The 113,937-nt window shown below is 49.9% G+C and overlaps 1 protein-coding gene and 3 long non-coding RNA genes across 34 annotated transcripts; 1 reads left to right on the forward strand and 3 right to left on the reverse strand.

The window, feature by feature from the left end:
- Positions 1-13,606: 13,606 nt before the first annotated feature.
- On the reverse strand, positions 13,607-36,316 carry LOC146396252 (uncharacterized). 8 transcript variants are annotated; one of them, XR_014825773.1, is made up of 8 exons: positions 36,264-36,316; positions 25,482-25,556; positions 24,775-24,902; positions 23,024-23,113; positions 22,396-22,463; positions 19,143-19,381; positions 18,577-18,641; positions 13,607-17,333 (listed from the first exon to the last, which is right to left on the reverse strand). It is a non-coding gene; the product is annotated as an uncharacterized LOC146396252 (long non-coding RNA). The 8 variants fall into 8 exon arrangements; XR_014825769.1 differs by having other exon boundaries at positions 36,222-36,316; XR_014825771.1 differs by lacking the exon at positions 24,775-24,902.
- A 7,169-nt stretch (positions 36,317-43,485) lies between these two features.
- PAX8 (paired box 8) lies at positions 43,486-104,438 on the forward strand. Of its 12 annotated transcripts, none has more exons than XR_014825776.1 (12): positions 43,486-43,576; positions 43,920-44,027; positions 76,688-76,853; positions 79,134-79,331; positions 81,255-81,343; positions 81,603-81,728; positions 81,955-82,130; positions 87,284-87,404; positions 87,875-88,081; positions 94,400-94,972; positions 101,142-101,865; positions 103,282-104,438. XR_014825776.1 is itself a non-coding variant. In XM_084993342.1 (12 exons), the coding sequence occupies exons 2-12, from the start codon at positions 44,003-44,005 to the stop codon at positions 103,356-103,358; spliced, it is 1,377 nt and encodes a 458-aa protein (XP_084849468.1). In that variant the 5' UTR covers positions 43,486-43,576; positions 43,920-44,002; the 3' UTR covers positions 103,359-104,438. The 12 variants fall into 12 exon arrangements, 9 of the variants coding, with proteins under 9 accessions (XP_084849468.1, XP_084849469.1, XP_084849477.1 ...); XM_084993342.1 differs by having other exon boundaries at positions 79,131-79,331; positions 94,400-94,501; positions 101,779-101,865; XM_084993343.1 differs by having other exon boundaries at positions 94,400-94,501; positions 101,779-101,865.
- LOC146396254 (uncharacterized) lies at positions 45,793-46,397 on the reverse strand. Its single transcript, XR_014825793.1, has 2 exons — positions 46,280-46,397; positions 45,793-45,979 (listed from the first exon to the last, which is right to left on the reverse strand). It is a non-coding gene; the product is annotated as an uncharacterized LOC146396254 (long non-coding RNA).
- Positions 56,621-87,689, reverse strand: LOC146396255 (uncharacterized). Of its 13 annotated transcripts, none has more exons than XR_014825791.1 (7): positions 87,392-87,689; positions 71,578-71,910; positions 70,874-70,934; positions 70,634-70,722; positions 66,912-67,008; positions 58,871-58,973; positions 56,621-56,779 (listed from the first exon to the last, which is right to left on the reverse strand). It is a non-coding gene; the product is annotated as an uncharacterized LOC146396255 (long non-coding RNA). The 13 variants fall into 13 exon arrangements; XR_014825780.1 differs by lacking the exon at positions 70,634-70,722 and adding an exon at positions 58,596-58,682 and having other exon boundaries at positions 87,383-87,689; XR_014825785.1 differs by lacking the exon at positions 70,634-70,722 and adding an exon at positions 58,596-58,682 and having other exon boundaries at positions 66,912-67,031; positions 87,383-87,689.
- Positions 104,439-113,937: the final 9,499 nt, after the last annotated feature.

Below are 113,937 nucleotides of genomic sequence, written 5' to 3' on the forward strand. Positions count from 1 at the left end.
GGAGTTCCCATTGTGACTCAGCTGGTTAAGAACCCGACTAGTGTCCATGATGGTTCTATCCTTGGCCTCACTCAGTAGGTTAAGGATCTGGTGTTGCTGTGGATGTGAGGTAGGCTGGCAGCTGCAACTCTGATTTGACCCCTAGCCTGGGAACTTCCATATGCCACAGGGGCCGCCCTAAAAAGAAGAAAAGTATAATAAGAACAAAGCAGATTATGGAGGTCCTGTCAAGGCGCAGTGGAAAAAGAATCCGACTAGGAACCATGAGGTTGCGGGTTCGATCCCTGGCCTCGCCCAGTGGGTTAAGGATCCGGCATCACCAAGAACAAGTAGGTCACAGATGCAGCTCGGATCCCGTGTTGCTGTGGCTGTGGCAAAGGCCAGCGGCTGTAGCTCTGATTCGACCCCTAGCCTGGGAACCTCCATATGCTGTGGTTGCAGCCCTAAAAACAATAATAATCATAAAAATAATAAACAGATTATAACCACTCTGCCCCCCCCCCCACTGAGAAGCCATCATTGACCATCTGTATAGGAGGCCTCATGAAAATGACAAGTGCAGGGAGACCTCGCGGGAATTCCTGCAAGAGAAGAGCAAGCCTCCAGCACTGGGACCCACCTAGCCTCTTACATTTGGTGTGACTTTAAACAAGTTACTCACCACATTTGGGCTTCGGTTTTCTCATCTATAAAATAGAAGTAGTAACTCTCCCTCAAAATTGTTTGGGGGATTAAATGGCATGATAAGTACTTTAAAACTATTTTGAAATGCACAAAATATTCCAGTTCAGTAGGGATGCAGAGCCTAGAAAATGTGATGATAATGGGCATTTACCAAGAAACCAAGGCCAACTCTATCAGCTTCACAGTCTGCCTGGCCCACCTTGAGGCTCCCACGTTTCATAAGAGGCTGCTGATACTCTCAGGGCAACCTCAAAATGACTTTCCCTGTCCATCCTGAGCAGCAGGGGACACTGGAACAAGCAGGGGGCTGGGTGTCAGGAGACCTAGATAGTAGTCCTGGCTTTCTTTTTCTTTTTGATTTTTTTTTCTGTCTTTTTGTCCTTTTAGGACCTCACCAGTGACATATGGAGGTTCCTAGGCTAGGAGTCTAATTGGAGCTGTAGCCACCAGCCTACACCAGAGCCACAGCAATGCCAGATCTGAGCCACACCTGCAACCTGCCAGGGATCAAACCCGCAACCTCATGGTTCCTAGTCGGATTTGTTTTTGCTGCACCATGATGGGAAATCCAGTCCTGGTTTTCTTAAAAATGAGCTATGTAACTTCAAAAGCCACCTCCGTTCCATCTGGGTCTGGTTTCCTCTTTTTTTTTTTTTTTTTTTTTTTGGTCCTTTTGCCTTTTCTAGGGCCGCTCCTGCGGCATATGGAGGTTCCCAGGCTAGGGGTCGAATCGGAGCTGCAGCCGCCGATCTACACCAGAGCCACAGCAACGTGGGATCTGAGCCACATCTTCGACCCACACCCAGCTCACGGCAACGCCAGAACCTTAACCCACTGAGCAAGGCCAGGGATTGAACCCGCAACCTCATGGCTCCTAGTCGGATTCGTTAACCACTGCGCCATGACGGGAACTCCATTCCTCTTTTTTTGATATGAGGAGATTGGACTAGATGTTCCTTAGTATCCCCTCCCTCTGAGGCATGAGGAATTCTATGATATCCAAGGTCTTTTATTTATTTTTTTTCGTTAACTTAATTTTTTCTTGATTAATTTTATTACATTTATAGTTGTACAATGATCATCACAACCAAATTTTATAGCATTTCCAGTGTCTTCTAAAAGAAATGTCTTCCTCCACCACTCCACCCCTATTCCTAGCAACCACCACTTCCAGCCTTCACCCTGGGGGATGACTCTTTGCAGCCTAGGTCGGGGACCAGGGATGGCAGGAAAGGGACAGCAAGACTGCCCACAAACTTAGGGTCACTCAGAGTCCCTGGAACTCCTGGGCAACATTAGCCAACACTGGTGGCTGTTTCTCAGTGGATATATGACTACCAAACCCTCACCAGGTGGGCCCGAGTGTGCACCAAGGCTGTTGGCTTCCATGCGCCAGCTGGTGGTTCATTTGCATCAAGCCTAATAACATGCTTATTGTTTCATCCAGCATCTCAAGAGCTGCACCCTAATCTTACAATAAGTCAAAGCAAACCCAACTGGAAGAGGAAGAGTGCTGGAAAAGAGTCGAGTGAGCACACATCAAAGTGATAGACGACAATTGTTTCAAAAGTCAGTTTGCAAAGTTAACGACCCAGGCATTCTGCCTAGGTTCTGCCCACCTCGTCCCCGCGCACCTTGGCATGTGGGGCAACAGGGAGATGGAGCAGCTGTAACTCTCACCTGGTGGAGGGCTGGTACCCTTCTCCCAAAGGCCCACCCCGCAAGAGATGTGCTCCCAGAAAAAAAGGGTGGGTGTCTTGGTTTGCAGAGATGGAAAATGTCCCCATGACTGAAAAATCATCACCTACATGTTTCAGATTATATAGAAGGTTTTCAAAGTGATACCAGGGTTTCAGAAAGAAATACAGTGTATTGATGACTTTGAGAAAAATTGGAAGAGCTCTATTTCATTAATTTTTCCTTCATTTCTGTATTCTTTCACTCAAAATTCCTTGATAAGTACCTGCCACGTGCCATTTACTTGACTATCAACTGAACTCGTGAGAATCCCCATATGATTACGAAATTAAACAGAAGGGTGATAATGAGTAACTTTTTGTAATCAGTTTATAAAGAGCATTTTGCAAATTCACTTTGGTGCAGGTATTGTGGCAAAGGGACCATCAGATGCTTTGTCTTATCTATGCTGATACCACCTTCCCGCACAGGTGACATTTATAAAAGATTCTGTGTGGCTGCCAGAGGAAACGTATCCTATAAGTAGACCCAAAGTCATTTACAAGTGTCAGGATTAACTCCCTAGTTCAGAGAGGGTCAAGGGGTCATTGAATGCAGCAACCCAATTGACTGGGGCCCTGTGATAAGATGTAGTCTAGGGCCAATGTGGAGCAGTAGGAAAGGATGCCTTGGAGGAGAGAGGGGGTATTTGGCATCCTGGCTTTTCCACCTTTTTTTTTTTTTCTTTTTATGGCCACACCCACAGCATCTGGAAGTTCCTGAGCCAGAAATTGAATTTGAGCTGCACCTGTGGTGCCAGGTGGGGATCAAACCTACACCTCCTCAGCAACCTGAGCCACAGCAGTCAGATTCTTAACCTACTTCACCACAGCAGGAACTCCCGAGCTTTTCCATCTTGAAGGCTGAATCCCAGCATCCTTCAGGTCCACTGATCAGAAAGCTTCCCAAGCTGTTCATTTTCTCCTAAGAATGTACTTATGCCAAGGTCCAGGCCTTTTTCAGGGGTGAAGATCTGAGCTGGAGAGATGAGCACACATCCTGAGCCGAGTGCAGAAGTGCTGAAGCCCAGATTGTCTGTTGCCTCCCTCCCTGGGCAATGGACCCAACAAAGGAAGCAAGCTCTTTCCTCCTAGGAGAGAGTAATGGTTACATGTAATATGGAGTAGACAGGAACCATTCCCCTGGGACTTGAAAAACCTGCCCCCACATTTGTCCAGGAGCTGACTGCAGAGGCTGCAGCTCTTCATGAGTTGGCTCCAAAGACATCTGCGCTCCTCACCTTGTGTCCGTGTAATTAACCACCAGTTGTTCCCGCTATGTGGAACACGGGCCAGGCCACCTCTGCAATGTCCTGTGGGGATGGTCCAAGTCTGATTGGCAGACAATTGGCAGGCAGGAGAAACTCCTGCAATGCTTGGCTGAAAAGACTGAGGACAATCCAATGTTTTCTTCCCCACCTCATATCATCCCAATTGTCCTCTTCTGTCTCCTTCACAGCATTCCCCGGCCGGAATACTTGTGGCCAGCAGCACTCCTACACACTGACCCCACAACTCCTCTGAGGTGGTCCAGTTCAGCCCAAATTTCCACTTCTGGATGGAAAAATTTGGTCTGAATCCCTAATGTCATTGAATTCTAGTGTATCTAAGCTAGAAGAAAACTTTAAATATCTTGAGGGAAATCTCACTGCCATGCAGAAGAGGACGCTTACCCTTGGTATAGCCAAGGACACACACCTGGCCCAGGCAAGACTGCCTGACTCCCTGGGCTGGTCATGGTCACATTCCACTCCAGTTGATCCTCCCCCAGACCCTCTAAGACATTCAATTCACAGCAGTCTGGACCCTCATGATCTGCTTAGAAAGCCTCACTGCTACTTTAACTCTCATTTCTGCATCTTCAATACCAATCTCTTTTTTTTAAATTGAAATATAATTGATTTACAATATTGTGTTAGTTTCAGGTGTACAGCAAAGTGATTTTTTTTATTCTTTTCCATTATAGGTTATTACAACATACTGAATATAGTTGCCTGTGCTATGGCAGTAAATCCTTGTTGTTTATCTACTTTATATATGTACATTTTAGTCCCATGTTCCTAATTTACCCTCTGCCCCCCCACCATCGGTAACCCTATGTTTGTTTTCTATGTCTACGAGTCTGTATGTTTTGTAAATAAGTTCATTTATACTATTCTTTGGATACTACATATAAGTGATATCATATAATATTTGCCTTTCTCTGTCTGACTTCATTTAGCACGATAAACTCTAGGTCCATCCATGTTGCTGCAAATGGCATTATTTCATTCTTTTTTTACACCTAATATTCCATTATATATATGTATAAACCCCATCTTCTTTGTCCCTTCCTCTGTCATAAACATTTAGGTTACCTCCGCGTCTTGGCTTTTGTAAATAGTACTACAATGAACACTGGGGTGGATGTATCTCTTCAAATTAGAGTTTTCACCTTTTTCTGGATATATGCCCAAGAGTGAGATTGCTGGATCATATCATAACTCTATTTTTGTTTTTTTGAGGAATATCCATACTTTTTTCCATAGTGACTACACCAATTTGTATTCCCATCAATAGTGTAGGTGGGCTTAACTTTTCTCTACACCCTCTCCAGCATTTATTATTTGTATATTTTTTATGATGGCAATTTTGGCTGGCATGAGGGGATACCTCATTGCAGTTTTTATTTGCTTTTCTCTAATAATTAGTGATCCTGAGCATCTTTTCATGTGCTTGTTGGCCATTGGTATGTCTTCTTTGGAGAAATGTCTATTTAGGACTTCTGCTCTTTTTTTTTTCTTTTTTTTTTTTTGATAGTTGTATGAGCTGTTTCTATATTTTGGAAATTAAGCCTTTGTCAGTCACATCATTTGCAAATATTTTCTCTAACCCTGTGGGTTGTCTTTTTGATTTGTCTATGGTTTCCTTTGCTGTTATAAGCTTATAAGTTTGAGCAGGTCCCATTTGTTCATTTTTGCATTTATTTCTTTTGCCTTGGGAGACTGACCTAAGAAAATATTGGTATGATTTGTGTCAGAGAATATTTTGTCTATGTTCTCCTCTAGAAGTTTTATGGTGTCATGTCTTATATTTAAGTCTTTAATGCATTTTGAGTTTATTTTTGTGTGTGGTGTGAGAAAGAGTTCTAACTTCATTGATTTACATGCAGAGCTCCATATTGCCCAATACCACTTCCTAAAGAGACTGACTTTTCTCCATTGTATATTATTGCCACCTTCACTGAAGATTAATTGACATTAAGTGTGTAGCTTTATTTCTGGGCTCTCGATTCTGTTCCACTGATCTATATCTCTGATTTTTGTGCCAGTACCATGCTGTTTTGATTGCTATAGCTTTGTAGAATTGTCTAAAGTCCAAAAGGGTTATGCCTCAAGCCTTGGGGGTTTTTTAAATCAGGATCAGCACAACCTCTTATTTAAAGTCCAGACCTATTTTTTTCAGATATCAAAAGATTCCACAGACACAGATGATAGAACTCTGTTGTCCTCCTTTTTCCTACAGCTATGCTGTCATCTGTGTTCCTGACTGTAACAATTCAGTTCTGGGTATGGATCTATTCTGGGAGAAAATATGTACCTGCCACTTTGATCTCAGCCAGGTAGCCACAGGTAAATTGCTGTGTGGGCTTCAGGTCAGACAGGAAAATAGATGGAAGACAACCAAGATGATTGGCATCCTCTGGTTGCCACATTCAGGGACTGAAAATCCCTTTCTCCCCAGATGACTCCATCTATCTTGGGGGAGGGGTGTTACAACCTAGTTCTGCCCAAAGGTGAAGTGTAAAGTCTCTGTAAAGTCCATACTACTAATTAACTCTATGTGACAATCTCACTAATGTTTAAACATGACCTTAGTTCCCCCAGACCAAGCATCTCCTCTTCTCTTGTCCTAGTATCTCCAGGTCCCAGTACTCACGGGATCTAATCCCCAGACCACTGCAGCAACACACCCTGGTTATGCTCCCAGAGATGAAACCCCATGTACAGTACTCAGAAGGAACCTGGATGGGAAGAAGGAGTGTCACCTCCCATGTTCCAGCAGTGATGACCATCCGGGCAGCCTGAGGTTTTGTCAGCTTTCAGGGCAGCACATTCTGCAGGACCTCTTTCCAATTTTCTGAGAAAATGGGGCTCAGTCTCCATCAGCAACATCTCCTTCCTGTCCTCGGCCGGAACATCTTACTGTGTCTTCTCACAGCCTCTCCTACACTTTTATCAAAGTGCTTCTCAAATCCTTCCTCTTTTGTGGGTTCTCCTTGCTAGGATGAGGGGTGGATGGCTTCTCCTAAATACAATCTATAAAATAAGGGGACTGAGTTGGGTGATGAATAAGGTCTCTTCCAGCTCATCTATCCTGCCAAGTTAACTGAACCTCTGCTTCCTGTTTATTCTTCTCCTCAAATTATGATCAGGCCTGGCCCAGCACTATTGCTTAGTAAACCCTTGCTCATTAAATTGAATGGATGAACACTGAGCGATGGAATGGAATGGGGAAGGCAGGTGTTGATAAGGAGGGGGCCAATCATGCAAAAAGAGGCAGAGGCTTTTTCCCCAGAAAGTGACTCAAGGGGTCTAGGGCAGATGGGAGTGGCCAGAAGGGATGACAGATCTCAAAAGGAAAGAGGAGAGAGCAGTGCCTCATGGCTGTGCCTCTTGTTTGGGATTCTGGATTCTGGTAGAGATAAAAAAGAGGGATTGGAGGATAAAGGGCGTGATTGTCCTTAGGCCAGGAGCTTCAAGACCACAGTTTGAGAGGCACCCACTTCTGTGCTCCAAACCTCAGTTCCCTCACCTGAAAAATGAAAGACTTGGAAACCAGAGTTCCCATCGTGGCACAGTAGAAATGAATCTGACTAGGAAACATGAGTTGTGGGTTCGATCCCTGGCCTCACTCAATGGGTTAAGGATCCGGTATTGCCAGGAGCTGTGGTGTAGATCGTAGACATGGCTCGGATCTGGCGTTGCTGTGGCTGTGGCATAGGCCAGCAGCTACAGCTCTGACTGGACCCCTAGCCTGGGAATATCCATGTGCTGCCGGTGCAGCCCTAAAAAGACAAAAAAAAAAAAAAAAAAAAAAAAAAAAGACTTGGAACCAAAGTCTCAAACTGTGGTCTGAACCTCTTAGGAATGCAGAGTCCCAGGCCCCCAGGACCAAATCAGCCTTTAACCAGACTCCCAAGTGATGCCCTTTGTGCTAAAGTGTGAGTGTGGCTATCCTGGACAAGCTCCCTGGGACCCCAAACCTGGCAACGGTCAGAACTGAGCACTGGGTCCCCAACAGAGTTCAAACCCTGCTGCACCCCCAAATCATCTGGGAAATTTTAAAATCTCATGTCCTCAAGGGGCCTTTGTGGGAGGACAGCTTATCCTGTATCTTGATTGGAGCAGTGGTTCTATATATGTACAAATTTGTTCAAATCCATGAAATGCATGCTTTGAATGAGTGTATTTTGTTGTATTCAAATGATAGCTCAGTAAACTTGACTTAAAAATAGCACTAGATCTTTTACTGAACAGTAAAGCTGCAAGAAGGAATGTTGTCTTCAAAGATATCAAGGGAGTTCCCATTGTGGCTCAGCAGTAGTGAGCCTGACTAGTATCCATGAGGACACAGGTTCAATCCCTGATCTCGCTCAGTGGGTTAAGGATCCGTCATTGCCAGGAGCTGTGGTGTAGGTCGTAGATGCAGATCGGATCTCGAATTGCTGTGGCCATGATGTAAGCCAGTAGCTGCAGCTCCGATTCAATCCCTAGCCTGGGAACTTCCATGTGCCACAGGAGCAGCTCTAAAAAGAAAAAAAAAAATATTAAGAATGTCTTAAGACATCGTCCTTTTCTCCCCTTGGAGAGGGGCTGTGCTCAAACATGAACGTGAGGTAGAGTGTTTTCCAAGGGGTCCAATCAGTGTTTCTTTACCTGTTTTTAAAAATGTTCCAGAGTTCCCTAGTGGAGCAGTAGGTTAAGGATCCAGCATTGTCACTGTTGTGGCTATAGTCACTGCTGTGGTGTGGGGTCAGTCCCTGGCCCAGGAACTTCCCCATACCGCAGGCATGGCCAAAAAATAGATAAAATAAAATAAAATAAAATAAAAATATTCTCACCTACCTCCCCCCCACACACACACACACTCCCAATGCCACAGCCCATACAAATAAGGTCAAAATTGTAGGTGTCTTTTAAACTTCTCCAAGTCATTCTAGTGGACAGCCAGGATGAGAACTACTTAGCACCTCTTGCAAGGGTCAGCCATCAATTTGGGGGGTTTCTCTGGGACTCTTGAGTACCCAGCACTGTGCCAAGGACAGGAGAGGGCAAGATGGAGGAACAGCATGGGGACACATCATGTCCCTGAGTAATTTACCATCTGATCTGAGATGCAAGACAGGAGCCTGCATCAAAAAGAAGTGAAATTCTCGGCGTTCCCTTCTTGGCTCAGTGGAAACGAATCTAACTTGTAACTATGAGGGTGCCAGTTTCGATCCCTGGCCTCATTCAGGGGGTTAAGGATCTGGCGTTGCTCTGAGCTGTGGTGTAGGTAACAGACATGTCTCAGATCTGGTATTTCTGTGGCTGTGGCGTAGGTTGGCAGCTGCAGCTCCAACTGGACCCCTAGCCTGGGGACCTCCATATGCCATGGGTGCAGCCCCCCCAAGAAAGACCAAAAAAAAGAAAAAGTGAAATTGTAACAGAGGCAGGGCCACTGCCACAACCAGAGGAGCCCATAACCTCAGGGGGGCGAGACAAGGGTGGAGCATCCCCTGGATCAGGCAGATACTCACCTGCAAGGCAGCTTGCAAGAGCCCTCCCCCTGCCTCCCATGCCACTCCTACTTTTAGAGATGAATAAGTGGAGACTCAGAAAAGTTAAGCAGCTTCTCCAAGGTCACGCAGCCAGGAAGGGAGGAGGTAGACCTTGAACCCATGCCAGCTGGCACAGGCAGAGATCTCCCCAATTTTATCAATATGCCAGAACCAATCAATTGCTAAACACTGTGATGCTCCAATCTGGGACATGGAAGCGAAAAGCAAGCCACAGCAGCTGTGGGGCGTGTGTCTTGGGGTGTCTCTGGGTGACATCTACCCAGCTGGCACTCACAGGGAGAGGTGACAGAGAAGCGGGCACAGGTGCCTGGTGCCTCCTTGGAAAGAGGAACCACCACGTGCAAGGGGAATAATTCAGCTCCAGGAGGTGCGGGCAGGGTGAGCCCCACGGCCCCACCTCCTTTGCCAGGGCAACGTAGGACGTCAGACAACACTGCAGCCGCCTCATTATTGGGCTGCTCGGGCATTGTTCCTGGGACAATGGTTTCCGGCCAGGGTTTTGTGTGGGGCTGCCAGCCAAAGTTATTAACCACAGGAGCTGCCTTTGAGGGACATCCAAGGGAGGGGTGAAAGGTCACCCAGAGCAGCGAGGGGAGCGGAAGTGGGAGGGAGAGGCAGCACAAAAGAGAGGGATGAGCCCCTGTCCCCCTCCCCCGCCTCTTGAAGGAACCAGGAACAGAGCTGGGCCCAGGGGAGGCACTGGGAAGGCAGGGGATTGTCAGGAGGAAGTTCCCGCTGCTGCCTGGGGTGGTTGGCCATCCCCACAGGTCTTGGAGGTGGGAGCAGAGATGGGGACAGACTGCCCCGAACTGGGGCGACCGGACACAGGAAGTGGTCACAGCGGCTGGGCATAGGGTTTCTCCACTCCCTCCTGACCTGGGAATTAGGCCCTAGAGAGAGCTGGTGACCACCTGCCTTTAGTCAGACAGGGGAACTGGTGACCAGACAGGACGAGGACTCCATGTAGGGCCAAGCCCCCATCATGGGCAGCACTGGAGACCCTGCCACAGGGAGGAGGCCAGAATCATCTGGAGGATGCCAATCATCTGGAGCCTCCATCTTCCCCTCAGACCCCCTCCCACACAGTGTCCTGAGTTCCCATGACCCCAGCTTCCCAGAGATGCCAAGAGGCAGCACCACCCCCCAACCTGCCAAGCGCAGGGAAGGCAGTCTTTTCCTGCTTCTCAAAGGTAAGAAAGCTGGACTGCTCTTCCGGGGAGGCCACCACCCACTGGAGGCCTCTCCCCTACTCTCCTGTCCCAAGAGAAGATGCATGGACCCGAATTTGCCACCCAGAGTAGGACCAGATGTTCCAGAGCTTCAGGTCATGAGGCCGAAAGAGGTCCATGTCTTGTCCAAGGTCAGTGGGGTCAGAGATGGCGTGGCGGCAATCAGTTGAATTATAAGAGCAGCATTTGGAGTCCCTGTTGTGGCTCAGCAGGTTAAGAACCTCATGGATGCAGGTTGAATCCCTGGTCCCACTCAGTGGGTTAAGGATCTGGCCTCGCTGTGAGCTGCGGTTTAGTTTGCAGACACAGCTCAGATCTGGTATGGCTATGGCTGTGGCATAGGCCAGCAGTTGTAGCTCCAATTGGACCCCTTGCTTGGGAACTTCCATACTCTGGAGGCATGCCCATAAAAAAATGAGTAAAATAAATAAATAAAATTTAAAAAATAAAAGAAGCTTTTACAGCTCTTTCTAAGTTTGGATAGGTCAGAGTTATGACAGGAAAGCATAAATTATTCCACTCAACTTTTATCTTTAAGGTTATTCCTTTTTTTTTTTTTTTTTTTTTAGGGCCACTCCTGCAACATACAGAAGTTCCCAGGCTAAGGGTCGAATCGGAGCTACAGCTGCTGGCCTCCACCACAGCCACAGCAACATAGGATCCGAGCCACGTCTGCCACCTACACTGTAGCTCACAGCAATGCCAGATCCTTAACCCACCAAGCGAGGCCAGAGATCAAACCCACATCCTCATGGACCCTAGTTCATTAACCGCTGAGCCACGAAGGGAACTCCTATCCCTTTCATAAAACTAAAAAGAATGTTTTGGTTCCATGATATGGAGGCTTGGAAGAGAGAACAAAAGAAAACCATCTAAGAGTGTGAGGAATCCATGTGTTGCTGGGAGGGACTGGGGCATAGCAGGTTTGAGGGGCTGCAGTTGGAACAACCCTGGGAAATCCTACATCCCATCCCTGCTCTCCAGTTCCTTGTCCCAGATCTTGTTCCTGTTCCCAAGTCACACAGGTCCCCTCCTCTTCTTCCCTCACTGTGTGCCCCCAACACCCCCCATCAGCATCTCTCAGCCTTCCTCCTCCCTAGCTCCTGCTCCCCGCATGCCACACCCTGATTCGAGACTTATGCATGGCGCTCCCTCCCCTCAGACCTGGTAGCTTGTCCCCCAACTCCCCTCTCCCACCCAGCACGTTCCAAGGAAGCCCCACAGGGATCACCCAGCTCTCCCCAGCCTCACCCTAATTCCAGACACCCTCCACAGCTTTGCTCAGCTCTAGCCATCTCTTCCTGCCCTGCTCTGGGGGCTTCTTCTGGCTGAGGGATGGCTGCCCCTCATACCCCACAACTGCTCTTTCAGAAGCCAAACAGCTGACCTTAGTGGGGTAAATAGCCAGGGAGAGGCCTTCATTTTAACAAACCCATAGTGAGCAGATCAAACTAAGGTAAACGTGGAGTCTGTCTCTCTCTCTCCCTCCCTCTCTTCTTTCTCTTATGCACATGCCTTTAAACACACACACACACACACACACGCACGATCATACACATACACGTAAAGTCTCACACCACCACGCCACAACCCCCACAAATGTTGCCTATGTTCCCGCAGTCGTTCTGGCCACCGTCCTTGTCTCTCCAGAGCCAAGGACACTAGGCCCCTGCCCTCAATCCTCTGTCCTGAAGACCGCAAACACTGCAACCCTGACCCAAAGCATATGGCTACCCCAAACTGCAGCAGGAAATACAAAAGGCTTTAGTTTTCCCCTCGGGAGGCTCCATCCTTGTGGCACCCTGACACTATGGGCCCACATGTCATGGGATGAACGGCTCATAGGGACAGGACTTAGTCCAGCTCATGCCCTGGGCCCACTCCAGCCCTCTCCTCACCAACACCCCAAAATCCCAAACTTCCCAGAATCTGGCAATAGAGGAAAAGCCAACAACAACAGGAGGAAGTTGAGATGGGGAAAGGGTTTGGGGGAGTAGAAAGCAAATGAAATGTTAAAAAAAAAATTAAGCAATACTTGCATTCTCATTAGTAGGAACATGTGAGATGAAGCACGTTATGTTATTAGGCATTCTCTCGATTCAGTAAACACAAGCTGAATAAATTTATAAATATCAGCATTAAGTGAGATTTAACGGGGAGCTGTTTATCTTCTGCCTGTCAGGCAAGAGGCGATGCTCTCCGTGTAGGCTCAGCAGCGGTGCAGTCTCCACTTGCCTGCCCAGGGCTCCTCCAACAGCACAGTGAGAGTCTGGGTGACTTGAGGACTCTACACTTCTCTGAGCGCAAACTCCTTAAATGCAGCCTTAATGCGACCTCCCAAGTCTGTTGGAGGATCAAATGAGTTACTGTTTGGCAAGTGCCTGGCCTGTGGTAGGTCCACGGGGCTGGAGGAAAAATCCCTAAGGCCATGGGCACTGCCAGCCTAGTTGGAAGGAGACAGGCAGCAGGTGCAGGGCTGGCAAATTGGCCCAGCAGAGGATAAGCATTTGGGGAGCCTGGCTGTGTAGTATCCTGCTAACTGCAGCCACGAAGGGGAATTTGTGTAGGTGCCTCCATCTGGCTAACCCTCTGTCTCCTCCTGCTGCGTCCTGAACATCCCTCTGATGCCCCAGCCTATGTGACCATGGCCCAGGGAGGCCATATGCAGTGAGTACCAAGTGGTCAGAGAACAAGATCCCTGAGATCAAGGGGACTTCATGTGATGGCGGAGACCTGAACATTGGGGAGATGGGGGCCCCCACGCCTCTGCCATGCCTGAAATCTGCCCCTACCCCTTGCCTGGACCCCATGCGCAATCTGAGCCTGTTCCCCGGCTCTGTGAATAAACAGCCCAGATTCCAAAGGCCTTCCTAGGCCACACAACATCTCCTGGAGCCATCAGCAACCTGTGTGAAGCCTGGACCTTGGGCTATATCTAGGGAACCATCTTACACACACACACACACACACACACACACACAGTGTCTCTCTTTTGCTCTCTTTCGCTCTCTCCCTCATAAAATAAATTATACTACATATGACATAAAACAAACTTGCCCTCCTGGTCTATCTTGCTGTATATGATCTTCTACATAAAGACAAGGCACAGCAACAAAGAGACGTTGACTACGTGATGGACACCAATTGTCAGCCATCCAGTGAGGTTTCCTTTATTGAAAGAAGCCATAACTTCCCAGCAGAGAACTTGAGAACAGAACATACACTTGGGCTACATATGAATGAGGAGATACACCCAAAATTTCATATCATCATGCACGACAAGCCTTGAACTCTTCTTCTCTTCTCTCCTTCCTGTATGGGGCTCTCCAGACCCCAAGGACGCACCCCTAAAGTTATCCTGAGATGCTGTGTGGCCAGGCAGTATTTTCACAGCACAGAGGGTGGATATCACGCCTAAAAATGTGCAATGGGGAGTTCTAATTGTGGTTCAGTGGGTTAAGAACCCAACTAGCGTTCATGAGGATACAGGCCTCACTTGGTGGGTTAAGGATCCAGTATTGCCACAAGCTGTGGTGTAGGTCGAAAATGTAGCTCAGATCTGGGATGGCTCTGTCTGTCATGTAGGCCTCATTTGCTCCTCTGATTCTACCCCTAGCCTGGAAACTTCCGTATGCCACAGGTGTGGCCCTAAATAGACAAAAAAAAATGAGCAATGGGATGGCACCACCCCTGAAACACACACACACACACACACACACACACACTCAAGGCAGGCAGGTCAGCTCGAGGAAGGCCACCCCTACCCATCCTAGGAATGGCCATCAGAGCCCCATGCTATCATTTCTAAAGAGAAATCGAAGCAGCTAGCATGCATGGGGACCACACAGGGGCCCCTGGGGAAGTCCCCGGAAATCTCAGAATGTCTGCCTCCTCATCAATGGAGTGAAGGGTCATCTCTCAAGCCCCCACCAGCTGCAAATTTTACTTATGGCCATTATTGTGCTCTCTGGCTGCGCCGTGAATGAATTTTCTGGGGGGCTGAGTCATAGAGAATAAGCATCAGCTGCTTATTTGCAGATCCTCGATGGCAAGGGTATTGGGTTTTATGGGAGATAATCACTCGGGTAAATTCCATCACTCAACAACATTTATAGAAAGCTGGCTATGTGTGAGGCTCTACTAGAGCCTCTGGAAAAAAAAAAATGGAATTAGTTTGGAAATCCTATATCCCCAAACAAACAGCATAGGAGAGAGAGGGTAAGCCCAGGCCTCGTTGCATCTATAGTTATCTATATTCCTAATTTGTCTGCTACTTATGTTTTTGCTATCGTTGCTATGAGGGTCTCAGCCAGCAGAATTGAATATAGATCAGACCTCCACAGGACTCAATAGCCCCGGTCTAAAGCTGGGGCCGCAGTAATGGCAAGAAAGTACATCTCACTGGAAGGGTCTTACCTACTCTTGTGGGAGTCTGACCATGTTCAGAGTGCCACAGTATTTCTGGAAACCTCAGAACAATTGTACAGAGACTGATATAAATGAAGGGAAAATAAAAATTGGAAGGGTCATGGTATTATTACCAGTCATAGGGAAGCCAAGAGGAGAAACAAGTTGTTTCTTTGATCGAGGGACATGAGCGTGTGTGTGTGTGTGTGTGTGTGTGTGTGTGTGTGAAGAGAATGTGTAGTGCTTGGGATATATTACCTTTGAGGCTCTTCAGTGATTTCCAAGTGGCAATGCTTGCCCTGGGCTCGGGAGACAATCAGGCCAGGGAGATATATTTGTTATCTACTCGGAAGAGAGCATTGAAGCATGAAGGTTGGGAGTAGGCCAGGGGAGAGAGTGAGTTGAAAGAAGAGAATGTGACCGAGGCCTCAACATTAAAATGCACCTTGACCCGGAAATGGGGAGAGAAGGTCAAGGCGTGGAAGAAGGCGCATGGCATCAGTACAGAAGACGGGAGGAGCCACAGGTGGGCGTAGTACCTGGACGTCAGCTTAGCAGAGATTCAAGGCAAAGAGAAAAGGTACTGTGATAAACACTGCAGGGCAGTCCCAAGGAGAAAGATGAAGGATAAGGATAGGGAGCAAACCTATTGAATTCGACATTGACTGACCTTTGGAGGAACAAGGTATGGCGAGAAACCCAACTATAAGAAGCCAAGAGAAGGAGTTCCCACTGTAGCTCAGTGGTAATGAACCGGACTAGTATCCATGAGGACTGGTTTGATCCTTGGCCTGGCTCAGTGGGTTAAGGATCCGGCTTTGCTGCAAGCTGTGGTATAGGTCACAGATGCAGTTTGGATCCCACATTGCTGTGCCTGTGCTGCAGCCCAGCAGCTGCAGCTCCAATTCGACCCCTGGCCTGAGAACTTCCATATGCCACAGGTTTGGCTCTAAAGAAAAAAAAGACGAAGCAGCCAAGGGAGAATTTGTTTTAGGAAGCTTTTTATTAATCACTGATGGAGTTGAGCTCCTGCCATGTGTCCTGGCCATCTTAGGGTCCTTTTGCATTAACTGAATATTAGATCATTTCCTTAGGTCTTTTTGCTGTTAAACTGTTTAGCTTTTCTTATTGGTTTGGAGGACTGCTTTATACAATGTGATTACCATTTTGTTGTTGCTGTTGATTAAAGCTATTGCAAAAAAAAAAAAAAAAAAAAAGCCAAGGAACGAGTTGGCACCTAGAACTAAAGATATATGACATCCTAATCCCTGGTACCCGTGAACATGTCCTTATTTGGAAATAGGGTCTTTGTAGGTATAATCAAGTTAAAATGAGCCTTTAATCCAGTATGATTGGTGTTCTTATAAGAGAGAGGAGAATGCCACATGAAGACACAGACACACTGAGGAATGGCATCTATGTGAATAAAAGGCAGAGAATGGAGTTCTGCTGTCACAAGCCAAGGGTTGCCTGAGTGATCCAATGCTGAAAGAGGCAAAGAAGTATCCTCCCTTAGAGGTTTCTGAGAAAGCATGAACCTGCCAACCCTTTGATTTCAGACTTCTGGCCTCCAGAACCATGAGACAGTAGATTTCTGCTGTGTTCAAGCACCCAATAAGTGGAACTTTGCCATGGCAGAGCTAGAAAATGAATACAGGCAGTGAAAGTAACTGTAAAACTTTGTTCATGAAGAGATGAAATTAAACACTTTTAGTAAGAGGAATGTTTTTCATGGAAACCTCTGAGTATGTTCACAGAATAAGGAGAAAGGAGTCCATAGAGAGTGAGAAGTTGGAAACTCAAAACAAGAGAAGAATGTATATGCCTATTATAGCTCCAAAAAAAAAGGAAGAATGGTTACTGAAGCATGGAGGAGGCAGAAGGAGATTGAAATTGGCCTTTAAGGGAGGTGGGCAGGGGGACTTTTTTCTTCTGAGGCCAACTGTCCTAAAGAAAGCAGAGCCCGAGGCAAGGATTGAAGTGCTGACACTTTGCTGTTGTTTGTTTTCCTTTTTTTCCCCCTTTTACAGCCACACCTGTGGCTTATGGAAGTTCCTGGGTCAGGGGTCAAATCAGAGCTGCAGCTGCAGGCCTACCCCACAGTCACGGCAACACCATATCCGAGGCACATCTGCAACCTATGCTCCACCTTGTGGCAACACTGGATCCTTAACCCACTGATTGAGGCCAGGGATCAAACCCGCATCCTCAGGGACACCATGTCAGGTTCTGAACCAACTGAGCCACCACGAGAACTCCCTGTATGGGAGAAAGATACAAGCCCAGGACAGTGAGAGAAAGGGAAAAATGGAAAGAAGGTGAGGAAAGATGCGAATGAACCACTTGATGAAATGCAGTCCTGGGCTAGAGGAAGCTTCACAACCAACTGCAGAGACACACAGTAAGGCACTCGTGAAGCATGTTCACTCAGCACGCTGGGCTTCCCAAGAAGAGCTGCAAAGAGAAATCAAAGCTTGTGAGTATCCACTGAAAGGAGGAGAGGATTTTATCTCACCATTCCCCTTTAGTCTCTCACTTCCCACCAATCAAGATTTATCAAAAAAAAAAAAAAAAAAAGTTTTATCCACCAGTGAGCAAATGCCCCTGAACTTCTGGATAGCCTCATTCAGTCTTTATCCACCAAAACGCCAAATCTCATGATGTGATAAAGTCTGCAGGTGGATGACTCTGAATGGGATGGATATCAAACAAGAGAGGGAGAAAGGAGGAATCCAAGAAAGCACACAAAATTTGTGGCTCATAAAAGCATACTTCATTGCACTTCCCGGATACTGCGTTTTCTGCAAGTTATTGTGGCAGCCCTATGTTGAGCATCTATTGACACCATTCTTCCAAAGGCATTTGCTCACTTCATGTCCCCAGGTCACATTTCGTTAACTGCCACAGTCTTTCAAACTTCTCCATTATTATTATACCTGTTGTGGTGATCTGTAATCAGTGATCTTTGATGCTATTATTGCAAAAATGAAACACTGAAGGCTCTATGATGGCTCGTGTTTTTAAATGAAGATGGGGGAGGAGTCCCTGTCATGGCGCAGCAGAAACGAATCCAACTAGCGACCATGAGGTTGCGGGTTCAATCAGTGGGTTCAGGATCCGGCGTTGCCATGAGCTGTGGTGTAGGTTGCAGACACGGCTCGGATCTGGCGTTGCTGTGGCTCTGGCATAGGCTCTGTTGCTAATCAGCAACAGTTCTGATTAGACCCCTAGCCTGTTCCCATTAGACCCCTAGCCTTCCCTCCATAAGTCATGGGTGTGGCCGTAAAAGGACAAAGACAAAAAAAAAAAAAAAGATGGGTACATTTTTTAAGACGATGCAATTGCAGGAGTTTCCCATCATGGCACAGTGGAAACAAATAGGACTAGGAACCATGACTTTGTGGGCTCATCCCTGGCCTCACTCAGTGGGTTACGAGATCTGGCATTACCGTGAGCTGTGGTGTAGGTCGCAGACGTGGCTCAGATCCCATGTTGCTGTAGCTGTGGTGTAGGCCAGAGCTCTAGCTCAGGTTGGACCCCTAGCCTGGGAACCTCCATATGCTTTGGGTGCGGCCCTAAAAAGCCAAAAAAAAAAAAAACCAGAAACAAACACTACAATTGCACACTTAAGAGACCACAGTAGAGCATAAACATAACTTTCATAGGCACTGGGCAACCAAAATTGTGTGTGACTCACTTTATTGGAATATTAACTTAATTGTGGTGGTCTGGAACTGAATCCGCAGTATCTCAGAGATGTGCCTGTTCACCAAGGAAAAGGGGAAAATGGATGAGTGGAAATATAGAAACTTTCAAGTGGGAGAATTTGAGGAAATTGACCTTGAATGGTTATTGATGAGACACAGCTCAAGTAAACTACGGGAAAGGAAGGGGTAGGGAATGCAGTGGAGACCCCATAGCCTTAAGGAGGTAGGAGAATTAATTCAAGGATAATTAAAATAAACATCATTATAAATGTTATAGAATCCTAGAATTTCAGAGCTAGACCTCAAGAATCACTTTGTTTGGCTTACATTAAATGTGAGGCAACGAAGGCCTGGAGGCCATTAGTGACAAGTAACCATGTACATTTACAACACTTACTCAGTGGAAGAGCCCTTTCTCAGTAATGAGCACTTTGTGATTTTTTGTGGATAGTTTTGAAAGCGTGAGTTAAACCCTCTATCTGCTCTGCTACCAGAGCCCAGGAGAAATCATGCTAGAGGTTGTCATCCAGACACTTCTCCACCTAGTGGCACCTACCTGACTTACAGGCAGAGTCCCGCCAGTGGGAAGAAACAGCAGAGGGACAGTCTCAGAATCTCAGAAGGATGCCTGAAGGGCTCAGACCTCCTGCACAGACCCAGACCAGCTTCTCCTGGACTTGTCTCTCCTTTGCCTCAGTACTCAGGGACGCGCATGTTTGTTGTTCCCTTCCCTTCCCCCGGTACACACTCTGTTCCCCAACCTGTAGCATCTTTTCCTATTAAAGGAAATCAGACCTAGGGAGAAAGAAACAAACAAAACTTGTGATGTTTGGCCAGTGCTTGTCCTGGGCCCTAATTCTTTGAAGGTTCCCAAGATGGTGATTGGAAAGAAGACTTACACACGTACGCACACATGTAAGAAACACAGGCACTGAGACTCTATGTCTGATGGGCCTTCTCTTGCTTTTTCTTTGACTCTGAAAGATGAGTCTCACCAACTTCAGCCACCGCCCTCCACCCCACTGCCACCACTTTCTCTGACTTCTCCCTAGGAAAGGCCATGTGCCTTCTGCCCCTTGTCGCAGTCAGAAAGTCCAGCCAAAGCAGAATCAACAGCTACTGGACTCAGAGGAACATCCCTGGAGTCTCCAGATTAGTTTCTGGGAGGACTCCCTTTTGGAATTTGATCCCAGTTACACTGAAAATGCAAGAAGCGTTGCTGCAGCTGTGGTGTTGAGTCCATTCCTGGCCCTGGAGCTTCCGTATGCCCCAGGTGCAGCCACAAAAATTAAAATCAAATGCCAAGAAGGAATTGATGTGTTGATTCACCAAATCTCCACATCAGGGCTAGAGATAGGTTTAAAGCTCAAAGGAGTTCATTTAGAACAAAGAAAAAGAAAATGAATGAAAAAAAAAAAGAAATTCTATTTTTCAATCTAGCAGTGAAAATATTCTCTGAGCAGTCTGCTGACAAAACATTTTTAGGGCCAAGAGCAGAATTTCTCAGAGAAGACTGAAGAATGAATGCAGTCATAGTTTTTTAGCTACCACAAACTTAGCAGCTTAGAGCAACAAACATTTTTTTTTTTTTCTTTTAGGACTGCACTGGAAGCATATGGAGGTTCCCAGGCTAGGGTTTGAATCAGTATAGCTGCTGGCCTACACCACAGCCACTGCAACTTGGGACCCAAGCCGCATCTGCAACCTGCACCACAGCTCACCAAGGCCAGAGATTGAACCCACGTCCTCATGGATACTAGTCGGATTCATTACCACTGAGTCACAACAGGAGCTCCAACAAACATTTATTATCATACATGGTAACTGCAGGTCCAGAACCCAGGAGCTCCGTAGCTAGGTGCTTTCAGGCTCACGGTTTCTCAGACATTACTGTCAAATTATCAACTAGGCCTGCGTTCATCTGAAGGCTGGACTCGGGCTGGAAGATTCAAGGTACTTCCTGCACATGGTTGTTGATGGGGTAGGGTTGGGGGGAGGGGGCTCAGTCCTTGCCACACCCTCCATTTCACCCTCAGGCTTCTCTTCCTGAGTAAAACATCCTCTATATGCTTTTAATTCACCCTCAGTAGGGATGGTTTAGAGTCCCTTTATACTCCTCTGGTGCCTTCTGTTTCTGTTTCTCAGTCTCCCACTTTGAAGGTCTTTCTTAGAACTAAACTCATAACCCAGGTGTGGTGTGACTCAAAAAGAAAGTGAAGGGAATATTACCAACTTTATCTCGGATATGATTTTAATCCCAATGCCACCAAAGACTGTAAACTTTCCGTCAGCCATACTCCTCCTGCAAATTGTACCTGCTAAACAGAGCTGACCCTTTGGGGTCATGCTTTTGGCTTTGGGGGTGGCAACAAGCTAGTCAAATGGCCCAGTGTTCGGATGGGCCTTTGGACTAATATTGTCACACTCCTCCCCAGAAAAACATGTTCGTTCTAATATATCTCTAGAGTCATAATGCCTTCATTGGAGGAGATACCTATTAAGGATCATTTCAATCAAGCTGCTCTCATGTTCTTTGTCCAGGAGGCCAAAGTCTGGGGATTCAAGGGACTGGTCCAGGCTCCTTGTGCCTTCCAGATGGGCTTTCCCACCCCCACCCCCAATCTCTGGCATCAGAGGGTCTAGGGCCAGATGCTGGCCCCAACACTCATGACTAGGAGACCCTCAGAGCCTCCCTTGTCTCAGCTGTGAAACAGACAACATTCACCTTTCAGTTGTTGATGAGAGTGATCTGAGATAATGCTCCTGGAAAGTGCCCTGTGGGTGTTAGTTTTTGCCATTGCTTATGTCAGTCTCCCCACCACCCTCAGTTCAGTGAGGCACACATGGGCAAGAGAAATGGAGAAGGTGGGGGGTGGCGGCAGGCTTACCCCACTGCAGGGTGCATGGCTGGGAAAATGCTAATGAAAGACTTCTATCTTCCACGTGCTTCACCAGAGGAATGAAGTGCTAAATTTTTCGCTCTGAAACCCACCTCTAAAGGGAATCCTGAACTTAGCCAGCTCTATCCTGGGCCTAGAATGGTGTTGACTGACTGTCGGTCTGGGCTGGCTCCAGAAGGCAAAGGAATGCCTTAGTTCCAGGGGCTTCACATGATAAAGTGAGTGGGAATGTTGCCTCCTCTCCTCCTGAGCATTGCAGGAGGGGCCAATATCATGACAGCCCCCTTGAGAAGACAACAGGATTATTAGTACCCCAACCAGTGAATAAGAGGTTCTGAACCTACATTGGGGTCCATGTCTTTTTCCTCCATGTTTAACATGGAAGGCTGAGTCTAATTCTGAGCCCACTCATTCGTTCTCTATTTGCTATCTACTCTGTATCAGACACTGCATGGAAGAAATCAGAGGAAAACACTGTGCCCCACCCAGTGGGCCCATTTCCCCATCAAAGGATGTGAAAGGCACTTTGTAGAAAAGGAAGAGCTAGTTTATAGAAGTTGGGAGGTGAATCTTCGGAATCAATCTGAGAAAAGGAACCACGACTTCACAGAAACAAAGAAGCCATCTCTGCAGCTCCTCTTCCTTATCTTTAGGGATGGAGCCTGACACTTAAAAGGGGGTTGGCCCTGCTCCTGTCTCTCTGGCCTTGAGACATTCGATCATTGGTAGGAGGGGAGGGGGATATAGGACTGGTGATGGATGAGACTCCAGTGAGTGGGGCACTAAGCAGACAGATTATGGGGGGAACCTCAGATATTGATGAAGCCAGACCTCAGATACTGAGGCAGAGGCAGGGTTAGGGTCAGAAGCAAAGACCTTGATCTAGAGTCTCCCAGGTCTGTGTCTTACCTTCTCCGGAGCATGTGCACCTGGAACAGAAGGAGTCTGGTCTCCCCAAGGTGGCACTTCCTCTCCTCCTGAATAAGAAAAGCCAACTATGGGCTTAAGCCATCTATGTAACCTTGGTGAACTTGCCTGATGTGTCTAAGTATCAGAATATTTTTTTTTTCCTTTTAATGGTGACGCCCATGGCATATGGAGGTTCCCTGGGCTAGGGGGTCAAATCGGACTTAGAGCTGCCAGCCTACGCCACAGCCACTGAAATGCCAGATCCAAGCTGCATCTGCAACCTACACCACAGCTTGCAGCAACAAAAGATCCTTAACCCACTGAGCGAGGCCAGGGATTGAACTCACATCCTCATGGACACTATGTCAGGTTCGTAATACACTTAGCAACAACAGGAACTCCAGAATCTTCTTTTTTATTTATTTATTTATTTATTTATTTTAATGGCCACACCCACAGCACTTGGAAGTGCCCAGGCTAGGGATTGGATCCTAGCCACAGTTGCAAGCTATGCTGGATCCTTTAATCCACTGTACCCGGCCTTAGCAGCAACCTGAGCCACTGCAGTCAGATTCTTAAACCACTGCCCCATGGTGGGAATTCCCCAAATCTTCTTTTTAATACTCACCAGTGTGTGGCATTGACTGGCAGTCACATCTGCTGTCCTCTGAACTCCAGTGTCCTTCAGGAGAAGCCTTCCTGCAGTTTTAGTCACCATCTACCTCACATGGAAATTCTTTGTGTAACACAACTCTCCTGCTCAGCAATCAGTTTCTTTAGGATAGGAGTTCCTGTTGTAGCTCAGCAGTAACGAACCTGACTAGTGTCCATGAGGATGCCAGTTCAGACCCTGGCCTCGCTCAGTGGGTTCAGGATCTGGCATTGCTGTGATCTGTGGTGTAGGTTGCAGACACGGCTCAGTACAAGCATTGCTGCGGCTGTGGCTGTGGCCAGCAGCTGTAGCTCTGATTAGCCCCCTAGCCTGGAAACCTCCATATGCCAAGGGTGTGGCCCTGAAAAGTGGGGGGAAAAAAAAAAGATAATTGTCACCTGGCCTGAAATACCACAGGGTCTGGCAAACATAAATGATTAGAATATACCTGGCTTCCTCGTGGATTCAACACACACACATACATGACCAGCCCTGAGGCTGCAGAGACACAGAGGATCCTGCCCTGGCTTCAGGGACCAAGGCAGAATCGTCTGTAAACGCTGCTTGGAGGGAGGCTTGGGCCACGCCCACGCGGGCTTGGGAAGCTGCAGACCCTCTGCTCCCTCCAAGGGCGAGCCAGGCAGGGCGACCAAGGGGCCAGAAAGCTGGCAGGTCCCCGACCTGCCCTGCGGTGCGGGTCCCCAGGGGAGCGCGCAGGGAACCCAGGGACTGTGGGCCTTCCAGGGCACCAAGCAACGATGCACCCAGAACCTGCTGGCTCATTCTGATATTGAGGCTGCATAAAGGGAAGGATTCCATGCAAATGAAGGCCAATGTAGCAGAAGGCTGAGTACCTTTCATTAAAGGAAGGCACCTGGAGCCCCAGCCCAGGGGAAGAGGGGAGGACTGGAGCAAGTGTGGGCACTGCAGGACCGGGAGGGGAAGACACCCAAAGGGGAGACACCCTTTGCTCACAGCCCCTCCTCTCATATCCAGAGCAAAGGAGGGGGCGACCTCGCCTGGCCACCTTAGGGGCAAGGCCATGACGCCTGGAGAAGGGAGGGGCTTTTCTGTCCTTTGGAAGCAAAGTGTTCTGACTTTGTGCTGCTGGCCCAGCACCCTAGGACCCAACTCTAAGACCCCAGAATGGAAATTGTCTAGAGGAAATAATCTGCCCCAAGTGACCAGGCAAGTGAGAAATAGAGTCAGTCTTCCAGGACTGCAAGCATCAGGGCCCTTCTGCTGGCAGCTGGAAAGTCCAAGTAGCTGTAAGGCCAAGAGAGGCTTTTAGGGGAGCCTTTCATCGCCCACACTATTTCTTCATCTTCATTGTCATCTTCGCCTTCCTCTTCTTCTCCTTTTTCTTCCTCATCCTCTTCTCATCTTCTTCTCATCCTCTTCTTCATCCTCTCCCTCCTCCCTCCCCTTCCTCCCCCTTGTTCTTCTCCTCCTCCTTCTTCTTCCCTAAAATTTGCAGAGCACTTAGCCCTGAGCCATAAACTTTCCTTTCTTATTTAATCCTCACACACCATTGAAATGTAGGTGTCCTCACTATCTGCATCTCAGCCACTGAGCCCCCAAGAGGGCTAAATTACATGCACAAACCCTGCAATAAGTGGCAGAGCAGAGCCTCCAAGACTGTCCAACCCCAAAGTTCAAGGTCTCAGGCCCTTTTCTTTAGGAGTTTAGGGCAACCCAGAATGGCAGAAAGGGCATGTGCCCAATACCTTGGACAGCACCTGACGCATAGCTGGTGCTCCCCAGGGTAGGTGCTCAAAAACTGCAGTGCTTCTCCTCTCTTGCCCAGACTTCCCTTCATGTGGCCAGGGAGGGTGCCTTCCCCTGGAAGATGACTCTGGAGAGACAAAACATGGGATGTAGAAACCCCCTGCTGGGCCGGGTGATGGGAAAGGCATCTCAGGTGCCTCTAGACCAACGTCTTTCCAACAAAGGGTAATGGGGAAGGATGAGGCTGTTCACTGTCTCTCCCTTTTTCTTGGTGGAAAGGTGTGCTGAGGACTGAACCCATTATGAGTGCCCAGAACCCAAGTCGGTCCTGGTTGCCTTCAGGTTCCTTGAATCAGATTCACCTCGTGTGTGTGTGTGTGTGTGTGTGTGTGTGTGTGTGTGTGTGTGTGTGTGTGTGTGTGTGTGTGTCTTTTTAGGGCCGAACCCTCATCATATGGAAGTTCCCAGGCTAGGAGTCAAACCAGAGCTGTAGCTGCTGGCCTACACCACAGCTTATGGCAATGCCAGATCCTTGACTCACTGAACAAGGCCGGGGATTGAACCTGCATCCTCATGGATGCTAGTCGAATTCGTTTCCACTGAGCCACGACAGGAACTCCAGATTCACTTTTTTTTTTGCATTCGCTACATACCAGGCACTCAAGAATCCTGCAGTGTACTAAGCAAAGGAATATTCCTTACTCACCTGCCTGTTAAAATCAAGGTTGCTGTGGCCACCAAGCTGAATGCTACTTCATCACACCCTGTCTCCTGGCATCACCTGTAAGGAAAAAAGTAAATAACCCAAGTAGTGTTGGATCCCTTACAGTCACTAAAGGCCTGTGAAGCAAAACCTGCCAGTGAGTTTTACGAGTGTCACTAAGGTCCAAAGCCCTGCAAGGCAGCTCATTCCTAGAAGGACAGTAACAAACACATTCTTGTTATGCAGGCCAATCCAATATTTGATAGACCTCATTTCCTTTAAGATTAGCTACAATCACGTATGATAGGGATCATCATATCCATTTCACAGATGAGGAAATTAAGGCTCAGAGAGGTTAGGTAGCCTGCCCAGGAACTTTCAGCTTGAAAGTGGGAAATCTTGGCTGCACTCCCCTGACAGCTCAGAGACACTGCCCAGAAATCCACCCCTCCAAGCTGTCTCTGAGTTCAGCAATTTTCACCCTGACTTCAGAAGCCCCAAATCCTTGTCTACTGCTCATCAGTTCTGTGGAGGAAGATCTTTCTCCAGGAAAGGACTTCATGGGGATTCCAGGACACAGACACAAGAAGAGGAAAATCTTGGAATTTCTAAAAAATCAAAGTGAGTGATCAACAGTTTTCACCACCCAAAGTAAAGGCTGGAAGGCAATGATTAATGCCAAAGTGTCATCAAGGGTCAAACAGTAACAGTTTGCAAAGTGTCCACCACTGCTTGTGGGGCTCGAAGCCAAGGTGGGCTTCCTTCTCCCCAGGTCTCAGAGGACAGAAGACACCCCTCCTCCTGCAGGGCCATTGTGGCAGCACCCTCCCCAGTTTGATCCCCTGTAATTCAGGGCCCCCAAAGTTCTGGCAGTGATGGAATGGGGCATGGCTTGGCAAGGGGACCTGCATGTTTAGCACAATGACCTGATTGTGTGGCTTGTTTCAATTCAGCAGTGCTCATGTGGTCACATGTCCCCTGGACAGCAGGTGCTGTGACCTTTGCCCAGAGATTTGGAACCCTGAATGGCAGAACTGAATGCCAAAGAGGAGGAAGGTGGTCTGGCTGACTCCCACTGCCCCCTGGGATTGGGGGCAGGCCACTCCATGCATACCTCCCACTGACCCTGGCCAGGGCCTGAGCCCAGCCCCCACCCACATTCCACTCAGAGGATCATCAGCTGCCCAGAGCAAAGAAGAGAGAGGAAGGCAACCTCTCCAGGGGAAAACTTGAGGGCTATTGAGTTTCTGCTTCCACCACTAACTGCCAGGAACCCAGGAGGGGTGTGTAAGGCTGAGACTTTTGTTCAGTGTTTGTCCTTTTAACTGCTGTGCGCTCAGGTGCCCAGTGCAACGCCATCACAATAAGGCATTGTGTTTTCCTGCTGCTCGCATTTGTTCCATCAAATTCTCATGCAAACACACATGTTTGCTGAGCTCCTTCTGGGTGCCTAGCACTGTCCTAGGCACCAAGGACACAGAAAAGCAAGAACATTGGATGGAAATGCACTGCCTTCAAAACCCTTACCTGCTCCTGCAGGAAGACAAGATAAGCAAATAAGAGACAGACAGAGCGTGTCAAATGGTAGAAATAAAAACAGAGTAGGAGTTCCCATGATGGTGCAGTGGAAACACATCTGACTAGGAACCATGAGGTTGTGGGTTCGACCCCTGGCCTTGCTCAGTGGGTTAAGTATCCAGCGTGGCCATGTGCTCTGGTGTAGGTCGTAGATGTGGCTTGGATCTGGTGTTGCTGTGGCTGTGGTGTAGGCCCGTGGCTACAGCTCCGATTCGACCCCTAGCCTGGGAACATCCATATGCCGCGATGTGGCCCTTTTAAAAAAAAAAAAAAAAGAAAGAAAGAAAGAAAGGAAATAAAACAGAGCGACAAGGATAATGGGGGGGGCTGGGGGACTAGGAAAGGGTTCAGAGACAGACAGTGATGTGAACCAAGACTTGGAGGTGAGAGTGCTAGCACCATGCTAACTGTGGAAGGAACAGCAGCAGAAAGTGAGGAACAGCAGAAAGGAACAGAAGGAACCGCAGCGGAAAGATCCAGAATGAGCGCAATCTTGGAGGAAGTGACGCAAGCAAAGAGGTCACTGTGGCCAGAGAGAATAAAAGAGGAAACAATGAGGGAAATGACGGGGTGGTGTGTGCTGACTGAGTAGGAATTTAGGGGTCATTTAGGAATTTTGTCATTTTCCCTGAGCAAGGAGGCTGCTGCTCACATGTGTCCCATCAAATACTCACACAAGAACACAGGTTTACTGAGCTCCTCCTGGGTGCCAGCTACTGTCCTAGACACCAGGGACACAGAAGGCACTGAATATGAATCGGAAGGTATTGGAATCACATAAATACATACATATCACATATATATACACACACACACACACACACATATGTAATATATAGCAATATGTTATTATATATAGCAATATATATTATATAGTATATTGAGTGGTCTTTGTTCAGGACACATCTCTAGGAAATCCTCCTCTGCACTTGAACTTGAGAACCAGTATACTTTCCACTTCCCATTTAGTCCTTCTTTTTTTTTTTTTTTTTTTTTTTTTGTCTTTTTGTCTTTTTGTTGTTGTTGTTGTTGCTATTTCTTGGGCCGCTCCTGTGGCATATGGAGATTCCCAGGCTAGGGGTTGAATCGGAGCTGTAGCCACCGGCCTACGCCAGAGCCACAGCAACACGGGATCCGAGCCGCGTCTGCAACCTACACCACAGCTCACGGCAATGCCGGATCGTTAACCCACTGAGCAAGGGCAGGGACCGCACCCGCAACCTCATGGTTCCTAGTCGGATTCGTTAACCACTGCGCCACGACGGGAACTCCCCATTTAGTCCTTCTTTAAAGAGTTGGGGATGCCCAGGCCCAGATAAACTGAGTTATTTCCCCAAGGTCCCACATCCTGGTCCCAAGTCTGGTACCCTAACCTCCTGACTCTCAGCCAATCCTTAGTTTATATCCTAATAGAGGAAGATATCCCCTGTATAACTTTCCATGCCCTCCTCCATCCTGGTCCTCCTGGTGTTTCTCTGTCACTCAGCCACAAGTGTCCAGATCAGAGAGGGGTTTGGAGTCCCAAATCTTGGGCATCTTTAGGCTCTTGCCCCTGCCCCATCCCATCAGCCCATTGAGGACAGTCTGGGTCCTGGACCAACATCTCCATTCTCCCTTGTCTGATCTGTTACCAGACAGAAAGTTCCCCTTGGCCATGGGGAGTTTTTGAGGTGAGAAGAGCCAGATCTGCCTGCACTGGCGGGGGGGTGGGGGGTACCCAGGGTCCAAGCCCTTCAGAAAACATAGGAAGTTAGGACAGGGTTGGCACTTATATTCAATCTGGTCTTCACAGGGCTGCAGACTACCACCACCAGACCAAGGGTAAAATTGAGAGCCACAGAGTTCCTGCCGTGGAGTAGCAGAAATGAATCCTACTAGGAACCACGAAGTGTTGTGTTCGAACCCTGGCCTCACTCAGTGAGTTAAGGATCCAGCGTTGCCGTGAGCTGTGGTGTAAGTCACAGGCCTGGGAACTTCCATATGCCATGGGTGTGCCCCTAAAAAAAAAAGAAAAGAAAAGAAAAAGAAAGAAAGGAATTGAGAGTGCCCAGGTGACTAGACACTGTTTCCACCTCCCCATCATTGCTTCTCTGCACCCCCACTGCTCCCATCATCCCTCAAGGCATTAAGGTACCACAGCCTCCCCTCTCTGCCTCCGCCTGCAGCCTGGTCTGCTCCTAACTATTCTTTACACCACACCAGGTAGAGCTTTCTGAAACGAGAATCTGGCCAGTCCTTTCCCTCTGCTAAAGTTTCTCTAGACACTCTCCTTTGCTTTTTAGGATAAAGTCCAAATTCCTTAATGTGCCTAAGGATTTGCATGAGCCCCCCCTGCACACTTTCCCAGTCCTGTCTCTCAGACCTCATCAAACCTGCGTGTGCGCACGTGCACGCACACACACACACACACACCCTAAGGATTTGCCTAAGGATTTGCATGAGCCCCCCTGCACACTTTCCCAGTCCTGTCTCTCAGCCCTCATCAAACCTGCGTGCACACACACACACACACACACACACACACACACACACCCTATAATTACACTTTATTTCCCACTACAGTGAGTTCAGTTCCCCAACCATGCTGCCCCCACACCCCTGCTCCCCAAGTCTCTGGACCTTCACATGCATTATGTTTTTCTGCTCATGCCAGCAAATTCTACTCCCTCCCTTTCCTCTGTTTGCCTGGTGGGTTCTACCTCTTTCTTCTGACCTCTGCCTAGAAGTCCCTTGTTAACAGCCAGAATTCTATGAGGTGACTTCCAGATTCTGTGTGCCCCGTGCCTCCTGCACCCCACTCCAACCCCATCACAGCACACAGCACACCTCCCTGCAAGAACCTGGCTATTTGTTCCATGAAGACACGATTCTTGTTTTGGTCCCCACTGTGTGCCCAGGTCCTGGCAGAGTGCTCAGCACTGAGCTGATGCTCAAGAAATATTTTTAGGAGTTCCCGTCGTGGCGCAGTGCTTAACGAATCCGACTAGGAACCATGAGGTTGCGGGTTTGGTCCCTGCCCTTGCTCAGTGGGTTAACGATCCGGCGTTGCCGTGAGCTGTGGTGTAGATTGCAGACACAGCTTGGATCCCGCATTGCTGTGGCCCTGGCGTAGGCTGGTGGCTACAGCTCCGATTCAACCCCTAGCCTGGGAACCTCCATATGCCGCGGGAGCGGCCCAAAAGAAATAGCAAAAAAAAAAAAGACAAAAAAAATAAAAAATTTAAAAAAAGAAATATTTTTACAACTAAATGTATGGAAAGGAAAGGGTTGGGGGAGAGAGGAAGGATGAAAGGAAGGGAGGGAGGAAAGAAGGAAGGAAGGGGAGAAAAAGAGAAAGAGCTCTCCTGGTGAGATAATCCCGGCATTATATTCAACATTGTAATTGCTTCAAATTCATCACATTTCTTAACAGTTTACAAATCACTTTCACATCACCTGGCTGATAGGCTGTGACTATCACATGCATTTTTTTTTTTTTACACTAAGTATGAAGAACCTGAGAATCAGAGTGGGTGAGTGACTTTCCCTAGGTCACACAGCTCAGGGCAGAACTGCATCATACATCCAGGACTCTCTGGCTTGAAGTTCACAACTCCTCAGGCTCCAGAGTGGAGAGGCAAAGGACCAAGTGTGGGAGTCCAGCTCTCTCCTGAATTTTGAAGAAGAAACGATAGCACTGAACTCAGTCACCCAATTTGCCTGTGAAGGGGGCCTTAGGATCCCGGGGGGCTGAAACCTACTCTCTCTTTGTTCCCTGATTAGTTTGGGACAGTCCAGAAGGCTCTCAAGATGACGAACCTTCCCCAAGCAGCATTTGTCACTGCGTGGCAATGACCACAAAGCCTGGAGGGATTGGGAGCTTGGGCTTATCAGACACAACTTAGAATAGATTTACAAGGAGATCTTGCTGAGAAGCATTGAGAACTATGTCTAGATACTCATATTGCAACAGAACAAAGGGTGGGGAGAAAAAATGTATACATGTAAGGATAATTTGATCCCCTTGCTGTACAGTGGGAAAAAAATAAATTAAAAAAAAAAAAAAGAACATCATAGGATGGCAATGACCCTGGATCGGAAAACCAGCACCTTCTTACTCTGCCCAATGCTTATCTTCCTTCTTGAAGGAGATATTCAAGAGCAATGAAAAGAGAAGCCCAACCAGGCTTGTAGGAAGCCAGTTCATCCATGCCTATTTCAAAGGTGCCCACCTCATGCTCCTATGATCCCATTTCTCACTTTTGATTTCTCCGAGAATATATCTAAACATGCACAAAGAGTCCCCTGCAGAGTAATGCTGATCAGAAAAAAATGAGAGATAAATATCCATCAAAAGGTTAGTTGCTCAGACTAGGTCCAATCCACATTTTGGACTCTGATGGAGACATTCAAAAGGAAAAGGTAGAGCTATATGTCCTGAAATGCAAAGATGCTCCAGACACAGCTAAGTAAATAAAGGCAACTTGCAAACCTTACATCCCGTATGCTACTGCATATACTAAAGCACACACTCCTAAAAGCAGAGGTCATTATTTCTACACTTACAGACATAAGGTATGAAGAGAAAAGGTTTGGAAAAGCAAGTATGGAATAAATTAAGAGGATTACCTCAGGCTAAAGGCTGTAAGAAGGGAGACATTTGTCTTTACTGCAAAAAGTATTTATGATAGATGATGTGCTGAAGCTAAAAGTAAATAAATAAATAAAAAAGAAAAGGAGGAAAGACTCTGGCTTTTCAATGAATCGGTAAGTGGCAGCTCAGCTGGGAGGCTGAGTCCCACGTCTGTTCCTCCAGGAATGGAGTCTTATATTCTGACCTCCACCTTCTAGAACATGGGCACAGAGTCTGAGAAGAAAGCTCTCAGGCTGAAGGGTGTGGCAGCCCCTTCAGGGTGCAGAGCAGGTCTCAGGCCCCCCAGGGTGGGTACACACCCACAAATGGGGCTGGAAAGGGATGAGCACATACCTGGGAACCCTGTGCTTTGGTGTTGCAAGTTCAGCTTTTCTCCCAAGTGCCTTTTGGAATCTCTCAGTGTCTCCTGATATCCTGAGGATGGTGACAGTGACACTATCCCAAGGTCCATCTCTTCCTTTATTTTTTGGCTATACCCTTGGCATGTGAAAGTTACCAGGTCAGGGATCAAACCTATGCCACAGCAGCAACCCAAGCTACTGCAGTGACAGCACTGGATCCTTAACCCACTGCTCCGCAGGAGAACTCCTCTCTATCACCTGTATTGTGACTGGTTTTACTTCTAGTCACTGACCATTACTGAGCATTCACTGTGCTCCAAGGGCTCTGATTTAAACACGATCTAATCTGAGAGAAGTTATTAGTCTTACTGCTCAGACTCAGTTACTTTGACTCAGAGAGGTTGGGTGCTTGGCACGAGGTCACACAGCCCATGCAGGAATGTGCCAGGATTCCAGCTTTGGGCATCAGATTCCTAGCCCTGCACATCACCGTGACTCCAACCATTTCTCTGCATTATGGAAGGATGGGTACCAGGACTGAGTAAGAAATGATCCTTCTCCAGGACTCTGGGCTCTCTCCTGGAGACTGAGTAAGCCGGAGGGACATGATTCTACTTGGGAAACTGAAGTCTCAGAGCAACAGGATGAAAGTCCGTCAAGTGAGAGGGAATGTGATTGAAACAAGCAGAAATCATCAAGGCCACAGCACACGTCCTGAGGTTCAAAGGAGAGAGGTGGAGGATAAAGGAAAGGAACTGCCACCTTACATAAAGATCATGTACCTAAAAATGGGAGGAACTGGAGTTCCTGCTGTGGCTCAGCGGAAACAAATCTAACCAGGATCCATGAGGATGCAGGTTCGATCTCTGGCCTCACTCAGTGGGCTAAGGATCTGGCGTTGCCATGAGCTGTGGTGCAGGTTGCAGACACAGCTCGGATCTGGTGTTGTTGTGACAGTGGCGTGGACTGGCAGCTACAGCTCTGATTCGACCCCTAGCCTGGGAACTTCCATATGCCATGGGTGTGGCCCTAAAAGAGAAACTAAATAAATAAATAAGGGAAGAACTTTTTTTAAAAGCTCAGGAAAAGGTATTTGTTTAAGGCCGGAGGATCTCAAGTATAAGGTGACAGTAGTTGATAACCCTGGATTATATAGTTGAAATTTACTAAGAGTAGAACTTAAACATTTTTGCCAGAGTTCCTGCTGTGGTGCAGTGGATTGAGATCCGGCACCGTCTCTGTAAAGGTGCGGGTTCAATCACCAGCCCCATACAGTCGGTTGAGGATCTGTTGCCACTGCTCTGGGGTAGGTTGCAGCTGCGGCTCAGATTCAGTCCCTGGCCCACTTCCACATGCCGTGGGTGTGGCTGAAAAAAACACACAAAAAAACATTCTCACCAAAATAAACAAATACATGAGATGATTAATTAAATGATTAATTAACTAGACGTGGGAATCCTTTCACAATGTACACATATATCAAACCACGACAACATATGCCTTAAACATCTTATGATTTTGTCAATTATATTTCAATAAAGCTGGAAAAAATAGGAAAAAAGAAAGAAAACGTGTAGGTGGATGATTAACTTGTTGCTGCAGCAAATGCATTCTGTGTCTACACTTTGCCAAGTGTGTGGGAATCCAGTTAGGGAGAGAAGCAGGACTCTCCGTGACCCCAACTTAATTTTTTTTTTTTTTTCGTTCTTTCATTCACCTGGCCTGTCCCTGGGTCTAGGAAGCATAAGCCTCATTACTAGGGGTCAAGCTTCCTCCCAGCAGGCCATTAGTGGCCCTGGAAACTGATCAACAAAACACTTATTCTAGTTCTTTCTCTTTTCTTTCTTTCTTTTTTTTTTTTTTTTTTTTTTTTGGCCACACCCACCACATGCAGAATTTCCTGGGCCAGGGATTGAACCAACACCACAGCAGTGACAAGGTTGGATCCTTAACCTGCTCCAGTTTGGTCTAAACCTTTCCTGGAGCTATTGCTGCTGTCCATGCCCTCTGAACACCCCATGGGGTCAGGGAGAGCGTACTTAGTAGAGGCCTGAGATAAGCCCGAGTTCCGATCCTGTTTCTATCACCCATCAAGGCGAAGGCCCAGAGCAGCCTCTGTGCCCCTGTTGCCTCAAAACTCAGCTCCACTGGGTGCTATGGAAAACAAACAGGGTTCTACGTAAGGCGCTCAGCAGTTCCTGGCATTTAGTAACACTGGATAAATAAGAGTAAAGGTAGCTGCTATTGTTAGAAGGAAATGCCACACTCAGCGTTCCCTCAGCGTGATGCTGTGTCTGCCCCTTTACAGTCACCAAGGAGGGCCACCTCGCTGGGACACAGGAGCATGAAGGCAAAAGCGGGGGTCCAGCGCCCGGCTCCTCCAAACACCGGGTGGGCAGGAGCCATAGGGCCTGCAGTCAAGCACAAGAGGTCTAAACGGAGGAGCATGGCAAAGTGCCTGGATCACTCAGCTCAGAATCTGAGAAGCCTTCCAGGGGGCAGGCGGGGGCAAGAGGCAGATTAGCACTCACTCTTCTCTGTCCCTCAGTTTCTCCCCTCTCTCCCTACCCTGCCACCAGGGTCTCTGGTCCTTTCATTAGGGCCCTGGGTACCTAGAGGGTCAAGGTAGGCCACACTCTGTCCTGTGGTTTGTGCCAATGGCAGGAACCTCTGGCCTTAAAAGCCACAGAGAACAAAGCCAGCCCTGAGTCAGATGAAAAGCCCCCATCTGGCTTTTTTCCTTGGCGCCTCCCCAGGAATGGCTGTCAGGATGGCCGCCCCCTCCGGTGCCCTGGCGGTGGCCTGGGAGGATTCCTAGCCTGACTCCCTGCTGCTCTGGGCTCCCTGAGGGACCGGGCCACAGGGAGGGCATTCCTGCCTGGTGAGGTGCTCTTTTCTCCTGTGGCAGGAAAGTTTTCTGGCCATGGGAGTCTGACCTCACCCTGGCCACTCCCTGGGATCCAGAACCTTCCTTCCTAATGGGAGGCAAGGCGGGTTAGGTGTTGGAGAGTGAGGGAACCAGGCAGGGCTGAGCAGAATTTCCAGCACTTAAAGCAAAAGGCTGGGGTCACTAGCACTTATCTGGACGTGGAGTCAGCCCCCTGCCCATTGGGTAACCTTGGACTCACTACTCACTTTTCCTAGGGATCCGTCTTCTCGTCTGCAAAATGGGTTGCCATTTTGTAACTTTTAAAAAATGATTAAAAGGGGAGTTTCGTGGCTCAGCAGTAACAAACCCAACTAGTACACATGAGGACATGGATTCGATCCCTGGCCTCGCTCAGTGGGTTAAGGATCCAGCATTGCCATGAGCTGTGGTTGCAGATGCAGATCCTGTGTTGTTCCTGTGGCTGTGGTGTAGGCTGGCAGCTGTAGCTCCGATTCGACCCTTAATCTGGGAATTTCCATATGCTGCAGGTGTGGCCATAAAAAGAAGAAGAAGAAGAAAAAAAAAACTATTAAAAAGAAAAAAATTCTGACCCATGTGATCCCATCTCTACACTGGTCCCTTCCTCTCCTTCTGTCACCTTTCTCTCTGTTTTCCCAGTGAGGTTCTTTCTTACTCAACCCTGAAAACCCTAGGTCTACCCCCCAGGAGCGCAGGTGACTGCCCCCAAAGAGCTCGAGGGACATGTGCCCCGGGCACACCTCCCACCCCCACCAACTGGAAAAATGCCACAGGTGGCTTTTTCCAAACTGCTTTCCACTTCCTCTCACCTGCCAGGACCTGTATTTCTATTTCTGTGTTTTGAAAGCCTGGGGGTGGGGGTGGGGGAGCTGGGGTAATTAATGATTGATTCTCGGGCACAGCTGCCAGGAGGCCTCCAGGCAGGCTGTTGGCCATTTCCTGAGGTGTGGGGACAGGGTAGAAATCCGTGTGACTGTGGCACAACCAGACAGGTCTTGGTTGGAGAAGGGGGAGCGCTGGGGGCGGCGGGAGGGGGGGAGTTTCCTGAACACTTCTGCCCTCTCCAAGTGGTACAAAGTCAGGGGGCAGAAGCTCTGCCCTGGAGCTGGCCCTCCCCCTCTGCCACTGGCTCTGCTCCCCTCTTTCTGGGCCAAAGACTATTCATCACTCCCCTCATAGACACCACCCCCCTCCCCCTGCTGCTGCCCTGGTAGCCCCCGCACCCACCCTGCACCCAGGGCACCAGCACGTACTCACTGGCCCTTTCCTGCCCAGCAGCTCACCTGTCCATCACCCAACAGCTTTGGGGTGTTTGAAGAACTCACCCTGCTGCTGGGAAAGGATGAAAAGAACCGACTTCTACAGCAAAATTTTAGAGGAGTTTTAACTCTGCCCTTCTTGGAAATATCGCCCTGCCTTTGTTGTCTAATAATAATTAACTTTTGTCCAGAGCTGTAGCTTTCAAAGGGCTTTACGTCGTTTGTAATGCTATTCATCCTCACAGCAAGCCTAGGAGGTGGGACTCCCTCTCTCTTCCCCCCCACCCACATCCTACAGAAGAGGAAACTGAGGCTCAGAGAAAGGAAAGTGTCCCATTTCACACAGCCGGGTGGGAGCACTAGCCTTCCAACTCAGAGCGGAGAGCTGCTGTTTCCTTCCCAAAGGATGCACTTTAGTCCCCGGCTTGTTTACTGTGTAGGGGAAGGTGGCAGGACAAGTAGGCAAGGAGGGTTGTCCAGGGCAGGGATCTCTTCCAAGCCTGGCCTCTGGGCAGCTGGCACTGAGAAACTGCTGAGACTGACCTTCAAAGGGACCTGAGGTTCTCTCTCCTGGGATCCAGGGAATTGAGCAGGCCAAAAGCCCCCATGGACCATACTGGGGTTCAAGGACCTGAGCCAGGAGGAAGCAGGATTCTGGCTGCACAGTGAAACACCCACCCTGGAGGCAGTTGAAACACTGAGCTTATTAAAGACCCCAAACAACCTTCCTTCCTAGCTTTTCAGATTTCTCTGAGGACCGTTCAGTATTTTAGCCCCCAAAACCCCACATCTCGGGAACATCCTCAGCCTCATCTGTGAAAAACCCTATCACCAGCTCAGTGGATTTCAGAGGAATTGCAAAAAGAAAGATCACCTTTGAAGCTTCAACAGATTGACCTCTAATTTTAAAATCACAGAACACTCCCTGGAGTTAGGCCACTGCCTGAGAGGTGCATTAAACTCTTTGAACGTTGAACTGCAAGAATTTTCCTTTTCACAAAGAAATATTCAGATCTGTCAAAATGAAGAAACTAGGGTCACTCTCTCTTCTCGATTGATTTTCATATTGGCAATGAATTAAATTTTCTTGGAGAACCAAGAGCTGGTTCTTTGAAAAGGTGAACAAAATTGATAAACCCCTGGCCAGACTCACTAAAAAGAGGAGAGAAAGAACCCAAATCACCAAAATTATAAATGAAAAAGGAGAAATCACAACGGATACAGCAGAAATACAAAAAACCATAAGAGAATACTATGAACAACTATATGGCAATAAGTTTGACAATCTGGAAGAAATGGACAATTTTCTAGAATCTTACAGCCTGCCAAAACTGAATCAAGCAGAAACAGACCAACTGAACAGACCAATCACCAGAAATGAAATTGAAGAGGTCATAAAATCACTCCCTACAAATAAAAGCCCAGGACCAGATGGCTTCACAGGTGAATTCTATCAAACATATAAAGAGGAATTGGTGCCCATCCTCCTTAAACTCTTTCAAAAGGTTGAAGAAGAAGGAATACTCCCAAAGACATTCTATGAGGCCACCATCACCCTCATTCCAAAACCAGGCAGAGATACCACCAAAAAAGAAAACTATCGCCCAATATCATTGATGAATATAGATGCAAAAATTCTCAACAAAATCTTAGCCAACCGAATCCAACAACATATCAAAAAAATTATACACCATGACCAGGTTGGGTTCATCCCAGGTTCACAAGGATGGTTCAACATACGCAAATCAATCAACATCATACACCACATTAACAAAAAAAAGGTCAAAAATCATATGATCATCTCAATAGATGCAGAAAAAGCATTTGACAAAGTTCAACATCCATTCATGATCAAGACCCTCGCCAAAGTGGGTATAGAGGGAACATTCCTGAATATAATCAAAGCCATTTATGATAAACCCACAGCAAATATAATCCTCAATGGGGAAAAACTGAAAGCCTTCTCACTCAAATCTGGAACAAGACAGGGATGCCCACTCTCACCACTGCTCTTCAACATCGTTTTGGAAGTCTTAGCCACAGCAATTAGACAAACAAAAGAAATCAAAGGCATCCATATAGGAAGAGAAGAGATCAAACTGTCACTGTATGCAGATGACATGATTCTATACCTAGAAAACCCTAAGGACTCAACCCCAAAACTCCTTGAACTGATTAATAAATTCAGCAAAGTGGCAGGATATAAGATTAACATTCAGAAGTCAGTTGCATTTCTGTATACCAGCAATGAAGCATTAGAAAAGGAATACAAAAATACGATACCTTTTAAAATTGTACCTCACAAAATCAAATACCTCGGAATACACCTAACCAAAGAGGTAAAGGACCTATATGCCGAGAACTATAAAACCTTAATCAAAGAAATCAAAGAAGATGTAAAAAAATGGAAAGATATTCCATGTTCCTGGATTGGAAAAATCAATATTGTGAAAATGGCCATCCTACCCAAAGCAATCTACAGATTCAATGCAATCCCTATCAAATTACCCATGACATTTTTCACAGAACTAGAACAAACAATCCAAACATTTATATGGAACCACAAAAGACCGAGAATCGCCAAAGCAATCCTGAGAAACAAAAACCAAGCAGGAGGCATCACTCTCCCAGACTTCAAGAAATACTACAAAGCCACAGTCATCAAAACAGTGTGGTACTGGTATCAAAACAGACAGACAGACCAATGGAACAGAATAGAGAATCTGGAAATTAACCCTGACACCTATGGTCAATTAATCTTTGACAAGGGAGGCAAGAACATCAAATGGGAAAAGGAAAGTCTATTCAGCAAGTATTGCTGGGAAACCTGGACAGCTGTATGCAAAGCAATGAAACTAGAACACACCCTCACACCATGCACAAAAATAAACTCCAAATGGCTGAAAGACTTAAATATACGACAGGACACCATCAAACTCCTAGAAGAAAACATAGGCAAAACACTCTCTGACATCAACATCATGAATATTTTCTCAGGTCAGTCTCCCAAAGCAATAGAAATTAGAGCAAAAATAAACCCATGGGACCTCATCAAACTGAAAAGCTTTTGCACAGCAAAGGAAACCCAAAAGAAAACAAAAAGACAACTTACAGAATGGGAGAAAATAGTTTCAAATGATGCAACTGACAAGGGCTTAATCTCTAGAATATACAAGCAACTTATACAACTCAACAGCAAAAAAACCAATCAATCAATGGAAAAATGGGCAAAAGACCTGAATAGACATTTCTCCAAGGAAGATATACAGATGGCCAACAAACACATGAAAAAATGCTCAACATCGCTGATTATAAGAGAAATGCAAATCAAAACTACCATGAGATACCACCTCACACCAGTCAGAATGGCCATCATTAATAAATCCACAAATAACAAGTGCTGGAGGGGCTGTGGAGAAAAGGGAACCCTCCTGCACTGCTGGTGGGAATGTAAACTGGTACAGCCACTATGGAGAACAGTTTGGAGATACCTTAGAAATCTATACATAGAACTTCCATATGACCCTGCAATCCCACTCTTGGGCATCTATCCGGACAAAGCTCTACTTAAAAGAGACACATGCACCCGCATGTTCATTGCAGCACTATTCACAATAGCCAGGACATGGAAACAATCCAAATGTCCATCGACAGAGGATTGGGTTCGGAAGATGTGGTATATATACACGATGGAATACTACTCAGCCATAAAAAAGGATGACATCATGCCATTTGCAGCAACATGGATGGAACTAGAGAATCTCATACTGAGTGAAATGAGCCAGAAAGACAAAGACAAATACCATATGACATCACTTATAACTGGAATCTAATATCCAGCACAAATGAACATCTCCTCAGAAAAGAAAATCAATCATGGACTTGGAGAAGAGACTTGTGGTTGCCTGATGGGAGGGGGAGGGAGTGGGAGGGATCGGGAGCTTGGGCTTATCAGACACAACTTAGAATAGATTTACAAGGAGATCCCGCTGAATAGCATTGAGAACTATGTCTAGATACTCATGTTGCAACAGAAGAAATGGTGGGGGAAAAACTGTAATTGTAATGTATACATGTAAGGATAACCTGACCCCCTTGCTGTACAGTGGGAAAATAAAATTAAAAAAAAAAAAAAAAAAAAAAAAAAAAAAAAAAAAATTTTCTTGGAGAAACATAGAGTTAAAAAAAAAATTGTAACTGGGTTTAAATCACAGGTTGCCAGATAAGAGTCTCTGTGTGAAAGTCTTATGGACATCAAATCTGAGAAGGGCAAGAGAAGAAGCTGTTGGTTTTTAAAAGCATGTTCTAAATTTCCCATTGCTCTGAGCTTCTCTTAGTCAGGATGCTAAATTTATTTTGAAATTTTCCATCAAAGGAAGGCTTGCAATATTGATACATAACTAAAAGGATCACAGACTTTTTTATTTTTTTATTTTTCTAATTTTATTATAGTTGATTACAGTGTTCTGTCAATTTCTGATGTGCAGTAAAGTGACCCAGTTATACAAATATGCATACATTCTTTTTCTCACATTTCCTCCATCATGTGCCATCACAAGTGATTAGACATAGTTCCCTGAAACTATACAGCAGGACCTCATTGCTTATCCACTTCAAATGCAATAGCATCTACTAATCCCAAACTCCCAGTCCATCCCACTTCCTCCTCCTTCCCCTTGGCAACCACAAGTCTGTTTGCCATGTCCATGAGTTTGTTTCTTTTCTGTACATAGGTTCATTTGAGCCTAAATTAGATTCTAGATATAAGTGATATCATATGGGGATATTTTTTAAGTCACAGAAAAAACTATGATAAAAGCTATTTTTATAATTATACATACAATCATATGTATGTGCATGTATATATATATATAAATTTCATATATAAATGTGTGTGTTTGTGCATATATATATATTTCAACCTCTTCATTTTGTGAAGAGTTGGGATACTGGTTAATAACCAATTCCTTGGCCATGGTTGAAAAGAATTAGGATGTCGCAAGGCACCCAGGCCTGTTTTCCCACACTAATGAGCAGGCAGGCCCAGACCATGAGGGCTTTCTTACTGTTCGTTGGCTTGTTACTTAAGAAGACTTTCTCTGTGGATCATCCTGGCCATCAGCTACGTCACCTGTGGTCTGGGGAAGGGGCGCTCTCAAGTGTGAGGATGTGTTGTGGGGGCTTTTTCATATTATGTTTTCACATTTAAATGAATGTTTTTTTAAAAATGAACTCACAGGTGGGACAGGAATGTTTTGATAACTTACTTTCGTCCTTTGAGAACTTTTGCCAAAAATGGGGAGGATAAAGGGGGGCTTGTTTCGTTGAGCAAGAGGAAAGCACTGGGCAGAATGAATGCATAGGTCTGCATGTTATCGGTACCTGTCAGCCCCTCAGCTTGGGTAGACCTTCTGAGGTTGCCAGAACTGTTTGGATGAAGGCTTATCAGACCCAATGTGGAGCACTTGCCTCCCTAGCAGGGAGGGGAACCAGGGTGGACAGTCGGCTTCCACACTCCACAGCTCCCCTGAAGACACAGGGCTGGTGCCAGAACAGCATGGGGTCAGTGGGACCTACACCCTACACAGATGTCCACTTTCATCATGACACCACTCTTCCTTCCTCTCTTTCTGGAGTGGAAGGGAGGACTGACCAGAGAAGTATCTAGACATTTTGAAACCACAGAGCAATTTTTTTGTTCATTAGGGCCGCACCTATGGCCTATGGAAGTTCCCAGGCTAGGAGTCAATTTGGAGCTACAGCTGCCAGCCTCCACCACAGCCACAACAATGCGGTTTCCCAGCTGCATCTATGGCTCTATGACCTAAGCCACAGCTTGTGGCAACACTGAATTCTTAACCCACTGAGTGAGGCCAGGAATCGAACCCATATCCTCATGGATACTAGTCAGGTTCATAACCCACTAAGCCACAATGGGAACTCCTGAAACCACAGAGCAATTTGAAGTAATAATTTTTGAGAAGCCTTTATGACAATAAAGCATAATTGTTGTTTTGTTTAGAAACATGTATAGATGTGGAGGATCCCTTTCAGGACAGACATATCCTTCCTCCTTTCACAATGTGATTAATTTCTGCTAAATCCAGAAAGGAGAAAGACTGGGTTTAAGAAGGAAAGGAATCAACCTGAAAGATAGGGCATTTTTTTTTCTTTTTTAAAGAAAAATTGTATGTGTTCACATAGGCACAAGCCTCCTGAGTCACCCCAGTTGCCTTGTCCCTTCCCAGTCTGGAAAGCTCCAGCTCCGGAATCCCAGAGCAGCCCCTCCATGCCAGGACCACCCACTATACTCACCTGTAACCCCAGAGCACCGCCTGAGAAGGGGAGCACCCAGGCCTTGTCCCACGGCCCCGCTGATACTGCAGGACCTTGTTCACTCATACCTTCCTCCCTGTACCTGCCTCCCCAACACAAGAGAAGACCCGTGAGGGAGACAGGGGCCAGCTTTCACCCCTACCAAGGGCTTCCATCCCCACCCAAGGGAGCCCTTCTCACCCACACCCAGGCCTCCGTGGCCCTAAGGCTAATGATTCCCAAAGGGTAGCCAGAGGTTAGCCTTTCTAACACCCTTCCGTGTTGAGCTGAAATCTAGACTTTCCTTGCCTGTCCTCCAGACTCTTCTTCCAAGTTCCAAACCCTCAGGGAGCAAGAAAGGAGGCTGGGGGCTCTGTGTTTGGAAGAGAAAGGACTTCCTGGGGAATCGGTTCCCTAGCAGTGTGAGAGGGGAGCTTGACTGGTATGGAAGGAATGGGTTCCCAGCCAGTTTAGGAATTTGCCCCCAGGGGGTGAGGTCCACCTCAGTGATGGGAAGGTGGGAGCATTTCTCCTCCAGCCCACCAACAGGCCAACAGGCATCTACTTTGAGAACCAGGAATAAGAACAAGTTCCCTCTTACAAAAGAAGAGGAGTGAGGGAAGGCCTTGGGGTGCACAGAGCCGCCATGTCTCTCACATCTGGTGTCACCCACCCCAGAGGGTGAAGCAGAGACCCTCCTCCTCAGGTCCTGAGGCCTTCAGCTCCCACTCCTCAGCAATATCCCCAGGCCTGAGTTAGGGCTCAGCTGCCTCTCTCTCGTCTCTCCACTGGAAACAGAAGCTCCAGCGAATGTTTCTAACTCCTGAGTCCACTCAGCCATGTCCCCCTTGCAAAATCCTCCCCTTCCCGCACCCCCCTGCACCCAGCCAGCCAATCCGCGGCCTGCGAGCCTCTCCAGACCCATCTCTCCGGGCCCTGGCGGGATAAAACCAGTCGGCGATGCCGGGTGGATGGGAACAAACTTCGGAAGGAGGAGAGACGCGGGGCCCAGGGCACCCTCGCGGGCGGACCCGGGAAGTGAGGGCCTGTGGCCGGCTGGCCAGGTAGGCTGCTCAGGGGTTGGCTGAAAGCTGACTGGGAGAAGGGGGGCTGACTGGAGGAGAGGGTCCCCGGAAGCCTGGCAGCCTTTTCTCTCTCAAGTTAAACTGGATCAGGCTGGGGCGGCAGAGACGGAGGGCACCGGGCTGGAGTTTGGGGCTGCCCAGCGGACCCTGGTCCCGGAGCCTCCCGGCCGGCGCATGTGTTAGGCCAGGCTGAGGTTGGCCACACTTCGCCTACAAATCCTGCGACTCCTGCTTCGCGATGAAAGCCTCAGGGGTAGGGCCTGGGGAGGAGATCCAAGGCGGCGGACAGGGAGTCTCATGCCCCTGCCCCGGGTCTGTGCAGGGCAGCGGCGTGGTGGCGGGCGCGGCGGGGACCTGCGTGAGGAAGCCCTGAGCCCTTGGCGGGCTGCGAGCGACTCCCCGGCGATGCCTCACAACTCCATCAGATCGGGTAAGGACGCGGAGTGGCCGGGAGCCCCGAGCCCCCGCGTCGCGTGCTCCCCTGCGTGCGCTCGGGTCGGTGGGGCTGGGGAGCGGACGCTCGGGCTCGCGGGATCCCTCGCGTGGGGACGCAGCTGGGGACGCCTGGGGCCTGGCTCTCCGCGGTGGCCGCCTCGCCGGTCTCAGGCCCTGAGGTGCCCTCCGCCCGGCGGAAGCGCCCCGCCCAAGGCTGGGTTTCTGCGGACGGCATGGAGCAGCGAGGGGCTCTCCGTGAGGTCTGAGGGGTGGCCCTCGCGCCCCACCCGCGTCTGGCCCTGCCCATCAGAGTGAGCATCCTGCGCGCTCTCAGGCCCTGCGCACTATCCGTGCTGGACTTGCAGTTCCCCTGCCCTCGACCTCTAAGCCCGTGTCCCCGAGTGCGCGCAGCTCTTGCCCGTGGCTCTCCGGGTGGGACCCCGAGCCCCGCGCACCTCTCAAGCCAACAGGAAAGGAGAAGCCCGGGAACCGAGAATGCACCCGTGGACTCTCGGGCTTCTCCTTGCCCAGCACCGAGCAGGCGGTGACCCGCGCGCGGGTCGTCTGGCTTGAGAGGACTGAGCTGCCCGCGGGCAGAACCCCACTACCCAGCGGCTCCCGGACTCAGGGCCTTTAAAAGCGCCTGGGTTCCCTGGCTGCGGCTCCTGCTCTCCCCACCTCCTGGCCCAGGCCAGGGTGGTCTGTGCCAGGAAAGAGCCGCAGGGTCGGGCGGGTTGGCGCGGTGGGCACGGCCACCCGGGCGCTCAGAGAGTGTGGACTGCAGGCAGAAGAGCGGCCCGGCCCGCGGTGATGGATGGAGCCAGGCCGGCCGCGGGGAAGGCGATTTATGGAGCCAGGGCGCAGCGCTATCGATTTGGGCCGGCGGAGTGAGAGGAAATCAATATCTCAGATGAATTCTCCGCGAAAATGAAGTCCCGCTCTGCAAACGGGACATTTGTTATAATAAGGAGGGTCGGATCGGGCGCGGCGCGAGGCTGAGATCTCAATTTAGCTCCGAGCGCGGAGGTCCAAGCTGCGCCGCGCTGCCTCGGGTCTGGGGGCCCAGGCTTCACCCGCCCAGGCGCGGGAACCCCCCGGGGCGCCGGAAGGTTTCACCTTTGGGTTCGCTCTACCTGCGGAGACAGTCAGCAACACGATCCCTCTCCACTCCCGTCCCCCCAGGGTAGCAGGGCAACAGCCGCCCTGGCCGCCTTCTGCGGGGGCCAGGCCTCCAGAGGTGCAGAGTGGAGACCTCACAGCCCTTCCCAGAGCTGCGAGGTCGGCGAGCCGGGGGTCGGAGCAGAAAGCCTGGTACCCCTTTCCAGGCGAGCCAGGGCGCCACGCCACCTCCTTGACCACTTTTTTGAGACCAGGACCAGTAGTCTTTAGTCCCATAGTCTTTAGCCAAACGGCGGTATAAAAACAGACTTCGCCCTCGCCTTGGGATCAGGACGGTTTCTGAGGCCAGGCGCGCGGCGCCTGGTGCTGAATCGCCTGGCGGGTCCCGGTGCTTCTGCTCCCCTGGCTGGTTCTTTCCCCCACCCCGGACCTTCCCCTGACCTTTCTGGCGGTGAGAAGTGCAGGTGTTCTCGGACCTCGGATTTACCGTGCTGGACCAGACCTTTTCCCCCCGGTCGCTGTTCGAGAAATAAGAGGATGTCACGGTCCCTCGGGTTGGCTTGATTTTGTTTTCGCTACTGATTTTCATTACGGAAGCACTCATTAGGATAAATGGAAATAAAGAAGGAAAGAAGAGAGGGTGCAATTTATTTTTACTTTATTTTTAATCAGCAACAGACCCAGACAGTGAGAAACCGAATTTCCATTAGCTCAGACGCAAATCGCCCTTAGGTTTCTGGAGGGAGCCGTCCGCCCCCGGCCCAGCCTGGGGCAGAGGTCTGTTCTCTCTCTTGAGGAGGCTGAGGGTCTCCTTCTCTCCTCTCCCCGCTAAACAAAGAAAGAAATAAACCTGAGATGCACAGAGGATGAGGCTTTCTCATTTAATTTAATGCTGATAAATCAAAGGAAATCACCTAAAACGTAGCTCAAACAATTCAAGGCTGTCGACTCTTTCTTTCCTAAATGCTCTCTAAACAAACCTCAGCAAGAGACACTCTGTCTTTCTGATCAATTGACTTGATGCCATTACTTACATTTAGAGCCAAATGCATAAGATGAGCCCTCCTGTTTCTAAAGCCCATTTCTCTCCTAGGTCTCAGAGGCTTCCCCCCTTTCCCAAGATACTACCATTTCTGAGTTCGGCTTTGCGGGGAGAGCTTCCCTTGAAGCTTTTCCTGGAGCAGGATCCGGGGCGCAGGTGGCCGCGGGCCTTTTTCGCGGGACCGAGACCGAGCGCACCGCTTCCAATAATCCGGACGCTGGAGAAAAGTTTCTTGAGCGGCTTCTGGCCATCCCAGGCTCCTGCGACTCACCCTGGGCTCACTCTTGGCCCGATATTGCTTCGCAGAGAGATCTTTAAAAATAAAAATACATTTTTTTTCTACAGTTTTATTCTGAAGGGGTGTGAGAAGGAAAGAGAGAAAGATTCTGAATTGCCGCTGGTCATCAATGAGTTGAACGTTCCCTAAAATCCGCTGGGAATTTTGTAGCATCAGGGAACAAAGATCCTCCAAAGCAAAAACTTTTCTTTTTAATAGTCAAAGATGCGTGAGAAACGCCACATAAATATTAAAGTGTAAATAAAACTCCATCCGTTATGAAGAGAGTTTAGTAAAAAAGCAAGCAGGTTGTGGAGTTAAAAGTTACCCACAATAACTTCTGAGAAACCTTCTCCCCAAGCTTCTTAAAACAGATCGTTGAAGAAGTCCAATGAGACTTTAGAGGAACATACCTAACTTTCTTGGATCGCAGATATAAAGCCCCCGTTCCCTCTTCTTAGTTTCCAAAAGGAGCCAAGGGGGCCTAGGGTTATTTTCCTCCTATTTCCTATTTTCTTGCCTGGATTGAAAAAGAAGATCTTGGGTTGAGTAGAGAGGTATTGGGGTTCTTGAATTCATCTTTGTTTCAAGATAGTACATCCCCCCCCTCAATGCAAGTTAATTAGGAGATAATTTAGCTACCTTGTGAATTAGTTTTAAGATGAGTATCTTTTCAAGCTTTGTCACTTTAATTGCCCCACTGATTGATAAGAAGTAATTATTTCTAATTGACACTTTTTTGATGTCTATTGGAAGAATTTATTTGGGACATTTTTGGGTGGAAGAAAACTTAATTAATTTTATCAGTCTATACCCAAAAGGGCTCTGCATAATTTTGCTAAAGAGAACAGAGGAGGTAAAGGAAAACAACACGAAAATCAATCTCGGGATTTTAATTATTAATAGATATTCTGGTTCAAAGGAGAACATCTACTATTCTAATAACATCTCAAAACTTTCTATTTATGGTCTGAAATCTTGAATTTTAATATGGTACATGCTTTACTGGTTTGCATTTTCCAGGGGATATACTTACGATCCCTGTATATGCGGACTTCATCTTGGAGGTTACTCAGCTTTGTAATTAATTTTTGTGAAAAGTAAGATCAGTAGAACTCAGTACACTTAGAATAAATGGCAGCCTTTTTGTAAGAGCTAATCGTAAGAAAGATTTACTAATAGTCATCCTTGTTCTGTAATTATTGATAGAGTTGGGTATAAAGGTGAAACTTTACTTATGGTGACATGCCTTTTCATACCTAAACCTCAGACCTCAGAGTAAACAGTTTAATCATTCACACCCTCCAGAATGCATTGCTGTGAAAGAGAAAGAAGGGAAAAAGGATAAAGAGAAAAAGGAAAGATGCTGAAAGGAGGCAATGGGGGAGGGGAGGTGAAAAGGGAAGTAAGTGGCTAGAGAGAAAAAAAATGAAAGAAGTCATTTCAGAAACGAAGGTAGCCAGGTGCATGGCAGCTTTGTCATTCAATATAAGAAAATTAAAACTCTGGTTCAGAACACCATCCCTTTGAACTAACCTTATCTTAACCACAACCCCTAACCACCACTTTTTTATGCATAAAAAAAAGCAGGATCTTTGGGGAGCCGCCTGGTCTGGGTCTTGGGTGTCTAGATGTTGAAGTTTGTATTTGGTGTCCATGAAAAGGAAGCAAGAAAATACACAAGGTACTGGCAGCTTATAAAGCGATTCGAGTGTTGTTTATTTTTATTATTAAAGCCCCTGTGATCTTCCCTCCTCGTTGTGTATCCACGAACTTTTTGTGGGTAGACTTGTGACTCATTGACATAGGAAAACACTTCCACATTAACCCAAAGTGGAGACACACGCCCCCGCACACGCACACCCAGACGCGCCTGAAATCAGAGCAGCATCAGCAGACAAGAGGCTCTCCTGTCAGGTTCATTTAAGCCAGTGCCTTTTTCCATCACTTATGTATAAAACCTTCCATCACTTATGCATAAAACCTTGTCTGCTTTTAATGCTGTTTCTCCCAGATTACGTGGAGCCACAAGAATGAGGAAACATTTTAAATGAAAAAGAAGTTTAAGACGTACAAACAGCAGATAATATCGCATACCAAACTCACTATTAGTGAAACTGAAAAATATATATATAAATAATGCAAAAAAAAACCAGCAAGGGAGAGTTTAGTAATGGAAAATTCCCCTGCAATTAAATGAAACAATAATTTAGTGGAGATATGCCTGAATGAATTAGCATTTATTAATTGGTTCTCATAAAAACAATTTGTGTGTGCGTGTGTTTGGGGGGGTAGTGTTGAAAGTATGGATTTTTCATAGGAAAAGTTTCTCAAATATTCATATGAAATTATGTAGTGATCACAGTGTATTTTGTGAAAAAATCCCAATTTTCTCACTGGCAAAATTTCACCTGCACACAGAGGGTGGGGGTAAAGAATGCACCCCTTTTAGATCAAAAAAAGGAAGCTGGTCCCCTCTTCTCTTGGGACACTTACGGGCAGCATGAAACTAGTGGGGAACACGTGGGCAGAGTCTGCTATTCTTAAAAACATCCCAACTGGGTCCTGAGTGGACTCCCAGGTGACCCATCTCCTCTGGGACACAGCTTACTGAGGCCGAGGAGGAGGAGGAGGAGGCTGCTTTGTGGCTCTCTCCCCCACCCCACCCTATCAGCCTGCTCCAGCATCCTTGCCAGCGCCAGCTCCAGCGGCAGGAACTGCAGTTTGTAATCTCAGCAAGGAGCTTGCTAGGGTTGACTGGTGCAGGGATGTGTTTACTTTCTCTCGCCACAGTTGGTCTGTCTTCAGTTCTAAGTATTTTAAAGCCGCTCTATTTATCAGTTCAAGAGGTGGCAAGTTCTCAGTTGCGCCATGAAAGCTTTGAGCTCCGAGGTTCTGAGTACACAAAGAGCCAAAAGATAAAAGAAATCACTTCGTTTAAGGTAGAAAAAAAAAAAGATGATTTTCAAAGGAGGGGGGCAGGGGAATGGGCCCCCATTTAAGATGGCAGTTTGCTTTTGTTTTAGTCGAGGCATGGGGCAAAGCTGAGTCACCAGCTGCCAGGAGCCCTCACTGGCTTCAGAGGTAGAACTTGGGGGTGTGAAACACCCTCCAAAAAGAGAAGCATGCAACCCGACTGGGCACTCAGGGCTCTTTGGGGCAGTGATTCTTTTTGGAACACCTCAGGCCAGGTTCTTTCGGAGGCCGAGCTAAAAGGCATTCTGCCTGGTGTGTGCAATGCCCTCTGGCACCAGAGCTGCCAGGGAAAAGGAGAGCAGAGAATAATAGCCACAGATCTCCTTGTGGCTGAAAACTTCACCCTCCTGGGTCAATCCCAGTTTCCCCAGTCCACAGCCAGTGACCCTGGGATAGAGTCTCCGAGTCAGGGTACAGTGGGCTGGGGTACAATCTTTGGTCAGGTCACTTTTAAGTAGATCTTTGTACTTATGTCCTGAGGTCTAGAGTTAGGGCTAACAGGCCTGTCTGAGTTTCTGAAAACCCCTCCAGATCCCACCCTTGGCCAGGTGGGCCACTTGAACAAATGTCTTTTATGTGGGCCATGGGTCAGAAAAATCTCCACGGGAATGTTTCTGTTTTAAACTCACAATTCACGTCACCGAGTCTGGACTTTACTTTGACTGGGGCTCCTTCCCCAGGAAGGACAAAGGGCCTGGGTAGAAAACAAGCGTCTCCTTGCTGAACCATGTCCAAGATCAAGGGCAGGGAAGTCAGGAGTCCTCCAGGGACATGTGGGTTCTGTTTCTGTGTTGACTCCTAAGGATCCTCCCATAGTCCTGAATGCCAAGGATCACCCAGGCTCAGCACAGCCAGCCCACAGCCGCTCCAGCTCTGCTGGGCCACCTTCCTATCCAAAGAAAAGACCCAGAACACAAAGTGCTGAGCAGGGCTCATGCCTACCACTCTGCTGGAAACTGAGGCCAGCACGCTTGGTGAGGGGGCTCGAGGGCTTCTTTGATTGTGACAGGGAGGGGCTTCAGCCTCTCGTCTTGGTTTCCTCACTCGTGTCCCCCAGGCTCAATTAAACCAGATCCCTTTTCAGGGCCGTTCTCAGTCTTTCCATCTGCAAAATGGAGACCATGGTCCTTATCTGGATGTCCCTCCTGGAGGTTGCTGTGAGGAGGGAGGAGGAAAGGCAGAGAGAGACAGGAAGCTTTCTTTTAACAACACTCACTCTCAGGCTGCCATGCTTCTACCTGCACCCCCCCCCCAAAAAAAAAGGGAGCTATCTCCAAGCACCTCCGTAAATTGCAGGCCAGCAAGGGAGCTTACTTCCTGACAGTTTCCAAACTACACTCAGCCTCCCTGCCTGGGTGCATTTCAGAGACTAAATTAGTTCATGTGATGGAAACAGCTTCAGAATTTCTGGGAAGACTTGCCCATCAACCAGGGGTGGTCGACAAACGCTGCATCCCTGGACAGGTGGAGGAGTGCTTTTGAGATGCTAGACCATGTTGCCCCAAATTTAAGTCCATTCTCTTTGCTGCCTCCGGGGTGTCCCTCTCACACAGGGGTTCAGAATCAAGCCATTTGGGCCTTTGATTCCACTGGTACCAGTAGCTTTTGGAAAGGGGATTAATTTTAATGTTGCCCCTTTTTGCTATGGAGGGTAGCCTCCCAGATCCTGGCTGGTGGCATTTCTCTGATGCAAACCCATCTTTGGTTTAAGCAGAGAGAGGTTGAGAGAGAAACCACTTCTTCCCTCCATCCTTTTTAAATTCTTCTTTTTTCCATCCTCAGCTCTAGTGCTTATCCGTGTATTCTTCTGCACTTGTTTCCCTAAGTGGCCTTGGAGTGACCTGAGTCGTTAGTGCTAATTAGTCCACCGGGACATATTGTCGCTGTCAGACCAGCATAGCAGAGAGGTCGGAAGCTGGTTGGGTAATACATCTCAGAGAGAAACAGCTTAATTTGCTGCCATGGTGTGAACTGCATGTTTGCACACACCCAGGGCCCACTGTGTTGGATTTTGTTGCATTTTGTCAAAATGCATTTCATTTTGACTCCCCAGCCTCTCTGGGAGCACAGCAGGACTATTATTCCTAGGATCAATTCCGGAGCCATGAGGTGTCCAGAGGGCCAGGGAATTTTGAAGTCACTGTGAAGCCAGGGTGGGCTGGGTGGCAACCTCCCCACCTCTGCAGGTGGAGGGAGGGGCTTCACCTCCGAGGCTTTGCCTGTGAACCAGACTTTGTTGCTTTCTCTGTGTGTGATGTTAGGCAAGTTTATTGTCTCTCTGGGCTCAAATGCCCTCTGTATAAAATAGGGGATGTTGCAAGATTTCTAGAAAGTACTGAAAGTAAACCCAGTATCCTCCCCTGGCACATAGCAGCTACTCAAGAATTTCCTCCTGCTCCACATAAGTAAGGGTCCCCAGGGAGGAGAGGCTCCCAGAATCCTCCAGGGTATATGTCCAAACATGCCACTGTCTTAATATTTCCTGTGAAAGTTTCTGTAACTTGAGACCTAGAGTCAAGATTTTGTTCCAGTTAAGATTTAGGGCAGACCTCTTAATATTCCACCTGGACTAAATAATAGGCCCACGCCATAGAGGTATCGGATTAAATGATTCAGGAGAAGTGCTGACTCAGAGCCCCGGGGCCATGATCTGCTGCTACCCCAGCGCACCCTGAGAAAGGATTCCTTATTTCATTTAATCAGAAAACCCAGTCATAGGGGAAGCAGTAGACTCATGATAAAACGGACTGTTCGTGGACATTATGTTGGCTTCCAGAACATTCTGGATTTTCAGTAGAATTGTTCTTAGAGGAATGACGAGCCAAAGAGGGTGTGCATCCATGCTGTGTGTAGCTGAGATAGAACTGACGGAAGATGTGCCTTGAGCACCAGTCCTTAATCAACACAGAACCACAGGTTTTTATTTTAAAAGAATAAGAATCCATGAATCTTGGGTCTTCTTCTCCCTTCTCCCTCCGTCCCTCCAGCCCCAGCTCTGCCTCCTGTCCTCTATTTTCCTACTTGGTGTAATAATAATCCAGCTTTGGCACAATCGCAAGCCCTGGTTGACATTTAAAAGTCTGAGATTAGCTGAGCATCAAATCTAGGACTCCAGCTCTGTTTCACCCTTTTCCTCCAACCTGAGATTGTTCTTGACAACTGTCACAACGGAGATGACCCATCCTCTCAGGTGGGTGTCTGGCTGTGACTTCAGTTGGAGGAAGAGGATGGGAGGGAAAAGGCGAGGGCAAGAGAGGAGCTAGAATGTGAGGGTCAGCATTTTCATTCAATCCCACGAGCCCTCACGGATGCCACCCACTATGTGCAGGGTGCTAGGCCAGTGGCAGTGACATCAGCTGCCAGGGTAGTCCAGGTAAATCACAGCAGGGAGAGGCACCTTTTCAGGGCCGAGGGATGAGGTCTTGTGATTCCCTTTGAAGGGGGGAAGACCAGAGCACCAGGAAGGAATATCATCAAACAAGATCATTCAAGGACTAACAACTAACTAGCCAGGAGGTGGGGGCACCAAAGGTCATTCATCATCAGCAGCCACCCTGGCACAACCACGTCATCACCAATGGCAGATAAACCTCCTCTGGCCTTTGGGGGTCTGCTCCATCCCTGGAGCACTCACTGTTCCAGAAAGGCAGCGCATGCGGCCGTGTCGGGTCAGCCAGCTCCATGACGGTCTACACAGGGGCTCTGGATGGCCGGCCAGCTTGTGGCAAAATGTTGCAGAGTTCTAGGTGCCAAGGCTGTGGACACCTGCCCACTTGGGTCGAGTCAGAAATGCCTTCTAGACACGTCCGATGCTTAACCCTTGTGTCTTCAGAGATTTGTGGATTTTATAGGACTTTCCCCTCTAGACAGAGTAACAAGGCCCAGGTCCTCCCAGTCCCCATGCTCTCTGGTGATATGACACCCCCACCCTGCCACCCCATCTCCTGCTGGCCTCTGAGTGGGCTAGACAGTGTCCCCAACTCAGGGCTCACCCCCTTGGGAGTGGCACTGCACCCCAGAGTCCTGCTGGCAGCCACACATTGCCGTCCTGTGCGCTTTGTCACAGTTGCTCTTCTCAGAGCCTGGCTATGTTCCATTGGCTGGAAGGCGTCCATTTCCCCAGCAGCACACCTTGCCCCGACCCACGCTGTTCTCCCTCCCCGCCCCACCCCCCAGAGGTCATTCTCTCCCACCATGTACACCCAACTGTGCACAGCCTCCTATTGTTTGCAGACTGTTTTTTGTGTGTTCACCAGTCCATCCCAGGTAGGTGGTGCCCGCCTTAAGTCCAGGGAGCCTCATTCCCCCTGGAGGGAGGACAAAAGGGGGTGCCAAAGTGGCTGGACTTTGGGGGTCCAAGGCACATGGCTTGGAATCCCCACTTGACCAAGTACACCTGTGTGATGTCGGGGGCCCTTTCCCTCAACCTGGGAAGCAGACTCATGGTTCCCGCCTCGGCCTCCATGGACCTCGTGTCTGTGCAGCACACTGCCCAGCCGTCCTCAGCCCCTCAGCTCAAACGCCACCTCCCCCTAAAGCCTTCTGAGATTTCTCTCCTCCTCCCCAGGGTCCCTGGCCCTTCCTTGTCAGGACAGATTTTCCAGCCTACTTTGTGTAGCAATGTCCATTTCAGAGCCCCCCACCTTCTAGGCTTGAGGATCACACATCATAGGAGCTTCCAAGATTTCATTACACCAAATAGTCCACCTAGACCAGGAGCTGTTCAAGGCCAGAGGGAGAGGCCCTGTCACCGTATTTGACTGACAAGGAGCCAGAGACCCGGAGAGCTGTGCCTCCCCCAGGCGTGTGGCAGAGCAGCCGCTGATGTGGATAAGCAGGGCTCCCAGGATGCCACGCTGCCTTCCCGGGGGTGGCCTGGGGCAGAGTGAGCCCTAAGCTGGGGGATGCGGAAAAGCCCTGCTGATGGGACTCAAAGCCAGTGAGAACTGCCAGGACACACAGACAGAAGTGCGTGAGCACACACACACACAACACACACTCTCATACATGCTTAAAGCCCAGTGAGAGCCTCCAGGATATGCAGACACAAATGCACACACACACACACATTCACACAACACACACTCCCACATATGCACACTCACACAATATATACTCCCATACAGACTCAAAGCCTAGTGAAAGCTGCCAGGACACAGACACGAGTGCACACACGTACACATACTCGCATAACACACCAACATACAGAGATACACACACTCACACAACACACCCTCATACAATACACACACTCATACATGTACTCACTCAACACACACTCCCATACACACCAAGGTACAGACACACACGATGGAGGCCAGGTCTGTGGTGAGGCACAGGGTGTGAAGTCTAAGGAGCCCCCACTCTCGGGCTCATTGAAGAGCCAGGTCAGCCCCGAGAGCCAGCACCTCTGTAAATTCTGTGCCCTGGACGCCTGGCTGTCCAGGTCTGCTGTCTGTGATACGCATTCACACCTACCCAGTTATACCCGCACTCATATACACCTGTGTCATACATACACACAAGCATACACGCGCATACAGTACTCACCCTCTCACACACAGAACCCCACATGCGTGTGCAGAACCCAGTCCTAGGTCTGTGGGCAATCAAGAGGAAACCCCAAGATGTCCCTAATTCAATTACAGGAGCAGTTGATGAGCCCTGACTGAGTTTACGACCCTGGACGTGGCAGGGAAATCGGGGTCCCAAAGTCTGGGGAGCCTGCCCTGTGCTGGGGATCAACCCTCGTCAGTCTAGCATGGGTTCACTGATGGTGACCTCCTTGTGGTTGAAACCTGTGCTTTGAGATCTCAGCAGAGAACCTCACTGTCCAGCCACGACCCTTGCAGGCACCCCAGTTAAATTATGGGGCATGGGTGGCTGTGGGGCCCTGCAGAGCCCTCGTTGTCAAATGAGACCCGGGGGTTGTCAGTCATTGGTTCGGGTCACTTGTCTGGCTGCAACACTTGGGATCTGGGGTTCCTGTGACTCTTCCCAGATGGGGACAGAGTTACCAAGCCGGTAGACCACAGCAGCAGGACTCACCTGGTCTAGAATCTGGCCTTTTGGTCCCCGAGGATGACCATAAAAAAGCGGATGGCTGAGGGCTGTCACTCGAGGGCCCCTCTGCCCAAGACATGAGAATATCCTCGCTCAGAAGCCCTGGGAGCTCTGCCCTGGCCCTTAGGAACTCACACACCCTTGTACAAAACCTGTGTGGAGAACAGGAGCAAGAACCACAGTCTCACGGATACCAACCCCATGCTTGCTGCAGGGAACTGATCATTATGAACACGTGGTACATCAGGAATGTGCACTTGGTCAACAACTGTTTGTATCTTTTCATAAATCAGGGATTCTCAAACAGTGTTTCCTTGCAGAGCTAGCAGAGGTGCCCACTCACTGCTATAGTGAAACAGTTAACAGTGGCAGGAAAAAGGACTTTCATGGATGAAATACCTTTGAGTTGAAGGTGTATTTTTTAAAAATTTAATGGCCCCTACCTCACATTTTCCTTAAGACCTAGGCTCTGATTTAGTAGCCCCTTCTAATTTTCACTATGTCGAGCTGACTATTTTGTGACATTCTTGGCAGAACAGGGTGTGTGACCCCCCAGAAGCCCCGACCCCTGGAAACAGCTGGGGTTGATGTGAAGCCGGAATTGCATGATGCCCACCGAGGGGCTATGATGTCCCCATCCTGTGAAATGTGAGGTCTTCGTGCCTGCATCAGAAGGCACCCTGATCATTTCCATCACCGAGAATTTATGTTGCCACCATCCAAAGAAAGAAATCAGGTCGCTGTGCCACCTCCTCTCATCTCTACTTTTCCTGCTAAGCCCCCTCCTTTCCAGGCACATGGTATAATATAGCACATGTGTGCTGATCATTTAAGAATCCAGTGGTTTTGTGGGTGGTAAGGACACACCCAGAAAAGGTAGGCTTCTGGGTCTGGGTCTCCTGTCACCCAGCATTGTTGGGCATGCATCCTCTTGCCCAACCCACCTTGTGAAGTTGCCCCTTTGTTTCATTCTCAGTTTCCCTTGCGCACACCTGGAACCATGGCACCTCTGCTTGAGATTTTCTCTGAAGATCCTGTCATCCATGGAATTTCTATCCAGTCACCTGTCTTAGTCGGCTCTAGCTGTTACAGCAAAATGCCATGGACTGGGTGGCTTAAACAACAGGCATTTATTTCTCACTGCTCTGGAGGTTGGAAGTCCAAGGTTAAGGTGCCAGTGTGGTCAGGCTCTGGTGAGGGCTCTCTTCCTGGCTTGAAGATGGCTGCCTTCTCACTGAGTCCTCCTGTGGGCTCTCCTCAGTGCAGGACCCTGGAGAGAGAGAGCTCTGCTGTCTCCTCCTCTCCTGAGAAAGATGCCAATCCCATCATGAGCGGCCCACCTTCACGACCTCATCTAACCTGCATCATCTCTCAAAGGCTTTATTTCCAAATCCTATCACGTTGGGAACAAGCATTTCACTGTATGCATTTGGGGGCGGAACACCAACATTCAGCCTATAACACCAGCTGTAGAAATCATATTTTTCTGCTTCTCAGCTGCACATACTATGGGGTCCACTCTCCGGAGCTGCCTCTTTTCCCTGTCCTCTATGGTCCTATGACAAACCTGTCTCCTCTCCTCCTGGCCTTTTTCTCTCCTAAGTGGGTACTCCGTATGGACTCTGTGTCTGGATCATGGCAGGTTTTACCCCATCTCCTAAGATGTCCCTTCCGTCTCTGGCTCTAACTCCCAGGCATACTTGCACTAGCCTGGCAGTGCACACCCCTCCCCACCCCCAAACTGTCTCAATTACTCCCCATTCTTATGACATGTTCTCCCCAATCATGTATCCCCTGGCTACAGAAGCCTTGAATTCTAACTCCCAAGTTGTCTCAAAGGGCCTTGTGACTACTATTCAGTTCAGTAAGTAAACATCCACCAAGCCCTTCAGTATAGTGGGCGCGGAGGTAGGCTTCAGGGTTACAGGACTCAAGAGACCGCCCCTCTGCCTTCATGCTGACATTCTAGAGAGAAAAGAAAAGCAAATTAGACTTTTAGCCACCAGCAAAGAGAGAAAGGAAAGGCTTTGGTCCAGAGAGACGCAAAATGCTGAGCTGGTGGGAGGGAGGAGGCGTGCTGGGCTGTGAGTGGTGGTGGTGGGACCCTGCCTTCAGATGGGGCAGGAATCCCCCAGGGGCCCTGGGAGGGACCAGCAGAGCAGAGATGAGACATCCTGGGAGTGTGTGCAGGTTCCCAAGTGCAGGGTCAGCCCTAGGCAAAGGGGACTGCAATAGGAAGACAAGTAGAGTTCATACATACTCTGGGGGGCTGGGGTCAGAGAAGCCACCGAAGGTGTCCATCCTAACCCTGCTGTCCATCAAAGCCTGGGTCAAGGGCACTCAGTGTATATGTGAATACCTGCCTCCACTTCACACTCCCCTTGACACTGATTTCTGTATTCCTTTTATTTCTCTTGCTAGATCCACGGACCTGTTTACTCTGTCCTACCTGGGCTTTGTGATGTTTTTATTCTGTGGAACAGCTTGGCAGTAATCTGTGATTGCTAGATGAGTCACATTATCAAAACGTTCTGATTTCGTGCCTTTCCCAGCCCTGTTCCAGAGAATCTTAGCCTGGTGATTTTCCGAAAGAATCTTAGAGTCCGGCTCACCCTCCCTTTGAATCCAATCATTAACTGGCATCTGTGGGCAGATGGCTGGTGTACAATCCGAGAAGATTCTATCCCACCCACTTGACCTCATTCCTCACTATTTCCGTATGCAAACCCATGTTCCAGCCAACTAGTCTTTGTTTACAAAACATGCCGTGTACATTGCCACCTCTTTGCCTTTGCCCCCTTGGTGGCAGCTGCCTGGAACCTCGTCCCCACCCCCATGCCATGACCAAGCTCTACTCAAGTTCCACGTCCTCCACCAGACCCCCTCTGATGCCCTCCATGTTTAGTGACCATCACATCTGACTGCCTGCTGCACCGACATCTGAACTAGAGTAAGAATTCTTTTCATTCTCTCCATAGCCCAGCACTTTTCATAAAATCCTGTATGGAGGGAGTGGTCTGCAAATCTCTAGACAGTTTTCACCTAATCCCCCAGTAAGACTTTCATTGTCTTACTTGTTGACCTACCTCAGTCCATTTGGATCTTGATCTTTTCACATGATAATGGCTGTAATGACTCTACTATTTTCTCTATAATAAGTGGCCACTCTGGGTCTGAAGACAGAGGGAAAACAGCCATTTGGGGAAACTGATGCAGCCAGGATTGCCCAAAGATGCCCCCACTAGGACACCTTCCTGATCCTGTCCCATCTTGCTGGCTTGAACTCAGATGCAGGGTGGCAAGGCAGGGAACAAGGGACCACTGGAAGTCACACACACTGGCAGGCAGAGGCAATACTGACCCAGCAGGGGGCCTTCCTGGGAGATGTTAGGTATCACTGGGCAGGGTGGTTGACCAGATTTAGGATGCATCTGGGAGGACCAGTAGGTATGAGATTCTGTAGGCTAGGGAAAAAAAAAAATTCCCTGAACAGTATCTGGCACATAGTAGATATAGGCTAGATGTTTAACAAATATTTGCCAAGTGAAAAAAACTTTTTGAAAATTTGCTCTATACAGATGTTTCTCGAGAGTGGTCCCTAGTGAATCAGCAGAAGCTCCTGGGGCTCTGTTCATACGTATGGGGCCAGAATTCCCACTGTGGCACATCAGGATTGGTGGCATCTCTGGAGCACTGGAATGTGGGTTTGATACTGGAGCACAGTGGGCTAAGGATCCACATTATGTAGGTCAGATCTGATCTCTGGCCCAGGAACTCCAGATGCCGAGAAGCAGAGAAAGGAAAAAGAGAGAGAGAGAGAGAGAGAGAGAGAGAGAGAGAAAGAGAGAAAGAGAGAAAGAAAGAAAGAAGGAAGGAAGGAAGGAAGGAGGGAAGGAAGGAAGGGAGAGAGGGAGGGAGGAAGAAAAAAAAAATGCGGGTCCCTGAAATCTGCATCCTTCACAGGCTTCCCATGATGCTGCTATAGATCAGCATCTGAGAACCACGGGTCTAGAATCAGCCCACCTTAAGCCCCACCAGAGGTCTCTCCACATGGAGCCTCTCATGCCAGCCTTCTGAAGAGACAGCTCTTCTCCCTGCCCTCCCCCCTCAACCCCCCAGAAATTCCCCATCTGGCTGTGGGAAGAAGTGGGTCACACTCGGGTGTGGTCTCAGCTCTGCTCCTAACTGGCCGTGCACGAGCCACTCACCTTCCAAGATGGCGTCTTCATCTACAAGACGGGCTCAAATTGGGAGTTCCCATTGTGGCGCAGTGGAAGTGAATCCAACTAGCATCCACAAGGATGCAAATCCGATCCCTGGCCTCACTCAGTGGGTTAAAGGATCTGGTGTTGCCATGAGCTGTGGTATAGGTTGCAGATGTGGCTCAGATCCAGTGCTGCTGTGGCTGGGGTGTAGGCCAGCAGCCGTAGCTCAGATTCAACCCCTAGCCTGGGAACGTCCATATGCTGCAAATTCGGCCCTAAAAAGACAAAAAACAGACCAAAAAATGGGCAAAAACTGCCACCCCCTTCTCTCCCACAGAGTTGTGAAAACCCATCCCAGAGTTGTTGTGAGGTAACCAAGACCCAGTTGATATTTGTGGAATTGGATTAAATTTCAGAATCACTTGCCTGACGGCACTTTGAAAGGGCTCAGCAAATGGTAGGTGAGTTCAGACCCAACCTTTAGACTGGATCCAGAAAGTTCTTGAAAGGAGGAGAAGCCTGGAAGTCTTAGTGGACTGAGGGGAACATGGTCTGGCTGGGCAAGCAGGATGGACACTTATGAGAGGCTTTGCTGTGTTGATACGTTGATGCTCTTGCATTTAAGAAAAATTTGCCACAGGATGGAAGGATTGGAAATGGATCAGGATGGTGGCTCTGTGGGCAGATGGCGCGAGAAGCTGGTGCATGAAAAGAGGGTCAGATGCTAGAAAGCCTTTGCTTTGAGCTTGCTTTCTGCTGAGAAGTCACTTGGGGAGGCAGGCAGACACCCAGAAGAGCAGCCCAAGCTGGTTTCCCCAAGCCTTCCATGTCCTGCTCAAAGCTAGAAGCTTGTTGATCTGCACATTTGTTTCTGGGGCTGCCTAACAAAGTACCACAATCTTGGGAACTTCGCAACAGTATTGTCTGGTGGTTCAGGAGGCTGGAGGTCTGAGATCAAGGTGGGCAGGGTTGGTTCCTCCTGAGGGCTGAGAGGGAGACTGTTCCACACTGCTTCTGGGGGTCCGGCCATGTGCTGGCTGGTTGCATCATGACTCCAGGCTTCACATGGGATTCTCCCTGTGGTCAGGTTTCCCCCTTTAAAAGGCCATGGCCACTCTGGATTAGGGCCCCCAATGGCCTGATCATAACTTGATCATCTGCAAAGACCCTGTTTCCATATAAGGTCACATTCTGAAGTACAGGGGTTTAGGACCACCATGTGGGAGTTTGGAGGGACCTGATTCAATGCATAACAATCTGAGTGTTGCAGCTGGTTGATCTGGCTCAGAACCTGGCCCCCCACCGCCCCTGCCTCACTCCAAGTGCCACCAGTTATAGGAGCCCTGGTTTGGGACTGAGAGAGGGAGGAGAAACCAACACATGTTCCCTTTGGAGCCTTTCTTGTTGCTCACAGGCCCGTACCCCCACAGAGGAAGGGACTCTGCTTCCCAAACCCAGGACCCTCAGAAAAGAGTTTCAAGATTGGATTCAGGAGTTCCCATTGTGGCTCAGCAGGTTAAGAACTAGGATCCCTAAGGATGAGGGTTTGATCCCTGGCCTCACTCAGTGGATTAAGGATCCAGCATTGCTGCAAGCTGCAGTGTAGGTCATAGACGGGGCTTGGACCTGGCATTGCTGTGGTTGTGGTGAGGGCCTGCAGCTGCAGCTCTGATATAACCCCTAGCCCAGGAAATTCCATATGCTGTGGGCGTGACCCTAAAAAAAAAAAAAAAAAAAAGTGTCCTGTTCACCACACAAGAAAAGCAAAAGACAAGCAATCTGAATAGAAGACTAACACTTTTTCAGGGTGTGCCTGGGCTCAGAACAGATTCTGTTCAGTCCCCCTCAGTCTTCTTTGCATTCTTCCAAGATGGCCCCAGTTGAGACAGTGCTGAGGTCCCAAAGGGCCCACTTGGGAGGATGGGAACTTAGGTCAGAAAACATGAGCTCTGGAGTTCCCTGGCGGCTTGGCAGGTAAGGATCTGGCATTGTCACTGCAGCAGCTTGGGTTGTTGCTGTGGTGCTGGTTTGATCCCTGGCCCTGGAACTTCCAGATGCCCCCCCCCCAAAAAAAGTGAGTCCTGCCCTGGCTATACTGTGTGTGACATAGACAGGTGGCCTCTCTGGCCAGAGACAATCTCAGAAGTGCCCCAGAGTCTGGCCCCCCCAGGATGCTCCACATGCGTCGCCTCACTAGCCGTCCCCAGAGCCCCTCACTCCAACGTACTGCGGGTCACGCACAGCCCACGGGGCCCATTTTGTGCACGTCCATCTTCTTTCCACTTGCCACCTCTGGGCTGCCCCCTAGTAGTTCCCTCCCTGGCAAAGTTGCCCCACGGTCCCCACAGAGCTCTCACTGTGCCCCCTTCTGGCAGTTTTCAGCCCGAGGGCAGTCCCAGGGTTGTGGATATCAGGACTAAAAGTACAGTAGGAGTTCTCATGAGGTTCAGTAACAAACAGTTAGTATCCATGAGGACTCAGGTTCAATCCTGGCCTCGCTCAGTGGGTTAAGAATCCTGCGTTGCTGTGGCCACGGCCGGCAGCTGCAGCTCTAATTCAACCCCTAGCCTGGGAACTTCCATGTGCCGTGAATGTGGCCCTAAAAAAAAAACAAAAACAAACAAACAAACAAACAAAGGGCAGTAAAGACTATCTGCTCCCTCGTGCCAGACGAGGACACCGAGGCACAGACAGACAGACAGACCAGCAGGGTCCCCGGTGTCGGGACCCAGGTCTCCTCGACCTCAGCAGTGTCACTTCCTCCCCTGACACCACAGCCTACAGGCTGAGTCTGTCCCCCTCTGTGCCTGCCTGTTTTCCCCAGAGGCTTTTAGTGTATAATCCCCTTTGCAGCCATGCCAGTTCTGGGGAACCAGCTCCCCACAGGTGTGGAAAACACAGACACGCAGTTTTGTCACAGATTTTGTTCGGTGTGTCAGGCTCAAAAGAGCACTTCTTCATTTGTTTCTACCAGTTTCACTCCTCAGGGCGGCCAGGCTCCTTCCTGTCCCCACAACCAGGCCTGAGGACTCTGTACACCCCCCCCCCCTGCACACACACACACACAAAGGACCTTTCTAACTATGTCTAGTGCTCAAGCCCCCTTTCCAGTCAGTCACTTCTCTTTTTTTTTTCTTTTCATTTTTTTTTATTAAAGTATAGTTGATATGCAATTCCTTCAATTTCTTCTGTACAGCAATGTGACCCAGCGACACATACACATACATTCTATTTTATTATATTTTTTGTCTTTTTAGGGCTGCACCTGCGGCATATGAAAGTTTCCAGGCTCGAATCAGAGCTACACCTGCCGGCCTATGCCACAGCCACAGCAATGCAGGATCCAAGGCGACTCTACAACCTACACCACAGCTCATGGCAACACCAGATCCTTAACCCACTGAGCGAGGCCAGGGATCGAACCTGCATCCTCGTGGATACTAGTCAGATTCGTTTTCCCTGAGCCACGACAGAAATGCCTTTGTGTGTGTGTGTGTGTGTGTGTGTGTGTGTGTGTGTGTGTGTGTGTGTACTATCTTCCCTCATATTCTAACCCAAGAGACTCGGTGCAGTTCCCTTACCTTAGTTAAGGTCCAGGAGCATAGAATCTCAGTTTGAGAGAATCTTAAAGATCATTTAGTTCAACCCTCTAGGTGAGGCAAGAACCCCCCTTCTCTACTTTTGGGATTCCACTTATACTCCAGATGCCCACGTTCCTCTGGCGTCTCCATCACCAAGTGACCCCACCTCAGCAGCTGCCCTCCCCCACCTTCCTCCCCACACCCTGCATTCTCTTCCCACCACAGAACCTTCTAGCTACTTCTCTGTTTTCTCCCCCGCCCATCTCTGGGTGAGTTTTAATCAGTGTCCACAAGCCCCACATTTATAACACGATAACTCCGAGGGGTAGAACCTAGTAGAACGTTATAACCTATGTCATAGGAATATGGATTATATATGATCCACCTTCGTCCCCACCACACACACTCATACACACAGAAATGACACACTCATACACACAGAAATGCACACACACACACACACACACACACCCCACCATAAATATTCCACGAGGTTCTAGAAAGACTTGAAGGAGCTAGTGTTCGTGGATGGAGTTTAAAACTTTAATGTTCTATAAGGTGTCAGAGATGATTAACCTCTAAGTTTCTCAAGGGCAAGAACTATGTCTTCAACTCAGAAACCATCTCCCCACATACACACGGCCTGGAATATGATTCAATATAGAGTGAGTGCTCGTGGAATTAAAATCTAATGATCTGAAAACTGCTTTAATATTGACCTGTTTAAAAAAAAACAGCATTCATATCCTCAGGACTCTGACCCTGGGGGGGACTGAAGGGTTAGCCCAGTGGTTTGTGCAGATGCTGGACTTCCAGGCACAGGTTCAGTGGGTGCTCACACCCCTGCCTCACGTTCTCCACTCTCCCCCAAGTGCAGCCGCCCTGGCCTTTTCTACTGCAGCCCCAGGTGTGTGAGGCTAGGGGTCTGGAGGCACCTGAGAGGCCCGCTGCAAAGGCACTGACAATGACCTCTAGGGACCTCCAATAAGCACTGGGAAGTTCCATTCACAGTCTCTGAACGGAACTTCATGTTTCATCAATTAAATCATAAATACATTTATGACCTTGCAATAAATATTTATTGACCATCTACTGAGTGGATGTCAAGTCTTGGGCAATGGCCAGAGGAACTTTTTAAAAATACAGACACCATGCCAAGAGATTCTGATTGAACTGACCAGAGGTGGGAAGTGTCTGTACAGCCCAGGTATTTTAGCAGGCAGCCAGGGCAGGACATGCCGCTCCCTTTCCTGCAAAACAAGCCTGTCCAGACAGGACATTGCACCTGCCCACAAGGAACCCAGAGTCTAGGGGGCAGGCAGAACACCGGCCTCAGGAAAGGCCCGCTATGAGACAGGTGAAGGGCTGCGGAACAGGATGGTGGATGGGAAGGTTGGGAAGGTTGGGTAAGTTCCTGAGAGCCGGCCCAGGGGGGCTTTGTCACTGAAACATGATGGCCAGGGAGTGGGGTGCCTTTGAGCCACCCCAAAACCACAGCCACAGAGAGGAGGCTTCGCCTGTTCAGGACAGGGAGGGAGTGTGTTTCCAGATGGGGAAACAGAGGAGAGACAGTGCCCACTCTCGGTCACAGGGAGAAAGTGGACTGATGCTGTTCGGTTTACCAGAACATTCTCAGTTGGGATCTGAGAACGCTGGCGGAAGCCTCCAAAAGTCTTTGAGACAGCCCCCAAAGGGAACCTAGCCAGAGGACCCTTGTATCCTGTGCCACTTGCCTCCCACTCTGTAGCCTCTGTGTTCCAAGCCTTCCAGACTGGCTCGGGGAAAAGGCAAGGCTTCTTATCCAGCACTTTTCTCAGGGAGCTTAGAGGTCTACTGACATTAACAAGCTCCATCCCTGGACACCCACGCCCTGGGTCCCTTCCTGGGAGGGAGGTGACAGGGTTAATCTAGGGGCTAAGGGAGGTGGAGAAAGGCCTTGAAACTTCACAGGGAAAGCCAATCGGATTAATAGAAGAAGAGAGAGGGGGGTAGACCATTAGGAAGACAAAGAGAAAATCATGCTGGAGCAATAGAAAGGGAAATCTAATATCAACTAGGGAAAAATAAATGGAGATTAGGGCAAACAAATTAGCTTTAATGGGTTCAATGCTAATACAAGAATAACAGCCGAGCTGTGAATGCCTTTGAGGGGAAGATGGGATGAAGAACCAGAGCAGTCATGCAGGCAATAAAGACAACGCAGGAGGGGGCATTGGCCGAGGGAGGAGGGGGGATGGTAGAGAGAAGGGAAAGCTCGGGGTGAAGAGCTGGGGGTGCGGTCTGCTGTCCTGGAGGTGAGGGACAGACGGGGACAGGGAAGGGGCTGAGAGGAGCAGAGGTGATCGGCAAGGAATGGAAACAGAAGCAAGCAAGACCATGGGGAGAGACTGAGGATGGAGGAATAAAAACCAGAGCAGGAAAGACTGGGATGGATGGAGACAAAGAGAAGGGAGAAGGATAAACCCACGTGGGAAGGGGCCGGCGAGGGCATGTATACAATGGAATTAGGCTCCTTCTACAACTAAAGAAAGTCTTACCAAAAGAAAAATCAGGCCCCAACCAAATAGAAAAACCCCACGAGGACTCAAGTGGCCTCTGCAGTGCAGCCATGCTTGGGAGGTGACCTGAAGATGGCTTTGCCCTCAGAGAAGGATCTGACTATCCATCCAGAAGGACCACAGGCTACCAGGGGCCTGACTCTCCGTTCTGCCCCTTTGTAATGATGCAGCCTTGGGCAAGTTACAGACCGTCTCTGCTCTCATCGCCACATCTGTAAAGTGGGGATGATGTGCTGATATGAGAAGAGAAGGAGAAGATGCTTAGCTTGGAGAGCTGAGTCTGGCTCCAGTGGGCACCCCTCCTACCATGCTGGCTGCCAGCCTTGACTTGTGGGGTGGTGGTAGGAGAATACTGAAAATAGCCGTTGCTTGCTTCCTTCTTCCCTCTTTCCTCTTCTTCTAAGTCCAACATTGCTAAAATACCAGCCACATTTGGCCCTTTCCTAGCTGAAGGTGAATCCAGGGGAATCCTTTTTATACCCGATCCCGACCCCGTCTCCAGCCTTCCCAGCCTCCCTAGCCTCCCTCCCTGTTGGAGATGAAAGGCTGGGGCTACTAGACCTGGGATGGGGTAGGAGCACAATGAATAGGTCCCCGAGGTCAAGGAGCCAGTCCAGGCCACAGCTTGGACAAGTTGTGACCTGGGCCAGAGCTAAGGCAGTGCTGGATCCTTGACCCACTGCACCGGCGGGGATCGAACCTCCACCATCTCAAGGACAACTCTGGATCCTTAACCTGATGCACCACAGTAGGAACTCCTGAAGAAAGGCTTTTTAAATTATCCGCAGTAGGGAACAAGGACCTAATATACAGCACAGGGAAATCTACTCAATACTACATGAAAACCTAAAATGGGAAAAGAATCTGAAAAGGAATGGACATATGTATACGTGTAACTGAACGAATCATTTTGTTGTACACCCGAAACAACATTGTGAGTCGACTATATTCTGATAAAATTAAATAATAAATATTTTTTAAAAATAATGAGGCTAACATCTCCCACCCTCCGAGCTGATCTCTAACGCAAGAGCATCTGAGGAAGCCTAGCTTCTTACCTCTGATTCCGAGGGCTCTGGGGGCCCTCAGATTTGCCAGGACTTCAGCATGTAGGAGGTTGGTCTTCATGGCCTCACTACCTGGGGGCCTCATAGGCTGTGTGAAAATACATGGAGGCCCTGTGAGAGAGTGACCAACAGATCTGGAGAATGAATCAACAAGAAGCAGCCCAGGAATCCGTGTATAACCTCCTAGTGGGGGATTCCAGGAGAAGAAAGAGGAGCTGGGATTATTTCCTGCCCCTTAGGGTATCCTAGAACCTTGCCCTTTGCTCAACACTAAGAATTTGTGAAGAGCAAGAGCAGAAAATGATCCCGGCAGGAAGAGGGGTAGATAGAGTGGGAGGGCTTGGTCACCTGCTGAGAAATAAGTTCCTTCAATTGAAACCATTCCAGGGAGCTCCTGTTGTAGCTCAGCAGGTTAAGAGCCTGACGTAGCATCTGTGCAGGTTCCATCCCTAGCCTTGCTCAGTGGGTTAAGAGTCTGGAGTTGCCGCAAGCTGTGATGTAGGTCAGAGATGCAGCTCAGATCTGATGTCACTGTGGCTGTGGCATAGGCCTGAGCTGCAGCTTTGCTTTAACTCCTAGCCTGGGAACTTCCCATATGCCACAGGTGCAGCCCTAAAAAGAAAAAAGAAAACAAAAAAAAAAAAACAAAAACAAAAAAAAAACACTAGAACCCACCCATCTTGATCCCTGAATATCCCAGGAACCTGGAACCATGCCTGGCATGGAGGCAGCAATAGTCAGGTGGTAGTGGAGAATGTTTGTCTGAGTGCTGTACACACACACCTGGGAAGAGAGGTGAAGTTCATGCCAAGGTCATAGTTTAGAACAGGGGTTTGAATGTAGGCAGTCTGTCTCCTGAGCCTGCTCTCTTAACCTCTAGCCTATATAGCTTCCATGGATGAAAATAAATGAATAAATGGACATCAGGGCTAAAGGATAGATTTAAAAACTGCTTGTCAGTTTGTGTTTCTATGAGGGACAGATCTGAGGGCCACAAGGCAGGCTGTAGAAACCTGGAGGCTGGTACAAGGCCTCCCCTTGTCGCCTGTGGTTCTTGTCAGTGTTGCCTCAGCAACAGCAGGTGATCCAGAGCCCAGCTCTCCCAGGACCAGCCTCCAGTGCCCCTCTAGGTACCAGGAGATGCCACCACCTTGGAGGTCCAAGCCCCAGCTCCCTGGGCTCCTCCTCCAAGCATCAATGTTCTGCTAACTCCAGCCTCATCCCTCTCTTCCCTGGGTCCTCGGAACTGTGGCTTCTTCTTGCAATCACTGTCACAGGGTTACCCCAGTGCTCTCTGTGCTCTTACAGCCTCTGACACCCAGATAACTCCCTCCATTAAAGCCCCTCTGTTGAAGTACCTAGAATCGGTTTTGGGTTTGAGTTTATTTTTGTGCATGGTGTGAGGGTATGTTCTAGTTTCATTGATTTACATCCAGCTGTCCAATTTTCCCAGCACCATTTGCTGAAAAGCTGTCTTTTTCCCATTTTATATTCTTACCTCCAGTTTCAAAGATTAATTAGTTATAGTCATCTGGGTTTATTTCTGGAATCTCTCTTCTGTTCCATTGATCCACGCATCTGTTTTTATACCAGTACCACACTGTCTTGATTACTATAGCTTTGTGATATTGTCTGAAGTCTGGGAAAGTTATGCCTCCTGATTTTCTCCTCCCCCACCCCAGGGTGACTTTGGCAATTCTGGGTCTTGTACGGATCCATATACATTTTTGGATTATTTGTTCTAGTTCTGTGAAAAAATGTCATGGATAATTTGATGGGGATCATATAAAATCTGTGGATTGCGGAGTTCCCGATGTGGTGCAGTGGTTAACGAATCCGACTAGGAACCATGAGTTTGCGGGTTCGGTCCCTGCCCTTGCTCAGTGGGTTAACGATCCGACGTTGCCGTGAGCTGTGGTGTAGGTTGCAGACGTGGCTCGGATCCCGCATTGCTGTGGCTCTGGTGCAGGCCGGTGGCTACAGCTCCGATTCGACCCCTAGCCTGGGAATCTCCATATGCTGCAGAAGCGGTCCAAGAAATAGCAAAAAAAAAAAAAAAAAAAAAATCAGTAGATTGCTTTGAGTAGTATGGCTATTTTAACAATATTAATTCTTCCAATCCAGGAGCATTCTATTTCTTTGAATCTGCTTTAATTTCCTTGATTGAGGTTTTATACTTCTCAGCAGAGGTCTGAAACAACAGGGTTCTAGGACTGGTTTGGTCACTTGTTCATGTCCTTGGCCTTGAAGCCAGAGCACAGTGCCAAGCTCCTTAGTGGTGAGAACTAAGGAAGCAGTTTCTTTTTTACCTACAGGACCATAGCAGACCAAGGGGAAGCACCAATCAGAAGCCCTGACTCAGAAACTTCTCAAATGGGCTCCTGAGTCTGGGATGACCAAGTTCCCAGGAAGCTTTTGCAACTAAACTATGCTCCTCCCTAGCTGGAGCCTTCTTTCATGGTTCTTTCCCTCGGTGCCTGGTGAAATCTCCCCACCAGAGCTGTAAACCCCTCATCATTCTCCATAAGCCTCTATGGCCAGGATTAGAAGGAAAAGGCTTCCCATGCTGGAGTCCAAAGACTCACACTGGTGGCAGTTTTCTCCTTGGTGTAAAATGATGATGGTAGCACTCATTTCACAGGGTTTTCCTCCCAAACCAAGGCAGCATGTGAGCCCCACAAGTATCCTGCATTTCAGGTTGACCCTGAAGGTCAGATGTAAAAGCCAACAGGAAGGGCCCTGCATTCGCCCAGGGCTCCTGCAGAAGGAAGGCAAATCTCTTTGCCTGCACCATGTCTGGACCCCCTTTCTAAAAACAACTCATGTCTAAGAGTATATATCTTTGAAAGGGACAGAGTTCTACTGAAGGCAAAATGTGTGGGCTTCATTCAGCTTGTTTTGGACCTGCTCTCTTTCTTCCTTCTCCCTTTATCCCTCCCTTACCTCCTTCCTTTGTTCCTCCCTCTTTCCTTCCTTCTAGTAATCAACTCAACCAGCATTTATTAGATGCATACTCTGCATCAAGCCTTGTACTAGATACTAGGGTTTGAGAGATAAAAGAAGCCACATGCAGGCACATGATCTCTGCAACATGACACAACAAGTATAAAGACACCCTTATATTCTGCTACATGTAGTGGTAGAGATCACGCCCTGGCAAGTTTAAAAGGACCTGAGAGAGCAGGCAAGGAAGGCAGGGAAGGCTTCCTATAGAAGGCGGCTTCCAGAAACTGGAAGCTTTCTTCAACACAGTCAGACTTGGGTTTCAGATGTATTACTCCCCAGCAAAGTGTCCCACGTGCAGGTGGAGAGCAGAGACCAGTGAATCCAGTTGACTACTTAACCTCTACTGACCCTCATCCCCAATTATCTGTCACTTAGAGCGTTTTCTTGGATCACCAGGAAGGAATTCCATGTCTTGCCCTCCACCCCATTATTCTTCAATAACGCATGCTATTGTATCCTTTTTTAGCATCTATCCAAATGATAATTGCACGTCTATTGTCTGTTTACTTTTAAAATATCAATCTCTTCCTAGATTGGCAGCTTCACGAGGGCAGAGATCAATTCAATGGACTCAGTTCTAGTAAAGTAGAGCTGCAGGGCCCTTCCTTGAGGGACAGGGCGGTTAGTAAACCTGGCGAGATTCCCAGGTCACCCCAAAGCAGGCTCTGTACCACCGGCTGCAGTCCAGCTGAGGCTCAAACACTCACCTTGACATTCTTTGGGGCTAAAACGAGAGTCCACAGTAGCAAGTAGAAAAGGTCCCAGTACAACCCATTGAACCATTGTCACTTTCGGGCTGGACAGTGGTGTGAGGAATCAGGTGGAAAGTAAAAGAGGAAAAAGTCTCTTAGGATGAGATGTGGGAGTCTTGGCATGATGAATCCACTCCACAACCATCTCAACAGCCCCTCAGATTTGTAAAGCATCTTTCTGCCACATGTACTTACCAGAAGCATGAATTGAACTTTGGGGATAGGTGTCCTGTAGACATAGACAGAGCCTCCAGACCTTGAGCATTCATAAAGGGATGAAAACAGGTTAAATTACTGTCCAATGCAGCCAGTGCTGGAACAGACTTGGGCCGAGGATTATGGGGCACAGGGAAAGGGTCCTTGTCTCAAGTCTGGGTGCTAGAACAAGAGTTTGGGGCATGACCTTTCTCTTTTCCCCCCACCATCCCTCAGAGCCCTATAAGGAGTGAACAAGGACCAAAGGAAGTCCTAAGAGCTCCCAAAATTGTCCCTTTTCCCAAGCACAGGATTCTGGGCAGTGGGCTTTCCCCAGAGCTTTCCAGAGTTCAGTCCACCACTGCAGGTTCAGTGCTTTCTTCCCCCAGGCCAGTTGGAGGCCCCTTGGCCTAGGACTTCACACTCAGAACCCACTTGGTCTGGTCCAGCCAGGCCGTCTCACCTCCCTCCTCCACCCCCACGACTCTTCAGACCATGCCAAGGGCCTTTGCTCAGGGAGCGTCAAACCTCTTCCTCATTCACACCTCCCCACACCCCACCTGTCAGGCCAACCCAGGGCTCCCACTCGTTTCTGGCGTCCGGCCTCAGAACCCACCCATCCACAGCCACATGGATAGGTGGTCAACATGGTAGGCGGCTGGCACCCACCACCCCCCCAGGGCAGGAAGGAAGGCTGCACCCACCTCTAGGTACTTGGTGGTGACTCGGGGAGTCCACTCCCCCACACCGGACACAGGAGGGACAGAAGCCCTTCCGTTGTGGGGACTCAGCTCCAAACCTCAAACCATCAGGGCCATCTCCATCTGCAGCCAGCAGCCTCTTTCCAAATTCCCATCCTGCCTGTTCTACAGTCAGTCAGTGTCTTCCCGTCTCCAGAGAGCACCCAGGCGAGGTGCGAGGATTTGCCTCTGGTGGAAGCTTCTGCACTTGACCACTGCCTTGTCTCTTTTCCTGCAGCTTCCCTCCGACCACTGACAGGCTCCCTGAGCCTCTGACTTACCTTTTTCAAGGCATCTCTGGAATTTAAAAAAAAAAGGGGGGGGGATACAAATGGACTTATTTACAGAACAGAAACAGACTCACAGACTTTGAAAATCTTATGGTTACCAGGAGTTCCCGTCATGGCTCAGCAGTTAACGAACCCAACTAGCAACCATGAGAACATGGGTTCAATCCCTGGCCTCTCTCAGTGGGTCAAGGATCTGGCATTGCTGTGAGCTGTAGTGTAGGTCACAGACGTGGCTTGGGTCATGCATTGCTGTGGCTCTGGCTGTGGCCAGCAGCTATAGCTCCTACTGGACCCCTTAGCCTGGGAACCTCCATATGCCGAGGATGCAGCCGTTAAAAAAAAAAAACAAACAAACTTATGGTTACCAAAAGGGACAAGTGCAGGGTAGGGGGTAGATTGGGGGTTTGACATTTGCACACTGAGGTCTATGGAATGATTGGCCAGTGAGGACCTGCTGAATAGCACAGAGAACTCTACCCAGTATTCTGTGATGATCTATGTGGGAAAAGAATTGGAAAGAGAATGGATAGTGTACATGGATAACTGAATCACTTTGTGGTGCAGCATAAATTATTACAACCTAGTCAATCAACTATACTTCACTAAAACTAAAATAAAATAAAAATTTAATTTAATTTTTTAATTAATTAATTTTAAAATATTTAATTGATCAATTGATTGACTTAATTTTTTAAAAAATTAAAAAAAAGAAATTTCTCCCTGAACAGGGTGATTCCTAGTTTATCTGATTATATCCCCCAAAGAGTTTAAGTTCCTCGAGGACCAGTTTTCTCGTTTTATTAAAGGCTATCTCTTCGGTGCTTTGGACCTGATTCCTGGTAGGCACTGGGTACATAGGCGTTGAGATAGAAGGAAATGAAAACTGTAATCTACAGATAATAAGAATTATTATTCGAAGAAAATGGGGCTAGGTTGGGGGCTGTCAGTTATTTTCTGAAATTCTGCTTACCAGCCATTGCCTGGCTTAAACCAGTGGTTCTCAAAGTGTGGCCCCAGACCAACAGCATCAACGCCATCCAGGAGCTTTTCAGAAACACCAGTTCTTGGTTCCAGCTCTTCCTACTGATTCAGACACTCAGGTCATTTGACCTCAGCAGCTCGTGGGTTTGACAGCCCCCCAAGTAACTCTGATGCCCAACCAATTTTGAGAACCACTGCTCCAACCCAAGCTCGGCCGTGACATTCAACCATGCAACTTTTAAACATTAGGAACACTTTACACTTTTATCAACCAACCAATCGCTTCTCCATCCTCACTCCTCCTTCTTTGCATATGTCTTCAAATAGGTCAGCTGCAGATGCCGCAAGAAGTTATGTTTAGGTCCCATTCAACAGATGGAAAAGCTAAGGTTGAAAATAACTCCAACTTTCTCAAGGGATAAAATTATAACAGACAGGAAATGGAGTGTAATCTTTCAAAATAGTTTAAAAAATAGATTGTTTAAAACAAATTTAAAATAATGATAACCCTTGGGAAAAAAAGAAAGAATGGCCCCTCAAGAGACGTAAAGGATAAAAAAATTTTTTTTTTCCAGAGTTCCCATTGTGGCGCAGCAGAAACAAATCTGATTGGGAACCATGAGGTTGTGGGTTCCATCCCTGTCCTCACTCAGTGGGTTAAGGATCCGGCCATGAACTGTGGTGTAGGTTGCAGATACGGCTTGGATCCCACGTGGCTGTGTCTGTGACATACGCTGGCAGCTGTAGTTCCAGTTAGACTCTTAGCCTGGGAAACTCCATATGCCACAGATGCATAAAAAGCAAAAAAAAAAAAAAAAAAAAAAAAAAGAAAAGAAAAAAAATTGTTTTAAGAATTTAGGCAACTTTACAGAATAAAAAAAATTGGTAACAACAAAAAAAAAATTAAACAGGCAGAGTCAATGCAGGAATCTGGCCCAATGCGCTTTGCACAATAGCACAAAGTCACAGAAGCAAATAAAATAAGATAAAGCAGCAGAGAATCCATGATCTTTCCCTTCACCAATGCTGGTTGATCCAGTAAATAACCTTTCAGGAGGGTTCCTGAGGACTTGGGTTTCTAAGGCTCCTGATCAGTCCTTCAGGAAGATTTAGGACAAAGGCCACACAGCTTCAGTGGAGAAATAGGGTAAATTTTTTTTAAGGCACAATTTCCAATTCATACCAACAAAATATAGCTTTTGGTTTTCTAAACCTGCTACTTTTCTAGGGTGGAAAATTTCAGCTGTAGGAACCCTTGCTTCCAGATGGAGAGGGCCTCACACAAACTTCTAAGTTCTGATGACCTAAAGTTCTGGAAAATGGGGACAAAGCTGGGCAGCTCAAGGACTTGTCTGCTTGGGTGGCTGTCTGGCGCCCCCTTGTGTTCAGTATCTGGACCCAAAAGATCGAAAAAGCGGCATGGAGGAAGAAAAGCCAGGGGCAAATGTCAAAGCCAATTAACACAGGATGGCCCGGTGACCAGGGAGAAGCCAGCAGAGTGGGCTCAGGAGTGGGTGCGGGGCCCTCCGCCCAAAATCTAGAGTATCTTCACAGCCCTGGTGGAAACACACTCACTAGGACAAGTTGCCCGGAACCAGATAGACAGGTGGAGCATTTATCAAGCTCATCCAATTACCTCCACCAGGGAGATGGACCTTCATGTCCCTCCCGCTGGGTGTTTGGCCAGCGGGCTTTCCCTCCTGATTTAGAGCCCAGGCCAGAGGCGCTTATAGCCTTAAAAAAAAAAACAACACACAGCAGAAATTGACTGCTCTGCTGAAGGCAGCTGGGGTCCCTGAGGACACACTGCAAGGCAGTTCTGAATGTGCTAAGTCAGTGGGTGGTAATGGGTACAGTATGCCCAGCAGAGGCACTTCCCATCCCTGGCTGTAAATAGTCCTTAAGGGGCTCACGCAGAGGGCCTGGCATTGGTCCTCCTCCTCTCTTCTGGCTCCCCCTGCCTCCCAGCCCCAGGGCTCTGCCATCCCAGCCAGATCACCAAATCATCCTCCAGCCTTGGACCATAGGGCCGATGCCAAGTTTCCAGGGTTATGGAACAGGGCTCACCAGCAACACTGATGGGAGCCTTAATCCTTGATTAGACCCTGGCTTCTCCTCATATGAGCTGAGTCACATTTGTCATATACTAATCATAAAACTCTCTCAGCCCTAGTCTCCTCATTGGCAAGAGAAAGATCTCAGGCCTGAAGTTAGCCCAAGCCCAACCTGGATCTAGGGATTTTAGAGAGTTGCACATGTTAATAAATCTAACAGACACCTTCTGGCCTCTAAGCCTTTGCACGTGCTATTCCACTGTCCGGAACAGTTTTTGTCTTCATCTCTTTCTCTAGTCCGACGCCTCTTGATCTAGCTTAGAATTCTTGGGGACCCCTTCTATGGTCCTCTGAGCCTAGGCTCAGTCCCCTCTGGGGATTGCCATAAGCCCCTGCATGTCCCCAGTCCCAGCAGTGGCCATGTCGTGTGGTCATTGTCTGGCTAGACCTTCCTTTGAATCCCATGAGGCAAGAGCAGGGATCACATCTGCCTTATCCCTGCAGCATCTGCAGGGCCTGGTATGGCACCTGGTACATACTGGGCTCTCAATAAATATGTATTGAATAGTGGATAGGCTCAGAAGGAAACACAGGCTGGGGCCAGAGGGCAGAGGCCAAGTCAGGAAGCCAGCTAAGAAAACACACACACTACATGACGTGTCCATGTTCTGTACTTCTGCCCACAGCCCGACATGCCGGTTTTGGAACCCCTGGAACATGGGCCAGTGACATCTCTGGCTGCCCTTTCAGTTCTCTTAACAGAGCTCAGGACATTCAGACCATGGCTCAAGCCCACTCTGCCCCAGCTCAACCAGAAATGCTCTGCTTTTATTCTTTTGTGTCTGTGTTTCTCAGTGTGATTGTCCTTAAAAATCTGGCTCTATGGAACAGACTTGTTGCTAAGAGGGGGGAAGGATTGGGAGTTTGGGGTTAGCAGCTGCACACTATTATACAGAGGATGGATAAAGCACAAGGAACTATATTCAATATTCTATGATAAATCAAAATGGAAAAGAATATAAAAATATACATATAGGCATAATTTTTAAAAGTTTTTAAAGTTTTTATATTATAGTTGATTTACAGTGTTCTGTCAATTTCTGCTGTACAGCAGTGACCCAGTTCTACATTTATATACATTCTTTTTTTCACATTATCCTCCGTCATGTTCCATCACAAATGATTAGATATAGTTCTCTGTGCTGAATTACTTTGCTATATGGCAGAAATTAACATAGCATTGTAAACAACTATATTTCAATAATTTTTTTAAAAAAAATCTGACCCTGTGGTTCAAAAGAAGAATAAGAGAAACTTAAATACCACTGATTTTATCCTATGACCTCACCCTATAGATGAGGAACAGAGAAGAGAGGGGATTTTCCCCAAGGTCACACAGCTCAGCATCAGAGTAGGAAGACCCTGAATCCTCAACTCTTTAGATACTTTCCAGAGGAAGGGAAGGAGCTGGTGGTGGGGGCTGTCACTTGGAGGGAGGTGCTGAGGGTCTGAGAGGGGACTGAGCAGATGCAAAAATCCCTAGATGGGGATGTACCCCTCTGGGACGTCATTCACAACCAGCCCTCGTCCTCCTCAGAGGCAGGAAGCAGGAGGGGGTGCAGCGGGGGCACCAGAAGGTATGACCGACTGTGGGAGTTCAAGTTCAGGGGCTTTGAACACCCACCACCCCCACGCTGGCTGACTTGCTGCCTGGCCCTGACAACTGTCCCCGGGGCTACTGTCTTTCAGGCCATGGAGGGCTGAACCAGCTGGGAGGGGCCTTTGTAAATGGCAGACCCCTGCCGGAAGTGGTGCGTCAGCGCATCGTGGACCTGGCCCACCAGGGCGTGAGGCCCTGCGACATCTCCCGCCAGCTCCGAGTCAGCCATGGCTGTGTCAGCAAGATCCTCGGCAGGTAAGCACGAAATTCACCCCGCACCCCCTCCCTGCTGGGCATGCCTTCTGAGGCCCACCTCTAGGTCAGCCTCCCCCTCCACGGAATTGGGTCCAATCCCCGTGTCCAATTCCCAGGACCTGAATAGGAGGTGGAGGTGCTTCTGGGCCTCCCACACCTGCTGCTCTTCTGTGGTTTCTTGCCCCTCCTGACTCCTCTGTCCATTTCTCCTTCCTTTCACGTCTCCTTCCCTCTCTGTCTCCTTTGCCCCACATCCCTTTCTTTTTGGCCTCACCCACAGCATGTGGAAGTTCCGCAGGCCAGGGATCAAACCCGTGCTACCGCAGCAACCCGAGCCATAGCAGTGACAATGCCAGATCCTTAACAGGCTGAGCCACCAGGGAACTCCCTGTCCCATTTTCTAAAGGCTTCTCTGTTCCTAAAGCAGAAGAATCTTCACAAAGGCCCTCCCCCTCCTGAGATAGAGGAAAACACAGCCACCTGGGGACATGTGATCAGAGGTGGCTCCCAGCATGAGGAACTTCTGAGTTTGTGCTTTTTAGATGGTAACTCCCAGGGCACCTCCGACAGAAGCACGGGGATTGCTCCATGAAATGCAGATCCTAAGCCCCAGGCCAGAGTCCAGCAGCACCTTCTCTGGTAGCCAGACTCAGATGCTGTGATTTTTTAATGAGATGTGCAGGTGACACTTATGAACACCAACAGAGCAGATGTTCAGAGCCCTGGCTGTGAAGTAGAGCCTCCCGGAGAAAAAAAATTAATGTTTAGGTCCCAGTCCATATCAGTTAAGCAGAACTTGAGGGGAATGAGCCCAAGTTTCAATATAGTGTTAAGCCCTCCTTGAGTGACTCTCAAAGATTTCGAGAGTGATTTTCTGAAGCCAGAGTTGAGAACTGCTGACCCAGAGGTTCAGAAGGGACTAGGAACAGCAAAGCTCTGGACTGACACAGCCTGGAAAGCCACTCCCAGCAGAAGTGCCCACATGAGGGGGATTTGGGGCTTTATGTCAGCTCGGTGTACCTGTCTCCCTCACCCAACCTGTAAGTGGATCCAAGAGGAGCTCTGGTCAAAGAGGTCAAGGCCTGATCTGTTGTTGAACATGGACAACCCTGCCTTCCTGGCCAGAGATGTAAAAGAAAAGCATGGCATCCAGCAGTGGTGGGGGAGGGGTCCTCCAGTATCCTAAGGAGGGGACCAGCGATGGAGGAGAAAGAGCCAGATTTTATCTCATGGCGGAAGACGGCAGTTTCTGGAGTTCCCATTGTGGCTCAGTGGTAACAAACCAACTAGTATCTATGAGGGCAAAGATTCGATCCCCGGCCCCGCTCAGTGAGCTGCCGTGAACTGTGGTGTAGGTCACAGATGTGGCTCAGATCCTGCGTTGCTGTGGCTGTGGCGTAGGCCAGCAGCTGTAGCTCCAATTCAAGCCTGGAATATCCGTATGCTGTGGGTGTGGCTCTAAAAAGAAAACAAAAAAAAAAGAGAGCAGAGTTTCCACCAGGAGGGGAGGCTGGCTATCCTGACACATGGATCTGCCAAAGCAGCTAGTTGGGGGATGGGAGGTGGGGGGAGACAGAGAGCACAGACCCTGGTAGAGAAGGCTCAGCTTAAGGAGCTAGACACGGCCAGGGCTCCAGGACAGGCTGGGGGTCCAGAGTCCACGAGGAGCAGCTTCAACCTGAACCATGTAACCTGGTGGAAAACCAGTGGTCAGGGGTGTGTAGAGGGGGTGGGGTGGGGATTATGGAGAACAAAGGTACACCCAGCAAGACAGGACAGAGGACCCACTGACCCCAACTGACCTGCTGGGGAGGGAGGGACAAAACAGGGATGGCTGAGAACAGCAGGTCCTGCTTCAGCCAAGAAAAGTGGGACGGAGAAAAGCGTCACCTTGAACCTGGATGCACACATAGAGCACATAAGGCAAAACGTTCCTTCTTGGAGGGGAGATGTTTTGTGCCCCATAAGGTAGCCTCTGCAGGTGCTCAGGTGCAGGCAATGGGCCAGAGGGATGACAGGAAAGAGAGAAGACAGGTGTCCTGGGTTGAGGTCTTCGGGAGAGAGTTCTGGTTTGGCAGCAGCATAAACCTACCCATGCAAGGGAAACAGGCAGTGCTTGGAACATTGTGTTGGAGGCCAGCCTTGGGGCGTGATTCACCTCCAGGCCCCTCCCCAGAAGCCTCAGAGGGGTACAGGGGAACAAGAGTCTCAGGCTAAGTTCCCACCCAAAGACCCCACCTGCTTATTGGGTAATTCTCTGGGGGTTCTCTATTGGAGTAGGTACTACGAGACTGGCAGCATCCGGCCTGGAGTGATAGGGGGCTCCAAGCCCAAGGTGGCCACCCCCAAGGTGGTGGAGAAGATCGGGGACTACAAGAGGCAGAACCCAACCATGTTTGCCTGGGAGATCCGAGACCGGCTCCTGGCCGAGGGCGTCTGTGACAATGACACTGTGCCCAGTGTCAGCTCCATCAACAGGTGAGAGGGCCACGGAAGTCAGGGGCCGGGGCACCTGGGCTTGGGGGAATCAAGACAGAGACCTGGGAGTCCCTGTTGTGGCTCAGCGGTAATGAACACAACTAGTTTCCATGAGAATGTGGGTTCAGTTTCTGACCTCGCTTAGTGGATTAAGGATCCGGCGTTGCCGTGAGCTGTGGTGAAGTTTCAGACATGGCTCGAATACCATGTTGCTGTGGCTGTGGTGTAGGCTGGCAGCTGTAGCTCTGATTCGACCCCTAGCCTGGGAACCTCCATATGCTGTGGATGTGGCCTTAAAAGGCAAAAAAAAAAAAAAAAAAAAAGAGGATGTAGGCCTGCAGAAGGGCCTGGCTTGAGTGGAACAGAGACTGGCAAGGGGCCCGAATGCTGGAGAGTCGAGCCCAGAAGTGCCCGGGGGGCCCAGGTCAGGTAGGGCGGGTACATGCCTCCCACCTCCTCACTGTGGTGCTGGCCCCCTCCTCTCCCAGGCCCACTCCTAACTCCCCACCACCTCACCTGACTCCCCCACCCCATTGGACTCTTTGCAGTTTCCTTCCTCTAGCATCAACCACATCCTCTTTCATTCAAAAAAAGAAACTTCTTTTTGCATTGATCCTTTCCTGAGCGAGGCACAAGACCCCTAACCTGGCCCTCGTTCAGGCATTCACTCTTTGGTTTAGTCATTGCATGATTCACTCATTACCTCAATCAAGCATTCACTTGCTCACTCAGTCATTCTCACACACATAATTTATTCAAGTATAGGCCCTGGGAACACACAATTCTTGTCTGAGTGGAGCTTACAGTCCAGTGGGAAAACAGACACTAATCAAGTACTAATTAAGGGCCCCCACAAACAACTGTAAAAATGCAGCTCTATATCCCCCTAAAGAGAGAAATATGAGGGTATTGAGCTGGGGTGGCTTAGTTTAGGGAGGTTATGAAAAGATGCCCCTGAGTAAGAAATAACTAATGAGTTAACCACTAGAAAGCGGGGAGTGAACAGAGCTCTGAAACAGCACATGCAAAGGCCCTGTGTCTAATAGGACCTCATTACAAGATCTCAATACAAGAAGCTGAAAGACAGCTAGTAGGTATAGAGGAGGGGAGCATGAGGTGGGCTCAGGTGATGTCAGCAAACACTGCCCTTCAGTGGCTGCTAGTCATGCTATGAATTTTGGCCTCTGATCTATAAGCAATGGGAAGGACTTGGGTAGATGTTAAACACAAGGCTGACTTGTACCTCAGAAAGTCCACTCTGGCTGCAATAGAAAAAAAAGAGGAGAAAGGGCCAAGAGCAGACAAGGGTGGGCCTGTGAGCAACCCTGGACAGAGAGAGCTGGTTGTGATCATGACCGTGAGATACAGAAAGAAACCGATGCTGGAGAGACTTACAAGGTTAAACCCTCAGAACCTGATGATTGGCTCCACGGAGGAGGGAGGGAGGCAGGGGTCAAGCCCCACCTGTATTTCTGCCTTGAGTGACCAGGAGGACTAATCATGAAAGGGGAACAGTGGGAAGGACCAGGTGTGGGGATTAAGGTCATGGGTTTGAGTGTGGACAGTTTGAGTGGGATGGCCCAGGTGGGATCACAAAAGGACAAGAGGGACACCCAGGAGCCCTGTTTCCTGTTCTTCTTTTTTTGGGGGGTCAGGGGGCATACCTGCGGCTTATGGCATATGGAGGTTTCCGAGCTAGGGGTGGAATGGGAGCTGCAGCTGCTGGCCTATGCCACAGCCACAGCAACACGGGATCCGAGCCAAATCTACAATCTACACTACAGCTCATAGCAGTGCCGGATCCTTAACCCACTGAGCAAGGCCAGGGATGGAACCTGCATCCTCATGGATACTAGTCAGGTTCTTAACTAGTAGCAGGAACTCCTCCTGCTCTTCTAAGGACCCTTCTTCTCTTCCTTTCAGAATCATCCGGACAAAAGTACAGCAACCATTCAACCTCCCCATGGACAGCTGCGTGGCCACCAAGTCCCTGAGCCCAGGACACACACTGAGTGAGTGCCCAGGGCCCTACAGGCACACTCAGCCCCTGGTGCATGCACATACACACACACACAGGCCCATGTGGGCACACACATCAAGTCACACACAGACACGCCCACACAGACAAAGCCTTGCTGGGATCCCAGGAGGGGTGGAGACACTTCAGGCAAGGACCCTGGCACTAACGGGTCCCCTGACCCCTCCGCACTGGCAGCAGTGCTCTTGGGCATGTCTTTCCCACATCCTGACCCTTGTCTCTCCCAACTCCAGTCCCTAGCTCAGCTGTGACGCCCCCAGAGTCTCCTCAGTCGGATTCTCTGGGCTCCACCTACTCCATCAATGGGCTCCTGGGGATTGCCCAGCCTGGCAGTGACAGCAAGAGGAAAACGGATGACAGTGAGTGCTGCAGGGACCAGAGGGCAGATTGGGGGCTGGGGGGAGGGGCAGTTTGCTGAGGTTCTGATGGGACAGAATCCCGCTTTAGGTCTTAAAGATAGGCCTATCTTTAAGAGGCCACAGCCACCCCCAGTGCCCCAGTGCCCAGTTTGCTCCACAGTCTGGCCCAGGAGATGGGCCAACAGGCCCCCTGAAAGCTTTCTCCCTGCCTGGGGACACCCGCCAGGTGACCAGGACAGCTGCCGGCTGAGCATCGACTCCCAGAGCAACAGCAGCGGGCCCCGCAAGCACCTGCGCACGGATGCCTTCAGCCAGCACCACCTGGAGCCACTCGAGTGCCCTTTTGAGCGGCAGCACTACCCGGAGGCCTACGCCTCCCCCAGCCACACCAAAGGCGAGCAGGTGAGAGCAGCCACGCGCATGCATGGGAGGTAAGCCGGTGGAGCAGGGGCGGAGCAAGGCATGGTCTCTGCAAGCTCGCTCAGCAGCCTGCTGTCCTGCCATGAGGGCAGCTAGAAATTGCTGAATGGGCTCAGGGCACGTGCTCCCTGCAGCTCCAAGCCTCAGGCATGCTAGCATCTTCCTCTTCATCCTCCCAGAAGCCCTCATGCCTTCCCTCACCCATAGCCTCTAAGCTTAAGAGCAAGGCAACCAGCTGTGCCATCCCCGTGCTGGCGTGGCTTCCCCAGACGGCCGGGTAAGATCCCACAACAATAAAGCCACAGCTCCAGCTTTTACACCATGACTTCAACCAGCACCTCCAGCCCTGCCTTGGGCCACTCTCGCCTGTGCTCCCTCGCTCCTGCCTGGCTCATGCTCCCCATCACGCCACTCATGTTCACACCTCTCTGCCCCGGCACAAGGTGTGCCCTCCTGGCGGAATGCCTTTCCTCCCACTTCTCTGCCTGGAAAAATACTGCTTGGCCATTATTCGGTCGTTATGACTCAGCTCCAGCATCACCTGGGCCCTGAATCCCTCCCTGCCCTCCAGACTCGCTTCACCCCTCCCCCTGGCCTGTGCTTCTGAACATCCAGCAGACCGCTCCCCAGAACATACCGGGTATCCTAACCATCCAGTGGACAGAGATGTAGAGACATGGCAGATTTCTTAAGGAGAGCACAGCATCTTGAGACATCTTTTTTATCTCCATCACCTAACACTGTGCCTCTCTTATAATACCCCATAAAAGCATACTGAGGGAACCTGACTAGTGTCCACAAGGATGCAGGTTCAATCCCTGGCCTCACTCAGTGGGTTAAGGATCCAGCATTGCCCTGAGCTGTGGTGTGGGTCACAGATGCAACTGGCATTGCAGTGGCTGTGGCATAGGCCAGGAGCTGTAGCTCTGATTTGACCCCTAGCCTGGGAACTTCCATATACTGCACATTTGGCCCTAAAAAAAAAAAAAAAAAAAAAAAAAAAAAAGCATATTGAGTGAATGTGTTGAAAAATCCAGCCCAGTAAACAGCAAGGGAAGTTTTATTTCAAGTGCTCAGGACAGGTGAAATGGCTTCTAATGGGCTGGCTTCTATGAAAAGCTGGCAGAGATGTCAAAGGTACCCCCACCTCTGTCCTGAGCCCAACAAAAGCTCCATGCCTCTGCCCTAACTTCCAGGCCCGCTGGTCTCTCCCTTCATTATCTTCTCTCCACACAAGAGTTGCAATGTCTCTCTCTCTCTCACCCTGCCAGGCCAGCCCGCTGAGGATTTTCGCTAGGGCAGTGTCTGCTCATGCTGTCATTTGATCCAGGAGTGAGGGGAGCCTGTACACCTTTAAGATCTGAGTAGGACAATGGTTACGATGCCGGTAATCAGCTGAACCATTGCCAGTGACCGTCTGGGCTGCTGGACTGGTGCCAGCCCTGCAGCTGGGCAGGCAATCTGCGTCAGCGATTTTATCAGCCTGGGCTGTGGCACCCAGGCACAGTGCAGAGAAAGCTGGCCGTCAGCAGTCCTGGGGAGCGGGCCAGGCGCTCATCCACGAGTCAGCACATCCCCCCCCCGGGCAGGGGGAGGGAATGGGGCCTCAGCAGTGGCCCGCTGTGTGAGAAGGGGCCTGCACAGCCCAGAGCCTGGTAGGATAGAGAAACTCCTGCTGCTGAGACCCTGGCTCCATTCCTAAGCCTCCCAAGGGAGCCTGCTTGATTACAAGGAGCCTGCAGCAAGCTGGCAATGTTGAGTCTTGAGCTAGAGGGACCTTAGGGACCACCTAGTCCAATCTTTCCATTTGTGCAGAGGTGACCCAGGGCCAGAGAGCATAGAGAGCGCTTGGGGAAGCAAAGCCCTGTGGAGCTCAGGCCTCCCAGCTCCGGTTTCACTCAACCCAGCCCATGGTCATCAGCTTTGGATATGGTGCTTCTACCTGAGTTCTTATATAAAGACTGGGGAAGAAAAAAAAAAAGAGTTTAAAATCCAGAACTACTGCAAACCCTCACCCTACTGATGAGGAGACAGAGGCTTCATTGTGTCCATCACTCATTCATTCCCTCCCTCGGCCAATCATTCATGTCCCTCCTTGGTGCTGAGGGGCAGGGAGAACCCAACCTGTGCCCAGAGCTCCTCGTGTCCAGGCCCTGGCCTTCCTCACCCTTGGTGACTGTCAGCGCTGCTAAAGGAAGACTCCATGCTCTCCCACTGAGCACAGGAAGGCCCTCTGGTCCGAGGAGCCAAGGCAGCAGCACAGGTTCTCACCCTTGACCTTAGGATGGGGCGAGGGCATGGCCATCTTTTCTGTAAAATCAACAAAGGGCAAAGCCTTCAACAGAAAAGTCCAGTGGCCTCATTTCTGGTTGGTATGCCACTACCAGGCATAGTCAGGAGTCTACGAAGCACTCGTGCCTGTATTTTACAGGTGCATCAAGAAGCAGATCAATACGAGTTCCTGCTGTGGCTTAGTGGGTTCAGAACCTGATTAGTATCCATGAGGATGTGGGTTAAGGATCCGGTATTGCTGTGACTGGCTGGCAGCTGCAGCTCAGAACTTCCATATGTCATAGGTGCTGCCCTAAAAAGTAAAAAAAAAAAAAACAGATTATGACTATTACAATGACAGTCCAATAATTGAGTAGCTTCTGGAGTTCCCATCGTGGCTCATCAGAAACATATCTAACTAGTGTCCATGAGGATGCAGTTTCAATCCCTTGGCCTTGTGGTTTAAGGAGCTGGCAATGCTGTGGCTGTGGTGTAGGCCGGCAGCTGTAGCTCTGATTTGACCCCTAACCTGGGAACCTCCATATGCCAAGGGTGTGGTCCTAAAAAGACAAAAAAAAAAAAAAAAAAAAAAAAAAAAAAAAAAAAGACTTGAGCAGCCTCTGTCTCTTTGCATAACTCTGAAATAGCTGTTTATTGAGTACGTGTCACCCAGCAGTCTGTGCTAAGCGTTTAATGTAGGTGTATAAAATCTCATTCCCTCCTTGCATCAACCTTGTGAAGTATATTCTGTCCTCCCTGTTATACAGGGAGAAGATCAAGGCTCAGAAAGGTCAAGGAGACTAAAGCCACTTGGTCTGGCCACTGCAGAGGCAGGGCTCAAACTTGCCCAAGTGCCAAAACATTGTGCCCCCTGCACCCCAATTCAAGTTCAATCCCAATAAGAAATCCATTCATCACTGGGATGTCTAAGCCATTCAGGGCAACATCCCCAAAGTTTCTCACTATATAGGTTTGTTTTTCATTGAATTGCCTAGATTTTGGAAAGCTGTAGGATTTCAAGAAGGTATCTGGTGTCAAATCAACCCCTCCATAAAACATCTTAAACTCTTCTTACACTGTCTAGAAATTAAGTCTTGTGTTCAATTTCATGAAGCCAGGCTCTAAGCAACCCCACCCTGCCTAGAAGCAGTCTCCCTCGGGAGGCAAGGAACCAGAGTACCATTTAGTTAGTAATTGCCACTACACAGTAATGGTGCCTTTGTGGCCTCCAGAATTGACTGTGTCTTCTAAAAGTCCCTGGCACGGGAAGGGCTGTGGCTCCTAGGAGAACCCAGCTTGATGGAAATTGTTGAAAGCAATTGCCTTTCGAGGAGCAGTTATGTAACCATGGAGCAGGCCTTGATTTCAGTTTTGCCCACTGGTTGACAGGGCGCATGGTTGACATGTGTGACACATGGGGAGCAGGTGTGTGCTGCCTGGTGCCCTGGTGGAAGAGGGGTAAGGTGAGGGGTGGCGTACCCTTGCCTTTAACTGAACAAAATAGTCTTGGCGGGAGCATCACAGGAGATGGCTCTGCCCATGTCAGGGAAAGCCAGGTGGAGTCTAAAAGCGAGGTTTTAATGAAGAAAACTCCCAGGTAGCTGACAGAGAGTTTTTGTTTTTTTCTTTTTTGGCTGCCCCTTGGCATATGGAGCTCCTGGGCCAGGGATCCAATCTGAGCCATGGTCATGACCTAAGTCACAGTTGCAGCAATGCCAGATCCTTAACCCACTGTGCCAGGCTGGGGATCAAACCTGCATCCCAGCGCTCCCAGAAGACCCAGTTGTGCCGTGGCGGGAACTCCAAGAGTTTTTCAAACAAAATTAACAAAATTAACCCCATGTATCATCTTCAAGTTGAACCTGCACATTTAGATTTGCTTGGATTTGGAGTTTCTCCTGGGGGGAGAAATCCACCTGTTCTGCTGGGGTATCAAGTCTGCCGTTTTATTGACGGAGAGGGTGTCTGGGTCAGGATCCAATGTCCTCAGTTTAATGCCTGTTTCATACACACCCGGTCATTTATTTATCTCTCTGGGCTTCAAGCTCTCCACTTATAAAACAGACATAAGATCGCTCAACCACACCCCAGGGCTCTTGGGGGCCATGCCTCTGAATGACACAGGCAGTCTTCGCAAATGAAGACGTGGTCAGAAGGCGCTCCAGTTGTGGCTAGTGCCCGTAAGGATGCGAGTTCAATCCCTGGCCTCACTCAGTGGGTTAAGGATCCGGGTTGCTGTGGCTGTGGCTCTGATTCGACCCCTGGTCTGGGAACTTCCATATGCCACAGAAGCGGCCGTAAAAAGGAAAAAAAGAAAAAAGAAAAAACTGGTCAGGATGTTATCAACTGCAGAGCAGTGGCTGAGAATGTGGGCACTTGGCCCAGACCCCTGAGGTTTGAATCCTGGCTCTGCCCCATGAGAGCGTGGGGCAAGTTTCTGGACCTCTCTGCATTTCCAGGCTGGAGAAGAATTAAATGAAAGAATGCAGCGAAGCACTCTGAAGGGTCCCACTTGCCTACTGCCCCCACCCTGCCCTGCATCCAAACAGGGTCAGGAGACCAGAAAGGAGCCGGGAGTCCAGCCGAGGTGTGGTCCTTGGGAGCAGAAGCTCCATTCTGTGCCTGGCCCGCGGGCCACCAGCTGGGGCTCCAGAAGGGAAAATCCTGAGCCTGGGACTGGGAGAAAAACAGTAAGGCTGTGGGTCAGAGTGTAAGAGCCCAGGAAACAGGCCAAGGGGAGTAAAGAATGAGTGGGAATGGGGACAGTGAGGAAGGGCATGTTCCTTGGCGAGACTGGACAGTGGGGTCTCTAGGTAGGCCTGCCGCCCAGAGCCTCTGTGAGCTGACTTCTTTTTGTTCCCCAGGGCCTCTATCCGCTGCCCTTGCTCAACAGCGCCCTGGACGACGGGAAGGCCACCCTGACCCCTTCCAACACACCCTTGGGGCGCAACCTCTCTACTCACCAGACCTACCCCGTGGTGGCAGGTACGATGCCCAGAATCTCCTGGGCCACGCGGCCAAGCTGCGAGGATGGGCTGAGGGGCAGAGCTGGCTGATGGTGAAGGGGAAGGTTTTAGGGTGCTGGGCCGGGAGAGGAGAGGCGGGCTGTGCCGGCTGGGCCTCCAGGTAGGTCCAGAGGGTCTCGTCTTCTATCCTCAGCCCCTCCTCCTCCTGGCCCCCGTCCCTGCCGCGGGGCGCGCGCAGCCCGCGTCTACGCTAGCAGAGGCACAAAAAGGAGGTAGAGCGCGCTCGCCCCTCCTCCCCCGACCTGAGGGACACCGCGTAGCCCCTCCCACCCAGCCCCTCCCCCAGCCGCAGGGAGGAGCCCACCCGCCGCCGCCGCCGCCGCAGCCGCTGCAATCCCCAGCCCCATACATCTCATGGCTTGGATTGTGCATGTTCCCACCCCGTCATCTCACACCCCTCTCTCCTTGTTGTCTCCCTCCCTCCGGCAGATCCTCATTCACCCTTCGCCATAAAGCAGGAAACCCCCGAGGTGTCCAGTTCTAGCTCCACCCCTTCCTCTTTATCTAGCTCCGCCTTTTTGGATCTGCAGCAAGTCGGCTCCGGGGTCCCAGCTGGTGCCTCGGTCCCGCCCTTCAATGCCTTTCCCCATGCTGCCTCCGTGTACGGGCAGTTCACGGGCCAGGCCCTCCTCTCAGGTACGACAGGGAGGTCCCGGGCCATGTAGCCATGCGGGGGGCGGGAGGGGGGTTTCTCAGGGCCGGCCGCCAGGCCCCTGGTTTTGGGTACAGCCCTTTCTCTGGCCCCCAGTCCTGTCCACCATCCCCCAATTCCTGATTCCTCTAGCGACTCTTGAAGGTACAGCAGAGCCAAGCTGTGGGAGGGGCAGGCACTCTGGGGGTGCCTGGAAGTGGGGTGCCTGGCTGATTTCCCGAAACCCGAGGCTTCATGGAAGAGCAGGAAAGGCCAGGAGCCAGGCTCCCTAAAGCTGTGAAAACACACGTGGTCTGGGTAAAACATAGAAAAGAGAAAAAAAAAGAGAGAGAGAGAAAACTTTGGAGGGAGAAAAGCCTTGGCTTTGCGAGCCCAATTCTGGATCAAATTTCTAAAGACAGAGGGTCAGTCCAGTTGGGTCTCCATAGTGTAACTGTGGTTGTGCCCAGCTTCACGGTGTCACCCTTGGAGGACATTCAAGCAGAGTGACTCACTGACCCCAGCGGTGGAGAAGCAGGGACCTCTGGTCAGGACCCTCACTGGCCTCAAAACATTTAAAGCTGGAAGCGCCTTGGGGGCATTTAGAGCAAATCTCTCCTTACACTGATGGAAGAGGGAAAGGGGCCTGGCCAAGGCCCCTGAATAGGACCAGGGGTCCAGTAGGGTGAGGGCTCGGCCTGCGTGTGCCCAGTGGGTCAGACCCCAGCAGAGCTGGGTCTCCCTGATAGAAGAACATCAGGCAATCTAGCCAGGGTCTGAGCAGCGGCTGAGTTGGAGATGTTTGGCTTGGGCAGGAGAAGGCCTGGGGGGGAGTGAGGGTGGGGGACAGAGGCCCCTGACAGTCTTTAGATATCTGAAGGACCATCACAAAGATAGAATCTTCAGATGTGGGCCCAAGGCATTGAACCAGGACTCACAGAGGAAGCCAGGAGTGGGGCAGACCAGACCAGGACCAGTGGATTTTCAAACTTACTGGACCTCAGAACACTCTTGTGAAATGCAAGCTTTGACGGGAGCCAGGTCTCCAAACCAGGCAGATGAAGAGTTGCTCTGTCTGAAGTAGGGGCTTTTCCCACAGAAAGCCCCTGAACTTGAAAATCACTGCACCAAAAGAACCAGACCTCTCCCCACCCAGAGGGACCACAGGGTCACCTTATTCAAGTTCACTGACCCTTTCTTATATCTGTCTCTACATTTTATATCTGTCTGGCACCTAGGATTTTTTTTTTTTTTTTTCTTGTGCATCCCTGCATCTAATGAGGGAGGTCCTCTCAGAAGAGGTGGGCTCAGAGGTAAAGGCTTCATGAAAGAAACCCAGTGTGTGGGCAGAGGCAGCATTTAAGGATCTTAAGCAAGAGGAAAGTGTTGACTCAGAGTGCAGAATTTCAAAAGAGGGTGAAGTCAGCGGAGATGGGTCATTTGTTTTGACCAAAGTAATTTAAGAAGAAAAATCTGTGAGCTGAGTGATGTCAGCCAGAGAAAATGGGACCGGGACAGGAGGGGAGGGAGGCAGAGGAGGAGAAGAAACTGACATCCACAGTGGGGTGGACCAGCCCAGGCTTCGGGCCTGCCTCCGTGGTGATGGGGAACAGCTCTTCACTTCCTGTGGGAGCTCTGGAGAGGTTTGGCAGGACCAACCAGAGAGTAGAGGGCATGATGGAGGACACTGGGAAGCCGATAAATCAGAGCACAGCCTTGGGTGCTGGTGTGAGGTGTTGCCTTGAACAGCCCAGTGCAGACTCCCTGTCCCAAAGCCCCCTGCTCCCTCCCCTTGCTGTCAGCCTTTTTCGAGCAGCAAGCACCCCCTGTCAACATGCAATCAAATCAGGGGGATGCTTCCAACTTCTATGAGCTCTTAGTTTAAAGGACATGCCCTCTCCGGACCACTGTAGGCCTGGGAGGTCACCCCCCCACACACACCCCATGGGACAGAGCAGCTGACAGCAGACACTTGGTGGTCATGCAGGCAGGGGTGCCCCAGAGCCAGGCCCAGGTGATGCTGAAGGGCGTGGTGTGATCCCCGTGAAAGCTGTGGAGGCCAGCCTGAGGGCTGAAGAGGCAGCACAGAGGCAGGGGCTCTGAGAAGAGCAAGTGGTGCCCAGGTTTGGCAGGACTGGGTCCGGGAGAGTCGTGAGAGCAGGAGGCAAGTCAAGGCTGCAGTTCATAGAGCTGGACCAGCCCCGGGGCTCAGACACGAGGCCCATGATGGCTGGCATCCATGCTGAGCCCAAGCGTTGGCCTGGAGCTCCTGCAAGTCTGCGCACCTGCTGCCTCTAGTCAAGACTGGACATAAATATCTACCATGTGGCTGACCCACGGTAAGAGGGCCAGGGGGACGTGGCAGTGAGAAAGCAGATTAGGAAGGAAATGATCTCAAGAGTCTGGAGGCTGGAAACCTATTCAAGGAAGAGATGCACTTGAAGGGGAGTTCCCTTTGTGGCTCAGTGGTTTAAGATCCCGACTAGGATCCATGAGGATATGGGTTCGATCTCTGGCCCCACTCAATGGGGTGGCTGTGGCTGTGGTGTAGCTCCAATTCAACCCCTAGCCTGGGAACCTCCATAAGCTGCAGTGTGGACCTAGAAAGACAAAAAAAAAAAAAAAAAAAAAAAAAAAAAAGGAGGAAGGAAGGAAGAGAGGGAGGGAGGAAAGAAGGGAGGGAAGCCAAGACCCAGTTGTTCTGATCCCCCCACTTCCCATCATATGCCCAGTCCGAGACCCACCTTACTGGCTGAGAGCAGCATTGAGGCTGTCCTTGTTCTGGTGGTTCCAGGGCTGACTCCATCTCAGCTGGCGAGAAAGCCCTGACTTTGGTTTTATCATCAAAGAGTCCGTTACACGCCTCCATCCTTTTGTGCAAAATTATATTTAATCCTGCCAAAGAGATGTCTGGATTGCCATAAATTCTCCTAGCTATCAGAGCCAGATAAGACATTGAAAAGAGGTCACATGGAGGGCAGACATCAAAGGGGGGCAGATAAAGTGCTCTGAAGTCACCTCTACCCTCAAATTCCTCCGAGTCATGGTGTTCTGATCCTGGTCCCTACCCATATTCAGAGTATTTACCAATCTATCAAGGGTGCTAGTGTTTTCTTCTAGAGCCTCGCCTCTCAGCCAGTCAACAACAGCTGTAGCTACATCCGCTTCTTAAAAATAAGACTGTATTAGAAGTATATTTAAGAGCAGAGGAGATGGAATTACAAACCAAAGATAAACTTAGGCTGAATGAAAAATTAATTAGGTTAGTCTGGGTTGAAGTGCGTCCAGCTCATGGCTTCTGTGATTTCTAAGAAGGTCGCAAGGTTCTTGGCTTTGGGTGAAGAGATTGCATGTTTAGGGAATTGAAGCAGTCTCTTGGGAACTGATAGGAAAGTTGGTGGTGTGGAGTCCAGGGGAAGGCCATCATGAGGACAGTCGCAGCAGGCTTTTCAAAAGGTCAAGTTTCCCCGGGAGAAAGGCTGCAGGAGCCTGTTCCAGCCTCTGACTCAGAAACCTCTGTCCCACTGGGAGAAAATCAGGGGGACTAAGAGGAGATGAAAATTAAAATTACCCAAAGTACTGGGAGGCTGAGTACTAGAATATTAAGGCTGATGAATTCTTCTTCCAAGAGCAGTTTGGGAGCAAGTTCTTGTGGGATGGGACGCACGGGGCCACCTGTGACTAAATTAAATTGGGGCTTAAGGGGAGCTTGTGCCCTGGTACTCTGCCCACTGAGCTGCAAAGCTCCCTTGGCATGTGACAATTGATAGAATGTGTCCATGGCACTAATCAGCATGCACCTGTGGCTTGAAACCCTGGCTCTGAATAATGCTGATAACATCATGGTCATAGTAATAAGGTGCATGTGGCCGCTCTTATTTTTTTTTCCCTATGTTGCATGGGAAACTGAGGCTGGAGGCATGTAAGATGCTGGTCTCAGGGCATCTGGAAAATGGGTTGTAGAGGCAGAATAAAGACAGAGATCCTCAGGTTCGTAGCCCCTTCCTTCTGGAGGAAGGGCAGAGGTCCAGTAGGCCTGGTCTTGTTGGTTGACACCCCAGGCTTGGTTCCAGAAGCCCATCCCAGTCTATCCCCATCTTGATTTAGTGTCTGGCCTTGCTAATTAAGCGCTCTTACCTACTGCTGTATCTCTAAGTGCTTGGAAAAGTACCTAGGACATGAGAGTTGCTCAATCAGTATTTGTTGAATGGCATCTCTAGGAATAGAGATAAGGAGTCAGTTACTGATATGTTGACAGTATGCAAGCTTTCATGGGATATCCTTTCCCTTTCGTTATTATGAGGCACCCCCTGGAGAGGCTGCCAAGGACCTCAGGGGGGCTGATGGGAGGGAAGTTGGACAAATATTGCACTGGAGCGTATGTGCTTGGTAAGTGGGTTGATGCAGAAGTCCTAGGAGAAAAAGCAACTTCCAGTGTGGAAGAGGTAAAGACGTTCGGGTAACACAGTGGCTGTCATTCAGAGGTGATTTTGCCCCTCTGGGGAGATCTGACAATATCTGAGACATTTGTGTTTATTAAACCGGGTTGAAACTGCTCAGGGCATCTCATGGGTAGATACCAGGGACCCTGCTCAGCATCCTAAAATGCACAGGACAGCCCCCCACAGAGAATTCCGGGGTCCCAAGTGTCAGTAGTGCTCATAAACATCACCAAGAACCAGGATGACCAAACAATGTCATCATTCAAACTGGGGCGTGTTGGAGTTCCCGTTGTGGCTCAGTGGTTAGCGAATCTGACTAGGAACCATGAGGTTGCAGGTTCAATCCCTGGCCTTGCTCAGTGGGTTAAGGATCTGGCGTTGCCATGAGCTGTGGTGTAGGTTGCAGATGTGGCTTGGATCCTGCGTTGCTGTGGCTGTGGCGTAGGCTGGCAGCTGCAGCTCTGATTAGACCCCTAGCCTGGGAACCTCCATATGCCGCAGGAGTGGCCCTAGAAAAGGCAAAAAGACAGGGGAAAAAAAAAAAACTGGGGCATGTTGAGAGTGAAACTGGCATTATTAATAAATGTGCTGGGACAGTGGTCACAACCTCGGCAGGCCAAGATGTATTGTCACCTTGCCAGGAATCCTTGGGTGAGGGAGAATGTGATGGGTCTGCAGGACATGGGGTAGTGGAAGAAGGGATGTGGGTGAAGGACTGTGGTTGTTGGCACATGGTACCAATGGAGAGAAACTCACCAGGCCAGTTAGTCAGTTAGGCAGGGTGTCCAGAATGGGGGGCTTTTCTTTTCTTTTCTTTTCTTTTTTTTTTAGGGCTGCATCTACAGTATATAGAAGTTCCCTGGCTAGCGGTCGAATCAGAGTTGCAGCTGCTGGCCTACACCACAGCTCAAGGCAATGCTGGATCCTTTACCCACTGAGCGAGGCCAGAGATTGAACCTACATCCTCATGGATACTAGTTGGGCACATAACCCACTGAGTCACAAAGGGAACTCCCAGAATGGGAAGCTTTGACTACTTGATGGGGAGGAGAGGCAGAGCCAGGGAAATCAGGACTTCACAGAGCAGGCTCTGTGCCACCAAGGCAAGGGGATTACCCACGAATTATTGGTAAACGAAAAGAGAGATGGTTGTCTGTTTTGCTGAAAATGGTTCTTTTCAGGAGTAAGATGGACAGATGTCAATGGCGCACAGTAATGTGTAAACACTGTCTGTCTGCCCGTATCTCCTTTCTAGGTCAGGAGTAAGCAGTATGTTTCATGACTGCAATAGGTTCTACTCACCTGAAAGGCCAGGTTGAGGAGCAGGAACCCCTCCTCTGGCTCAGTGGGAAAGAGTGCGGCAAGTGATTAGCAATGTCTGCCACAGGTCTGCAAAAGGAGAAGGATGGGCCCACAAGCCTCCCCTTCGCTGTCCCTACAGAGGGCCTTATTCTTGGGTCTCCTCTGAGCTGACCCTGAAAGGGAGTGAGCTCTGAGTCCAACGGCCTTTCAGTGTGTTTACTTAGGCCTCTGTGTTGGCTGCTATGTGGATGTGATAGGGGACCCCAAAGACCTAGAGAACATAGCCCCCAGCCTCCCTCCAAAGCCATCACACTGTAATGGGTGAATATGATTCATGTAAAGAGCATCATTGGAGGACAGGGCACTGCAGAAGCCAGTGCCCCCTACGTGGTGGAGCCAGTGGCCTGGTGAAGGCCAGCAGAGGAGAAGGGAGCTTGGGCTCAGAGGAGAAGGGAAGAAAGAATGGCTTGGAAGAGAGTGGGAACAGCAGAGCAAGGACTTGCAGAGCCTCAGGGGAGCGAGACAGCAAGTACAGGAGCCCACAATCATCCCCTAATGACCCTTTGCTGTATTTTCCAGGGCGAGAGATGGTGGGGCCCACGCTGCCTGGATACCCACCCCACATCCCTACCAGTGGACAGGGCAGCTATGCCTCTTCTGCCATCGCAGGCATGGTGGCAGGTAAGGGGAGGGGCTGGGCAGAGGGGAGGCATCGTAAGGAGGAAGTGGTGGTCCCAGGTGGAGCAAGAGGGGACAAGAGGTATTGTGTGCCCCACCCCTAGACTTCCCGAAGAGCATAGGAGGATGCATCTTCTTGGAAATGCCTGGAGAAAAGACCTGAGTGCAGTTCTGGCTCCTCAGCTCTTCCCAGCTCAGTCCCCTTCTTCCCAGATGCTCCCATATTCCCCACCATGATGAAACTGGGAGGGACTGAGACAGACTGGTGTCCAGGTGGGAACTCTGCCATTTCTTGTGGTGATGCAGTGAGTGAGGCTTGATGGAGAGCCCTCTGGGGGCCATCAAAACACTCTGAGCTATGGGAGTTCCCATTGTGGCTCAGCAGTAATGAACCTGACTCATATCCATGAGGATGTGGGTTCCATCCCTGGCCCTCACTCAGTGGGTTAAGGATCCGGCGTTGCTACAGTATTGGTCCCAAATGCACCTTGGATCTGGCGTTGCTTTGGCTGTGGCATAGGCTGGCAGCTGCTGTTCTGATTCGACCCTTAACCTGGGAACTTCCATATGCTGCAGGCGTGGGTCTAAAAAGAATAAAAACAAAAACAAAACAACACTCTGAACTAAACCTAAGCCCAGCCTTCGAGTAACTGTGGTCTCCCAGTTACTCAGCTCTAATGAGTTTGCCCATGCTGCCAAATCCGAACATGAATGGTGCTGGTGATGATGGTGATGAAGATGGCGGAACCATAGCATCTTCACCCCATGCTCACGCGAGCCTGCACAGACAGGACCCATGGCCTGGGTACCCCAAAGGTACTCCGCTAGAGTGTGAGAGGAGCGGTGCCTTTCCCCCCATCTTCACCTGGACTGTCCTGGAATCTTCCCCGCCACCCAGCAGGGAACCAAGTTACCAGGGTCTGGACACTTGAGGACAGTGGGTTTCTTTAGGTGCATCTCACTCTTTTAGGAACTGTAGAGGAAGGATTCAAGGATGGATAGGGTAGAATAGAGCCATTTCCACTGGTCGGAGAGGCCTGAGGACTTGGAGCATCTGGAAGGGGTTCTGATGAATCAAGGTATCTGTGACCCCCTTGCCAGCCCTGGGCCAGTGTCTCTGGCTCAGGATATTCACCCAGGCCTGCTTCTCTGCCCTCCTCCCTGCCCCTGCTGACAGGGGTGATTCTCCGCCAGCCACCCACTCTGGGTGCCCTGTGCCAGGCAGGTGGGCTGGGCTCTCCCAGGCAGAGAGAGGGGAGGGAGGAGGGAGGGAGGGAAGGGGCCTCTGAGCTCCTGGGAACCCGCTGAGCTGGCACTTGTTGCTGCCTGGTTACCGTGGCGATGTGCTTAATGCAGCGTTGAAAATACAGAATACTGACTCCTCTCTCCCTCCTGGCCCCGGATTCCCTCCCTCCCTCCCTTCCTCTTCTGGAGCGTGAAATGAGATTGGTCAAGATAAAAAAGGAAAAGATTCGGTTATTTTTTTAAGAGTGTGGATAATGGGGCCTCTCAATCAAAATCCCAGGCTCCAGTCGGCTCCCCCCATCCCCCTTCCAACCTCTCCACCTCTCCCCACCGCCGGCTGCTTAGGGGAGGAGGAAGCTGAAAGCACAGGCTTTTCTCTTAATTATGACTCATTCCCCTGAGGGCAGACCCAGGGCAAGGGGTTCCTGGGGCCCAGAATCTGACCTGTGAGGGAGCTGGAAGGCGCAGGCCTCTCATCAAAGGCCCTTAGGTTGTTTCCATAAAGACCTCATCCTGAGTGGGTTTCGTGGAAAAAATAAACAAATAATACAAGTACAGCATATGGACTACAAGGGAATTGCAAGAGAGGGCTTTCCTGGCATGGTGCATGGGCTCCCAAGAAGTTACACGCAAATCAGTTTTCAGAAAATGGAATATTTGGAGTTCCTGTTGTGGCTCAGTGGTTAATGAATCTGACTAGGAACCATGAGGTTGCTAGTTTGATCCCTGGCCTTGCTCAGTGGGTTAAGGATCTGGCATTGCCTTGAGCTGTGGTGTAGGTCACAGACGTGGCTCCCATCCCATGTTGCTGTGGCTGTGGCTGTGGCTGGCAGCTATAGCTCCGAGTGGACCCCTAGTCTGGGAAGCTCCATATGCCGTGGGTGGGTGCGGCCCTAAAAAGACAAAAAGGAAGGAGGGAGGGAGGGAAGAAAAGAAAGAAGAGAAGAGAAGAGAAGAGAGAAAAGAAAAGAACAAAAAAAGAGAAGAGAAAAGAAAAGAAAAGAAAATGGAATATTATTTAAATGATCCCCTGGTTCCTGAGAACTCCATGATGCCAGTGAATTCTTAAGGAATTTTTTTGTAGAAAAAAAATACTTGTCCATCTCTTACCAGTGGTCACAATTTCCTACTTGACTGAATGGGGATTCCGTCCATTAAAATCAGTAAACCTTCACTGAGCATCTACTGTGTGCTAGGTGTATACAAAATGCTCATAGCAAGGCATACCAATGGCATTCTTCAATCAATTGTGGAAGGAAGGAAGAAATCATTTATCACATACTTTCTGTGCACCTGGCCATTCATAGATAGAAGTTTATTTCTCATTAATCCTCACCTTAAGACTGGGAAGCTGGAATGATCTTAGTTTTATGGAGATAAGGAAACAAGCTTAGAAAGACAAAGTGGTGTGCTCCAGGTTATAATCATACTAAGTGGCTGGGTTGTTCCACCACAGTTCTTTTTATTTCAAATCTAGGGTTCTTTCCACTACGCTACACTGCCTCCCACCACACCAGAAGCAATGATACAAGCTGTAGGACCAGAATACAGATCTCTCTTGTCCATTCGTCTTCTGTTTTGCATGCTAATTGTTGTGTTGTTGTTTCTTCCACATTAACACAGTTAATAACCCCCTGACCAGTCCCGGAGCTGAACTGACAACCCTAGATAGATGTTCTCTCCATCTTCATTCATTCCTCTTGATATTTTTCCATGCATCCATGCATCTTCACATCCATTCTTCCATCCTTCATCCTTCCTTCATCCATCCTTTCTTCCATCTATCCATCCATCTACACATCCGTCAGTCTATCTTTCTATTCATCCATTCTTCTCCCCTCATCCATCCTTCTATCCCTCTATCCATCCATCCATCCATCCATCCTTCCATATATCCATCCTTTCATCTATCCATCATCCACGCTTCCATCATCCATCCTTTCAACCATCCACTACTTTTCATTTAAAAAATAGTGGTTGAGGAACTATGGTATGAGATGCTGGGGATGTAGTCGTGAATAAGATAGGTTCCTCTATTCATGGAGCTTACAGCCTAATACTGGGGGAAAAATATAGTACAAACAACAAATGGATAAAGAAGATAACTTCAGATAGTGATAAGCACTAGGAAGACAGCAAAATGGAATGATGTAATAAAAAGCCACAGGGAGAGAAGATAAATACTTTAGATTGGGTGATCAGGAAAGGCCTCTCTGAGAAGGTGTTCAGAATGGTCAGCCAAGTGATAAACTGGGGCGGACCATCCCCAGTCCAAAAGAACAGCAAGTGCAAAGGCCCCAGGACAGGAACTAGTTTAGCATGATCACACAGAGAAAGAGGGTGAGTATATCCAAGAACGGTGAGTGAGAGGAACAAGCACTGCAAGATGAGGAGATGTGGGGAGTGGATGGGTTGAATTTGAAGACCACTCAGGCCACTGGGAAAACAGATGATAGAAAGTCAAAAGAGGAAAACACAGAGACCAGTTAGAGAAGGGACAGTTGCAGTTGTTCACACAAGACATGGCGGTGGTGTGGGCCAGGGAAGTAGCAGAGGAGGAGGAGAAAGAGACGTGGATGGTGGCGGCAAGGAGGCATGGGGGGGATTGGAGGAAGAAGAGGTAGAGCATCAGGCATGTGGAGGTCAGGTGTTCCACTGGGTCGTGTTAGGATTGAAACACCTCCTAACTACCCAGGTGAATACATCAGTAGGCACATGATGAATGTCTGAAGTTGGCAAAGAACCCTGACTAGGGCGTACACAGAGCTGTTATTTAATATCAAGGGATGACACAAGATCACTAGAAAGAAGATGTGGATGGAAAATCACAGAAGGCTCACAAACCAAGCCTTGGGGTTCTTCAACATTCAGAGGGGTAGCAGCAAAGGAGCCAGCAAGGCCGGAGAATAGGAAAAGTCCCTGGGTTAGGAGGCAGCCATGAGCGTGGGCATCATGAAACCCAAAGGTGTGGTGGGAGTGACCAACTGAATCAACATCTGCTGAGAGATTGGGGGCGGTGATGGAATGATCGGGGTAGAGGTTGTGGGAATTTAAGGGGATCAGCATTGGCTCCTTTGGAGGGGGGTGAAGAAGGGAGAGCAGAGAAGGGCTGGTAGCTGGAGAGGAATGTGGGAAAAGAGGATTTTTAAAAGAGAAGAGAGCAGGGCGTGTTTGCTGGCTAAGGTAGCAATGAGTTGGAAAGAGAGAATTGATGAAGAGTGAAGAGAAGGGCTAAATTGAAGTCCTGAGGAAGATGGGTGGGACAGAATGCAGAGCAAAGAGGATGGGAAGGCCTTTCACAAGTGCAGGGACGTCTCTTCTGCTGTGGCTGCAGGTGGGTTTGCAGAGCCGATGGTAGGTAGATGCTGCTCCCTGGAGTGTACCACCTCCTGAGCCCCATCCCCTACCCCACCTTCTGTATGAACCTGGCAGATAGGTACTCTGTCATTGCGTGTTCCATCAAAGAGCATGTGAGTGAGTGAGTGAATAAGTGACACAGGCAGAGGGCAAGCACCTTGTATTCCCGCCTCTCTTCCTGTCCTTTGGAGCCAGCTGTGGGCTGTGGTTGGCGTTGGGCTGGGAGCAGAGGGGGGAATAAAGGCACGAGGTCGCTTGCTGTGTAGCCAGTGTAGAATCGGCTTCCTTCAAGGGTACACTGAACCCAGGGAGGTGTGGGGTGTCCCACTGGGTACAGGAAAGAGCCCTGGAGTAGGCATGGGGGGGCCGGGGGACTGGCACAACCTCTTATGGAGCATGTGGCCTGCTGCAAATGTCTCTCCTTCTCTGGGTAGTGGTGAGGTCATTTATTCGTTTCCTTTCTTTCCCTTTGCTTTTTTCCTCCCTGCCCTCTTTTTTTTCCGCTTTTTAGGGCCGCACCTACGGCATGTGGAAGTTCCCAGACTAGGGGTCAAATTGGAGCTGCAGCTGCCGGCCTACACCACAGCCACAGCAATGCCAGATCCGAGCCACATCTGCAACCTACACCACAGCTCATGGCCATGCCAGATCCTTAACCTGATGGGCGAGGCCAGGGATGATACCCGCATCCCCATGGATACTAGTCAGGTTCATTATCTCTGAGCCACAGTGGGCACTCCATCCCTCCCTTCTTTTACATGTATTTTTTGTGTGTCTGACTTGCCTTAGACTTAGTTCCTGCCCCTAAGGAACTTCCTGTGTTACTGCCTGTTGCCTGCCATTCCTCCTGTGCAGCTGTCTCTTTCTCTGCCAGGGAAGCGGCCCCCACTGGCGCCAGTTCAGTCTTTAAACTGGTTGGATGATGGCCGGTGTGAGGCTCTGTTGAGCTTTATTTGAGCATCCATCTAATGGAACAATCATAAGAACCAGCGTTTCTTGACTGCTTTTTATATTCCAAGCCTGGTGCCCATAAGCATTTGAAGTATGTTATCTAACTGAGTCCTTGCCAAAACCCTATGAATTAGGAATAGTAATTTGCCCCATTTTACAGATGAGGAAACCAAGGCTCAGAGGGATTCAGTGACTTGTCCAAGGCTACACAGCTAGGAAGTGGGCCATGAAGAGTTGACTCCAGGCAGGCTGGCTCCAGAGTCTGGGAGAGACCAGGAGCCCCAGAAGGCACTGGGCTCAAAGGAGCAGATGGAATCTGGAAGGCAGTGTGGACCTTTCATCGGAGCTCAGGGCTGGCAGGAACCTAGCTTTGGGGATGGAATTGTCTCCTAAGGGCGTAAATGGATTATCTGAAATTTAGAGTTAAGAGCCTTCCAGTCAACCTCTGCTCTGCCATTTCCCAGGTGTGATTTGAGGCGAACTCCTTAATCGTGCTGTGCTCCGATTTCCTCTTCTATAAATTGGCCCTATTAATGAGCGCTTCATAGGAAGACTAGGAGAATAAGGGGGAGGAGTGTGTGGGAAAGGGGTTTGCCTGCTTTAAACTCTGTCCTGAGTCCCACCAGTACTTGGGGTGGTCTGCTCAGCTTGGTCATTGTTATTTAAAGGGATACCTTTTTTTCTTTTTTTTTTCTTTTAGGACTGCACTCACAGCATATGGAAGTTCCCAGGCTCAGGGTCAAATCAGAGCTGCAGCTGCCAACCGACACCACAGTCATAGCAGTGCTGGCTCCCAGCCACATCTGTGACCTACACTGCAGCTCACGGTAATGCCCAGTCCTTAACTTACTGGGCTGGGCCAGGGATCAAGCCTGCATCCTTATGGTTACTAGTCAGGTTCTTAATACTCTGAGCCACAACGCAAACTCCTGTAGGCCACCAAGTTTATACTTATTGAGTCCTTCCATGATCGCTAAACCCCCCTCACTCACACTGGCCCCTCCTGGAAAGGCTTTATTTATTTATTTTATTTTATTTTAATTTTTTGGTCTTTTTGCCTTTTCTGGTGCCACTCCCATGGCATATGGAGGTTCCCAGGCTAGGGGTCCAATCGGAGCTGTAGCCGCCGGCCTACACCAGAGCCACAGCAACACGGGATCCAAGCCGTGTCTGTGACCGACACCACAGCTCACAGCAACGCCAGATCCTTAACCCACTGAGCAAGGCCAGGGATCAAACCCGCAACCTCATGGTTCCCAGTCGGATTCATTAACCACTGAGCCACAATGGGAACTCCTAGAAAGGCCTTTTTACAGAAGGCCCAGGCAGGTAGAATTGGTTAGAACCTGGGCACCTGGAGTCACAGCGCAGCTTCCAAACTCCACCAAATCCTCCAGCTGTGTGAGCTCCTGCAGATCCCCAAGCCTCTCTTTCTTCATCTGGAAAATGGGTGTAATAACAATGCCTACCTCCTGGGGTTTCTCTGAGGCTGAGCTTGTCAGGGCTGTACCTCCAGAACCTGACAGAAAGGGCATTGCCTAGATGATGCAGACTGAGGGGCTCCAGAAGGGCTGATGGAGGGCCCTTCCCAGCTCTCACTCTCCAAGCCCTGGCTCCACCTGTCCCCTGGGATGCCAGTCCTGCAGGCCCTTGTCCCCATTGTCCCCAGCCTCCCATTGATGCTGTGTACCTCATGGGGGGGTCTCTCACCTGTGTGCCTCCCACAGGAAGCGAGTACTCTGGCAACACCTACGGCCACACCCCCTACTCCTCCTACAGCGAGGCCTGGCGCTTCCCCAACTCCAGCTTGCTGAGTAAGTCGCCCTCTGCTGAGCAGGGCAGGTCAGGGGGGCAAGGCTGGGCCAAAAGTTGCCTGAGAGCTGGGAGGCCCCTCTAGGTGGAGGGCCTGGGGAAACAGGTGTTGTCCATAATGCAGGCAGGTAGAGAGAAGGCAGGGTACCAGCTTGTCTAGGGGAAGAGGCAGAAGGGAGAGAGAGTTCCGTGCATCGCTCTCCCTTCTCCTTCCCAAAGACATGTTCATGAACTCTTTGCGTTGTGTAAGATTCAGGGCTTGGGCCTTGGGAGGGCAAGGGTGGACTCCTGCGAAGTCTTGGAGGGGGTTCCCTGCCTTCAGGGACCCAGGGTCCTACAACTGCAGACTCTGGCGCAGGTGTGCCCTGCCTGCGTGTGGCTGCCCCCTGCCGGGGAGCATGCTGATTGCAAACAGTGCCATCCTGTGGTTGCCATCTAAGTGGCTGGCAGGTACTCGTGATTCAGTACCAAAGCCCTCACATGGAAATCCTCTGTTCCACTACCTTCCTGATACTTGGCTTGAGATGCGGGTAGCCCTCAGGATCAAGATCCAGAGAGGGAGCTTTGGAGCCGCTTGTTGCCCCTGTCCGCCTGGGCCTAGGCTGGGGAGAGAAGCTTTACTGGAAACTGAGCCCCATAAATGGGGAACATGAGGGATGGCCTTGAGGGTCTCAGAGCAAGCCCGAGCCCGACAGAAGCCACAGCGCAGTGCGGCCAGCCCCAAGGGCACTGTCGCAGGCCTGGTGGGACTGTCCATTCCTGTTCCTCAGACCCTGCCCTCTCCTCCCAATACCCCATGATGTTCCAGAAATGACTAGGAGTCTGATTGACCTGGCTGGTGTTTACCAGATGGGCTCAAGCCTCCCTTCTGTTCAGTTTAGCCAGAAAAGATGAGACCATTGAGATATTCCTCCTCCAAGAAGCCTTCCCAGGCTTCCCATCCTGCAGGTGTGCAGAGCCTCCAGGTGGGGGGGCCCTCAAATGCTCATCCCCCTTGCCAATCAGAATCCAATTCCCCCTCTTCCCCCCAGTTCCTAAGAAGAAGCTTCTGTGACCTCACACCTTTCTGGCAAGACTGGAGAAGGCCCCAGTTATGCCCAGGGTACTTGGCACTTGGGGGTTCCAGATGTAACTGCTCTCTCTGGTCCTCTCCCTGATACCAGATGGTTGAAGGTCAAAGGAGTTGTGGGGGGAAGGGCAAGGAGCCACTGTTCTCCTTCTGGCCAGAAACTCAAAGGTGAGGCCAGAGGAGGAGGAAATAGGGCCAGAGAGGAGTTAATCTTTGATGATCAGATAGGCCAGGGGGATCAATGATTAACTTGTGCTGTCTTAAAGGTTAGCAGATGCAGGGGAGGGCTGTGGTGCAATTTCCCCTTCTGATCAGCAGTGATGTTCTTATTTTTCTTTAACGTATCCAGGTTCCCCATATTATTACAGTTCCGCATCAAGGGCGAGTGCACCGCCCACCACCGCCACGGCCTTTGACCATCTGTAGTTGCCATGGGGACAGTGGGAGCCACCGAGCCACAGGAGGACTCAGTCTGGGACAGGCCCCAGAGAGTCACACAAAGGAATCTTTATTTATTACATGAAAAATAACCACAAATCCAGCATCGCGGCTCACTCCCTGTGTGGTTGATTTAATGAACCGTGAGAGACAGGACGACTCTGGAGAAGGCCGCACTGTCCTCCAAGACTCCTTAATGAGGGCCCGGGAGTCCCAGGAAGAGAGAACCCCCACCCCCCCCACCCCCGTTCCAAAGAGACAGAATTGGAGGAGAGATGTGGAGAGAAGAGGGGACAGCAAGGAGCTTGGGGGGGATGGCACAGGGACCCACGACAACAACGGGCTTGGGGGCCACACAGGCGCCTTTGTGGCTCCACCATCGACCCGCTCTAGCAGTTGTGGGCTGGGAGGGCTTCTGTCCAGCCTACCAACCACAGGGGTGCGAAGCACCCCCCCCCCCCCCCCCCCCCCGCCACCAACCACTCAGAGTCACCTTCTCTATGCAGCTTGCTAGGCTCTTCCTGCCCCTCCCTCTTGGCCGCGGGTTGAGGACTGGGTCTGGCCAAGCAGGAGCTCCACCTGGTGGTCGCCGCCCTCTTAGCCGCTGCTGTGAATGTAGCTCCATCCCAGGAGCCCCTCCCCCTATTACAGACCAGCCTATTAGCCCTAGAGACGGACATTCCAAGGCGCCCGGGCTCCTGGGGGTGGGGTGCGGCCCAGGCCAGGGCGGGCCAGGAACAGCACCTGGAGACCTGCCTCTGCTCCCAGCGGCCCTGTCAAACCTGCTGCCGAAGGCGAAGCCCGCAGCTACCCAAGACACCTTAGGATGACGCCCCCAAACCTGCCGTGGAGGTTCCCTCTCTGGCCCCACAGCTCCTCCCCGCCCCCAACCCCCAGGCCTGACTGTAAATACTGTAAATGAGGCTCTGCTTGAGTCAAGCTTTCCTCTTCCTCTCAGTGAATTGTCTCCCTGCCTTATTGGTCTTCTCTTCCTTGACGCTTCTTTCTTTTTTTAAAGATCACCCACCATTGCCACATGACTCAATAAACCATTACTCTTGGTCTCCAGCTTTGGGATTGGCTGGGGAAGGAGGTACCCCGAAACTGGGCTTGCTCCAGAGAACCTTCGGGTCCAGGGGCCAATGAGCTCACTTTGGAGCTGGGAGTCGAAAGGACCATTAATGCCCATTGGCACATGCCCTGGCCCTTGAGATTTGTGACTTAGCACAGGGCTTCTGACCCATAGAGAAGTTCAAGGCAAACCACATATTCCCAAGCTTTGATTGCTCCTATAATGAGTGAATGCCAGGATAAAATAAGCACATGGCCTGGGGCCTGGCCAATCCCAGACTCCCCACAAGCAGTTGCTATTTTTATTGACAGGAAGCCAGAGAATCAGCCAGGAAGGATGGTGACAGATCAGGAACAGCTCTCCCTTGGAGCCCACCTAAACAGCACCTAGGATCCCCATGGTGGGAGAGGAGGGAAGGGAGGACATTTCCTGGCCTCTGCTGCTTGGGGGCCTCACATAAACTAAGTTGGCATTCGCCCCATTTTACATATGGAGAAACAGAGGCTCAGGGGGAAAATGAAAGAACTTGCCCAAGGCAGGAAGTGGTAGTCAATCCAGTCCTCTTGGCTTAAGCCCAGGACTTTGGCCCAGTACCACAGGTCCCTCAGCCAGGGGTTCTAGACCCAGGGGAGGTCCCAGGACTGCCATTGAAAGCCGTTTCTTTGGTGTGTGTGTGTATGGTTCCCAAATATTTGCCAAGACTTCAGCAATTGAGAAGCTGGGGCTGGAAGGGGCAAGGGAGCCACTGTAGAAACTTAGGACAAACCCTTCTACAAAATTTTGGAGAACAGGGTGGAACTTACAATGGTGACTTCCAAAGGCTCTGCCCCCAAGAGGGTGCATGACTGGTATCTGTGTGGACCCTCTCTGTGAGGGACCTGGCTGGACCAAGAGGCAGGATGCCCAGGTCAGTGCTGACAGCCAGGCAGATGACAGCCGAGGTTGAGTTCAATGGCAGAGGAGAGTCCTCACCCACCCAGGCATTCCCAGGCTGGGACAGCAGAGGCTGAGAGCTCTCGCCGCCCTGGTCCTCCCAAAAGAGAGGCCAAAAGTGCTCACTGAGGATGACATAGGAATTGTGAAACCACGGGGGAGGGGGGGACTGTCCCACAAAGAAATCCAGTCCCCAGGTCTTCCTAGGAGATCAGAGGTAAGGCTCACTTTTCAATTACAGGACTTCCTTCCAGCCGTGAACATGGTGGCAGGACTGAACCCCATTATCCGAGGCTCTTCATGATCCCAAACCTCCAGGCTCCTGAGCCCCCTCAGACACCTGCCACACAGGAATCGCCTGGAGATGGGGCCCCAAAGATCCTGCAGAGCGATCCTTCGCATTGCAGCCAAACCCTTTCTAGGAACAGCCTCTCAAAGCCCCGAATAACAAGGGACTTGGGCTGTGCTTTGGCTGAGCCTCCCAGGACACCCTGCTCAGGGCAGGTGTTGGTGCATGCGTGGTGGGCTCTGGCTGGTACCTCTCCAGAGGCTCCGTCCACAGTCAAGTCACAGATCTCCCTGCTGGGTTGGAAACTACAGTCATCTACGTGCTGCCAGAGAGAGATGATCTGAGGGTCCCCAGTGTCAGGAGTGGTGTTGGGACAAATAGGGATGGTACATGAGGGGGTCACCGAAAAGGAGTATGAGGAGAATGATGGGAGGACAAGGTCTGGGGGCCAAGTAGCTGCATGGGAAGTGGGGGAGGGGTGGTTTGCTGTGTGGCCCATCCCAGCCCTGGTTTCTCTGAAGGCATGAGAGAGCGCTGACGGAACTGGGGATGAGGGCTGGGCCTGAGGCATTGCCAGGGCGATGAGGGCCCAAGCCCCCCGCCGCCCCCTGTTGCCTCCTTGAACCATTCCTTTCATGCCCGGGTGACGTGGCCTCCTCAGCTTTCCAGGCCACTCTCCCTTGTCCGGCATCCTAACCCCTCCTCCTCCAGGCCAGCCCAGGGTGCGGGTGATCACGGCGGTCTGTGCTGGCCAAGCAGCCCCCCGCAGGGTGGTGGGTTTGCTGCTGGGAGACAGAGCAGCTGCTTGAACCCTGCCTCGGTCCACGAGGAGGGGAAATGACCCATCTTTCTAAGGAGGGCTGAAGCTCCTGTAAACCTCTGGCCCCTACCCCAGGGCCTGTGGGGGTAGGGGGTAGCTGGGATTGCTGCTCCAAGGTCAGCCCCCAGGCTGGTTCTGGCTCCTCCCTCACTCCGCCAACATTCTGCCTGCCCTCGGTTGGTACTAAAAACCATGTTCCTTCTGCCCCTCATGTGCCAGACATATACTCAGACCACCTCTGATGAGAGAACTAAGTGACCACAGTCTACAGATGGGGAAGTAGAGGCCAGAGAAGGTGAGGGGCTTCCTAAAATGTCCCCTCCCCCACCCGCCCTCCTGCCTCCTCCCCAAACACACAGCTTTCCCATTTAAGTCTTCTTAGGCTCGTCCTTTGGGAGTGGGTGCCGGAGAGGAGGCTGGAGATCTCTAGCCACCCTAGTCAGTGGCCTTGAGCTTCAGAAGGATTGGGGTTCCCTCCCTGCCCCCCTTCACCCCCTCTCAACTGCCCTCCCTCCCCTCCCCCATCCTCAGACATTCCAACAACCCTTCAATTAGGCTTCATTTTTGTCAGTTTACAAAACGTATTCATACCCATTTTTGTCTCCAATTCTGAACATTGGCCCTGTTTTGCACTTGGGGAAACTGAGGAGCAAGAGATGGCTTCATTTTTCAAGGTTATTCAGAGGAGCAGGGACCACAGCCCCACCCTAATCTAAGACGAAAACTACATCAGCTGGACATGGCCAGGCTTTGGCAGAGGCCTCAGGCTCCTATGGCTTTGTGGGGATTGCCAGTTACGTGGCCACCAAGAGCACTGCCACACACTCCCGACTTCAGGGATGATCCTGGATGAAAGGCCCAGGGGACAGCCTACAGGTGGAAAAGGAGCCCTGGGGATGGAAGAAAATGCCAGGTCAGCCTCCGTCCTTGACCTTGAGTCCACCCCCCAGGCCACTCCTTAGCAGCCTCTCTCCAGCCTTTAGGGTCTTCAAGCATGTCCACCTGCAGGGAATCTGGTTGTTCCTCTGCCTCAGTTTGTGTGTCGCCCGCAGGCAGGGGGTGGGGTGGGGGGGTGACCTGGCCATGCTGCCCACAGCTCTGATTCTGGCAAAAGTGCCCCATTCTACATGCTCCAAAGGCTGCCTCCTCTCTCTCCCTCTCACCTTCTCCTTTTTTCCATCTCCTTTAAGTTTCTTACTCCCACCCCTCTTCTGCTAAGTCCAGAACAACTACGCCTCTGAGAGACCTATGGGAGAGAGAAAGTGAAACATTCAGAGGACTTAGAAGTCCTGCATCCATTGCTCAGGAAATGCTGAAAGCATCTCTCCTCCCCCATCTCCTTCCGGTCTGGTTTCTTTTCTCGTTACTTTATTCTCTTCCTCCAGCTCTTGAGGGCACTTGTGACACAGATGCTGGAGGGCCTTATCTCCTGATGGCAGATACTGATCCCCCAAACCCCCTGCTCTCATGAGCATGCGAGCCTGTGCACACCCACCCCCATCCCCCACCTCCGCCCCCAAACACACACCTACATCTCTAAACCCTTCAAATGGAACCAGGTGCTTGGCTTCCTGGAGAAAGCAGGCAAGGCTGGTCCCCTCCCAGCCAGCATCCTCCCCTGGGCAGCCCCCCTTTTCCTTCTTTTGCAAAGCAGCAAAGGGTAAGCCCCAGCTGTGGAGAGGCAGCCCGAGATTTGGGGCAGATTTGGGGTGGGGTCTGGGTCTGGTGGGTGGAGGGAAGTGGAGCTTTGTGTTGCCAGAGAAGGGAGGTCGGGGCCCAGCTCCCCTGCATCTGTGCCTGGTGGCAGCCGGCCAGACTGTGGAGTGAGGCGCTGCCTGCAGCCTCCCAGGGAAATGTGATTTCCCCTTGAGTGAAGCGGACTGTGCAGTGTGGAAATTGGCTCTTTTCTGAGCGAGTGGCGGCTGTTCTGGAGTTGGGGCGGGCTGGGGCCCGCGGGAGGCCGTGCTGGCCCCCGGAGTGAGCCGGGAGCAGCCATGTGCTGAGAACTCATTAGGGATAAATCAAACTAGTACCAGCGTGAAGCCAACACCCCCCCCAACACCGCACCTCCTGGTCCCCCCTTCCTCTGAGACCCCCCTCCCTCTCCCCGCAGCCAAGTCATCCTTCCCTGTGCAACGGGAGCCCAAGCCCACACGCATGCACACAATCACACACACACAGCCCCTCCTGCTGCCCCAACTCCAGGGGCTGGCCTGGAATGAGAGACGCATGTGTGTACAAATAAATCTTGTTTGTTTGATATGCGTTTGCTTTTTGCAGGGAAGGGGGCGTGAAGCTGGATACTAACAACCTTGGCCTAGGAACTCACATTCCCTCCACCCTAACCTTCCATTGCCATGGAGACTGCCTTTTCACTACATCAGTGCCCCCACAGCCACCCCGCCCCACCTGCGAGAGGAGTGCACCCTGGGAGGCCCAGCCCAGAGCATCCCCAAGTGGCTCCTATGGCCCAGTCTACCGGCACGCCACCCCGCCCCCACCTCCGCAGGGGACTTCACTGAAGCAGGCAAGACATTGTCCCTGCACAGATGGGCTTGGTCTGTATGGAAAATCATGTCCCCACCAAAAGGAAGAAGGAAAAGAAAGAGAAGAAAGTTAAGAATGAAGGAAGGGGTTTAAGTTCCTGTTGCAGCTTAGTGGGTTAAGAACCCGACTAGTATCCATGAGGATACAGCTTCAATCCCTGGCTCCACTCAGTGGGTTAAGGATCTAGTGTTGCTCTGGCTGTGGTGCAGGTTGGCAGCTGCACCTCTGTTTCAGCCCCTAGGCTGGGGACTTCCATATGCTCCAGATGCTGCCCTAAAAAGGAAAAGAAGAAGATCAAAAGAATGTGACTATTACGATGGCAGAGTCCAAGCATAGCTAAGCATAACTCTGAAATAGCTATTTATTGAGCATGTGGGGTCAGGGATGGGGCAGTGGCCATTAGTTGAGTTATAAGAGAAGCGTTTGGAGTTCCTGTTATGGCTAAGCACTAATGAATCTGACAAGTATCAATGAGGATGCAGATTCCATCCCTGGCCTCGCTCAGTGGGTTACGGATCCTGCATTGCTGTGAGCTGTGGTGTGGGTGGCAGACGAGGCTAGGATTTGGCATTGCTGTGGCTTGGGACTGTGGTGTAGGCTGGCAGCTGCAGCTCTGGTTTGACCCCTAGCCTGGAAACTTCCATATTCCACAGGTGCAGCAGAAACAAACAAACAAACAAAACAAAACAAAACCAAAGAGAGAGAGAAAGAAAAGAAAAAAGAAGGAAGGGGCTTAAGACCTTTTGTTCTCGATGAGGTTTTCCCTGCTGAAAGTGCAGCCAAGCCCTCCACAGGACCACCCTCTCTGCCGATGATGAGGAAGAGGGCCTGTTCTTCTGGGGGCTAAGTTTGAGAGTGTTAGTGGAGCTCTTGGGGTCATAACAGCACCCGTGTTGTCCTCTGACCCCTCCTTGGAGACAGTAGCCAGTGTTGTTGTGTTGCTCTAGAGCCCAGGCCTGGTATGGGACTGTGTCCTTGCCTGTCACCTCCCCATCTGCCACCCCAGGGAACTCCTCAGCTTCCTCGGCTGTAAAATGCACAGCTCAGGCCAGAACGAAGTCTGGCCCTAACATCAATAGTCCCCTGGCTCAGTGAAGCCATTATGGGACTCATCTGACTGGTTCAGGTATGATGCCCTCTTTCCCCCAAATTCCCAGGTAACTTTCCATTAGGCAAACACTGCATTTCCATATGTGGAATCTAGTTGCTGTTTGGGGTGGGGATGGGGTGGCTTCTGGTGCCCCACCCACCTGCCCAGGGCACTAGGGTCCTGCCTCCCCTCCAGCTGGACTAAAGCCAGGCTTGTAAAGGATTTCAGGCAGGGGCATAAACCTGAGTGAAATGAATTAGCCACAGTTAAAATAGGCAAAGGCAAAGAACTCACATTCATTGATGAATTTACTCATTGGGAAGTAGTTCATGAAACACCTACTTTGTGCCAGACCCTGCCAAAGGCACCTAGAAGGAAACAAGATGCACCCAATGGGATTACACCACCACTGTTGCCACCCAAAATAACAACACAACCCCTCAGCGCTTAGAAATGGGATGCTCATTAAAATCGCTGTAGAGTAAGATGGGAAAGAGATAAAGGCCAAAGAAGAGATATAAAGTGCTGTCTGGTTTCAGGTAGTTTCTGCAAAATCCCTCATGTCCCCCTATCCCCAAGCCCTTCTCAGGCATCCATTGCTTCGCCAAGTTGCAAACTCTAGGAACATCAAATGCAAACCCTAAACCTCAGGCCTAAGAGTCAGACTCCTTTTCCTGGAAAAGGACTAGTGTCCTGAGCTTCTGCCTGACACAGAAGGTGTTAGGCAAAAGGATTCACAATATAAGCACCCTTTCCTAAACCCCCTTGCACCCCACTGCAGCCACTCACTGCTGGCCTGGTCCCTGCCAAGCTAACTGGACTAAAGCCTGGGTCTTGCTCTGAGCTGCATCTTTGTTCCTACAGGGGACCAGTGAGGGGGTGTGTGTTCAAAATAAACCACAAGCTCCCTTCCCTGCAGTCTTGGCTGGCCCCCGTCTCACCATCTCAATAACCTCTTGAGCCTAGCTCCCTGACCGCAGGTCCAAGGACAGAGGGGAGAAGGCGGAAGAGGTTCCTGGGTGGAGAGGGTGGGGGAAGAAGCCCAGGAGGGGAGGCAGGTGAAAGGTACATGGGGTGGAGAAGCCACTTGGCTATGGGTTCCACATCTCCATCTCTTGTGTTCTTCCTCCCCACAAGCTCCAGCTCAGGGTGGTGACAGTGACACGGGCCTTGGGGACAGGCCTCCATCATCTCTCTACCCATGCACATTTCCATCAAGCTCTACGTGGAGGATGGAGGGAGAGGCCTTTAGAGGCTGAAAAGCACTGGTGGCAGGGGAGGGGGAGCAGGTGCCTTCTCCCAGCAGTCAGTCTGGGTGGGGGTGGGTGGGGGTAGGCTGAGACCCTGGCCGGGGCTTGGAGCCCATCTGAGCATGTCGCCTGCTAAGGAGGAGTGGAGGCAGGGGAGGGGAGGGCGGGGAGGTGAATAAATAATAGGAAATAAAACTTCATGAAGCAGAAAATAAAAGGCAGATTATACAGATGTGGCAATTTGAAGGATCATTGCCTCTGTCCTCTTTTTAACTGCTGCATCTGGAGTTTTGAAGCCGTTTATCCCCTCCCTCCCTCTGCCAGGTCCCTGCCTGGCTGGAGGCCCCCACGGGGCCAAGGCACGGGTGCAACGCCACCTCAAACACTCAGCTGGTGGCGTTTCCTAGCGCCTACGCGCTGCTGCCCAGCCTGGGACAGGCCAGCGGGGCTGGGGCACTGGGTGAAAAGCTAGAAGGGTGGGCCAGGTGTCTGGGGACAAAGCTTTGAGTGAGGTGTGGCTGGGGCTACCTGTGCAGGGAAAGGTAGTGTCGGTAAGACAGCAGAGTGTGGGTGAGGACAGGTTGGTTATGGAGAGTATGGTGGCATGGGGGTAATAGAAAGGAACCGGGATGGTTGGGAACAGGGTGGTAATTTGGGTGGAGCCCAAGGAAGGGTACCCCTTGCCCAAAGGTGATTTGGATGAGGTTTGGCTAGAGGGTGAGGCCTGCAGCGCTGTCTTCATGCTGGCAGCTTCTTCTTGTCTTCATCAAAATTCATTTGTTAAGCCTCCATTTGACACCATGCCAGGTGCTATTATAAACAGACATGGTCCCTGCCCTTAAGGAATTTCCAACCTAGGACACACACAGGCTGACATTTTGTTTATTTTATTTTAAATATTAATGTATTCCTCACCTCATTCCAGAGAGGATTTGAGACAGCTCACAGGAAATGCCTGCGATAAATTAGTCAAATAGATATCAGAAATAAAGCATCAGGATAGCAGAAAATACATCATGGGTGGTATAGTGTATCCTGAGCGGCTGCAGCTAAGCTGTCAGTCCCCCTGGAGTTTCTTGGTGGCCAGGTGAAAGTGCTGTCACGGTCACTTACCAGGCCTCATGTGCTCAACGAGGGAGTCAGAGCCTCTCTGAGTAGGTACGTCCTCCCCATCCTGTCCGTGTCACACTGGAGGGGAACAAAGAAATCAGAAAACCAGAAGCTTCTACCTGACACACAAGGTGAGGCAAAGCCCCACCTGGCTCAAATCTCCTCATAATCCTGGTGTGTTGTCTTTCCAAGCAATGAACCACCTGTCACAGAACCATTAATAGAAACGGGAGAGTCCAAGGAGTCCCATTGTGGCTCAGCGAGTTAAGAACCTGACTAATATCCACGAGGATGCAGGTTTGATCCCCTTGGCCTCCTTCAGTGGGCTAAGGATCCAGTGTTGCTGTGAGCTATGGTGTAGGTCGCAGACGCAGCTCAGATCCTGCGTTGTTGTGGCTATGGTGTAGGCCAGTAGCTGCAGCTCCAATTCCACCCTTGCCTGGGAACCCCCATATGCTGCAGGTGTGGCCCTAAAAAAAAAAAAAAGAAGGAGGAGGAGGAGGATGGGGTGGGGGGAGGCAGAAAGAAAGAAAAAAAAGAAAGGAAGAAAAAGAAAAAAGAGAAAAAAGAAAAAGGAAGGAAGGGAGAAAGAAAGGAAAGAAAGAAAGGAAAGAAAGAAAGAAAGAAAGAAAGAAAGAAAGAAAGAAAGAAAGAAAGAAAGGAAGGAAGGAAGGAAGGAAGGAAGGAAGGAAGGAAGGAAGAAACAAACAGGGGAGTCCACCAGGGATGGGTTTAGGGGAGAGGACACAGTTCAGTCTCACGTGTAAGAGTAACATCTGTACAGCAAGGTACCATTTCCAGGAGGGTTTACTGAGGGGCCAGGTTCTACAGACAGAACTCCAGGTCTGAAATTCAGAGCCAAGATCGGGGCTGACAGCTTAGATGGGGAGTCTTTTCCTGGAAGCTATCCTGATGGCCTGCCCTGAGCCAGGAGCCATCTCTGCGGCTCCACCTTAGGAGAAGGCTGAGTTCAGGACTTGGGGGAGCAAACAGAAGAAAGACGGAAAAAGAACAAGCAAGAAAGTAGAAGAAGAACCCAGAGACGTGGAGGACGGGCAGCCCAGGGAAGATCCAGTTTTGAGATTTACATTTTTCGCAGCCAGGCGTCAGACCCTGGACAAGTCCCTGGGTTACAATGGAAATCAACTGGCCTGTTCCCACTCTTGGGAGGTTTATGTGCTACTGGGAGCAGAGAAATGGGAAAGAAGAAAAGGGGAGGGGGGGAATGTAGAAAGGTAGGCTTTGATGTGATAGAGAATAACTGCCAATGGGGAGGACCCAAGGAAGGCTTCGTGGAGGAGGTGATATGTGGCTGGCAATGGGTCTCCCCCTGCCCCGGCCTGCCACTCAGAATTTCTCAGCAGCTGATCCCAGTCCCCATCCTTTGGGTGACACTGCTTCCACACCCCACCCCCTGTGATTACCTTAAGCCCCTAGTGACTGGCTCAGACGTGGG

Source organism: Sus scrofa, chromosome 14 (genome assembly GCF_054392235.1).
Source record: "Sus scrofa isolate SSC_HxYL_T2T_F1_AM1 chromosome 14, Sscrofa_HxYL_maternal_Yorkshire_Landrace_v2.0, whole genome shotgun sequence".
NCBI classification, from domain to species: domain Eukaryota; kingdom Metazoa; phylum Chordata; class Mammalia; order Artiodactyla; family Suidae; genus Sus; species Sus scrofa.

Excerpts from the sequence above, each read along its gene's own strand:
- PAX8 (XM_084993351.1), top strand. The coding sequence starts at position 43,895 with ATGCCCCTGCCCCGGGTCTGTGCAGGGCAGCGGCGTGGTGGCGGGCGC. Across the intron at positions 81,729-81,954 it reads CAAGAGGAAAACGGATGACA|GTGACCAGGACAGCTGCCGG; the intron begins GTGAGTGCTGCA and ends GACACCCGCCAG. Across the intron at positions 101,866-103,281 it reads CCCCAACTCCAGCTTGCTGA|GTTCCCCATATTATTACAGT; the intron begins GTAAGTCGCCCT and ends TAACGTATCCAG.